General features: G+C 38.6%; 1 protein-coding gene across 1 annotated transcript; it reads left to right on the top strand.

The window, feature by feature from the left end:
* The first annotated feature begins 14,802 nt into the window (after positions 1-14,802).
* On the top strand, positions 14,803-93,541 carry LOC120539640. Its single transcript, XM_039769956.1, has 10 exons — positions 14,803-14,874; positions 22,553-24,231; positions 54,452-54,523; positions 62,272-62,325; positions 62,912-65,664; positions 69,459-69,587; positions 72,310-72,492; positions 87,758-87,883; positions 88,020-88,130; positions 91,586-93,541. The coding sequence occupies exons 1-10, from the start codon at positions 14,843-14,845 to the stop codon at positions 91,799-91,801; spliced, it is 5,355 nt and encodes a 1,784-aa protein (XP_039625890.1). The 5' UTR covers positions 14,803-14,842; the 3' UTR covers positions 91,802-93,541.
* The last annotated feature ends 50,638 nt before the right edge of the window (positions 93,542-144,179 follow it).

Raw genomic sequence — 144,179 nt, forward strand, 5'->3', positions numbered from 1 at the left:
TGTACTTGATTTGTTATACCTTTTGTGAAAGTGTTCATTTGATATTTGGACATCAGTCTTCACACATTATACACTTCATGTCTGCATTTTATCATTATTACAGTAAGATGAAAAAATTATTTGTTTGTTTTAATCACGTGTTCAACATTTCTTGCCTTGCATTTCCTTTCATCCAACACTAGCAAAATACTCGCACTTCACAGCGGAGAAGTAGCGTGTTAAAGAAGTTATGAAAAAGAAAAGGAAACCTTTTTAAAAATAACGTAATATCCCAGACCATCTCATCTTCGTTGTCAACCGTTGTAAAGATATAACAGGTTTCATTCATTGACGTGATCACTACCCAAATCGGTACTTGTGATCGAAAGTCTCGTTTATACCCTGCGTCCTCTCATTAAACTTGTATGTTGAGAATATCGTATTCGTCTTAGGCATGACAAACACCAGCGGCAGCGTGTCTATGAACTTAATTTAAACTTAAGCTTTACATCGTGCTTTCCTATTGATATGTCCTCAAAGGCTTATTCAGTTTGAGAGGGTTGTTCCTCTCTTACTGCATCAATAAACAGCTCGTCTTTGTCTTTATCTGAGACATCACACACTGCATGCATGGGTTTACCTTTCCCAGTCCTGCAAACTATAGCGAATTGGTTAAATTTACCACATTTTTTACACTGTCTTCCTTTAGCTGGATATTGACTTTTTCCACCGTGTGCTTTGTTTCCGCAGTACCTGCACTTATGAATATGCTTGTATGCGTTACTCGCTTCATATTCTTTTGCTGCCTTCTCAATTGTGCAATGCGTTTTTTGTTCAGCGCTCTTTGGAGCTCTTGCTTGTTCTCTGCGTACTGCGTTCACAGTCAGTTCACGTGAGCCGCTCGGAGTACATGCATCTTCGTTTGCATAAGCACAGTCCTTCACCTGCAAATATTTAGCAGCAGCGTGTCTTTTTTGGATTGCTGCTGACGGACGGCCTTATATGGGCAGACACTCAATTACGTGGGAGGTGTGATGATGCGGGACACAACTCCGCCTCACACGGCGACCAAGCTGCAGGCTATGGCCGTATATATGTACGTAAGTAGGTTTCAGTTATGACAGTTACGTGTAGTATTTCAAAATGAAACCTGCTTAACTTTTGTAAGTAAGCTGTAAGGAATGAGCCTGCCGAATTTCAGCTTTCTACCTACACGGGAAGTTGGAGAGTGAGTGAGTCAGTCAGTCAGTCAATCAGGGCTTTGCCTTTTATTAGTATAGATTTACCAAAATCATTGTAGACACTGAACACACATGAAATGTATGTATCCCAAATAACAATATAGTGTTTACCCTATACAGTTCCAAACACCTCACTGCCAGAATAACCTTCAGCGTCTGAATTGACTTCAGCTGCCTCGGTGGGCAGGCTGCCTGCTGTCAGTGGCAATCGACACAGTGACAAGACAAAGACGCTGATGAGGAGGTGCGAAGGAATTTAAGGTGGCCCGGGATTACGACTTTTTTCATAAGCTTCAGAAATTCTAGCGTTATATACATTATGGTCTCAAAGAAAGCTCTTTATTTGTTTTCTGCTTCAGTAAAACTGATTGTTAATCCACTTGAGTTAAAAAAAAAAATAACAATAGTGTTGTGTTCTGCATCGCTCTAAAAAACATGTTTTCTGTATTCAGAGTAGTTCTCACCTGTCCACCCCTTTAAGTTACTGACACAATTAAATTTCCATTGAAGAAATGTCATTTGGTTTTAAAGAGAGGTTTAGCTGAGTATTGTCTGCATACAAAAAAGGTGAATGTTATATTTTCTTAGGATAGAAATAGTTTGAAAGAGTTTTATTTTGCCTTCCCTATTAGAGGGATGCCAGTAAATGTAGGTATGGTTTATTATTTATCAGTTTTGCCTTTGGCAATACTAGTAATTAATCAAATAAGTCAGCAAGGCTCCTTCTCCGACCTTTAGACTTATATTTAGGTAACTGAAGCATAGTTTTAAGGAACAGAATAGTACAATTTATATATAAACACAAGGATTACAGAAATATAAGTGCATATACACATTGGTAATGTAAGACAGGATGCAGACAACCTAGTCCAGCGCTACTCCACTTCATGTATCTCAGGGACCAAAAGCTAGGAATTAGACTGACTGAAGGGCCATAATGCAAAATACTTTAATATTTCCTCAAGTTTTTAGCATTAGTTCTTACCTAACAATTTAAATTAGAATGTTTTAAAACTAGCAAATCTACTTAAAATTTTTCTTTCCATTTGGGCTTAAGTTTAATAAACAGTCGCAAATTCAAAAGAATAATGTAGCAATTAGCACTTATTCCAGGCACACTCCTTGTGGGCGGCTCTATGTCCAATAGAGAAAGTCCAATGTCAATATGTTCTCTTATGCATGGTGGATCGCCACACAATCAGCTTTGTAATAGACGTTAAGCCATCTATAATCTTAGAGCGCCGATTCTTCAAAACGTTTAAGGAACATTGAAATATCTTCGTAGTACATGTTTAATTATTTTATCCTTCACACCAGTACCAGTGAAGAACATAGATTATTTAAATGAAGTTAAAGTTTTATCTGTATAATTTAATAAACATATTTTGCTGCATTTCATCTTAAAAATGGTATCGTCATCATATGTAAATATGCGCTTTATAAAGTGGCGCTGGTTGTGTAATATTATAACTGTAGTGCGTTTACAGTAAGGTAATTGTACTTATAAGTACAAACAGTTCTTTAAGGAGCACTTGATTGAGTGCGTTTAAAGTTCTTGTGATGAAACTATTTCTGAACCGTGAGGCCTGCACAGGAAAAGCTTTGAAACGTTTTGCCATGGCTGAGACAGCGTGTTCTTGAAGCTGTATACCGATAATTCTCTTTCCGATCAGCTGCTGCTGTGATTCACACTCAGATACAGTGATATAAATACTCCGAGTGGTGCAGTGAGAGTAATATGGAAAAAGATGATCCACTTTGGCAACTCCTATTACGGGAGCAGCTGAAAGATGAAGGTGCAGTTAGAGTAACAACGCTAAAGCAGTTATGGTATTTGGAATACTATGGCGATTCAATCAGATGCATTACACTAATAAACAATATGCGGTTAGTTTCAGTGTATTTATAAAGCCTCGTCAGGAAAAAAAGGAGTAACCTCACAGGAACAGTAGCACTGCTTTGACGCTGGGTGCCGCCAGTTTGCAAAACCGAGCGGAGAACTTGCATATGACAAGGTATAAGGTACCGTGGAAAAGTGCGTGGCTTTACGCCAAGTGTAGGTTTTATACATCGCGATTTGAACGTGGAAAAGTTCTTACGCAACATTTCTGTGCGGAAGCACCGTTTATACATGAGGACCCTGGTGATGAGCGGTGCCTGGTTTCCTCCAAACGTGACGCCTGGCATTCACACCAAAGAGTTCAATCTTTGTCTCATTAGACCAGAGATTTTTGTTTCTCATGGTCTGAGAGTCCTTCAGGTGCCTTTTGGCAAATTCCAGGCTGGCTGCCATGTGCCTTTTGCTAAGGAGTGGCTTCCGTCTGGCCATTCTTCCATACAGGCCTGATTGGTGGATTGCTGCAGAGATGGTTGTCCTTCTGGAAGGTTCTCCTCTCTCCACAGAGGACCTCTGGCGCTCTATCAGAGTGACCATCTGGTTCTTGGTCACCTACCTGACTAAGGCCGTTCTTGCCCGATCGCTCAGTTTAGATGGCCGGCCAGCTCTAGGAAGAGTCCTGGAGGTTTTGAACTTCTTCCAGTTACGGATGATGGAAGCCACTGTGCTCATTGGGACCTTCAAAGTATCAGAAATTGTTCTGTACCCTTCCCCAGATTTGTGCCTCGAGACAGTCCTGTCTCAGAGGTCAACAGACAATTCCTTTGACTTCATGCTTGGTTTGTGCTCTGACATGAACTGTCAACTGTGGGACCTTTATATAGACAGGTGTGTGCCTTTCCAAATCATGTCCAATCAACTGAATTTACCACTTAAGCTGCAGAAACATCTCAAGGATGATCAGGGGAAACAGGATGCACCTGAGCTTAATTTTGAGCTTCATGGCAAAGGCTGTAAATACTTATGTACATGTGCTTTCTCAAATTTTTTTATTTTTAATAAATTTGCAAAAACCTCAAGTACCTTTTGCATCATAATAAATTTTACTGGCAAGTTCTGAATGGGATATGATTTTCCAAAATCAGCATGACCACTTTCCTGGTAACCCTGAATATTTCCATGTTTTAGTACCACTATATATCACTGATAAAGCAGACATAAAGATTTATTGTTTATTTCAATGAATGTGAATCTTCGTCCAGTGTTTTTTTTTTAAATGTCTTATGCTTGTCAGAAATTTTTGTTTTACTCTATTTTCTTGTCGTTTTCACCAGTAGCTCTGTACATTTTGTCTACTTTGTACTGTCATACGGAAAGAAGATGATATTTCTTGAACTGAAAAGACATGAAATGCTAACGTGCCCCCTTCTGAGCGAAAACTGATTTTAAATTCTAAAAGTGATTTGTAGATTTGAATACATTTCTTACAACTGGGGGCAGCATGTGACCCAAGGCCTCGTGTTTAGTTGCCTGAGACTAGATAGACAAGCATACAGCATAGGGTGGCTGGTGTTTACTTGCCATTTAGAGCTCTAATTTATCTTATTTAGTTAGTTTTAAGATAGAATGTGTTTAAAAAGAGATGTCAGCTCTACATCTGATTTAAACATTTGTTATCGGATGAAGTACAGGCAGATTCTGGTACAGGCAGCAGTTCATTTACTTAAGTTGGAATACAAGTGGAGGAAGGAGCATCTGGATGCCTGCCTTCCTGTTAAATCTGCTTTATAAACAGGCCTGTTGTGCTTTTAAAGCCTAGCAGAATGGACAATGACCACTTTGTCCTACACTGCCAATGGAAGCGTGTAAATTTAAAATGGTAAAGTTGTGAGTACCCTGTGACACTATGTTTAACTTTAGAGTACAGTGGTGGAGTACTCTCAGGATATTTTTATTTGCACAGAAATTAACAAATATGAACTAAAATATACAAGGCCTCTGCCTGAGGCACCAATTTAATAATTCTCCAGCCTATGTAATAGAATAGAATGGTCAATGGTGTCAAAATGCTGAACTTAAATCTAACAACATATTTATTGCAGAATTTCCTTCATCATAATTATTTTGTAATGCGGTTCAGTATTCCCATTTGTTAGATCAGCAGCTATTGTAAACAGTCGCAAGGATTGTTTCTGTTGTCATCTTTAAAAATTTAGAAGAGTAGTCAGAGTGGGCCATAAAAGGGGATTTTTTTACACTCTGTAGCACTGTTTGTTTATGCATTACTGGAGACTGGCAGCTTTGTTATTCCCCACCCACTCTCAAAAGTTTTTGTCACTCTAATTTACCAGCATGAGTACTCTTCACTTAACCAGGGTGAGTTTCAATATGCTTTAAGTTCTTTTGTTTTAAGGGGAACCACCCTATTAAAGCCTCTTTTAAAGTCTCATTATAATTGGATGTCCCCTGATCTTTTGATGTAGAGTTAAAATTGTGATGTTGCACTGCCCTTGTTTTAAATTGTGATTGTTTTGGTAAGGACAGAAACAAAACAAACATTTAAGTAGTGATCAAAAATTTTTAGCCTCATCTCTGTAAGTAATGGTTGGATCCAATGTGTGATTATGACAAATACGTTTAGTAAATGAGTAAAACATTTGGTGAAAGTGTCAGTTTCCTCATGTGTATACTCTATTCCCCCATCAACACTAACTTGATCGTAATTTATAGCTAAATAAGATAAAAGGCTCTCATATTCTGTCCTGACCAATGAAAATTGCCTTGGTGGTCTGTAGACTAGTAGTACAGTTGTGCTACAATCGGTTTTAACATCTAAAATGATAACCTCAAAGGATGTAAATTCACCTACATCTTTAGAAGCAGTTTGCAGTTCATCACAAGGCCACTTCCTCAATCACAATGTCTATGTTTAATGAAGGAATGTAAAACTATTTGTTGCTGCCTTAGCTAAAGGAGTGATCTCAGATTACTAAACCTGTTTCCCAAAAAAGGTGCACGTCAGACTTTGTATGTAATAAAATATTGTGCATCAAAGCAGTTTTATTTCCAAGACAACAACTACTTACTGCAGACATAAATTAAACTTCTCTTAAACTTTTATTTTTATTTGAACAAGGAAACATGCTGAGAGTAGATTTGAATACATTTGTGAAAATTTCCATTTTGATTATACATTGTTTTGTTTTTTTAGTATGATAAAATACCAACCCATAGTGACCACACCACTAATACAGCTTTCAAAAGTTCTCTACAGCCAAACATGCATTCTGTATCATGGAGTATGTGTGGCATGTCGGTGAACTGTAGTACTAGCTAGATGCTCAGTGGCTCTATATTCTAGGCTTATCTCTCATTCTTTAGCACTGAAGTGCTTCTTGTATTTTGACTTGATGCTTCGGAGATGTGAACGGTAAAGATTATTTTGGCACCATCATGGTGCGCAGCACTGTAGTTTGCGATCATAACAATCAATATGATGTGAAGACAAGAGCACAGGTCAATTTGCGCAAGGGATTTTTCTGTCTCTTACGTATGTGCATTTTGTTTTACGTACTTGACACTCACTAGATAGTGCTGCTATCCTTCTTTTTCCTATGAGCAGCCTTCGCAATGCACTTCATACTCAGCAGATGTTGCTGCTGTTCTATTCCTTTCTGCTATGTCAACGTCTTGAGCAATTTTTTTCTGTCAAATATTTGTGAACCATGAAAGCTTCACAGTGCTTGCTTCTACACCATGTAACAAGTGTTTAATTAAGACCAAGATCAAGATTCTAGTCCCAGTGCTTGACAAGTAACCACATAATGGACGACCACAAGTTAATTAGACAGGTACCCCTAATGGAGAATATGATTTTTTAGCTCTTAGTTTACTTATGCTTTTCATTTTCTGATTATCAGTTGATATAGATATTGCTACAGGAAATTTTTAATATTTCCCAAAAACAAGGATTCTGGATGACAGCTACAGAATAACAGTGAATAAGCAACTGCTTGCCATTTAAGATCAGAGTACTGCACCCTGGGTGGCACTGTGATTAGCCAGCCAGGCAATTTTGCTTCCATATTTTAAGATAAAAGTAAAGTTCCTCTCCAGATAAAGACGATCTTTCTTGAGAAATCTTTTCAATTATTAACAACTACAACAGCTTTCTAACCAGCAATGAAAGGAACGGAATCTGCTATAAACCAAATCCTGTCTGTATAATATTGATAAGGGGCTAGATACAACCAAGTTCCAAAATTTTCTTTTTTGGTTTGTAACATAAAGATACAAAGTTCCTCTGTAATACCAAAGTGATATTGTTGTGCTGACATTAAGCAATAAGACAGATACCACTTTAGCTTCAATGTCAGATACCTTTTCCCTGGGAGGCTTTTTAACTGATCGATTGTCATAGTTTTTAATTCTGTCCTTCCTGCTTCAGGGCTTTGTTTGATGTTAAGTAATAAAACTATTTATAGGGTAAAATCCATGTGAAATCAACAGAGGCATTCTGACTAACCCATCTCCGAGTTCCCTTCATACTTGCTGAAAATAATTAATTGTACCTAATAACTAATGTGAAAAAATAAGGCTTGTATGTTTGTTAGTTTCCACCATTAAACAATGGTGGTAGGCAAATTTTTACTAAAAAATGTCTGCTACTAAAAAAAAAAAAAGACAGTGTTCCATAAGTCATACCTTTTGAACTGTTAATGATAGATGCATGAAATGCTCAGTAGTTGTTATATGGTGTTTGATGTCATTAACATCTAAAACAGTTGGTCCTCAATTGCGTGTTTGCCAATTTATGGCTTGCTAAAAATTGTATAAAAAATTTCTTTCATTCTTTAGAGCAGTGTTTCTCAACCACTGCCAATGGCAGGTTCCGAGTTCCTGTTGTTTACAATGTTAGTGGGATACATATTTCGTAATACATTCTCTGATTTGATTCTAATGCTGTTCCTTCCCTGCAGTCATTGCTAATTTGTGGAATGTGTTGCCCTCTTGATTGCCCCATGTGTTCTGATTTAGTTGAAGACCAAGATCACAAAAGGTTTTTTCCAAGTATGTTTGTTTATTCCAGCCCAAAACAAAACATGCACAAGGGATCATCACCAGCATGCTCTTACAATGGTTATTACATAATGTGCATCCTCAGATATGTCCTTTTTCTTTGGAAGGTTCCATTTACATGGCTGGGGTGTTGGTTAACCTCATACAGTACCAGTCCTTCAATTGCACTGTTTCCTGCTGAAATGAAGCCTAACAAAATATTCATGGGTTTTTAGCCTCTAAAATCTAATTAAAATAACAGAAAAAATAATAATACTAGATGGATGTAAATGAAAAACTACATGAACTATGCGTGTGTCTAAACCCCATAATATAGGGAGATCCTTCTTGATGGAAGCATGCAACATTGAGATGTGTAATTCAGTTGGAAGGTACTGGAGAAACAAAGGCAAATCAGCGTAGCAAACACTAGAGGTCATTCTTCTGTGTTTTTATCATCTCATCTTCTAGATCTAGTAATGTTATGATCCTTCTGTTGGAAAGAATGTGGTATAGTCCCTGCAGTTAATTCCTTAGATAACCCCTATAAAATGGATGTAGATTTCGGGGTGGTATAGTGACCTTGTAGTCGTTGCTTTATTTTTATTTTTGTGTGTAGTTTGCTTCTTTTAAAGATCTCTTCTTCTTGGAAAATGTCAGAAAAGAAAGAGGGAAAATAATTGGATTGTCTTGTTTTCTTTCTTCTTTATGTTTTCACCTATTTTTACACTTATTGTTTGATTGTATCATTGCATTTTAACTTTTTTTAAATGATAATTGATTGCTTGACATGTGACTTTGATTTTTTTTATGGTACCTGATAAAATGAACAGTTTTATTTTTCTGTATCTTTTTGCGTCCGTGTCTCTTTCTCCCACTCTGTTTTATTTTGATCATGAATTGCATTCCCCTTTTGAATGTGACAGTTATGAGCACTTTCTTGTTCTCAGTCTTGAAAAATATGCGACTGAGTGTTGAATGTTTGTTCTGGGTTTGAACTGGTGAAGTGGGTCCTGAAGTGCTAAATTTTCTTGTCTTAGAATAATCTGGTCTTACTGTTACCCACTCACCCTGTTAATTAATTGGTATTTGCTGATTTTGGCTGTACAACAGCTACAGTGGGGCCTGGTGTTGCATATTATCCGTCTCTAACAGGCTAAATGGTGAGAGAGATGAGGGCAATGGTGACCTTAGGTTCCATAAGATTCACCCTGCCAATTCCAGGTCCCTGGTCCTTGCTCCTGAAGTTGAGACTTTAATAGGCTTGGTTATAGGGCTGTGCGATATGACCAAAATCTTATATCCCGATAATTCATTTCATATCCCGATATCACGATATAGTACATTTTCTTTGTATTCAGTGAATAGTTTATATAATCACCACTCCTTTTTTTCATTTAAATTAAAAATCAAAATGAGAAGTACTCAACTTGTAATTATTTCTGTTCTTTTATTTAGAACATTTGAGCAAATGTTTGACTTAGAATGTAAACATAAAATGTTAATGTATCAAATATTAAACACTTTTCAAAAACAAATTACTAAAGGCCCAATATAAAATACTGCTATATAAAATGCCTGACATAAACAAAATGTGAACTGTAGCAGCAATAACTCTCACAACATATATTAAATACTAGCAAAATACCCGCGCTTCGCAGAGGAGAAGTAGTGTGTTGAAGAAGCAATGAAAAAGAAAAGGAAACATTTTGAAAATAACGTAACATGATTGTCAATGTAATTGTTTTGTCACTGTTGTGAGTGATGAGTGTTGCTGTCATATATATATATATATATATATATATATATATATATACACACACATACATACACACACATATATATATATATATATATACATACACACACACATATATAAACATATATATACATATCTACATATATACACACACATATATAAACATATATATACATATATACACACACAGCTATTTCGTATCAGTGCAATACGCTGCTTGTTAAAACGGATAACTCCCGCTCTTACGTGCAAGTCTGCGTGGATATTAAGTATTTGTTCAAGTTCTATTTAAATTTTAAATAGAAGGAATTTTTATTTAGTCGACAGAAATATCTTTGGTAGGAATGGTAAAAACAGACAGGAATATTATTTGTGAATAAATCAACTCAAACCTTAAATAACTTAAAAGAACAAACATTCAAATTTCTTTACTCTTATGTAAATTTATATAAAAATAAACTTAGATTTTAAATATCCCAAAAGATTTTGCTCTCCATAAAAATATATCCTTTCAAAATTATACAAATTCAAATATGAACATGCTGCATAACAAAACCTGGAAATATAAATAAAATGTGTTCCTTTCAGCAATAACAAATCAAATCATTCAGTTGTCTTTGCTCATATGTCATTTTAGAGCTGGACGCCTGGCATCTATTTTTGGCAACAGGTTCGTTTATGTTTGGTGTGAGGTTCTGTGTTGTGGAGATTCTCAGGATGGATTGCAGGTGCTCATCAGTGAGGCGACTCCTGTGTGCTGTTTTGTTAGTCTTTATCACTGAGAAGAGCTTCTCACACAGATATGTGCTACCAAACATGCACAAGGTTCGAGCCGCATGTAGACGGACTTTTTTTGTTCTTCAAAGTCACCAAAGCGCCGTGCAAACTCAGTGCGCTCGGTTTATCAGCAAAGTGCGTATTTGGGAACACCGTAGTGACGACTTGGTTTAACATTACTTGGCAACAGGGAAAGTTGCACTGGTGCATTTGTGTCTCCCATAAAAGCAACTTCACTTGAAATCACTTTGTGATTGTGCACGGTAAAAGCGTCCGCTGAAGTGTCAGATTCTTATTTAATTCTTCTGCTTTCTGTATCTTCTGCATTGCATTCAGGTCTTTCAGCCTCACTGATGAGCACCTGCAATCCATCCTGAGAATCTCCACAACACAGAACTCCCTGATGTTTTGTCTCATAGTGCCGTCTTAGATTAAATTCTGTAATTACAGCCACATTAGCTCCACAAATGAGACACACGGGTTCAGTAAACATATACTCAGCCTCCCATCGGTTTTAAAGGCTCTATTTTCAGAATCAACTTTTCTCTTCAGCATCGTGTGAGCTAGCTTCGCAATAACTTGCAGCATCATAAGCTAGACTTGATTAACGCGTAAGTGTTCGCAAGGCAGCTGAAGCGCTGCATTATGGGATCTGTAGTTTATTGTGTTACCAGCGCTTCATATACCCGGCCATTAATAACAATAATACAGTATATAAAATGATCTCGGGCTGGATATAATTACGCCGGGCGGATGTGGCCCGCGCCCTTGAGTTTGACACATATGGACTAAATAGAACTTGAAAAGATATATTTTTCAAATGTGATCGCAATTCAGATAGAGTTGACGCGCACTACAGCCTGCATGCCTCAATAAGTCATCCTCCCTCGCTCTTACTTTTTACCGCTCATCTAATGAATACACTGAGTATGGCTTTACCAAAACAATCATTGATGGCGAATAAAGTATCCATTATTCGAGTATGTAGATCGGGATATATATATATACATATATATACCCGCGTATCGCAGCGGAGAAGTAGTGTGTTAAAAAGCTAGAAAAAGAAAAGGGAACATTTTAAAAATAACATGACTGTCAATATACAGTATTTGTTTTGTGAGTGTTACTGAGTGTTGCTGTCATCAAGGATTTGATTATCATTATTTCTTTCAATCAGGTTCGTATTTGTAGGATGTGTTGTGTTCAAGTTACATTCCGTGTTTGTCAATCGCTGTAAAGATGACAGGTTTCATTCATCGATTCGTTTCTTACTGCATCAATAAACAGCTCGTCTTCTTCTTTATCCGAGACCTGACACACTGCATGCACGGGTTTTTTACACTGTCTTCCTTTAGCGGGACATTGACTTTTTCCACCGTGTGCTTTGTTTCCACAGTAGCTGCATTTATGAATATGCTTGTATGTATCAGACGCTTCATATTTTTGCTGCCTTTTCAATTGTGTAATTCGGTTTTGTTCAGCTCTTTGGAACTGTTGCTTTTATCTGTGCACTGCGCCAGTTCACGTGAGCTCGGTGTACATGCATCGAAGTTCCCAGTTGTGCTGGTGCCATCGTGCTATGTCCATGGCTGTATTTAATGTTACCTTAGTCCTGGCACTTAAAACTTTCTCTCGCAGTTTCGCTGAGTTTGTGCCAAACACCACGCTGACCATCTCATCTTCCTCTGCATAAGCACAGTCCTTAACCCGTGAATATTTAGTGGAGTTTGCTATTGGATTGCCGCTGACGGACGGCCTTATATGGGCAGGCACTAAATTACAAACGCCAGCGGCAGCCTGTCTATGAACTTAATTTAAAGTGTAGGTTTACATCGTGCTTTGTTTCCAGTAGCAGAACTCATCAATATGGTTGTATATGTCACTCGCCGCTTCTTATTGTTTCGCTGCCTTCTCAATTATATAATGCATGTTTTCTTCAGCGCTTTTGGAGGTCTTCCTGGTTTTCTATGTACTGCGTGATTACGTGGGGCGTGATGATGTCACATGAAACTCCCCCCACGGCGTTCAAGCTCATCTCCATTACAGTAAATGGAGAAAACAGCTTCCAGTTATGACCATTACGCGTAGAATTTCGAAATGAAACCTGCCCAACTTTTGTAAGGAAGCTGTAAGGAATGAACCTGCCAAATTTCAGCCTTCCACCCACACGGGAAGTTGGAGAATGAGTGAGTGAGTGAGTGAGTGAGTGAGGGCTTTGCCTTTTATTAGTATAGATAAAAGGATCAAAGCACTAACAACTAAACTATATAAGGCCAATAAACCCTTTAAACAAAATAAATACAAGTCTAACATTAACTGTCAAAACCAAATGTAAACATTGTACTTCAAACTGTAGCAGCAATAAGGCTTACGACAAAAATATATTAAATATATAATATTAAATATAATATTTTTAGGCTACATTCTAGTAAAATGTTAATTTGAACATCGTAGTGTGGCAAATCTCCGTTAATGAGTTACAGCTGATCGCCCGTGCGTGGGACTGGGACGGCGCTAGCGTGTTGATGCCGTCCAGCCCCAAGCACGGGCGATCCGCGTAACTCGTTAACGGAGATTTGCCGTGTTAATGCAGTTGTGGCGAAAGCGTAATTTTAACAAGATTAACGCTGACAGCAAACGCTGCAGGGAAAATTATGCCTTAAGCAAATTGTTTTGGTAGCAATTAATCTTTCAAGCTTTTAACATGCTCGTTTAAATAGTACCTTTACAACTGTAATATCCTATGTGGCCTGCCTCTCAGTTGTAAACTCTCTGCATGCTCGCTCACGTGCTTTTGGAGGTGTAGAAGAGGTTTGTCGTGTTGGAGTCTGTGGTAGCGATCGGTTTGCAGCATAATTTGCACAGTACCGTTTTCTGGTCTGTGTCAGACTTTTCAAATCCAAACCATCTCCATACTACAGAGGTAGCCCCTCGTTTAGGAACAAGGTCCTTCTGTGTGGAGCTACCTGGTGTTGCCTCGTCTTCATCAGCCATGCTAGTGTGTCTGCATCCACGTGGTGGCCATCAAAACAATGAAAAAAATATTGCCGTAAACAGTTTATTTTGCGACACCACGAAACAAACGATAGCGTAATGTGCAGCGATAGACGTTTTCATATTGTCATCCGATATATATCGTTATATCGAACAGCCCTACTTGGTTACCTATTGCCAGCCAGTGTCTCACAGTATTTAACATTATGCTACTCTGCTTAAGCCTTCAATGAAACCCCTAAGTTGACCTTGTTCCCCCAACTGGATCTCTGGGACCAGAAAAATTTAAAAATCTTGCCCAAATTAATATGTAAAGAGTTTAGCTTATTTATTAAAGCACATGAATTAAATACAAAGAAGACGATTTGAATTTAAAATATAAGTAATAATACAAATAATAGTTTTACACCATTTTTAGCAGTGATGACACAGACCATGTGTTCAGTTCAGTACTTAATCTTAAACTTTTCCAAATTAATAGCCACATTTTTAAAGAGTCAGGTTTTGTATGTTATTATCTGATTTTCTCGAGTACATTTCTGGCTCAGTTTGGTTTAGGCCCAAGCTTTTGCTCATTGGTTAGAGTGTTTCTGGAGCTAATCAGAAAGGTTTAAATTGTCTAAACAAGTAAAGTCAATCAAATTTTCTGTTTGCCTAATCACTACTTGGTTCCAAACGCAGTTCTGCAGTCCTGAAAATCATGATTAATGAAATATCTTTTGTACTTCTCTGATTAATTCTTTTTTGTTGCTTATGAAATTTTAGCATGTTTGTTAAAAATGATTTACCCAATTTAATCCCATTTTGATTTGGCAAATGATTTGATATATGTTGCTCAGTTTTGTTTTAATAATAACGTTCTTTCATTTGCTTGTGATACAAGTTAAACAAAATGTACTTTTTCTCATTAGGATATGCCCAGTCACATTTTTTTTAAATATAATTGAACAAAGTTTGTGAATTTCTAGTCTTTAGGAATTTAACAGGAATTCACTCATAATATGCTTCACTTACTAGGTTTCAGAGTGTATAGGATAAAGTAAACAACAAGAATATTGTTCGAGTATCAATTTTCACATACACTAGGAAGGATTGTTACGCGGTACAATTTCAGTAAAATAATATCTATCTCACCTTTCTGTCTCATTTCTAGATTCATCATCTCCAAGTGTGTCTGATCCCAAAAATTCAACCTTCATGTCTCCTGGAGTAACTGTTATTCCTGAGAGGTACTGTTTAGAAGAAATCTAATGTTAAATGAAATTGCATTTTTATTTCATAATTATACAAGTTTAGACTTGTTATATTCTTGATTTGAAAGTATAGTCACTTGGCATTTACCAAGGTTAGCACAACTTTACATTAACATCTGAAAATGAAAGAAAAAGCCTCATCACATACTACACCTGCAAAAATAGGTATTGGTCTTTTTTATTTATACACTGGCACAAAATATTGTGCCCATCAATCCATTTACAAATCTGCTCAAAGCATTTCAGGGTCATGGGAGCTTGAGCCTGTATCAGTTTTGTTGAAGTACAAAAATGAAATCGGACATTTATATTATTTGTGAAAAAATATTAAAGAAGTAATATAATAACTTAGAAACTCTGGACTACCAATCAAAAGTATGTAGCCATTTTCGTGTGAGCCAATGGTAGCCCAATCACTGATACAGTACATAATTGAGAAATACAACAGAATGCTAGCATGCTTGTGCAGAGCCTTTACATAAAACATTAGATATATTTATACATCTATTTATTATTTGTTTTTTTCTTAATAATACAGAGGTTGCATACTACTTTGTGTGTGGTATGTTTTAAGATTCTACTTACTGAAAAAAGCTGCAAATAACAAAATCAATGAGGTAGCCACACATTTGATTCCATAGTCTACTGATCTCGTAGAGATTTTGAGGAACTAATATGAAAGAAGATGATGTCATACTGCACTCTGATATACAGATATATTTATTAGTGTATTACATTCCTAGTTCTGAATTGTAATCTGATTATTTAGGTGGTTACCTACCAGGTAGTGATTGTGGTTGGTCAGCCAGTCGGCATCATCCGCCACGTCCTCTCTGGTACTAAATCACACTTCTCTGAGCTGCTTCTTGCAACTGAGAGGACGTGGTGGATGTTTATTGACTGACCAACCTACTACAAGTGTTACCTGGTAGGTAACCGCATAAATAATCAGATTGTGATTAAAAAAAAAATATATATATATTTTTTATTTAAATGATCATGTCTGTATACATAATATTAATGTTGGATTTTACATTTTTCAGAATTCTTTTTATCACCAGTGATATTTATAGCATGAATATTTTGGTGATGCTCTATCTGAATTTTCTTTATTGACATGCAGACCACTATCATTAGCATTAACTTCCCTTACAAATACTATCTGTCCCTTTTACTAATAACTAGTCAGGATGCAATTTCACACTTTGTATCACAAAGTAAATCAATCAAACAGTGGGATGTCAGTGCGTGGTCTATATTGATTTACATTAGATCAGTGTGATACTTTCCTACATCATCATCATCAGACAAAATATAGCAATATAGATTAAAACATTAAGTAAACTGAGACTCTTGCACTAACCCGCTAAAAAGAAACTCTTATTAGTATAGACCGGCTAAAATGAAAAATCGAGTCCTCAGGCATACAGTCCATTGGCATCGATGTAAAAGAACATACTACAATAATGTGGTAAGAACATGCAGACTGTACATACTGCATGATTTGAACATAAGACTGTTGCTCTGTCTACTAGCAGTGCAGCTAAACTCTTTGCACCTGGAACATTACAAGGCTGGCAAACAACTGAAATAAAATGATTATCTGTATACTTGTTCTTCCTGCACTAGGAGTCTGTGGTTACTGGAAATGGACAGCATACTGCCGGCTTCTTTTTCATAAATTGAAAGGAGCACACACAATGCTTCTTTGGTGGCCTTTTCAAATTTAATGCCATCAGGCAGTCATTATCAGAGGTGAGTGAAGATCAGGGTGCTGCTTAGTCCAGTTATGGTCAGAGTAGTGTTTAGTTCTTGACGGATTCCTGATGATGTTCTGCTTTTTTTTTTGATACTCTACAAATAATAGTGGGCTTTTTGTACCTGGAAGTGCAACTGCACCATTTTGCAAATAAATAAATAAATAAATAAAAGGAAAGGAATCTCCATGTTTTAATGCTGAGGATACGGGGCTCTAAGTTTGATACCTCTAAATTTGTGCACTCACAATCAAGGGTAAACTGAGAACACCAATCACTTTACCACAAAGACATTTTAATACACCACAAAAAGCAAGATTTTAAGCATATGATAGACAAAACAGCTTAAAAAGTTGAGAGGAGTTGTAAATATCTTAGTAATAAATTTTAAATTACTAAAACATGCTTATTACTTTAAGTATTTTGCACATCTTTCACAAAAACTTAAATAGTAATTAATTGTAATACAGCTAAAGCACATTAAAAATGTTACAGTGTAATGTCCCTAATGAATTATAATGATTTTTGCTGATAACATTTGAGGGACGTTCAAAAAGTTTCAGCGCTATTTTTAAGGCTATTTATTAAGAATTTCAAAAACAAATTGCATCACAATTGCATCGCTATGTAGAAAAGTGATGTCGTCTTCCCAGTTTCATACCATCTTTTTAATGCCATCTACAAAAAATGTTTTTGGTTTAGTGTGTAGCCACTGATACACCGTTGCTTTCACATCAGGGTTCTTTCTTCATTCCTCGTGGTCATGGCTGTAACTGGATGTCCGGAGAGCTCTGCATCTGTCACACTAGTACAAGCATTTTCGAACATTTCAATCCACTCATAGACGATTCTACGAGCGAGAACTTTATCCCCATACTGAGCACACATGCGGGGATGAATTTGTGCTCCTGGCACACATTCTGCCCACAAAAAGTGTATGACAGAACGCTGTTCCTGTTTGGTGCAATTTACAAGTTTCGTAGCCATCTTCACCACAGGGTGACAATTCTTACAGTTGTGCTTGAAAGTTTGTGAACCCTTTAGAATTTTCTATATTTCTGCATAAATATGACCTAAACATCATCAGATTTTCACTCAAGTCCTAAAAGTAGATAAAGAGAAACCAGTTAAACATATGAGACAAAAATCTTATACTTGGTTATTTATTTATTAAGGAAAATGATCGAATATTACATACTTGTGAGTGGCAAAAGTATGTGAACCTTTACTTTCAGTATCTGCTGTGACGCCCATTTGTAGCAATAACTGCAACTAAAAGTTTCCGGTAACTTTTGATCATTCCTGCACACCGGCTTGGAGGAATTTTAGTCCATTCCTCCATACAAAACAGCTTCAACTCTGGGATGTTGGTAGGTTTCCTCACATTAACTGCTCGCTTCAGGTCCTTCCACAACATTTTGATTAGATTAAGGTCAGGACTTTGACTTGGCCATTCCAAAACATTAACTTTATTCTTCTTTAACCATTCTTTGGTAGAACGACTTGTGTGCTTAGGGTCGTTGTCTTGCTGCATGACCCACCTTCTCTTGAGATTCAGTTCATTGACAGATGTCCTGACATATCAGCGAATTCTAAAGGAAAATAATTCAGAATTCATTGTTTCATCAATGAAATCAAGCAGGCCTGGCCCTGATGTAATAAAACAGGCTCAAACCATAATACTACCAGCACCATGTTTCACAGATGGGATAAGGTTCTTATGCTGGAATACAGTGTTTTTCCTTTCTCCAAATATAACGCTTTTCATTTAAACCAAAAAGTTCTATTTTGATCTCGTCCATCCACAAAACATTCTTCTAGTAGCGTTCTGGTTTGTCCACGTGATCTTTAGCAAACTGCAGATGAGCAGCAATGTTTTTTTTTTTTTTTTAGAGAGCAGTGACTTTCTCCTTGCATACCATTGTTGTTCAGTGTTCTCCTGATGCTGGACTCATGAACATGAACATTAGCCAATGTGAGAGAGGCCTTCAGTTACCCTGGGGTCTTTTGTGACCTCGCCGACTATTACATGCCTTGCTGTTGGAATGATCATTGTTGGTTAACCACTCCTGGGGAGGGTAACCATGGTCTTGAATTTCCTCCATTTGTACACAGTCTGTCTGACTGTGGATTGGTGGAGTCCAAACTCTTAAGAGATGGTTTTGTAACCTTTTCCAGCCTGATGAGCATCAACAACTCTTTTTCTGAGGTCCTCAGAAATCTCCTTTGTTCGTGCCATGATACACTTCCACAAACATGTGTTGTGAAGAGCAGACCTTGATAGATCCCTGTTCTTTAAATAACACAGGGTGCCTACTCACACCTGATTGTCATCCCATTGATTGAAAACACCTGATTCTAATTTCACCTTAAATCTAACTGCTAATCCTAGAGGTTCACATACTTTTGCCACTCACAAATATGTAATACTAGCAAAATACCCATGCTTCGCAGCGGAGAAGTAGTGTGTTTAAAGAAGTTATGAAAAAGAAAAGGAAACATTTTAAAAATAACGTAACATGATTGTCAATGTAATTGTTTTGTCACTGTTATGAGTGTTGCTGTCATCGAGGATTTGATTATCATTATTTCTTTCAATCAGGTTTGTATCTGGAGGACATGGTGTTGTGTTCATGTTACATTCTGTGTTTGTCAACCGTTGTAAAGATAACAGGTTACATTCATCAAAGTGTTCACTACCCAAATCGGTACTCATGAATCTAAGATGTTTAACAGGCATTCCCGGTATTAACTTGTGTATTTGCCTGCGAGTATTTAGCAGCAGCGTCTCTATTAACTTGTGGATCTGCCTGCGAGTATTTAGTGACAGCATGTCTATTAACTTGTGGCTTTTTCTGCGAGTATTTGGCAGCAGCGTCACAATGTTGTTTACATCTAGCTGCATCAGAAGATGTCTGACACGCCTCCTTTTTACTGTTTTCTCACAGCTTGGATTGCTGCTGTCGTAATCGGTTTGAGTTTTATGGTTTGTCTCAATTATGTTAGAATTTGCAGAATTTGTGTTGAAGTGACATTCGGCATCTGTCAAGCGTTGTAAGCATACAATCGGTTTCATTGATAACTTTGCATCCAGCTTTTGAGAGTTGAAACATTCATAAACATCAAAGTCTCCACAACTCAAATCGTCACCTATGAATCTAAGATGTTTAAGAGGCATTGGCGGTTCTCCAAAGGTGTAAAATATTTGGCCATTTCGTACACTTGAAAGTTTACAACCGAACAATTCAGCGGCAGCCATCAACTCACATGCAGAACCATAGGTGAAGGGCTTAAACATTTCACTGTGTAGTACAATTATCTCCTATACCGTCATCAGTCCACAGCTTGAACCTGTTCCAGTCATTCAATACATAAGACACAATGTTCCTCTGGATATCAAGAGTGAGCCTGATATGGCCGTGCAATATGTAACACAGAGAATGGAAAAGGCAGGCGGCATCTCCGGGTATGGAAATCACTCGGTAAGTGACAGTTCTTTGATCGATGGTGATCACCTCGCTAGACATGTTAATGGGGGTACGGTTGAAACGGTAAAGGAAATGGGTACCTGAACAGTAAATGAAATCTAAAATTCCTACACAATAACTATAATCGTAATAAACGAACAATAAAACGGCGGAGAAGCCGTGGATTAAATAAAAAGGCTGCAGTTATCAGCAGGGAGACATTGAATACCGTGGCGAAGCAAGGAAGGGAATGAAGAGACCGCAGCGATGGACGGCCTTATATCAGCAGGCAGCCAATTACGTGGGAGGCATGGGGATGGGGGAACGCAATGTCGGCAGGCAGCCAACTACGTGGGAGGTGTGGGGATGGGGGACGCAGCGCCTCCTCAAACAGCGACGGAGCTGTGGGCTATGGACGTATATATGTACGTAAGTAGGATTCATGACCGTTACGCGTAGAATTTCGAAGTGAAACCTGCTTAACTTTTGTAAGTAACCTGTAAGGAATGACCTGCCAAATTTCAGCCTTCTACCTACATGGGAAGTTGGAGAATTAATGATGAGTGAGTCAGTGATGGCTTTGACTTTTATTAGTATAGATTCGATCATTTTCCTCAATAAATAAATGACTAAGTATAATATTTTTTATTCATTTGTTTCACTGGTTTCTCTTTATCTACTTTTAGGACTTGAGTGAAAATCTGATAATGTTTTAGGTCATATTTATGCAGAAATATAGAAAATTCTAAAGGGTTCACAAACTTTCAAGCACAACTGTATACTAAACTGAAAGGGCAACTGGCTTGCTAGCCAGAGCTCATCACATGACACTCTCAGACATGCCCAACGACTACTACTCAGGCGTTCACTGTTTTCAACGGAAGTAAAAAAAAGTCCAGAAACTTTTTGAGTGACCCTTGTATTATTGAAATAAAACAATAATTAGGAAAACAAACTATCAGAAAATAATGTATTCAAAGAAACTTAAAAGTTATTAAAACTATTACTTCTTTATCCTATAAATAGTGATGTAGTAGCATCATAAATGTATTGTTTTATATGGCCAGACTGCAATGGAGGAGGTGCAGGTTAGTATTTTATGACTGGAAAGACTTTATAACCTAGGTCAAATGCTCACCCAGGCCTTCCTATGAATTCTATAAAACATTATTATATTATCCACACTCTGTTGTGAAGTTTTATGATAGTAAAGAGTTTGTGTTTTAATCTGGTGATGCTGTAGGATTAATGGGAAACTTTGACAGTGATGCAATGGCAAATGGCTGCACAGTAGGGTTCCAAGAATTTTTATTACATCCAAACGGCAGTCATAACAGCCATTAAGGTAAACAGCCATATATCAACTATGTGAAACAAACTGTAAGCTATAAAATCTGATTAAACAGGAAACACTTTTAGGCTAAATTAGAAATATGTGTGTATGTTTATAAAAATACAAATACATATATTCTGCATTTATAATTATACAGACCCATTAAATTTATAGAAAGCACTGATATACGTAATGCTTTAATCTTTTGAGTAAGGGCTATTAACTTTCCAGTTTTTATCTTTTTCTTTAGAGAGCTTTGACCAATTAGTTCTGATCAGTATTGCAATAGTTCTCTCCCTCTTTCTCAGTAAAGTTAAGATAATGACACTGACTCAGTCACTTAGGCACATTTTTCTTACTTTCCATGAGCCACTCCAGTGTAGTGGAGTTCTTTGTCCAAAATTGCCTGTTAAAAGGTGAATATTCATTTTCTCTTTTTTCCTTGCAATTTCTGGCAATATTTTAGTCACTACTGACCAGAATGATCCTTATAGCATGATAAAACCTTCATACTTCACAATTGCTCACTTTCAAGTCTCCTTCTTGCACAGTTCTTAGATTTGAAAAAAGAGAAGCTGTTATGATGCATCTTCATTGATTTGAGTAAGCAACTTTCAGCGTCTATATCCATATATTTTTATAATTTAACCTTCTCAGTGTTTTGATTCTTTCAGTTTTTTTTTTTTTAACCTTACCTATTTTTCCCCTCTCCATTTACAATCCCAGTGGCAATGTAACAAAGAAATGTGTTTTTGTTGTTTGTATAATATTGAAATCATAACACACTTTTATTGCTCTTGAAGAGCCTGACAGCTCATTGGCTTCATTATTTGTCTCCTGAATTAGCATGGAGATTATGGAATCGTCTGTTTTGCATTGTATTTTATTCAAACTATTAAATTTTTCTGCACTATTTTGTAGTTAAGTTATGTGCAGTAGATTTTATTTTTGATAAATATTAGGTAATTTATTGTATAACACAATTAAAAAACTTTGTAATGGTTTTTAAACAATGCATAAATGACAATTTTATTTTGTCTTTTAAATTTGTGGCAGTTGCTTATGTATAATTGTTTTTAATTGTCTTTATTTTACAGTGAAGATGAAAGCTCTATTACACCAGGCTCTGGACCAGATTTGCAAAGAAAACAATTCCATTACGATAGTAATACTGATTTAGAAGAAGAACCTCCTGTCAGCCAATCAACAAAATCTGTTCCAAGTATAGCATCATTTGCAAGTGAAGAATCGGAAATTAAGAATTCAGCACGTTGCTTAAAAGGCAAATCTACTATAAACAAAAGCATTAAAAAATCATTAGAGCAGCACAACTCCAAAGAAAGCCTAGATGAAGTAGTTGAAGTTGAAGAAAGTGAAACCAGTGACACAGATATAGATGACAAAGTCCTTAGTGAGCAAAATTCAAACATCAGTGTTTCAGAAGCCAAAGAAACTAAAAGTGTAAAGGCAATGGATCATAGTTCAAGTGTGATCTCCTTTGATATGAATACAAAGGAAGATAATTGCAGTAGAAGTATATGTGTTAGTTTAGGGGTTGAAAAAAAATCTCGGTTTAAGCCTTCTGCAGTAGATTACAAGAGTAGTCCTGCTGTGGCTGAGAATGAAGAGGGAAATGAAAAGCCAAATCTTATAAATCAAACTGAAGTCTGTGAAGATGAAAATCAGCTGCTTTCAAATCAACATTTAGAGCTATCTCCCCCTTGTCTTTCTAACTCTACAGCTCAAGCTAAGGTTGTGTCAAATGCTACAAATAAAAAAAACACAAACTCTGAGAGCAAACCTACCGCTGACCTTGTACCACTAAATACCTTCACTCTTGAGAATGATACAGAAGAAGAATGTGAAGGTGATGATTCCGCAAGGGGAATTTATGATGCTAAAATAAAAGCAACACTCCAAGATGATGTTTATGATCAGCAGCCAGCTACATCAGCTGTAGACCAAAGAAGTCAAGTTGCATCCCACTTCGAGAACAGCATAGATATTGAAGGCCAATCAGCATTTCTTGTGCAAAGACCTTGCAATTTTAAATCATCAGAAATGGCACCTCAAACTAACAAACAAGAGGTGCCACTAGGTAATTCTGCCTCCAAAGAACTGCAGACATTTCAGTTAGATAGTGATACTGATTGTGAAGACCAAGTGGAGAATACCACTCAACAAGCTTTGTGTACTGAAGCTTTGTCCTCCAAGGAACTTAGCCATGAGCAACAAGTTCTCACATCCTTACCTTCTCCAATACAAAATACAAATTTTAATGTTCACAGTGACACTGATGTTGGAGATGAAAGGCAGACTGTAATAAAAAGTACTGATTGTCAAAGTTCTTCTTGTGTAGATCAGTTAGCACCTACAAGTGCTTCTGTAACTCAAGGCCTGACCCTCTTTTGCCAGGACAATAATGTTGAAGAGAGCAATAGTAAATTATTCGTGAAATCTTCAGACCTGTGTGTAGGTGAGGCTGTGGATAACAGTTTATCTCAGTTGCAGTCCCCTGTAAATGCATCAGCCCCAGGTGTGTTTAACATGTTCCACATTGACAGTGATACTGACAGTGAAGAAGAACCAATTTTGGAAGGAGATGATACATTGCCAATACAAGAAGAGGGTGATTCTAGGAGAACCAGTTTGATTGGAGTGCCTTATAGCCCTAATACAAATGATGACAGTGATACAGATGTTGAAGTAGAAAATGTACCACAATGTCGTAAGTCTTACGTGAATCCTCAAGAACTGCATGGGAATAATAATGATGGTAAGAGCAAAGTCCATGTATATATTTTACTTACTCAAAGTGTATATTATTTTACTTATTTACTGTATGTTCTTTGCTAAGAAGAGTGTTTCCCATTAATATTGAAAGGTGAATCTATACTAATAAAAGGCAAAGCCCTCACTGACTCTCACTCACTCACTCACTCACTGACTCATCACTAATTCTCCAACTTCCCGTGTAGGTAGAAGGCTAAAATTTGGCAGGCTCATTTCTTACAGCTTACTTACAAAAGTTGGGCAGGTTTCATTTCGAAATTCTATGTGTAATGGTCATAACTTGAAGCTATTTTTCTCCATATACTGTAATGGAGTTGAGCTCGATGGCCGTGGGGGGAGGAGTTTCGTGTGACATTATCACGCCTCTCACGTAATCCCGTGAACTGTCCACGCAGTACGTAGAAAACAAGGAAGAGCTCCAAAAAGTGCTGAAGAAAACATGCATTATACAATTGAGAAGGCAGCGAAACAATAAGAAGCGAGCGACTGACACATACAACCATATTCATGAGTGCAGCTACTTTGGAAACAAAGCACGGTGTCAACCTAAAGTTTAAATTAAGTTCATAGACAGACTGCCGCTGGCGTTTGTCATGCCCACGGCTAATGTGGGATACAAGTTTAATGAGAGGACGCAGGATATAAACGAGAGTATTGATCACTTTGTAACTAAGTTAAAATTGCTGTTGAAGGGCTGTGCTTATGCAAATTCCGAGAGACTGTCTTTGTGTGGGGATTGACAGTTAAGGCGGGTGGGGAAGTCAATTCATCATCTCCCCACCCATTCACCTCATTTCGCTCTGAGCTGAGCTCCGCAGCTAACGCAGTCTTGCGTCACCAACTTTGTGACGCTGCCACCAAATACTCACAGAAAAATCCACAAGTTAATACACACGCTGTCTCTAGAGTTTCTCCACACTACGAATCCTCCAGGCACTACTTACAAAAGGTTACATTGACAATCGTGTTACGTTATTTGTAAAATGTTTCCTTTTCTTAGCACAAGCACAGCTGAGAAGCTTCGATGCATGTGCTCCATAACGCGTTAAAAAATAACGCATTTAATCACACTTTGCATTCCAAGCAAAGGGGAACTTCTCTCAATGCATGATTTCCTGGTACACTGATTACATTGATCAGCGCTTCCCGATTCATTTTACCCTCCCACCCCCTTGGTTTGAGAAGAAGTATGAAAAAATATGAGCTTAACGCAGAAAAGCAGATCACCAATTGAAGCTTTATGAATAATGGATACTTTATTCGCCATCAATAATTGTTTTGGTAAAGCCATACTCAGTGTAATCCCCCTTCCATTTTATAATTTTTCTGCGACTAGCCACGATTAAATGAACGGTAAAAAAGTGAGAGCGAAGCGAGGGTGACTTATTCAGACAGACAGGCGAAAGCTCAATAGCTCGAATTTGGATATAAGTAGGTTCTATTTACTCGCCAGAAATATCTTTGGTAGGAATGGAAGTTGAATTTAGTCTTTAAATTTCTATGGTGAAGAAAAATTTATGCAATGATGACTAAATTTAACTTACATTCCTACTAAACCTATTTCTGTCGACTAAATAAAAATTATATTTAAAATTTAAAATTTAGAACTTGAACAGATACGATAGTTCATAATACCCACGCAGCACTAAGTGCACGTAAGAGCAGTCATCCGTTTTAACAAGCAGTGTATTGCACTGACACGAAATAGCCTGCTCATTTAATTATTTAGGAATGGATAGATAAATTAACATTTTGTACAAATAAAGCTTTTAATTTTTCTTCCTCAATGGATTCTGGCACCCCCAGCAACAGCTGCTCGCACCCCAAAGTATGTATGTGTGTGTGTGTGTGTGTGTGTGTATGTATGTTTATATATATATATATATATATATATATATATATATATATATATATATATTGTGGTCCCCGGCCGGGACGCCTTGGAGGAACAGAGGAGGGCGTGTGCCTCCTCCAGACCGAGAGGGGGCGTCCGTCCTGGTTATGCAGGAGGCCGCGGGTAAGGGGGCTTTGAAGCCCAGCCCTGTAGGGACCCGTGGCCTCCGCCAGGCGCCCCCAGTGCCTTATTGTCCCGGGAGCCCGGCACTTCCGCCACACCAGGAAGTGCCGGGGGGAAGACGACAGGGGCCACCCGGACGGCTTCTGGGCGCGCGGCACTTCTGCCACACAGGGGTGTGGCTAACTCTAATTGCCGGAAGCAGCTGGAGCCCATCCGGTTCCCATAGAGGGCCGCTCCAGTCATTAGTGGAAGTTGGGTGGAAGAGGACGGAACTGGAGAGAGGACGGGAGGTGGTCAAAGGAAAGAGAGGCACAGGACTGTGTGGCCTGGACATTGGGGGAATCAGTGCTGGAGGCACTGGGGTTTGTGAGTGCACGTATTTCTTGTAAATAGACTTTGTAAATAAACAGTGTGTGGTGTAAATATGATGTCCGCGTGTGTGTGTCCGGGCCAGCGTTCACTCTATATATATATATATATATATATATATATATATATATATATATACACACTGCTCAAAAGAATTAAAGGAACACTTTTTAATCAGAGTATAGCATAAAGTCAATGAAACTTATGGGATATTAATCTGGTCAGTTAAGTAGCAGAGGGGGTTGTTAATCAGTTTCAGCTGCTGTGGTGTTAATGGAATTAACAACAGATGCACTAGAGGGGCAACAATGAGATGACCCCCAAAACAGGAATGGTTTAACAGGTGGAGGCCACTGACATTTTTCCCTCCTCATCTTTTCTGACTGTTTCTTCACTAGTTTTGCATTTGGCTACAGTCAGTGTCACTGGTAGCATGAGGCGATACCTGGACCCTACAGAGGTTGCACAGGTAGTCCAGCTTCTCCAGGATGGCACATCAATATGTGTCATTGCCAGAAGGTTTGCTGTGTCTCCCTGCACAGTCTCAAGGGCATGGAGGAGATTCTAGGAGACAAGCAGTTACTCCAGGAGAGCTGGAGAGGGCCATAGAAGGCCCATAACCCATCAGCAGGACCAGTATCTGATCTTTTGGGCAAGGAGGAACAGGATGAGCACTGCCAGAGCCCTACAAAATGACCTCCAGCAGGCCACTGGTGTGAATGTCTCTGACCAAACAACCAGAAAGACTTCATGAGGGTGACCCAAGGGCCCCATGTCCTCTAATGGGCCCTGAGCTCACTGCCCAGAAGCATGCAGCTCAATTGGCATTCGCCATAGAATACCAGAATTGGCAGATGCACCACTGGTGCCCTGTGCTTTTTACAGATGAGAGTAGGTTCACCCTGAGCACGTGACAGAAGTGAAAGGGTCTGGAGAAGCCATGGAGAACATTATGCTGCCTGTAACATCATTCAGCATGAGCAGTTTGGTGGTGGGTTAATGATTGTCTGGGGAGGCATATCCATGGAGGGTCACACAGACCGCTACAGGCTTGACAAAGGCACCTTGGCTGCCATTAAGTATCAGGATGAAATCCTTGGACCCATTGTCAGACCCTATGCTGGTACAGTGGCTCCTGGTGCACGACAATTCCTGGCCTCATGTGTTGAGAGTATGCAGACAGTTCCTGGAGGATGAAGGAATTGATACCATTGACTGGCCACCACACTTTCCTGACCTAAATCCAATAGAACACCTCTGGGACATTATGTTTTGGTCCATCCAATGCCACCAGATTGCACCTCAGACTGTCCAGGAACTCAATTATGCCCTGGTCTAGATCTGGGAGGAGATCCCCCACAACACCATCTGTCATCTCATTAGAAGCATGCACCGATGTTGTCAGGCATGTATACAAGAACACAGGGGCCATACAAAGTGCTGCGTACAATTTTGAGTTGCGGCAATTTAAATTTTGGCAAAATGGACTAGCCTGCCACATAATTTTTTCACTGTGATTTTTGGGGCGTCTTTGAATTCAGGGCTGTGTAGGTTGATCATTTTCATTTCCATCAAACGATGTGGCATCCTTTCGTTCCTAACACATTACCCAGTCTATATCAGTATAGATATCCAGGAGGATTTCTTTTTCCCATTGAGATCTGATGTGTTTTCAAAGTGTTCCTTTAATTTTTTTGAGCAGTTTATATATAGCAGTTTGTGTATATATATATATATATATATATATATATATATATATATATATATATATATATATATATATATATATATATATATATATATTGAGAGAGAGAGAGAGAGAGAGATGTATATACAGTGGTGTGAAAAACTATTTGCCCCCTTCTTGATTTCTTATTCTTTTGCATGTTTGTCACACAAAATGTTTCTGATCATCAAACACATTTAACCATTAGTCAAATATAACACAAGTAAACACAAAATGCAGTTTTTAAATGATGGTTTTTATTATTTAGGGAGAAAAAAAATCCAAACCTACATGGCCCTGTGTGAAAAAGTAATTGCCCCCTTGTTAAAAATAACCTAACTGTGGTGTATCACACCTGAGTTCAATTTCCGTAGCCACTCCCAGGCCTGATTACTGCCACACCTGTTTCAATCAAGAAATCACTTAAATAGGAGCTGCCTGACACAGAGAAGTAGACCAAAAGCACCTCAAAAGCTAGACATCATGCCAAGATCCAAAGAAATTCAGGAACAAATGAGAACAGAAGTAATTGAGATCTATCAGTCTGGTAAAGGTTATAAAGCCATTTCTAAAGCTTTGGGACTCCAGCGAACAACAAAAACATGGAACAGTGGTGAATCTTCCCAGGAGTGGCCGGCCGACCAAAATTACCCCAAGAGCACAGAGACGACTCATCCGAGAGGTCACAAAAGACCCCAGGACAACCTCTAAAGAACTGCAGGCCTCACTTGCCTCAATTAAGGTCAGTGTTCACGACTCCACCATAAGAAAGAGACCGGGCAAAAACGGCCTGCATGGCAGATTTCCAAGACGCACTGTTAAGCAAAAAGAACATTAGGGCTCGTCTCAATTTTGCTAAGAAATATCTCAATGATTGCCAAGACTTTTGGGAAAATACCTTGTGGACTGATGAGACAAAAGTTGAACTTTTTGGAAGGCAAATGTACCGTTACATTTGGTGTAAAAGGAACACAGCATTTCAGAAAAAAATCATACCAACAGTAAAATATTTTGGTGGTAGTGTGATGGTCTGGGGTTGTTTTGCTGCTTCAGGACCTGGAAGGCTTGCTGTGATAGATGGAATCGTGAATTCTACTGTCTACCAAACAATCCTGAAGGAGAATGTCCGGCCATCTGTTCATCAACTCAAGCTGAAGCGATCTTGGGTGCTGCAACAGGACAATGACCCAAAACACACCAGCAAATCCACCTCTGAATGGCTGAAGAAAAACAAAATGAAGACTTTGGAGTGGCCTAGTCAAAGTCCTGACCTGAATCCAATTGAGATGCTATGGCATGACCTTAAAAAGGCGGTTCATGCTAGAAAACCCTCAAATAAAGCTGAATTACAACAATTCTGCAAAGATGAGTGGGCCAAAATTCCTCCAGAGCGCTGTAAAAGACTCATTGCAAGTTATCGCAAACGCTTGATTGCAGTTATTGCTGCTAAGGGTGGCACAACCAGTTATTAGGTTCAGGGGGCAATTACTTTTTCACAAATGGCCATGTAGGTTTGGATTTTTTTTTCTCCCTAAATAATAAAAACCATCATTTAAAAACTGCATGTTGTGTTTACTTGTGTTATATTTGACTAATGGTTTAATGTGTTTGATGATCAGAAACATTTTGTGTGACAAACATGCAAAAGAATAAGAAATCAGGAAGGGGGCAAATAGTTTTTCACACTACTGTGTGTGTGTGTGTATATATATATATATATATATATATATATATATATGTATATGTATGTATGTGTATATATGTATATATATGTGTATATATATATATATATATATATATATATATATAGATATATATATATAGAGAGAGAGATATACATACATCTATAAATCTATACTAATAAAAGGCAAAGCCCTCACTGACTGACTCACTCACTGATTTATCACTAATTCTCCAACTTCCCGTGTAGGTAGAAGGCTGAAATTTGGCAGGCTCATTCCTTACAGCTTCCTTACAAAAGTTGGGCAGGTTTCATTTCGAAATTCTACGCATAATGGTCATAACTAGAAGATATTTTTCTCCATTTACTGTAATGGAGTTGAGCTCGAAAGCCGTGGGGGGCGAAGTTTCATGTGACATCATCACGCCTCTCACGTAATCACACATAACGTAGAAAACCAGTAAGTGCTACAAAAAGTGCTGAAGAAAACATGCATTATATATTTAAGAAGGCAGCGAAACAATTGGAAGCGAGTGAGTGACATATAAAACCATGTTCAGCGGCTCACATGAACTGATGCAGTGCGCAGACAACAAGCAACAGTTCCAAAGAGTGCTGAACAAAAACCGAATTACACTGCTACGCTCAAATAGACAGACCACACGCCGTGGCGCAATAGTAGAGCCTTCGCCACTAGTGCCAACGTCCGAGGCTCGATTCCCGAGAGGGGATGCACTAAGTACGTACACGCGCTTCTCGATTCATTTTAGCCTCGTATCCCCTTGGTTTGAGACGTATGAAAAATATGCGGTTAACGCAGAAAGACAGATCACCAATTGAAGCTTTATGAATAATGGATACTTTATTCGCGATCAATGATTGTTTTGGTAAAGCCATACTCAGTGTATTCATTAGATGAACGGTAAAAAAGTAAGAGCGAGGAGGGTAACTTATTGAGGCACACAGGCAAAACCACAATAGCACGCGGGCTCGATGTACTGTAGTGCGTCAACTCGATCTGAATTGCGCGATCACATTGAAAAAAATATTTCTTTTCAAGTTCTATTTAGTCCATATGTGTCAAACTCAAGGCCCACGAGCCACATCCGGCCCGGCGTGTAGTTATATCCGGTCCGCGATATCATTTTATATACTATATTATTGTTATTAATGGCCCGGGGATATGAAGTGCTGGTAACACAATAAACTACAGATCCCATAATGCAGCGCTTCAGCTGCCTTGCCGAACACTTTCCGCATTAATCAAGTCTAGCTTATGATGCTGCAAGTTATTGCGAAGCTAGCTCACACGATGCCAAAGAGAAAAGGTGATTCTCAACATAGAGCCTTTAAAAACCGATGGGAGGCTGAGTATATGTTTACTGACATTGCCGGTAAACCCGTGTGTCTCATTTGTGGAGCTAATGTGGCTGTAATTACAGAATTTAATCTAAGACGGCACTATGAGACAAAACATCAAGATAACCTGAAAGACCTGAATGCAATGCACAAGATACAGAAAGCAGAAGAGTTAAAGAAGAATCTGACACTTCAGCAGACGTTTTTACCCGTGCAAAATCACAAAGTGATTTCAAGTGAAGCTACTTTTATGGGAGACACAAATGCACCAGTGCAACTTGCCCCACTTTCCCTGTTGCCAAGTAATGTTGAACCAAGTCGCACACAACGGTGTTCCCAAACGCACTTTGCTGATAAACTGAGCGCACTGAGTTTGCATGGCGCTTTGGTGACTTTGAAGAACAAAAAAAGAATTTTGAGTTCTTTCGCAACCCATTTGCTGCCGATGTGGAAACTGCACTTGTGCAGATTCAGATGGAGGTGATTGAGCTGCAGTGTAATGGCACACTGAAGGCAAAGTACGATACTGCACGGCCCGCACAGTTTATTCACTCCATTCCCGCACAAATGCTCCAGCTCCGTCTACATGCGGCTCGAACCTTGTGCATGTTTGGTAGCACATATCTGTGTGAGAAGCTCTTCTCAGTCATGAAGACTAACAAAACAGCACACAGGAGTCGCCTCACTGATGAGCACCTGCAGTCCATCCTGAGAATCTCCACAACACAGAACCTCACACCAAACATAAACGAACTTGTTGCCAAAAAAAGATGCCAGGCGTCCAGCTCTGATAAAATGACATAAGAGCAAAGACAACTGAATGATTTGATTTGTTATTGCTGAAAAGAACAAATTTTATTTATATTTCCAGGTTTTGTTATGCACCATGTTCATATTTGAATTTGTATAATTTTGACAGGATATATTTTTATGGAGAGCAAAATCTTTTGGGATATTTAAAATTTAAGTTTATTTTTTATATAAAATTACATAAGAGTAAAGAAATTTGAATGTTCTTTTAACGTTTACTTTATTTCTAACTTGTATAATTTAGACAGGATATATTTTTATGGAGAGCAAAATATTATAAGTTATTTAAGGTTTGAGTTTTTGAATTTATTCCGGAGTAATATTCTCTCGACTAAATAAAAATTCCTTCTATTTAAAATTTAAATAGAACTTGAACAGAAACTATAATTCATAATATCCACGCAGACTTGCACGTAAGAGCGGGAGTCATCCGTTTTAACAAGCAGCGTATTGCACTGATACGAAATAACCTGCCCATTTAATTATTTAGGAATGGATAAATAAATTAAGATTTTGTATAAATAATGTTTTTCATTTTTCTTCCTTCATGGATTCTGGCACCCCCAGCAACAGTTGCTCGCACCCCAAAGACTGTATATATGTGTTTTAAATGGATTGGGTTAAAACCCCTTGTTGTTATTTTATTGTTGACTTGTTACTCATTTTTAAACTGAAAAGTTTTTTTTGTTGTCTTTTCAGTTCTTCATGTTTTTGTTTTAATGCTTTGTCTTTGTTTCTTCTTTCTTTAGTATTTTTCCTCGTTTCTTTGTCTTCTGTCATTGTCTTTGTTTCAATTTGTAGACATGTCTGCAAAATGATAGGTGACAAAGCAGTTTCTGTAAGTCTTATTTTCATCATTGGACTGGTGTCAACAGTCAAACTTTGCTCTTGGGCATTCATTGTAACAGCTTGACACTTGTGGCATGCTGCTGTGATGTTCTAGTTGTAATTCGGTCTCCTGTTTGTTGCCCTCACTATTGATTACCTGCATGTGATGGTGCAGGTCCTGCTACATGCTCCTCCTTCTCATTTGGGAGCCTCTTGAACCCGAGACTATTAATAGTCCTGACCGGAATGAGCTGTACAAGTGAGGATACCACATGAAGCAAAGGGAAGGTGCAAAAGTGCTCAGTGCTTATATTAAAAGCAATCCAAAACATGTGTTCAAAAAGAAAGTGCAGCGCTTCATAATTCATAAATAAATAATCCCTAAAAACAGGTGAAAAGTTGGAGGTTAAAATCATTATATATAAATAATTACAAATGAGGTTAAAATCTGCTTGCAGGAAACTGTCTTTACTAAAAAGCCCAGTACTTTCTTTCTCACTGGCGGCTCCTCTTCTTATTGGGCCTTGCAGCAGAGGAGTTACCCTAACAGCAGGTGCAGCTGACCTTTCTCAGGTCAAGGTCCCTGCCATTCCATGGCTACGGAAAGGCTCCCTCTCCGGACCTTGGCTCCCCAATGGCCAGTGCTCTCATGTCCCCCCAAGCCTCATCGACCCCCGCTGCTTTTCCAGTCTTCCACGCCGAGCTGTCTAAACTCCCAGTCACTCCCGCTTCTCATTGTAGCTCAGCCGGAGTGACCCATTCCAACCACCCCCCGAGTGACTGCTACACACTTCTCTTCGTGGGCTCACTTGCTACATCTGTGCAGTTAGTGTAGGGCCATCGACTCCTGCATCACGCCCAGGAACCGCTCTTGCCACGCTACCATGCCCCTTCCTACCAAGACGCAAGTTTGACGATTATATATTTAAAAAGATGCCGATCAGCCACAGACCTCACTTTACCACACTGTAATCTAAAGTCTGTAAAATTGCAAAAGTAACATTGCTGCAAAATCTCAGGAAAAGGAAAAAATAAATAACTTTATTTTATTTTATTTTATTTTCACTTTCCTATTCTCATGCGGTCTTCCATTTTTTTCACTTCCTATATGTCCGTTTTTGTATATTTAAACTATGGCCTGAAAATGTGGGCTAAAACCTCTTCAAAATTCAAATGCCAAATCCAGTATATCACTTTGTTCAGACTCCTCTCTTCCTCTTATTTATTTCTCTTGACAATAATACCCATTCCAAACATTTTCTAAGCTTTCCTACTCCCACATCATACATTATTAAACAAGAAATAGGACCTTTTCCCCTTTCCTGTTTTATTCAAACCAACTGGTAAACCAGTGCACTTTCTTTCCAACTGGTTCACTCTTGCACTAACATTTTCAGACCTTTCACAGAAAAGCACTTGCATTTGTTTAATTTTTGCTATTTTCTTAATTCTACATTTTCCTCACTCACTTCGTAGACTCCATTATCCAGCTCATGCCCTGCAGTTAAAAATGGTCATGTAAGCTCATCACCTCTGCTGCCTTCTATTTCATTTATTTTTTTATATCAAATTTTATCCTATCCCTAGTTACCTATCCTAACAGTTGTGAATCAGCCTTTGGTGTAGCATATTCTAGAAATGCCAGACAGACTATAGAATTGCTTACGGAATGTGGTGCATTGCGGAATAAAGGAAGGAAATGCTCTTGCTCTTTTTTTCCTTCCTTTCAGCCCTCTCATTTTGCTTACCTTGATATTCCCACTCTTTATCTGAGCTCACATTAGTCTTAGTTAAGTCACCTAACCATGTTTAGGTTGCCAGTCAGATCCCAGCACTACTGCCCTTAATTTTATAATAGGCTGCTAATGTTCCATTTTTCACTGCTTTCTCTACTTTCTTCTTTGGAATTTGCTGTTTTACTTGCTAGCACGTCACATTTTTTATGCCAACTGTTATATCAGGTGCCAGCTTTAAACATTCACTGCTTGCCACATAGTCACTTTCCCCTGCTTTACTATTTTCTTCCTCGTGCTCTTCTTCCTTGTTACTAGTAATGCATGCCAGTAAAGTTCTTATAAAAGCAGCTGTCTTCTGTACTTCTGATCTCCATTTTCCTACTTTTAATTCTTGTAGGTCCCTTCCATTTTCAGGCACACTCTGCTCAGTTTCTTCTTTGTCTACCTGTATAACCGGTTTCCATTTCCTAGCTTTAGCATGTTTGCCCCTGCCACTCCACTGGATAAAGGCTGCCTTCAATATGAATTTAGGCATTTTTGAGTAAACAATGCCAAACTACTTCTTCTTTCAGCTGCTTCCATTTGAGCCTGCCACAGTGCATCATGTTTTTCCATATCTTCCTTTCCTCAGCATCTTGCTCTGTTACACCCACCACCTTCATATCCTCTCTCACCACATCCATACTATTTGCTAAATTCATTATGGATTGGCAGACTTTTGCACCTGCAAACCTCTGTGCACACACTGTTCCCGTCCACTCAAGCACTAGCAGTGTGATACCTACGCTTCCAGTCACTCCTTAATACTTTGCAGAAGACATAATAAGATTCCATCCATATACAGGTATGTACGGGTGATGCCTGTACAGACTATCATCCCTCAGTACTCCAAAAAAGGAACTAGCTTACCTTCAGCACAAATAACACACGTGTCCCCAGATGTAACCTAGACTATAGTTGAGACATCTTGTTCCCTGAAAATAACCTAGACACATTAGGCCCATTTACCTTGGTTAAAGCCACTTGCCAACCAAGGATATTTACTCCTACTGTACTATTCACTGTTTTTCTTTTTTATATGTGATGTGATACTGTATCATCATCCTCACCATTATAAGCCATTTGCATATGAAGGTGTTACTCACGTTTTGTTGTGCATTCCAGAGTAATTTGTCTACTTACAGTCTTGCATGAGTGCATTTTCACTTGGCACCAGTAATGCTGTACAAAAAAAAAGCTAGTTTTGCAATGTTTTCAGAACTTTGGTATCTACTTGGTACTGGAGTATTTGTTCTTGTGACATCTCTATTGAGGATAATGATAGGTCTACTAGTACATTAATAACCTGTTTATTACTGTTTCTTTATGGTGTTCATGTTGTTAATTATTCCAGATGGCGACCATTACTGTATCATCACTTACATTCGCTTAGTCATTTGGTGTGCTCCATGCAAAATATGTATAGTTGATTGGCTGCTATGTACACTGTTTGGCATATAGTGTTCTTTCAAATGCTTTTCACCCAACATGTCTCTGAAATGGCTGCAGGGGATGTTACTGCATCTACAGTTCTTGGTAAGCTGGTAGTTATCAAAAAATACTTGACCACATTAAAAACCAGGTGTTAAAATACACTGGTGTATTGATTGTAATTTGATTACTCAGGCCACATTTAGAAATAGGCAGCAATGAATAGTGACAATATTATACACAAGTGCACATGTAAATGTATTTTCTGTCCAAATGTAACAATCAAAGAACAATGGGATCATGTAGGATGGTTGCAATAGACAAGTAAGCTGTGTGAAAGTGACAAGCTTTGACAGCTGTACAGCTTTAAAATGGTGGAGTTGGCATGTTCAGTGTTTCTGAAGCACAGTCATCATTCTCCTTTATTAGTCTGTCACATCTTTAGCATCATGCAAAAACTTTTCATGTTGGTTCATTAAAGGTATCCAGTTTCCATTCCAACTAGTAATATTAAACAGTAGTTCTTACTATAAGCAAGCATTTTATTGAAGCTTTGATCTGTCACCTAGTTTTGCCCAGCTTTTAGCTCGACTGGCATGTACAAAGCTAAAACTGATAAATTCTGGCTGCAAAACATTTGGACCTCAATGTCTTGTTTACCAGTAACTCACAAGGACAGGGAAGGGAAGTCACATACTATGCAATTTACTGTGTATTTCAGAAGCTAATCAGTAGCTATAAAGTTGATCATTGCATTCCTTGTACTGCGTGACTCCACCTGTGAAATAAAAAAAACTCCTCCCACCCTGAGAACCGCTTGTTGAATTTGTCTTTACCAGCTTGGCGCTGCAATTTACCATGCCCCCTAATAAGGCAATACAGTACTTTCTGTCAATTTAACATGGTGATTGAGAAGACTGGGAACCTAACAACATGCATGAGCCTTCCAGGATAGGTAAGTCCCAGTTTCTTTTGGATGTAGCACACTAGAGTCCCCATTGGGATGTACAGGTGCAGCTTAATAAGTTAGAATATCATTGAAAACTTAATTTATTTTAGCAGTTCAATTCAAAAAGTGAAACTTGCATGTTATATAGATTAATTGCACACAGAGCGATAGCTGCTTTTTTATTTGGTTCTGGATTTACATGGTGACCCCAATACTTGTCTCATTGCAAAGCACTCTATTCCTGTAATATTTATAGCTGAGTAAACTTCTTCCATTATGCTAGTTAATTTAATTATTGATCCTATTTTTGGACACTAAGGAGGAAGAAAAGGACCTGTACCGATTGGCTAGACAGAGGGACCGAACTGGGAAATATGTGCAGCCGGTTAGGGTGATAAAGGATAAAGATGGAAAAGTAATCACAAGCGAGAGGAGTGTATTGAGCAGATGGAAGGAGTACTTTGAGAGGCTGATGAAGAAGAGAACGAGAGAGAGAAGAGGTTGGATGATGTGGAGATAGTGAATCAGGAAGTGCAATGGATTAGCAAGGAGGAAGTAAGGACAGCTATGAAGAGGATAAAAAATGGAAAGGCTGTTGATCCAGATGACATACATTTGGAAGCATGGAGGTGTCTAGGAGAGATGGCAGTGGAGTTTTTAACCAGATTGTTTAATGGAATCTTGGAAAGTGAGAGGATGCCGAGGAGTGGAGAAGAAATGTACTGGTGCCGATATTTAAGAATAAGGGGGATATGCAGGGCTGCAGTAACTACAGGGGAACACAATTGATGAGCCACAGCATTACGTTATGGGAAAGAGAAGTGGAAGCTAGGTTAAGAAGTGAGGTGATGATTAGTCAGCAGCAGTATGGTTTCATGCCAAGAAAGAACACCATAGATGCAATGTTTGCTCTGAGGATGTTGATGAAGAAGTTCAGAGAAGGCCAGAAGGAGTTGCATTGCGTCTTTGTGGACCTGGAGAAAGCATATGAGAGGGTGCCTCAAGAGGAGCTGTGGTATTGTATGAGGAAGTTGGGAGTGACAGAGAAGTACGTAAGAGTTGTACAGGATATGTTCGAGGGAAATGTGACAGTGGTGAGGTCTGCGGTAAGAGTGACGAATGCATTCAAGTTGGAGGTGGGATTACATCAGGGATTGGCCCTGAGCCCTTTCTTATTTGCAATGGTGATGGACAGGTTGACAGATGAGATTAGACAGCAGTCCCCTTGGACTATGATGTTTGCTGATGACACTGTGATCTGTAGCAATAGTAGGGAGCAGGTTGAGGAGACCCTGGAGAGGTGGAGATATGCGCTAGAGAGGAGAGGAATGAAGGTCAGTAGGAACAAGACAGAATACATGTGTGTAAATGAGAGGGAGGTAAGTGGAATGGTGAGGATGCGGGGAGTAGAGTTGGCAAAGGTGGGATCAACAGTACAGAGTAATGGAGATTGTGGAAGAGAGGTGAAAAAGAGAGTGCAGACAGGGTGTAATGGGTGGAGGAGAAAGTCAGGAGTAATTTGTGACAGACAGGTATCGGCAAGAGTGAAAGGGAAGGTCTACAGGATGGTAGTGAGACCAGCTATGTTATATGGGTTGGAAATGGTGGCACTGACCAGAAAGCAGGAGACAGAGCTGGAGGTGGCAGAGTTGAAGATGCTAAAATTTGCACTGGATGTGATGAGGATGGATAGGATTGGAAGTGAGTACATTAGAGGGTCAGCTCAAGCTGGACAGTTGGGAGACTAAGTCAGAGAGGCGAGATTGCGTTGGTTTGGACATGTGCAGATTAGACATGCTGGGTATATTGGGAGAAGGATGCTAAGGATAGAGCTGCCAGGGAAGAGAAAAAGAGGAAGGTCTAAGCGAAGGTTTATGGATATGATGAGAGAGAACATGCAGGTGTTGGGTGTAAAAGAACAAGATGCAGAGGACAGAAAGATATGGAAGAAGATGATCCGCTGTGGCAACCCCTAACGGGAGCAGCCGAAAGAAGAATAAGATTTTAAATGTGTCATTTTAAGTAATGCTTCAGATTAATTAATATATCATATGCTACATACACACACAACAAGAATCCTGCATGTATATAGGGAGTAGCCTGCATTTCGGATCTTTGCAAGCACTAATGATGATAATTTTGTAGCCAGGTGTAAATGTAATCTAGTTAACTTAAATTGAGATATGAAGTGCATCTTATTGTAAGCTGGAAAAATATACAATATAGTTAAAGGTAGTGATTGGGGAAAAAAAAAATAACAGTAATGGTTCGGTATTCTTCTATTGCAGTTGTGTTTTTGCCTGTTGCTGAAAAAAATCTTTATTTTACAGCGAAGTATTTGTTTTATGTAAATGTATGTAATATATATTTTAACGTTATAACACTGAACACTGTTTCTTTTGGTACTCTATGTTCCAGAACCATAGGCTGGAAATAAAACTGAAAGAAGTGGGAGTTCACGGTGTTGTGTGTAGATGCATGCAAAGTTGGCTAACAAACAAGAAACAAAGGGTTGTGGTGTAAGGAACCTTATCAAAATTAGCTTGTATTAAAAGTGGTGTTCCTCAGGCGGTAGTTCTGGAGCTGCTGCTGTTCTTAATATGTATAAATGATCTGGATAGGAATATAAGCTGGTCAAGTTTGCCGATATCAAGTTGGTGGGATGGCTGATAATGTAGAATCAGCAGAATCATTAAAGACGGACCGAATACAAATTTAATGTAAGTCATTGAAAGACCTTACATGTAGGAAGTAGAAATGTTAGTCAGAAACTTGAAAGTATCCCAAATGAGAAAGACCTAGGAGCAATAGTGGACTTGTCATTATCAGCATCAGATTGTGTACAGAAGCCATTAAGAAGGCTAACATAATGTTAGCTTGTATAGTATGATGTGTAGAGTACAAGTCAAAGGAGGTTATGCTTAAGATTTATAAACACATTGGTGAGGCATCACCTAGTGTACTGCATGCGGACATAGACAGAATCATTAGAGATAGTCCAGAGAACAATGACTAGGCAGATAGGATTTCAGGGGATGAGTTTTATGGGAAGATTAAAGGAGTTAAATCTTTTCAATTTAAGAAAGTAGAGAGTAAGAATGAATGAATGAATGAATAATTTGACATTTTTAAAATTATGAAAGTAACTAGTACAGTGAATTGAGACTGTTACTTTAAAAACTGTTCAACAAGAATATGGGGTAACTGTTGAAAACTAAATTTCGCACAAACATAAGTTTTTCTTCACACACAGAAACATAGTCACATATAGTGCATCTGGAAAGTATTCACAGCGCATCACTTTTTCCACATTTTGTTATGTTACAGCCTTATTCCAAAATGGATTAAATTAATTTTTTTCCTCAGAATTCTACACACAACACCCCATAATGACTATGTGAGAAAAGTTTACTTGAGGTTTTTGCAAATTTATTAAAATAAAAAAAAACTGAGAAATCACATGTACATAAGTATTCACAGCCTTTGCCCAGTACTTTGTCGATGCACCTTTGGCAGCAATTACAGCCTTAAGTCTTTTTGAACATGATGCCACAAGCTTGGCACACCTACCCTTGGCCAGTTTCGCCCATTCCTCTTTGCAGCACCTCTCAAGCTCCATCAGGTTGGATGGGAAGCGTCTTTGCACAGCCATTTTAAGATCTCTCCAGAGATGTTCACTCGGATTCATGTCTGGGCTCTGGCTGGGCCACTCAAGGACATTCACAGAGTTGTCCTGAAGCCACTCCTTTGATATCTTGGCTGTGTGCTTAGGGTCGTTGTCCTGCTGAAAGATGAACTGTCGCCCCAGTCTGAGGTCAAGAATGCTCTGGAGCAGGTTTTCATCCAGAATGTTTCTGTACATTGCTGCAGTCATCTTTCCCTTTATCCTGACTAGTCTCCCAGTTCCTGCCGCTGAAAAACATCCCCACAGCATGATGCTGCCGCCACCATACTTCACTGTAGGAATGGTATTGGCCTGGTGATGAGCGGTGCCTGGTTTCCTCCAAACGTGACTCCTGGCATTCACACCAAAGAGTTCAATCTTTGTCTCATCAGACCAGAGAATTTTGTTTCTAATGGTCTGAGAGTCCTTCATGTGCCTTTTGGCAAACTCCAGGCGGGCTGCCATATGCCTTTTAATAAGGAGTGGCTTCCGTCTGGCCACTCTGCCATACAGGCCTGATTGATGGATTACTGCAGAGATGGTTGTCCTTCTGGAAGTTTCTCCTCTCTCCACAGAGGACCTCTGGAGCTCTGACAGAGTGACCATTGGGTTCTTGGTCACCTTCCTGACTAAGGCCCTTCTCCCCCGATCGCTCAGTTTAAATGGCCGGCCAACTCTAGGAGGAGTCCTGGTGGTTTTGAACTTCTTCCACTTACGGATGATGGAGGCCACTGTGCTCATTGGGACCTTCAAAGCAGCAGAAATTTTTTTGTAACCTTCACCAAGATTTGTGCCTCGAGACAATCCTGTCTCAGAGGTCTACAGACAATTCCTTTGACTTCATGCTTGGTTTGAAAGACAGGTGTGTGCCTTTACAAATCATGTCCAATCAACTGAATTTACCACAGATGGACTCCAATTAAGCTGCAGAAACATCTCAAGGATGATCAGGGGAAACAGGATGCACCTGAGCTCAATTTTGAGCTTCATGGCAAAGGCTGTGAATACTTATGTACATGTGCTTTCTCAATTTTTTTATTTTTAATAAATTTGGAAAAACCTCAAGTAAACTTTTTCATGTTGTCATTATGGGGTGTTGTGTGTAGAATTCTGAGGAAAAAAATGAGTTTAGTCCATTTTGGAATAAGGCTGTAACATAACAAAATGTGGAAAAAGTGATATGCTTTGAATACTTTTCGGATGCACTGTAGAATAAACTTTATTCACCAGTAGGACTTCAGGGACCTTCAGAACCTGAGATGATATTATTTTGAAGACATTAATAGGTTGGTAGAATTGGCAAGATTTGCTGGGCTGAATGGCCTGAAAACTCAAATTTTCTATTATTACTCAGAAATTTGGATGTATATTTTCCCCCTTGTCCTTCTGTTTTAAAGGTCAAAATTGTTTAATTTGCTGTAGTTTTTGTCCTTTACCCTGATAATTTCTGACTCTTGCAAGGTACCATATCAAATGGTTTTTGAAAGGTTGCGCACATATAAAGGATGCCAAGAAAGTTTATCAATAAAGTTATTTTATAGCTTGTAATTTATTGTGGAATTCTTAGAAGATACTCATTAGAAGACATAGAGAAATTAATCGGATTTTATCCAGTTTTGAGTAAAATAAGATATTCTCTTCATCCTGTTTTGTGATTGTTGGTTTAGGATTTTTCCAAATAACCAAAAAAAGGCCATGTGCTAACAGTGCATTGCAAGTTATCAAAATAGATTTTTCATTGAACAGTTGTGTCCTCTCAATTATTACCCTAAACAGTGCTGTTGAAATATTAGCGATTATTTTGCTTTCTAGGCTGATATGTCTGATAAATGAGCAAAGAAGATCAGAGCTTATGACATTCATATATCATGGCCTATTAAAGCAGGTGTATGACAGCATCAATTACAAGTAGAATCTTAACCCACATATCTTTTGGGTGGTCTGTGCTGAGAAATGAGAATACAGTATTATTTACCTTGATTTTCAGAAAGCATTTGATAAGGTACCACATGACATGCTGGGCATCCAATTAAAAGAAGTGGGAGTCCAGATAATGTTTGTATATAGGTGCACAATTGACTGAAACACAGGAAATATGGGGTTATGGTACAGTGGAGCAGTATGTAAATTTGCTTATGTTTATGAGTTGTGTCCTTCAGGGATCAGATGTATATAAATGTGCAGATAAATGAATTGGATAAGAATATAAATAACAAGCTGGTTAAGTTTGCAGATGATACCAAGAAAGATGGATTGACAGATAATGTAGAACCAATTGAATCATTACAGATTGACTTAGACAGCATACAGGCTTGGTCAGAATTGTGGCTAATGAAATTTTAAGTAAATGTAAAGCCTTACTCATAGGAAGCAAAAATGTTAGGTTTGAATAAATAATGGGAAGTCTGAAAATTGAAATTACACATTATAAAAATAATTTGGGAGTTGTGGTGGATTGTTCACTATCAACTAACAGAATGTTCTCAAGCCGTGAATGTTGACAGACTGTTATGATATGCAGCATAATGTGCAGAGTACAAGTCAAATGAAATTATACTCAAGCTGTATAATGTACTGGTTATGCCTGTTCCAGAGTACTGTGTGCAGTTCTGGTTTTTAAACTTCAAAAATAACATAGAAGCTGTAGAAAAAGTCCAGGAAGTGTGACTACCCCAATTCCAGGACTGCAGGAGATGAGTTATGAGGAAAGATTAAAAGAGGTAAGCCTTTTGAGTTTAAACAAAAAAAAAAAAAAAAGGAATTACTTCAGTTGATTGAGGCAGTTACTTTGAAATGAGTTCAACAATAACATCAAGACACAGTTGGAAATTTGTTATGGGATAGTTTTACATGCACATAAGGACATTTTTCTTCACACAGAGAACCACAGACACATGGAATAAGTTGCCAAGTAGTGTGATAGACAGAAGGATATTCACAGCTAGACATGATGTTATTTTGGAAGAATTTATTGCGTATAACTGACGAGATTATTATCATGGTCACTGGAGCACCGAAAGATGTGTAACTGAATCACAGTAACAATTAGGCTCTGTTTTATTTAAGTGTTATGGTGGGAATTTTGTAAAGTAAATTGAGCTGCTGAGAAAGTAGTATTTGTTGTTTGGTGCTTTATACTGTTTAAATTTGGATTGCTAATCTGCATGCATAAGTGCAATTTGTTTTGCATGAATGGTCACAAAATATAAGCATTTTATAAAATTGTTTACAGTGATCCCTCGCTATATCGCAGTTCGACTTTCACGGCTTCACTCCATCGCGGATTTTAAATGTAAGCATATCTAAATATATATTACGGATTTTTCGCTGGTTCGTGGATTTCTGCGGACAATGGGTCTTTTAATTTATGGTACATGCTTCCTCAGTTGGTTTGCTCAGTTGATTTCGTACAAGGGATGCTATTGGCGGATGGCTGAGAAGCTATCCAATCAGACCACGTACTACGTATAAATAAACTCCTCAATGATATACGATATGCTTCCCATGTGGTGCTTCGAGTACTTAAAAGCTCTTACAGCACCTGTTGATTTTTGATTGTTTGCTTTTCTTTGTCTCTCTCACTCTCTCTGACATTCTCTGCTCCTGACGGAAGGGGTGTGAGTAGAGGGGCTGTTTGCACAGATGCTGTATAACTAGAGGATACAGACACTCCTCTAAAAGAATGCTGAAAGACTACCTTCACATTGCTCCTTTACTTGCGGCTGCTTTATCGAGGTGCTTCGCATACTTACAAGCCCAACAGCACGCATTGATTTTTGATTGTTTGCTTTTCTCTCTCTCTGTCTCTCTCTCTGACATTCTCTGCTCCTGACGTGCACTCCTTTGAAGAGGAAGATATGTTTGCATTCTTTTAATTGTGAGAAAGAACTGTCATCTCTGTCTTGTCATGGAGCACAGTTTAAACTTTTGACTAAAGGGTGTTATTTCATGTCTAGAGAGCTCTAATAATGTTAAAAACGTATTTAGAAGGTCGTAAACAGGTTTTCTATGCTCTGTGAAAATATTAGATTTATAAATAATGAATCCTACTTCATGGAAATTAATTTATCACGGTAGAGTCTGGAACAGATTAATAACGATAAACAAGGGTTTACTGTATAGTTATTATTTGTATTTATATTTGTTTGGTTTTAACAGGAGATACTTATAGGCGTCTAACTGACATTAAACAAATATTATTTCCAAACTTATTAATTCTAACGTTTTCTTGGTGTGACACAAAATTAATCTCCATAACATTGCTTTAACCATACCATAATTACTAAAACTAAACTGAAGTTAATATACAATCATGGCTGAAATTATCAGCACCCCTGGAATTTTCCCAGAAAATGCACCATTTCTCCCAGAAAATTGTTGCAATTACAAATGTTTTGATATACACATTTATTTCCTTTATGTGCACTGGAACAACACAAAAAACAGTGAAAAAAAGCCAAATCTGACATCCTGTCACACAGAACTCCAAAAATGGGCCGGACAAATTTATTAGGTACCTTTTCAAAATTGTGGGTAAATCGTTTTTATTTCAAGCATATGATGCTTGTTTGAACTCACCTGTGGTGAGAAACAGGTGCTGACAATATAGCAATCGCACCTGAAGGCAGTTAAAATGGAGAAAAGTTGACTCAGCCTTTCTGTTGTGTGTGAGAGTGCTGCACTAAGCATGGAGAATAGAAAGAAGAACAGAGAATTGTCTGAGGACTTGAGAACAAAAATTATGGAAAAATATCAACAATCTCAAGGCTACAAGTCCATCTCCAGAGATTTTCATGTTCCTTTGTCCACTGTGCGCAACATAATCAAGAAATTCACAACACATGGCACAGTAGCTAATCACCCTGGACATGGACGGAAGAGAAAAATTGATAAAAGACTGCAACGAAGGATTGTCCGAATGGTGGATAAACAGCCCCAATCAACTTCAAAACATATTCAAGCTGGTCTGCAGATTCAGGGTGCAACAATGTCAGCTCGAACTATCCGTCGACATCTGAATGAAATGAAACGCTATAGCAGGAGAGCCAGGAGGACCCCACTGCTGACACAGAAACATAGAAAAGCCAGACTGGAGTTTGACAAAATGTACCTGAGGATGCCACAGTCCTTCTGGGCGAACGTCTTGTGGATAGATGAGACCAAGGTAGAGCTTTTTGGTAAAGCTCATCATTCTACTGTTTACAGAAAACGGAATGAGGCCTACGAAGAAAAGAACACAGTACCTAAAGTCAAACATGGTGAAGGTTCAAAGATGTTTTGGGGATGTTTTTCTGCCTCTGGCACTTGACTGTGTGCAAGGCATCATGAAATCTGAAGACTACCAAAAGATATTGGGGTGCAATTTAGGGCCCAGTGTCAGAATGCTGGGTCTGCATCAGAGGTCATGGGTGTTTCAGCATGACAGTGACCCCGAACATACCTCTAAAAGCACCCAGAAATGGTTGAAGACAAAGCGCTGCAAAGTTCTGAAGTGGCCATCAATGAGTCTGGATCTAAATCCGATTGAACACTTATGGAGAGATTTCAAAATTGCTGTTGGGAGAAGGTGCCCTTCAAATCTGAAAGACCTTGAGCAGTTTGCAAAAGAAGAGTGGTCGGAAATTCCAGTTGAGAGGTGTAACAAGCTTGTTGATGGTTATAGAAAGCGCTTGATTTCAGATATTTTTTCCAAAGATGTGAGTAGTGGTTTTCAGGCAATGGAACTGGACTTTCTCTGATCTGGAGAGATACTAACTCTGTGTGAGCAGGAACACTGAATTAAAAAAAAATAGTGACGATGAGATACGAAGAAGGCAGATTCACTAGCGTTTGTGTGTCAGCTTTTATTCCTCCAGATCAGAGAATGTCCATTTCCATTGCCTCAAAAAACTACTCATATCTACAGTTATTCCCAGTTTCAAATAAAAACTAACAGTGTCAGATCCCTAGGGAAGTAGTATTTATCATGATCATAAGTGAGAGAATAAAAGTGGAAAAAAAAGGTAAAACCAAAAAATGTAACCAAATGTATGTGTGTAATGTATAATATTAACAATAAGTGCAGCTCACTAGTGAAAACGGCAAATATAGGAGGCAGTGGGGATCAAACCAGTGGCCCCTTGATTACAAGTCAGCAAATCTTACCGCTTACCACGGAAGCTGTTGTATCGTCCTTGAACCTTCTGTGAAAGTGTTTGTTTGATCTTTAGACTTCAGGCTTCACACATTCTATAGTTTATATCTACATTTTGTAACATTTATTACTAAAATATGAAAAGGTTTCTGTTTTAACAATGTGTTTACACAGATTACTGTAGAAACAGACACACATGAAATGCATGTGTTCCAAATAACAATCTATCATTTCCACTCTAAAACTCCAGCAATTCACTCCCAGATAATCAAACAAGGCATGAGCTGGGAGAATTTAGTGAACGTTCTGCAACGGTGGGGGATGGAATAGCAAGCTGCTTGCCGATTGTCTTAATCGGCACATTTACAGGACAAAAGACACTGACGGAGAGGTGCGGACGGATTTAAGGTGGGCCGGATTTACGAGTTTTCTCGTAGGCTCTGGTAACTCTAGTGTTAAAAAAATAATATAAAAGCTAGCGTAAAAAAGGCAAAACTATAATAACCTTGCTCACAAATAGAGCCAAAAATGTTGCTGTTTTGTGTAGGGTTTATTTATAGTCGTACAAAAAAGCAGGTTTGACAGGTGTAAGTGCCAAGTAGGTCAAATGAAGCATCCCGCCTGGGAAACTGAGGCCAGAATGCCATAATGAAAGGACTTGAGGAGTGAAGACACAATAGGGTAATGCCTTATAATCTTTAGCCCTGGATGGACTCTGTAATGTAATGTAACTGTAATGAATGGACTAGGTGAACATAGATACTGAGAGTAGTTCATACCCCGACACGGAAGGTGACAGTGTTCCTCGAGACTGATCCCAATCAAGCCACCTGTAGGATCACATGGGAATTGAGAAGCGGAAGTACAGCCCAGCCAGGGTCACTAGGTGCCACCAGAGGGTGCTGCTAGGGAGGAAAAATACTGGTGTCCACGTCACCCGGAAGTGATTCCAAGATGCAGGACAGTGACGCCAGAAACCGTCCCGAGCCCACCTCATGACACTGAGGTGTCAGAGTCAAAAGGTAGGGGCAGCACTCTTGAATGAAGAATTTGGCAAGATACTGTATTTGCTGTTGATATTTTGATGGATGATTATTGGAAAAGTGTGGTGCAACCAAAACTACATATAGAATGATCATAATCAAACTACTGCACTAAATGGCACGCATGTCAGTCATATCGCCAGATTTTTGTCTAACCAACTACACACTGTTGGGCAAAATGAAAAGCACTCTCATCTTTAGTATGCTCTGCCACAATACTAAAATAGTCCAAATTGTAGAAAATTAGAGTGTTCACATGCACAGAATTATTTGCAGATACACACACATGCATTTATTTTTTTATTTTTCACCAAACAAGTCAGTGCAACATATGCACAGCAGATATATTTACATTGGAGCGAACAAAAATATGCTCAGAAAAAACAGTAAACTGAAAAAGAAAGTGTGCAGAAGAAATATATAGAAAAAAAAGAGGCAAGGAAAATAATTAGGCAGCATCTTGCCTCTCAGCTGGGTCTGGCCACAATGCCTCGTACACATCACAAGCAATATCTTCCCTTGCCAGACATCGAGGGAAGACGCGCCTTGAGTGCCTTATCCATCCCTGAGTCGCACCCACATCAATTTCATCACATGCCTCTTCCATAGCCTGCACAAGAGGCATGAGCACATAGGGCTGCCGGTTGTATACCTTCCACCGCCATGCCGAAAATAACTCTTCTATGGGGTTCAGAAATTGTGAGAATGGTGGGAGGTATTGCACGAGAAACAGTGGGTGGTCAGCAAACCAATTTTGGACTGGGGCTGCATGATGAAAGCTCACGTTGTCCCATACTACAACATACCGGGTTCTTGCATGGTCTGCATCATTCATACGCTCTGGTGGAATGACAATGTTATGGAGTCTGTCCAGAAATGTTAGAATATGGCCTGTGTTGTATGGTCCAAGGTTGGCATGATGGTGGAGGACACCATGCATATTGGAGATGGCAGCGCACATTGTGATGTTCCCACCACGTTTGCCAGGAACATCTATAATGGCTCTGTGGCCAGTGACGCTTCTTCCCCTTCTTCTGGTCTTTGCTAGGGTGAAACCAGCCTCATCTATGAAGATGAACTCATGTGGGATTGCATGAGCATCCATTTCCAGTACTCCCTGAAAACAATTAACTAAAATCGGTCAATATGGTGTTATCCAGTACACTGGAAAACAATGTTGCGTGTAATGTGCTGCAGTCAATATTGTACTTACATCAACATATACTCGTTGGAGCTCTTTGTTTCTTTGAGAGTTTCTCTCAAAAGGCACCTTATACAATTGTTTCAGGCAGATTTGGTTTCGCTTAAGAATGCGAGCCAATGTGGACAGACTGACTCGCTGAATGTTGGTGAATATGGTGTTGTCTTGGATGATGTTGCTTTGAATTTCTCTTAATCTGATTTCATTATTCTCCAAGACCAAGTTTACAATCGCAGCTTAATGTACCCCTGTGAACATTTCGCCCCTTCCTCCACCATGGTTGCGTCTCTCAGTCCTTTACAAAAAAAAAAACAATATAGGGCTTGGACAATGCAGCCTAAAGATTTCCCCACAGTAGAGTAAATTGAACAGGAAACTTGTACAGTTAGTGTATGACATTAGCCATTCATGAAGTACACAGGTGTCACCCAACTGATACACTATGACATGGGGTGTACTACACAGTATGAAAGACATTTTGGTTGCATACCTGTGATCCAGTCTAAATGTCCGGATGACGGAGGCGACAGTAAAACTGCTCAAGTTGGGCTGCACTCTACGTCCAGCCTCTTGCATTGTCAGCCCATAGTTGATGACATGATCAACTAAGGTTGCTCTAATTTCATTTGACAGTTGCTGTCTTCTTCGCCCATGACCTCCTATACCAGCTCTACCCCTACCTCTCACTCTTCCTCACCCTCACTCTTCCTCTTCCTCTCTCTGCAATGTCTTCCCTTGTTCTTGAAAAAAAGGTGCTCACCTGTGGTCTTTTTATAGTGCTTAATTCCTGATTGAAGTGGTAACAATTAACCATTGAGGTGTTTGGCCAGGTGGCACATATATTGGCCAATTAGCTCATGTTCTGTCCTTTTGAATGGCAGTATGTTGTAATGGCAAACATGTGACTTTATGTCAGATTGTTGTGTCTTATGTGCATTTAGAAAGTGCCAATTTGAATTGCAAAATGTGTGTAAAGCAGGAAATGTGTTTAGAGTTTTAGAGACTTGACAAGAGGTTTTGCTCTCTGTGAGTCAGTTTGCATAATTGTGCTATGCATGTCATTTTAGTGTGTTAGCAATTGTGAAAAACTGTAAGAGTCTTCCCTAATTGGGTGCAATGTACTGCAATGTTTTGCCCTCTTTTAATGTTCTCAAATAGTTTTACCTCCTCTTCCTGTATTTTCAGTTCTGAAATTGTTATACCTAAAGCATTCCTAAAAGTACTGAGGTGTAAACTTATTATATCCAAATTTATGGCATCAGTAAGCACCATTTTGTTCAGAATATGCATGTCATTATAACCAGAGTTTACTGTGTTCCTACCTGGATCTTTATTTAGGACCATTACACAATAGTGAGGAACCTTCTCTGCACTGCTGCCAGTAAAGGTCGGGCAAGGATTTCTTAAATGTAGTAATTATGTAATGTTGCTTCATCTACACACTTCAAGATGTTTATTTTAAAAATTGCATAGAAATGGGCCATTTACTACCATGGAAATGGCTGTCACAAATTTGGGATGCAGCGTTTTAGCAGTAATGCACAGATAGATATAACTGTCCAAAGACATGTAATTAAATACATTATATATGTTGATTGGAACACACTCTTTTCAGACTAGGTTGACCTTTTATATTTAAATGGGTCTCAGTATGTAGCACTGAGATAATGTGCTTGCTTGCACCAAAATATTTAAGTTGACTATTATAATGTGTAATATACAGGTGCTGGTCATAAAATTAGAATATCATGACAAAGTTGATTTATTTCAGTAATTCCATTCAAAAAGTGAAACGTGTATATTAGATTCATTCATTACACACAGACTGATGTATTTCAAATGTTTTATTTCTTTTAATTTTGATGATTATAACTGACAACTAATGAAAGACCCAAATTCAGTATCTCGGAAAATTAGAATATTGTGAAAAGGTTCAATATTGAAGACACCTGGTGCCACACTCTAATCAGCTAATTGACTCAAAACACCTGCAAAAGCCTTTAAATGGTCTCTCAGTCTAGTTCTGTAGGCTACACAATCATGGGGAAGACAGCTGACTTGACAGTTGTCCAGAAGAGGACAATTGACACCTTGCACAAGGAGGGCAAGACACAAAAGGTCATTGCTAAAGAGGCTGGCTGTTCACAGAGCTCTGTGTCCAAGCACATTAATAGAGAGGCGAAGGGAAGGATAAGATGTGGTCGAAAAAAGTGTACAAGCAATAGGGATAACTGCACCCTGGAGATGATTGTGAAACAAAACCCATTCAAAACTGTGGGGGAGATTCACAAAAAGTGGACTGTAGCTGGAGTCAGTGCTTCAAGAACCACCATGCACAGACGTATGCAAGACATGGGTTTCAGCTGTCGCATTCCTTGTGTCAAGTCACTCTTGAACAAGAGACAGCATCAGAAGCGTCTCGCCTGGGCTAAAGACAAAAAGGACTGGACTGCTGCTGAGTGGTCCAAAGTTATGTTCTCTGATGAAAGTAAAATTTGCATTTCCTTTGAAAATCAAAGTCCCAGAGTCTGGAGGAATAGAGGAGAGGCACATAATCCACGTTGCTTGATGTCCAGTGTAAAGTTTCCACAGTCAGTGATGGTTTGGGGTGTCATGTCATCTGCTGGTGTTGGTCCATTGTGTTTTCTGAGGTCCAGGGTCAAAGCAGCCGTCTACCAGGAAGTTTTAGAGCACTTCATGCTTCCTGCTGCTGACAAACTTTATGGAGATGCAGATTTCATTTTTCAACAGGACCTGGCACACAATATTGTGTGGTGCAATTTTCCTATGTTGTCTATTAGTTGGTTGATTATAGTCCTACTTGGCATAAATTATATCTGAGGCTTATGGCCCCTTTTGTCAATGGTTTGTTTCCTCCCACAGTAAATCCTTTTGTGTGCTAATTTCTATTTAACTCATTTTAGGTTGACTATAACACTGTAGTGCTTCATACCCTAAACATGATTGCTGTTTATGATGCAGATTAACACTTGTTATCCCCCAAATCATGTCTTGTCCATCCATGAGCATAATCAGTTGGTATCTGACTTCTCCTTTCAAATAATATTGTTAGTATTTTAAATATATTATGTAAACACCAGCCTGATGTGTTAAGTATTCTACTTAAATTTACAGATCATAATGTAGTCTTTATATATATATATATATATATATATATATATATATATATATATATATATATATATATATATATAAAGGAGTGTGAAACATTTGGGTTGTAAAGGTTTATTCATTACTTTTTTTGTTGTTTTGTTATAAATGTCATTGTCATTTAAATGGAAGGTGACCTGTGGTCTCATTTAACACAGTAAGTGGAAATTATATTAAGAAAGCTGATTTGTATACTGCATATAATTTAAAGGTAGTTTGCAAAACTGTTTGCTATTTGCTGCATTTAAATGGAAATTAGATAGATACAGAAGAGGATATTTACTGTATAGTTTAAAATATAAAATGTCAAGCAGCAGTCTGAGGAACAGAAGTTCTACCTTTGTCATATACCAGCCCAGGTAAGATTGAAGAGATTAGAAGGTTTAACACACTCTTGGTTTAGGCTAGATGTGTATATAAGTTTATGAGGCATTGGGACTCCTTTTGAAACAAGTAAACCTATTCTGCTGTGACACTTTTGAACCAGAAGGGCACCAGTTTGTTGGGGAGAAATATGAGTAGGTTAGCAAGCTCACTTGGAGTTTAGGACAGGCCAGGTTTAGAACTGTACATGAGGAGATGAACAATAGTGTAAAAATATGCATAGTAACATAAATTCTAACCCAAAGTTTAAGTGCAAAAGTAAAATAAAAAAATGTTTTAAAAGTATTTTGCCTTAATCTAAGAAATTTCAAAAACATAAGTGAGTTGAGTTGTATGTAGCTGAGCATAATTACGGTATTATAGCAATAACAAAAACCTGGCTAAATTACAAAGATGAGTATAATATAGATCGGTGTACATTTTCAGGAAGGATAGATATAATAGAAAAGGGTGCAGGGAGGAGTGAGGGTTGCCATTTATGTAAAGCTAAATTTAAATGCAGGTCTCCTTCAGTGAGCATGAGCCACATCGTAGTGAGGATATCTGGATTTGTCTAGAAAGCATTGGGGAAAGAGGCCTTATTTTAGGAGTGTGCTACATAACTGATATTAAAAGGTCAAGTGTACAGGGGGTATTATCGTCATGGGAGAATTTTAATTATTCAACTATTGACTGGGCTAACTTTGGAAATAGTAGAGTCTAAGAGTAGGAGGTTATAGACATAATCACTGACTGTATTTTAACACATTAGTTAATGCATTAACACCTGGCTAGATTTAGTACCTTGTAATAACTAGTATAGAATTGAGGGTGTAGAGGTGATTGAAGCACTAAGGTCAAATGACCATGATTTTATATAAATATTAGTGTTGCAGCAGAGCACAGATGAAAAGACAAACTGTTAAGTTTAAGTTTGGTATGGCAAGTTTTGAACAAATATGCCTAACTCTAAAAGGGATAAAATAGGATAAGATTTTAATTGTGGGAACACTGGAGGAGCAGTGGAACAGGTTTAAAAATGTTATACTGTACATATAATGCAGGACAGATTCATCCCAAAAAAAGGAAAAAAAAAACTGTTGTATAAGGCTTGTAAAACTGATAATTCCAATGCAAATACAATGCACTAATGAGGCCTGATCTGTAGTACTGTGTACAGTTTTGGTCTCCAGAGTGCAAAAAATACATAGAAGTGCTAGAAAAAGTCCACAGAACAGCGACTAGGCTGATTCCAGGACTGCAGTGAATGAGTTGAAAGGAAAGATTAAAGCGAAAGGAGATTAAGAGGTGATATGATTGTTCAAATTATTGAAAGGAATTAGTACAGTGGATTGAGACTGTTACTTTGAAATGAGTTCAAAAAGGAAAAGGCACAATTGGAAAATTGTTATAGGGTAAATTTCTCACAAGTATTAGGAAGTTTTACTTTACACAGAGAATCATAGACACATGGAATAAGTTGCTGAGTAGTGTGGCATATAGTGTAGGACTGTCAGAACTCAACTTGATATTATTTTGTAGGAATTAAGTGGATCAGACTGGTAGGCTTTGTTCGGACGAATGACATGTTGTCATTTTTTTTTTCTGTTGTTCTAATTAAGAATTTAAAAAATTAGCTGTTTGTAAATTATAACAAAATCTATGCATTTGCTAATTTTACAGATGCCCGGGATGTTGAACAAGAAACACAGTGCTATATTTACACAACTGTAAATGAAGATAATATTTTCAAAGGTAAACAGTGACATTTCTTTAATTCTTATAGCTGAAATGTGTGTGTTCATTTCAAAGAATTTGTTTAATAATAGTAAATACTTAAACATTAACAAGATGATAAATGTTTTTTTTTCCCAAATACGTACAGACATGGTTGAAAGTTTTTGAACCCATTGCATAATCTTGAGTTTATTTTGTTTTGTATAACCACAAAATTTATATTTAATTGGGATTGGTAGCTTTCTGATTGAAATGAATAGTGTTGGGGAATATTGCTTTGAAAAGTAATATTCTTGCTTACATTACTCAGTATTTATAAAAAAAGTTAATTATTATATTACATAGTTACTTATAAAACATAATGTGTTACAAACTTTGCACTACTTTTCATTACTTTTTCTTAATTTGTATACAAACCTGCACATTTAACTGACCGACATTTGTTGTTATATCCTAAACCCATAAACATACCAGAAACACATTTAATTAACACAGTAGTGCCCTTGGGTTCAGAATTAGATGGACATGCTCCTCAAGTGCGCAAGACCTGTATGAAAGGATAGGAATACCTGGAGAGGCCAGCTAGATAAACAGCCTTCTGAACATAGCAGGACAGCATGCTCAGTTTGATCAGCATGTTTATATTTTCATAGTCAGTAGGTGACAGTGTTGGGTTAGTTTTGCCTACATAACAATTTAACTGCAAATGAAGTGAGACTCAGCTGATGAAAAAAGAGCTGTGACTGTTATTACTGACTTTTTAAGAGGGAAAAAAAGGAGATGGTGGAGTGTCAGAGTCATGAACCAAAAGCGGCAAAGGGAAGGCAAGTATAATATTGCTGAGAGTGGGTGACTTACATGATGAACAGATGCACTTCATATATTTTTACATGTCTTCCTTACACAAGGATGACCTGTTGTATTATTCTCGAACATCCTGATTTAGGATAAATGTTGCTGCATCCATCTGTGACAGACTGTGTTTCCTCTAGCTTCCACAATATCCTTAAACCCATGACTGTCAATATGATCAGAGTTAGCTGGACAAATGAATTGTTAAACAATAAGTAGTATTCTAAACAAACGTACAGTGCAGACTTCATAATAAATAAAGTTAGCGAATACTTCAGGATAAAATTCTGCTCTTTAGTGGAGGATAAACGTCACAGTAAACAATCCAAACAGTTAATATCCAGCACAGGAAAGTGAAATCCACACATTTACAACAGCTCTTTCCTGGTCCTTATCAGCACCCATTGGCATCTCTGGATGCAGCCCACCACACCTTTCCAATCCACCACCTCTGTAAGTACTGACGGAAAGCTGCCACTTTTGTCAGTCACAGCAGCTCTTTCCTGGGTGATGCCACGTCAGGACCCCTTCCTGCTTCCTTGGTATCTGTCTCCAGCTCTGCGTCAGGTTTGTAGCTTCTGTGAGCACAACCATCACCTAGAGTTTCTTTAATCCTCCCCAGTGTTCCCTGTAAACCAGTCAGCAGTGTGGTGCTGTCAAACTCATCCTTCCACTGTTCACCTACCTTGACTCAGTGAATTACATTCTTAGTTTTTGTCTGTTTTCTCTTCCCATGTCTGCTCAGGCTTTCTCTTTATACATCTGTGGGTGTGGCATTCTAATTCCCTGCAAGCTGCTGAGTGCCCATGTGAAACAGCAGACTAATGAATCAGTCAGCTTGCTGACAACTGCATGCACTGTGGCTGCCCAACTCCACAACAGTGCACACTTCCCTGGAACATTATATTCCAAAAATATGTGTGCACTGTTTTTTAACAGTTTGTGCTGCCATGATCCTGTTCTGTTAAACCATCTGATAATTGGTTATAGGAGGCTGACAGTGTGACTTTATTGCTACTTAAGGAGGTGCCACAAGTTATTGACTGAAAAGACTTCATTTACTTTAGCACACAAAATTATGTGGTGGTTTATGAAATATTAGTTTAATTTGTGACTTTTAAACCCTTTGTAAGTTTGCTAAGTAGTTATTTAGGATATTTATGCTATATGTTCATTGATAGTTCTGATTTCGGTGTATCCTAAATATGTAAAATAATGGCCATCTTGAAATGTTCACAAAATACAAACATGACTATATAAAATTTATTTTTATATCTCACTATTATAAAAAAATAAACTTGAGACAAGACTTGTTGGCGACGAGACATGATCTTTTGAAGAGAGAACATTTGAAGAGAGACAGAGACACTTCAGAGAGACACTTTCACATCCCGCGACACAGTCATGTCATACTGACATCCTTTGGAAGCAAGTGCCGTGAGACGGTGACCTTTGCAAATCACACCCTACTTACAAACATTTTTCAAACAAGATCACGGTCATCTAATCTCTCAGTTATTGGCACGCCCTACTTACAACCAGTTTCAAACAAGGTCACGGTCATCTAACCTGTCATTTGTTGGATAGAGCTTCAAAAATGCCAAAGCTTAGAACAAAGAGCAGCTCTAAAAAATTTCAAAGCTAAAAATGACACGTCCACGACTAAGCGAAGAAGAAAAAGCAGCGTGTCAAAAAGAGACCCAAAAGCGAAGATCGCATTAGCGCTTAGAAAAGGAAATTATTATGTGGTGAAATAATGGAACAGCAAAAAGAGATTGCATATATGGACATAGGTGATATGTCAAAAGTATGTAGATATTGTAAGGCTTTAATGTTTAAGTCGGAGACTTGTAGATCGTATAATTCATGTTGCCATCAGGGAAAAGTCGTGCTGCTTCCCAATGAAGAGACATATCCGCGAGAATGAAAAGATTTGTTGCTTGTTGAAAGTGAAATACACAAACACTACAGGCAAAATATACACGTCTACAATAATCTTTTCGTATTTTCATCATTCAATGCACATACGTAGATTTACATAAAAGTGGACCATATGCTATGAGAATCTATGGTCCCGCAACAATTAAACCTATGACAAGTTTAATTTCGAAGAAGCCACAATTTGGTCATGTGTTTATTTATGACTAGCAAAATACCCGTGCTTGGCAGCGGCGAAGTACTGCCTTAAAATTTTTATTAAGAAGAAAATGAAACCTTTTTAAACTGAGGGAAAATATACCAATAATTATTTGTTAACGATTTCTTTGTATACTTCATTCTGAGTTCGGCCCTCCGGTTGTAATATGACCAAGCTGTGCGCTGAGCTTACTCTTGAGCATGCAACGTACAGTTGGCCATGTGAACAGTAATCATGTTTCAAATCTCACAGCTTGGATTGCTGCTGTCATAATCGGTTTGAGTTTCATGGTTTGTTTCAATTACGACAGTATTTGTAGGACTTGTGTTGAAGAGACATTCGGCATCTGTCAAGCGTTGTATATATACAACCGGTTTCATCGATAACTTCACATCCATCTTTTGAGAGTTTAAACATTCATAAACATCAAAGTGTCCACTACTGAAATCGTCACCTGCCAATCTAAGATGTTTTAAGAGGCATTGGCGGTTGTCGAAAGGTGTAAAATATTTGGCCATTTCGGTACACTTGAAAGCAACAACCGAACAATTCAGCGACAGCCATCAACTCACATGCAGATGCATAGGTGAAGGGCTTAAGCATTTCACTCTTATAGTGCTCCTGTGTAGTATAATTATCTCCTGTACCATCATCAGTCCACACCTTGAACCTGTCCCAGTCATTCAATACATAAGATACAATGTTTCTCCAGATATCAAGAGTGAGCCTGATATGGCCGTGCAATATGTACCAAAGAGAATGGAAAAGGTAGGTGCCATCTCCGGGCATGGAAACCACTCAGTAAGTGACAGTTCTTTGATCGATGGTGATCACCTCGATAGACATGTTAATGTGGGTACGGTTGGAATGATAAAGGAAATGGGTACCTGAACAATGTAAAGTAAGTCTAAAATACCTACACAATAACTATAATCATAATAAATTAACAATAAAACAGCGGAGAAGCCGTGGATTAAATAAAAAGGCTGTAGTTGTCAGCAGGGAGACGCGAATCCCATGGCGAAGCAAGGAAGGGAATGAAGAGACTGGAGAGACGGATGGCCTTATATAGGCAGGCAGCCAACAACGTGGGAGGCGTTGGGATGGGGGACCCAACGCCGCCTCACACAGTGACTGAGCTGCAGGCTACGGACATATATATGTACATAAGTAGGATTCAGTTAGCGTTGGGAACTCGCGTACCAAATTTCTTGAAGATGGGCCCATAAGTAACAAAGATCGTTGAAAAGTTCAATATGGCGGCCGACAGTGGCATCATACCACCGAAATAAGTACCAAATTTCAGCCTTCTACCAACACGGGAATTTGGAGAATTAGTGACGTTGGAAAGTTCAATATGGTGGCTGACAGTGGTGTCATACCACCGAAATAAGTATGTACATTGGTTTCGGTTAGCGCAGGGAAGCGGCCTACCAAATTTCGTGAAGATGGGGCCATGAATATGAAAGTTCAACATGGCGGACATTGTTGACCGTTAGGAGTAGAATTTCTAAATGAAACCTGCTTAACTTTTGTAAGTAAGCTGTAAGGAATGAGCCTGCGAAATTTCAGCCTTCTACCTACAAGGGAAGTTGGAGAATTAGTGACGTTTGGAAAATTCAATATGGCGGCTGACAGTGGCGTCATACCACCGAAATAAGTACGTACATCAGTTTTGGTTAGCGCAGGGAAACCACCTACCAAATTTCGTGAAGATGGGTGTCAGCCTTCTACCTACACGGGAACTTGGAAAATTAGTGATGAGTCAGTCAATCAGTCAGTCAGGGTTTTGCCTTTTATTAGTGTGTATATATATATATATATATATATATATATATACATACATACACACACTAATAAAAGGCACAGCCCTGACTGACTCACTCACTGGCTCATCACTAATTCTCCAAGTTCCCGTGTAGGTAGAAGGTTGAAATTTGGCAGGCTCATTCCTTACAGCTTCCTTACAAAAGTTGGGCAGGTTTCATTTAGAATTTGTACGCGTAATGGTCATAACTGGAAGCTATTTTTTTCCATTTACTGTAATGGAGTTGAGCTGGAAAGCCGTGGGGGGTGGAGTTTCATGTGACATCATCACGCCTCCCACGTAATCACTTGAACTGACTGTCAACGCAGTGTGTAGAAAACCAGGAAGAGCTCCAAAAAGCGCTGAAGAAAACATGCATTATACTATTGAGAAGGCAGCGAAACAATAAGAAGCGAGCGAATGACATATACAACCATATTCATGAGTGCTGCTACTTCAGAAACAAAGCAAGGTGTAAACCTAAAGTTTAAATTAAGTTCATAGTCAGGTTGCTGCTGGCATTTGCCGTGCCCAAGGGTAATGTGGGATACAAGTTTAATGAGAGGACGCAGGATATAAACGAGAGTTTTGATCACTTTGTAACTAAGTTAAAATTGCTGTTGAAGGGCTGTGCTTATGCAAATTCCGAGAGACTGTGTTTGTGGTGGATTGACAGTTAAGACGGGTGGGGGAGTCACGTCATCATCTCCCCTCCCCTGCACTTCATTTCTCACTGAGCTGAGCTCCGCAGCTAACGCACGCAGTGTTACGGAAGCAACTTTGTGACGCTGCCACCAAATACTCACAGAAAAATCCACAAGTTAATACACACGCTGTCTCTACAGTTTCTCCACACTGAATCCTCCAGGCACTACTTACAAAAGGTTACATTGACAATCGTGTTACATTATTTTTTAAATGTTTCCTTTTCTTAGCACAAGCACAGCTGAGAAGCTTTGATGCATGTGCTCCATAACGCGTTAAAAAATCACACATTTAATCACACTTTGCATTCCAAGCAAAGGGTAACTTTTGTCAATGCATGATTTCCTGGTTCATCGATTACATTGATGCACACATCAGAGCTACTACAATGTAAAAGTCGGAAGAAAGAGCATTGCTAGCACTGATCGGAGGCAAATTTCATTTCAAAAGACTACCCGACGAAAGCCTTGATAAAAGCGTGGTTTGGTGCAAACTGTGCAAAAATGAGTTTGCATACCACCGAGGCACTTCAACCTTACGGTTCCATCTAAATGCAAAACATATGTTACAGCGAGCACAGAAACTGTGTATGCTGTTTGCACTAGCAGTACGGGTTCGAGTACCAACAAAAGGTGTCGGCAGGCCAAACCTCATGAAATGACTGGCTTCAGGACCAAAATTAGTAAGTCAACATAGGTCAAACTTACAAATTCTCTCGCAAAATACATTGCTTTGGACTGTAGACCACTAACAGTGGTGGAAGATTCTGGGTTAGAAAATGTGCTACAGTTAGCGTATTTCAAGTAAAATTCAACAGCTTTATGACATTGAAAAGCAAGCAAAATTAGATGCATTGCAGAAAGCGGACTTTGTGGCTCTTACTGGGGATCATTGGACTTCTGTGACCGTTAGTAATTCTAATTACATCTAATTACAAAATGTTCAATGATCACACTGTTTTAGCCTAATGTACAAAATTATTTTGGCTAAGGTTACTCACAGTTTAAAGGTGAGGCTGGTCAAATTACCTTTTATGTTTCTGCCTTATTTTTTTAAGAAGAAAAACTGCACTTTAATGTTGAAATTTTTGTTATTATTATTTAAAGACAATACCATTCTGAAAATGTACTTAAAATACCACTTTTTTTTTTTTTTTTTAAAAGTCTGTCCAATTTTAGCCAGGGATCATATTTTTATTTCTGTTTTGAAATGAAATGCAGTTTAAATGCATTTTTTTTTTCAGAAATTAAAACAGCTTTAATTAAATTGTAGTTAAAAAAAAAAATGCTTTAGTTGCCTCACATTTTTATGCAATCGTTTTGTTCACCCCACTGAATTAAAGCTGAAAGTCTGCAGTTCAACTTCATCTGAGTTGTTTCATTTAAACTTAATTGTGGCAATGTACAGAACTAAAATTAGAAAAAAAGTTGTCTCTGTCCAAATATTTATGGACCTAACTGTATATTCAAACATAATTTTATAAGATTGGAAAAGGCTAATAGAAATACCCTGAGCATTACTGACATCTGTGCAAAGGAGTTCTTATTTATTATAATATTGTTTATTTATTTCTTGTTTTTTGTTTGTTAGCCATTGGTTGTGTAATGACTTTACCCTTTCAGAGCTTTAGTTTGCATGGCTTATGTAGTGGGAACCAAGCGTTCTGCAACTTTAAATAACATAATAAAGTAGAAGTATGTGGCCTTGCTTTGTTTTTGTCAGTTATGTTAGTAAACATTATAGTGTGCTACTTTATTTATAAGACTGCTTCCGTTTTATTATGTTTCACCATAATTTGCATATTTATGAATATTACGTTTGTAAAAGGATGTTTGCTGCTAGTGAATTAAAGTTCCCAGTTCCGTATTTAGTGAAAGAGCACATTACAGAGATAATCTGAATATTTTGCTGATCCTTATTTCATTTTAACCCTAAGGTATTTTTATTTTACTAATGCATCAACAGGATTTGAGTACATAGTGCAGAAAAATGCATATATACAGTTTACAGATTACATACAGAATATAGATACAATATATAGATACAGATTACATACAGAATTTAGGCATTGTTGTTTATAAATCTATTTTAAATAATCCCCATTAACATACTTTGCATTATTTCTTGTGAATACTACTATCCCAAGAAATCAGCGCTTTGGTCTTTTATACAGTATGCATATAAGGAAATTCCAGTTAATGTTTAATCTAGTTTTTATATGTGAAAGAGGCTGTACTGGGTCATTCTTACGCATTTCTTTTTCAGAGCCGTTACCATCTGACTTGAAACGAAGATCACAGATATCATGTTCTTCTAGCTGTAAGATAATTGAATCTTAATGTTTTATGTTATTTTGTCTGTTTTAATAATAATATAAATTGCATTTATTTTAAAATGGATATATTACATTTAGTATTACATGGTGGCACAATGATGAGCTGTGCTCCTTCGCAGCTTCATGGTCCTTGATTCTTATTTCTGGCCTGGATAATGTTGATGTTTAGTTTGCACATATCCCCATGTGTGAATGGATTTTTTTTGTCATTCTGATTTCCACTCATCTCTTAAATAAATGTGTAGTAGGTTATTTGTCTACTTGAAATTGTCCATATTTGAGTAATTTTAATATTTTTTTTTTTAGTTTTTGTGATTGTATAGTTTAGTGGTCTGGTCCAGTTTTGATTATTGGTTTGTGCTCAGTGCAGGTGTAAGAGGCTTCAAATCTTGGAGAAAAAAAAACTAATTTAGAAAGTAATTGTGTCAATTTTTCATTTTGAACATATTAAAACAAAATAATAATTCTAGTAAATAAAAAGATTTTAGCCAATGTTATTGCTTTTACTGTCTTGTCTGAAATCATTGATCTTGCTCAATCATGTCCTAAAATTTAAATCTCTTATTGCAGCACCTTGTAACTTCCCTACGTTGCCTCCACAAGGAAAGAATGAATATGATTTAATCACTGCACCAACACAGAGTTTTAATTCGGTGGATATCAACCATGATGATATTGCATTGGCAGCCACCCAGCCATATGATTTTGAGCTGAATCTATCAAGAGATGCGAGTATGGATGAAACACCAACACAGGCTTATGACTTTAATCATAGAATATCCAACACAACAAAGGAAAATTGTGTTCCTGCCAATTCGGAATGCCAGTCAGAAAACAGAAGTGCATTTAAACTGACAATGTTTAACAATACTGACATACAGCCTGATAATGTTTTCATAAAATCTGGAGAGAATAGTAGCACTGGAATTACCAATATTGTTGAACCCTTGAATGCAGTGCACAAAGAAGATGAAAATTGCCCTAGCTTGGACTCAGAAACACCTTTATTCCTTCCAGAGACACAAGGAAATAAACAAAAAAATGTACCAGTTACTGGCAAAGGTGATATTCAAGAAACTCTTTCTTCTAATTCTGAGTCTGAAATAAAAGCAAATGAACTTCATTATGCTGTTGCAGAATCTGATGAATATTTTACTCAGAATACAGTTCCTGTAAGTGTTTGGGAAAGAAACAAAACCTCAGAAAGCCATGTTAACAAATTCATTGAGGAGGCGAAAATCGATAATACTCCTGATATTGAACATGATAATGTAGAGCAAAGAGGTTATTGCACTATGCAGGCTTCTGCTGCTGATATACTACATACTAAGAATGAAACTTGCACTGAGGAAGAAAAGAAAGATAGTGATACTATATCTGTAGACTTTGTGGATGGGCAATTACAGACTTCAAACACAGAAAATAAGAGCAACAAAATAAGGGCTGATAATTCTGAAACATTGATAGGAGAAAAAAAGAATAATAATCATGAAGTTTATAAAGAAGACATTTCTTCTGTTGATAATGTAAATAGCAATGAAACACTGAAAGACATGGATGACCAAGTGACAGAAAAAGCTGGGAAAAAGCAACACCTGGACACTGTTCTATCAACGTGGAATATAACGCATGATGTGAATCTTGTCGAATCAAAATGTTTTGAAAAAAATGATATTAATGTAACTTATAAGCAATTATCAGTCAACGGCAGTAAAAGTGATTCAGGTACTTCATTAGCAGAAAAGGAAATAATATGCAGTAGTCATAATACTGAAATTCAGTTGACAGTCAAAAACTCAAAGGGTACTGTTACTGATTTACCTAGAGAGGTTCAGAGTCCGAAATTGGTGAAGAACATAAATGCAGAGAAGAAATGTTTAACTGAAAATTCCCTTAACCCTATTAGTAATACTGCAATAGGCTTGTGTCTAGAAGCCAAAAAAGATCTGGATCATGAATTACAACCTCTTAATACAGAAACAAACCCATGTGATGCTCAAGATAATAAAGAGATAAAAACTGCTCCAATCTTTCTGGAGACAACAGAGCAGAGCATTAGCTTAAGGAAAAGTAACAGGTTGGCTTTAGCTTCACAAGGTCGAGAAGCTTCAGAAACGCTAAATAAACCAAAATCCAACAGAAAAAGAACTACATCAGTTTCTAAAAATGATGATGGGAAGAATGGAAACAATAATATTGCACTGGATGATGTTAGAGCTCAGAAAAAAAAACGAACTATAAATAAGCATGTAAGCCCACAAACCGCTGAGGCAGTCTTGGAGGATTTAAAGGTACAATTACCATCAACAAAAAATAAAGGCACTGTAAAAGAAGAAAAGGTTGGAAAAAAAACACTTATGCCAAAGTCAAGTTCCATACTAATGGCAATGAGTGAGGAGTCTGATAATGCAAAGATAAATCATGAAAGTCAAGACAAAATCATAATCATAGAATCAGAAATAAACCAGCAGAAAACAACACCTGAGACTAAGGAACGTGGGCGAAGGCAGTGCCAGTCAAACTCCAACCTCCCAGCTGATCCTAAAGAAAATGTAAAGATCAGTGAAACAGAGGCACCAAAACGAAGAAACAGGAGGCAAGGGAAATCTGTAATAGTTCAGTCCTTGGGAGATGAACATGTTGGAGAAGTATCAGGTAGGAAAAAGGAACATGTTGCATTTGACAATGACAATTTGGAGTCAATAAATAAAATTCCTTATACAAAAAAATCAAAAGAAGCAAAGAGAAAGGGAAAGAGACAGGAAACATCTGTAACTGTGGAATCTGTTTTTCATGACCTAGCTGATGAGGAACTTCCAGAGAAAAGGAGTAGGAAAGAAGTACCTGTTGTGTCCTGCAGTAGACGATCAAAGAGGAATGAAATGGAAGTTTGTAATGTTGAAAAAAAAGAAGAGAAAGCAAATAGTAGGAAATTGCAAACATCAGTTGAAGAAACTGACAAGAAGCAAGATGAATATTTAGAAGATGTTACAGAAAATATGAAAAATCCTTCAGAAATGCAAGAAGTGCCCCAGTACCAAGTACGGCATACTCGGAGGAAGACCAGCTTAAGTTCTTCAGTGGTGGAAGATGACTTGCTACAAATGACAGAGTCAAATTTAAGAGTATGTATAAGAGGGAAAAGAAGTATAAAGAAGGTGAAATCTAAAGATGAGCAGCAAAGAGTGGATGAGCAAGGTAGAAGATCTGAGATTATTGAAGATGGAGAGAAAGTCGAGGAGATGATTAAACAAATCTCCAGCACTACTACTCCTAAACAAAAAGGTTGTTTGCAGGGAACCAACAGGAGAACAAAGAAGGAGGTATTTTTTATTTTTTAATCCAGCATGCACAGGTCTTTAATTATCCTGCTTTCATATTTCTTGAATTTACAGTTACTATTCCATATGCTTTAAAAATAGTGCCCAAAATTATTAATAGTAGGAGAAAAAAAGAAGATGCATTCATATAAAGTAGAATGACTGTTGGAGGTTTCACCAAATTAACAATATTATCTCATATTAGATAGATTTATTTCCATATGCTAGGTGGTATAAATTTACATCAGTTCAGATTTTTCTCACGATTATAGTGCATTTTTGTTTGACCCAGGCATATGCTTTGTTTTAATTAATGGTGTATTTCAATTTTATTCAGTTGATTTTATATAATGCATTTTACAGAGGATGGGCTTTGAGTGCTGTAACCATTTCATTGATAAAATATGATTTAAAATTTTATAAATTATTGATTAAACAAAGAATACATAAAAATATAGATTCACTTAAACACATAGCACCTGTATAAAAAATGTGTAACATCAGGTTGCTTTCATTAAAAACCAAGAGAACACCAGTCTAAATGAGATGTAAAAACCATAAAAAGAATTTATGTCCATTTTAAAACAAAATGTTCCTTAATGTTAATTGCAATAAAATATATGCATATTACATATATATATTCAAACAACATATATTTAAATTGTTTTCACAATGTATTGGTTTTTTTTTTTGAGGCTTGCCACCTGCTAAATTCCATGGCTAGTGATAGCTATATTGCTGAAAGTAACAGATGCAGTTTAATGGATGATATTTTATTTTTTAAAGTTTTTGAGGGAAAAATGTTATTTCTGCCACACCAAAGGCTTATTCCCACTACACACAAAAAATTGGGTTATTTTTAGATAAAATTGGGTCCTTATGCATGTTCTGCTGGTAACAGGATGCAAACGTGCTACTGTTTTCTTAGAATAGGCAAAAAAGCGACACATGCTTAGCTGAAACCCATAGGGCATCTATTAAAAGACATTCATTGTCTTAGAGCAGATAATGTTTTGAGATTCAAAAAACCTAGTGGCATAGTGGGTTAGCACTTGATTCTAGCTTTACCATAGTCTGCATGTGAAGATGGAGGCCTGCATCATTATTTGAAATGATTTTCAGGGTAAAAGATTTGCTTGCTTGTACAAAGTTGCTAGCATTACATTTGTACTTTTTCCCATGAAAATGGGCAGAAAAAATAAATTTAACATACCTATAACAGTGAGAGTATGAGTGAACCAGTACTGTTGCTCTGATAATTGTTTGATTGAATTATGTTTTGAGCATTGCATTGTTTACAGTGCTAAACAAATTACAAGTATCGAGTACACTGAGTATGTAATGGCAAAGTCTTTATTCCTATGAGATGAGAATAGGTTGCAATTAGTACGTAAATCATTCCTAAATGTATATGCTCTATATTGAAATGCATTCATAAGGAAACAGATGTTCATGTAATGTAGCCTCAGGAGCTTGGTCTGTCATAAAAACACTTTTAAAAATTTTGGATGATTACAAATTAATATCTTCTCTATTCAAAATATGGAGTAGAGAACTATGAGTCCATGCTTTTACATACATTACTTGCCATTCTCAGTCTTAGGTGCAGCTTCTCCCCTGCTTTGACACAGACAATTTTGGCTGATTTGCTGAAAGTGCAGTCTAGTTAGCCAAATCACATTGCTGATAGCTTCTATCACTTTCAGCACCTAGTTGTGCTACCAATAATAACAACCCATTCCCAGGGATATTGAGTAACAACAAAGGATGTGCTCATGGGATGCTTTTCTTAGGTAGAGAAGGCATGCTGATATGCTACTCTAAACTAATGCCCTTTATGCACTTTGGGCTTAATGTTTAGCTTTTAAAACGCTGTTCTGTAAATAATGAAAAACTACACCAAGACTGATATGAGATATTGCTAGGTTACAGTAGTTGTTCTAATTAGTTAAAAATATTGTGTGTAAACATCCACACCACTATGAAAAGACAATAGCTTTAATAGTTTAACTTGCTTAAAGAGCCTTTAGCTGCAATAGTCACAACTTAGTGCTCACTATAATTTGATATTAAATAATTTTTTGGTTTAGTTCATTTTTGGGTTTTATACAAGTTTCATTTACAAACTTTACAAATTACTAATTAACAGTTTATAGTTTCTTATATTACTTAGTAATGCTTTGTCAATACTGTATTACTTATTTTTGTGCACAAGTTACTAATAAAGGATGCATTATTAACAGTTAATCAGCAGCTATAGTCCAGGTATGCTAGACTAAAGTACCAGTCTGGATTTAAAAACTGATACTTAAGGGGCATCTCTTAAGCAAGAACATGATTCCAAAGCTTTCAGTCCAGTAACTCCCAACTATTATTTTATTAATTCTTGGAATGTTAAGTAGGCATAAATATTGAAATTTTAATGCTTGCTTTGGTTTGTGAGTAATGATAATTTCAGGTAAGTGAACAGGAAATTGACTTTTTAAGACATATGTCAAAAATGAGAATTTTTAAATCACTCCTAAGCTTAACTGAGAGCAATTGTGAGGACTTGAGAACCAGAGTTATGTGTTTATACCTTATAGGTCTTGTAATGGTCGTGCAGCAGCATTTTCAATTAATTGAAAGTGTTATACAGATTTTAATAGCCTGTGAATAATGCATTGTAGTAGTCAATTCTGCTAGAAATAAATGCATGCATTAATTCTCAGTATCCTGTATATAAGAAAACATCTTAATTTTATAACATTTTTAAGATGCAAAATGATGTTTTAGACAGTGTTACATGGCCAAGAAATTTACTCAGTGGTAAAAAGGCTTTCTGAAATAGCCTGGGGTGATCAATTATGCTTCAGGAATGAAAAGAAACAGTTTGAGTAAGTAATTTGCATGTGTTGTATATTCAATGCATCTAGTTGAGCTTCAGAAGTAGCGATGCAGTGTTTGAATTTGAGTAGAATTTGAGTGAATGAGTTGAAAGTGCATGTGGATGAGATAACCTTTTGCAAAGAACAAATAAACTACCTGCCAAGCACGGTGGTTTGCTGCAGTTTTATATAAAGGTTTGTGTCTACCATCTTTAGAAGTATGCTTGTTTTAACCATACTTTAAAAATAATTAAAATAAATCTCAGTGTTAGTATTTCAGGAAGAACATTGCATTCTTTCAAGTAGTGGCAACATTCTCTCAAGGTATTTTGAATTAAATAGCAATTTTTTTGCACTGTTTAAAGCTTGAGGAGCAACACCAAAACCATAATTTAGTGGCATAATTATTAAAGTGAAGATGTTTTCTTTTTGTGAAATATTATAAAATATGAAAGTCAAAAAATCCAGGCAACTATAAAATAGAATGTTCATTACAGTTTTTATGAAGATTCTAGGGCTTTAAAATGAATTACTCTTAATACAGTAGGTCACTCAACTCATAAATCCATCCATCCATCCATCCATTATCCAACCCACTATATCCTAACTACAGGGTCACGGGGTCTGCTGGAGCCAATCCCAGCCAACACAGGGCGCAAGGCAAGAAACAAACCCCAGGCAGAGCGCCAGCCCACCGCAGAACTCATAAATCAAATAAGCCTTTTTATAAGCCGTTTATAATCATTAGTTTAATTCTTATTTTCAATTTTTATGGCATTAATAACATGTTTTTCATTTTTACTGCTGTGGCTTGTCATAGGTTTTAAATTAAAAGGTTTTTAAATTTTTTTTTCTTTTCCAAGTTCCAAGTCTTCTATCGTTTTATTTGTATTACATGTTTTTACTTACTGCACCATTTTTGTTTTTAAGGCGACTCCTCAGAGACTAACCGGTCCAGCCACTTTGTGCTTCAGGAACGAAGATCTGAATCTGACTCCTCGGTCATTAATTAGTCGTACTCGATGTAGCAGTAGCCCACGTGCATCTGGGACTGTAAAGGTACACTTGATCTTTAAGAAATGCTTCATTTTTATTTTGCATGTTCACACACTAACTATTGCACTTTTACATGTACTAAAAACACACTTAATTTGAAACTTATTACTTCAATTGAAATGTATTTTTTATTTTGTTTAATTACATTATATGCCAGTAACATCCCCAACTTATATATTAAAAATGAAAGGTTCTGAAACTTCAACTCATTGGTGCATATGTAGTGGTAAACACTGTATGTGATTTAAAAAAAAAATTCTTTTACCACATTTTCTTTTTTTCTTGTTCAGGTAAACATTTTAATTAACTTTCAATTTTCAGGCCTGTGCAGGATGATTAGAAATTTCTAATAACTGCTCTGTCTTTCTTCCTTAACACTAGAATTACCAGAGCCTACGAGGAAACTCGTAAATCCGGCCCACCTTAAATCCATTCGCACCTCTCCGTCAGCTTCTTTTGTCCTCAAAAGTTCACAGAATTCTCCCATCTCATGCCTTGTTTGATTATCTGGGAGTGAGTGAACTGCTGGAGTTTTAGAGTGGAAATAATAGATTGTTATTTGGAACACATGCACTTCATGTGTGTTCCGTTTCTACAGTAATCTGGGTGAACAAATTGTTAAAACAGAAACTTTTTCATATTTAAGTAATAAATGTTACAAAATATAGGCATAAATTATAGAATGTGTGAAGCCTGAAGTCCAAAGATCAAATAAACACTTTCACAAAAGGTTCAAGGACGATACAACCGCTTCTGTGGCGTAGCGGTAAGATTTGCCAACTTGTAATCAAGAGTCCCCGGTTTGATCCTGACTATCTCCTGTATTTGCTGTTTTCAGTAGTGAGCTGCTGTTATTGTTAACATTATACAGTACACACATACATTTGTTTTGCATCTGTAACAGACAGTTTACATTTATAGTACTGTACTTATTTATAAGTTATATTTATAGTACCGCCCCTAGGGTTCTGACGCTGTTAATTTTTATTTGAAACTGGGAATAACTGTAGATGCGAGTAGTGTTTTGAGGCAATGGAACTGGACATTCTCTGATCTGGAGGGATAAAAGCTGGTGAATCTGCCTTCTTCGTATATCACTGTCACTTTACTTTTTTTTTATTCAGTTTTATTGAGTGTTCCTGCTGCACTGAATAAGCTCACGCCTTCTGGTGCACGATGTCGGCGCAGCACGAAGAAAAAAAAAGAAAGAGGCAAATATATAGGACATTGGGTATAAAATGAATCAGAAAACATCATCACACTAATGCAATATTATTTGAAAACGAGCAGTGTCAGATCGGGTGTGATACACCACAGTTAGGTTATTTTTTAAGAAGGGGGCAATTACTTTTTCACACAGGGCCATGTAGGTTTGGATTTTTTTTTCTCCCTAAATAATAAAAACCATCATTTAAAAACTGCATTTTGTGTTTACTTGTGTTATATTTGAATAATGGTTAAATGTGTTTGATGATCAGAAACATTTTGTGTGACAAACATGCAAAAGAATAAGAAATCAGGAAGGGGGCAAATAGTTTTTCACACCACTGTATCTGTTGACCAGTCATCCGCATTCACGACAGTAATATACTCGGACTCAAGTTCACGATCATTCATTCCGTATTTCATTCATCGTTGTTATTCGTTGTTGTTTGTTATATGTTACAGGGGCAAGGGTGTGTGTGTGTGTGTGTGTATATGTGTATATATATATATATATATATATATATATATATATATATATATATATATATATATATATATATATATGGTGGTGTAATGTTGTTGCTTTGGTGGAGGGATATATAAATATTTTTTTTTTTTTCCTACATGTGAATTGTGCAGTAGCGTTTTGTTTGCCATTTAATATAATTAACTACCTATTTTTACATATCTGTTTTTGCGTGCTTGTGTAAACCGTCGATTGAGGGGAAAGTTTCATTTGTTAGAGGTACGGCTTGATTTTTTAAGATTCACCTCAGTAATTTATCCAGGCCACAGGTCTTGGAGGTGTAGCTGCCCACTGGGTAATGGGTTGGCTGTTACAAATTTTACAAGTACAGTACTATAAATGTACACGGTCAGTTACAGACGCGAACCAAATGTATGTGTGTACTGTATAATATTAACAATAAGAGCAGCTCACTACTGAAAACAGCAAATACAGGAGACAGTCAGGATTGAACCGGGGACTCTTGATTACAAGTCGGCAAATCTTACTGCTATGCCACGGAAGCTGTTGTATCGTCCCTGAACCTTTTGTGAAAGTGTTTATTTGATTTTTGGACTTCAGGCTTCACACATTCTGTAGTTTATACCTATATTTTGTAACATTTATTAGTAAAATATGAAAAAGTTTCTGTTTTAGCAATGTGTTTACACAGATTACTGTAGAAATGGAACACACTTGAAATGCATGTGTTCCAAATAATGATCTATTATTTCCACTCTAAAAACTCCAGCAGTTCACTCACTCCCAGATAATCAAACAAGGCATGAGCTGGGAGAAGTTTGTGAACTTTCTGCGACAGTGGCGGGGATGGAATAGCCGGCTGCTTGTCTTAATCGGCACATTTACAGGACAAAATACGCTGACGGAGAGGTGCGAACAGATTTAAGGTGAGCCAGATCTACGAGTTTTCACGTAGGCTTGTAATTCTAGTGTTAATGAGTGTTCATTTTTTAGGTCTGATTTTTTTTTTTTTTTTGTATTCTTCTTTACAAGATAATGTTCACTGGAGTTGAAGATGATTTAGCAGAAAAGACGATTCACCAGTTAGGTGGAGAGATGGCTGAATCAGTTCAGAACTGCACTCACCTGATTACTGATCGTGTGCGACGCACTGTCAAGTTTTTGTGTGCTCTGGCTAGAGGAATACCTATTGTTACACCAGACTGGCTAGATAAGGTTTGTCAAATACATTACTGCAAATTTTAAGCTCATTAAAATGATGTTGTTAATAATCTATTAACATTAGATTATTTACTGTTTAGTTATTGATGCAGATGCTTAGTTTTAGAAGTAAACATTAACCACTTTACTGCTGTTAAGCCAACAGACTTGCCAAGTAATTTACTAGTATTTCAGATAAGAAAAATAACCTGTTTTCTCTGTGTCCGGCTTTGTTTGAGTTTTGCTGCAACATCTACATTTGTAAGAAAGTCCAAAGGTAAAATGCAAACATACGTAAACCTAAGATGTGTGCAACCACACATTCTTTCCTACAGAATGTCTCATTGGGGGTTACCACTCTGAAATACATTGACCTTAAATTTCCATTTGGAAATTGATATATTCCCTTTTTCCTGTAGCATATAGCAGACGAATCTCATTTCTTTTTAATTGGTTCACAATTTTTGGGAAAGAACTGTTACACACAGTTATATATATATATATATAATATCACACAAGGTGAGAGACAAAAATAACCAGACTGGGCTTGGGGCTTTCCTGGAAAACCGTCTGGAGGTTGGCTGGATGTGAATTATATCCCCTCCTACACGCAACATCACATTTCTTGCAAAATTGAACAAAACAGCCACATAAATTTATGGAATGATAAAAACAGTGTACAGTGATAACAGTTTGTCTCACACACAAGGTTTTGTGTAGCACAAACATTTCAAGGAAGGACAAGAAAATGTGGAGACGTTCAACATCCAGGTCACCCATGCTCGTCTCGGAGAGATGAAAACATCAAAACTGTGCATGAGATTGTTCAAAATGATTATACTGCTTTTTCCGTGAAGCAGTTTTTCATTGACTAAAACATTCCTGTCGTCGATCATCCTCCCTATTCGCCCAATTTAGCTCCCTGTGATTTTACTTGTTCCCAAAAATCAAAAGTGATCTGAAAGGAACACATTTTTCTTCATTTTTCTTAATGAAATGAAGACAAGACAGCTAGCCTGTTAAAGCACCTTAGTTAGTGTCCCTTGTATTAAATCAACTGGGCAAACAAACTGAGGAAGCATGTAACATAAATTAAAAGACACATTGTCCGCAGAAATCCGCGAACCAGCGAAAAATCCGTGATATATATTTAGACATGCTTACATTAATTCTCCAACTTCCCGTGTAGGTAGAAGGCTGAAATTTGGCAGGCTCATTCCTTACAGCTTACTTACAAAAGTTGGGCAGGCTTCATTTTGAAATTGTACGCGTAATGGTCATAACTGGAACCTATTTTTCTTAATATACTGTAATGGACTTTAGCTCAATGGCCGTGGGGGGAGGAGCTGCGTGTCACATCATCACGCCTCCCACGTAATTACGTGAACTGACTGAACACAGTACGTAGAAAAGAAGGAAGAGCTCCCAAAGAGCTGAAGAAAAACGCATACAAGCTTATTCAGAAGTGCAGCAACTGTGGAAACAAAGCACGGTGTAAACCGTAAGTTTAAATGAAGTTTATAGACATGCTACCGCTGCCGTTTGTCATGCCTTTGTCGAATACTTTATTTGCGAGATACAAGTTTAATGAGAAGACACAAGGTATAAACAAGACTTTGGATCACTTTGTAACAGAGTTAAAATTGCTGTAGTGAGAAACTTAAGTGCCGGGTCTTGGCTAACATTAAATAAAGCCATGGACATCGCAACATCACACAAGAGAGCAGCTCACGTGAACTGACTGAGCAGTGCAGTGATCACTTCCATGCATCAAACCTGTTCAAAAAGCGCATTACACAATTGACAAGGTAGGAAAAGAATATGCTCGAGCTGAGCTCCACAGCTAACGGTCTTGGAAGCAACCGTCACGCTGCCACCAAATACTCACAGAAAAATCCACAAGTTAATACACACGCTGTCTCTAGAGTTTCTCCACACTCAATGTATTCCTCGCATCCCCGTTATACCCTCTGATCTCCCATTTCAATTCAAATGCCTCCAATTTCCAGTATGGCTCTGCTTCGCGATGACAAGTAAGAAGTCTCAGGGACAGACCCTACAAAAGATTGCCATTGATTTCATGCAAGATTGCTTTTCTCCTGGACAACTATACGTTGCATTCTCAAGAGTGAGCTCGCGCAGCTTCGTCATATTACAACCAGAGTGCTGAACTGACAACGTGCTATATAAAGAGAACTATAACAATCGTAATAAACGAACAATAAAACAGCGGAGAACCCATGGATTAAATAAAAAGGCAGCTTCCTCGGCAAAGCAAGGAAAAAGGATGTCTTTATATGTCGTTCGTTTATAAAACAGTGGAGAAGCTGTGTAAAGGCTGCTTCACAAAAAACCAGCGGAGCACCTTATATGAGCAGGCAGTCATCTAAAGAAGGGAATCAATAAATATCTATAATCGTAATAAACGAACAAAAAATAGCGTACAAGCCGCAGATTAAATAATGGAAATGGGTACCTGAACAGTAAAGTAAGTCTCGAATAGCTACACAATAACTATAACAATCGTAATAAACGAACAATAAAACAGTACAGAACCGCGAAGCAAAGAGAAACGACAGCCTTATAAAGCAGCGGAGAAGCAGCTACACAAAAAAACAGCAGAGCGCCACACTGATTGTATTCCTCGCATCACCGTTATACCCTCTGATCTCCCATTTCAATTCAAATGCCTCAAATTTCCAGTAAGGCTCTGCTTCGCGATGACAATTAATAAGTCTCAGGGACAGACCCTACAAAAGGTTGCCATTGATTTGAGGCAACATTGCTTTTCTCCTAATTCTCAAAAGTAATCTCAGTGCACAGCTTGGTCATATTACAACCGGAGTGCTGAACTGACAACATGGTATACAAAGAGATCCTTAACAGATAGTTATTGGTATATTTTCCCTCATTTTAGAAAGGTTTTCTTTTCTTCTTAATAAAAATTTAAAACCAGTTCTTTGTCGCTGCGAAGTGCGGGATTTTGCTATATACAGTATATATATATATATATATATATATATATATATATATATATATATATATATATATATATATATATATATATATATATATATATATATATATATATATATATATATATATATATATATATATATATATATTATATATGTGGCAGTAGGGGGCACTAGTGCTCCCTTGAACCCTCAGGTACAACTCTAGACACCGGATAAAAGTCCAAGACTCTTTATTATATTTTACAGTGCACCAAGCACCCTCCACACTATTCAAAAAGTAAACCAAACACAACACTATAATTTTCTCTCCTCCTCGCCCAGACACTTGCTCCTCTACCTCCCAGCTCAGCTCAGCGTCTGGACTGAGGCACCGTCCTTTTATAGCCCCTGACCCGGAGGTGTTCCTGTCCCAGCAGTCCACAGTTCCTTATTCCTTCCGGTCAGGGCAATCAGTCTTTACTTCACCCGAGCACGCCATTCCTTCCCGTCACGTGACTGTGACGTACTCCCAGGTCATAAGGCACAACAGATCCCACAAGTCCCCCCACAGCGACTCCTGGTGGTCCCCAAGGTATCCAGCAGGGCTGTGTATAAATACTACAGAGTCCATAAGGCCCTGCTGGACCTAGGGGCACGATCCTGCTGTCGGGAGAGCTCCTCCTGTCGGCCTGGGGGTGCGGACCGGCCTGGGAAGCCGGCAGTCCTCCACAGTACCCCCCCTCCCATCTTGGCGACGACTTTGGGGTCGGAGCGTCTGGCCCCGCGAGGGACGTCCTCCTCCAGGAGGACGCGTCATCCAGGCCTTGAGTGCGTTGCCCCCGTCCTCGAGCGAACCTTGAGGGGGACAATGTGCCTCCTGTCTCCCCGGGGACAAAGGCGCCACTCGTGGCCCGGTTGCCGGCAATTGTAGCACCGACGAAGCCATCCTGGTTGCTTCCCTCTGCGGGACCAAAAACATCTCGGGAACTCCGTCAGCGTCGTCTCCGCCCCTTCACCTGCCAGGGAGGGCATTACGGCCGCTTGGCTGCCCTCAAGCCTTCTCTACATTATGTCGGGAGACCCACCTTTCCTTTTGGGGACCTCCCGCTTGATCTGGGGCTTGTGCTCAGCCTGAGGCTCTCCATGGAAAGAGGAGAGCCTCTTTACTGTCTGCACACCCGTTTCTTTCCGCTTACTAGGAGCCGGCGTCATTAGTACCGTCTCGCTCCGATGAACAGCACTATTCAGCTGCACCGGCTGGTCGGTGCTTTCCCGGCCTCCTGTCACCGACATTACACCGCACATAGGACCGGCTGGGAGCTGGAGACTTATGCGGCTCGGGCGGCCGCGTCATCGCATGCCCGGACCGTTTACTCCTTTCTCCAACCCTTCAGTCATAGTGCCACAATCTTTTGTCGGGCACACAGTGCTTTGACACGCGCTACTTTTTATTTGCGGTGCCGGTTCGCACTGTGTCCCTTTATGCTCTACGATACGGGAGGGACTTGCCTGCGCTCCCGCATCGATCATCACTGGAGCTTCTCGGGCAGCCGCTGCACGAATCCCATCAGAGCCTCCAGCGGTGCTGCCGTCGCTCCCAATTCCTCCACACATTCCTTCAGTTCACCTAAATCCTGCAAGAAACGGTGTAGGGGCGCGAGGTATTCCTCGAGCCCCTGTAAGTCCATACAGGTAATGTTTACGGCCGGCTGTATTTTCGCTTCCGCGTTTTGCTTACCGTCCGGCCGGGAGCCAATGAGCACGTTGCCTCCTGGCACATGGTCAGCTGGGCCGCGCAAAGGCTCTTGGGACTTGGAGTCCTCAGAGGGACGGCTGGCTACTACAAGCCGGCTGAGATCTGCCTTTTCCTTTTCACCGACAGACCCTTCAGCCACAACCCGTCCCTCTTGGTCGATTGCTGTCTGTGTAGGCGCTGCTTTGCCTACGCCTTCCCCCTTCCAGGAGGCTCGGACCCGTCAGGGAATGGACGACTTCGCCGGAGAACTCCGTGTTACTCTCACCTTCCCGGCATGCACCACGGGTGACCAGTCTGTTGTCTTCGTATGGAGCCGTCGCTAGCCGTCTCGTGTCCTGGCTTGCCTTGAGGGAGCCGCGGCCATTTTCCCCGAACATGAGGCAGGCATGGAGGCGCCGCTGAGATTCTGAATCTGGGGCGTCTGCAAAACAGGATAAAAAGCACCCCGTTGCATTGGCCGTTTTCCCTGTACCTACCTCCGGACTTGGCAGCGGTGGTCCCGTCTACCAGGGGAGTTGGTGCCCGATGGCTGAACGTGCTTCTGCTTTTGGGCTACTCGGGCTCGTTCAGCCTTTATCAGTGCGCGGTCCTCCTCGCTCCCAGTCAGGTAAGCCCAGGTCATGTCGGCCTCTTGTCATATTCTGTACCCCGCTGGTACTGACCTTCTTTTTCCCTGTCTTCTTCCCCATCACAGTCCGAAGTAGCAAATGCTCAATAGCAGCTCTCTCCGTAGCGGGTGGTGTTTGCACCTCCGTGTTCTGATGCGTGACCTTCTTAGGGTTGTCTGCCCACACAAAATTTGTTTTTAATGTAGGTCCCCTGCCAACAGACGGCCAGAGAAATCTTGCCCACTATGCCAGTGTGGCAGTAGGGGGCAGTAGTGCTCCCTTGAACCCTCAGGTACCACACCAAACACCTGGTAAAATTGACAAAATGATTATATTTATTATAATAATGTGCACCAAGCACCCTCCACTCCACTATATTCATAAATCACAATTACAATAATAAATTAATAATAATCACAATCCTACCCTCCCAGACGCGTTGCCCTCCTACCTGGGAGCTCCCTCAGTCCTTTTATATTCCCTGACCCGGAAGTGTTCCCAATCCCCAGTCCATGTGATCTTGTATCACTTCCGGGTCAGGAAAAAAGTACTTTTCTTCATCCCGGAACCTCGGCGCTCTTCCTATGACGAACTTCCAGGTCATAGTGCACAAATAAGTCTTTGGTCCTCCCTGCAGCTCCCTCCAGCAGGGCTGAGGATAAAAACTACATAGTCCATGACTCCCTGCTGGTCTTAGGGGCACTCCATACTGCATGGAGGGCTCCATCTGGCGGCTTGGGGGACTTGGCCAGGATAAACTGCTGGGTACAGTCCACTATATATATATATATATATATATTATAATATATATATATATATATTATAATATATATATATATATATATTATAATATATATATATATATTATATATATATATATATATTATATATATATATATATATATATATATATATATATATAATATATATATATATATATATATATATATATATATATATATATATATATATATATATATATATTATATATATATATATATATATATATATATTATATATATATATATATATATATTATAATATATATATATATATATTATAATATATATATATATATATATATATATATATATATATATATATATATATATATATATATATATATATATATATATATATATATATATCGATATATATATATATATATATATATATATGTGTGTAGATATGTATATGTGTGTAGATATGTATATATATAATATGGGTTAAATTCTTTTTTTTCCTCAAAGTTCTACACACAACACCCCATAATGACAATGTGAAAAAAAGTTTACTTGAGGTTTTTGCAAATTTATTAAAAATAAAAAAACTGAGAAATCACATGTACATAAGTATTCACAGCCTTTGCTCAATACTTTGTCGATGCACCTTTGGCAGCAATTACAGCCTCAAGTCTTTTTGAATATGATGCCACAAGCTTGGCACACCTATCCTTAGCCAGTTTAAGCCCATTCCTCTTTGCAGCACCTCTCAAGCTCCATCAAGTTGGATTGGGCGTTGGTGCACAGCCATTTTAAGATCTCTCCAGAGATTTTCAATCGGATTCAAGTCTGGGCTCTGACTGGGCCACTCAAAGACATTCACAGAGTTGTCCTGAAGCCACTCCTTTGATATCTTGGCTGTGTGTTTAGGGTCGTTGTCCTGCTGAAAGTTGAACCGTCGCCTAAGTCTGAGGTCAAGAGCGCTCTGGAGCAGGTTTTCATCCAGGATGTCTCTGTAAATTGCTGCAGTCATGTTTCCCTTTATCCTGAATAGTCTCCCAGTTCCAGCCGCTAAAAAACATCCCCACAGCATGATGCTGCCACCACCATGCTTCACTGTAGGGATGGTATTGGCCTGGGGCCTCATGTATAAACGGTGCGTACGCACAGAAATGTTGCGTAAGAACTTTTCCTCGTTCAAATCGCGATGTATAAAACCTACACTTGGCGTAAAGCCCGCACTTTTCCCGCGGTACCTCATGCCTTGTCGTGCCGAAGTTCTCCGCTCGGTTTTGCAAACTGGCAGCACCCAGCGTCAAAGCAGTGCTACTGTTCTTGTGTGATTACTCATTATTTTCATGACGCGGCTTTATAAATAAACAGAAACTAACTGCATATTGTTTATTATTGTAATGCATCTGATTGTAATTAACTCATAACAATATAATGGTCCAGGGAACAGCCATAGTATTCCAAATGCCATAACTGCTTTAGCGTTGTTACTCTCACTTCTCCTTCTTCTTCTTCTTCTTCTTTCAGATCCTCCCGTTAGGAGTTGCCACAGCGCATCATCTTTTTCCATATTTCTCTCACTGCACCACTCTGAGTATTTATATCACTGTATCTGAGTGTGAATCACAGCAGCAGCTGATCGGAAAGAGAATTATCGGTATACGGCATTAAGCACACGCTGTCTCTGCCACGGCAAAATATTTCAAAGCCTTTCCTGTACGGACCTTGCGGTTCAAAACAGTTTAATCCCAAGAACTTTAAATGCAGCCAATCAAGTGCTCCTTGTAGAACTGTTTGTACTTATAAGTACAATCACCCCTGTAAACTTGCACTATAGTTATAATATCGCACAACCTGAGCCACTTTATAAAGCGGCGTATTTACATATGGTGACGATATCATTTTTAAGGTGAAATACAGCAAAATATGTTTGTTAAATTATACAGATAAAACTTTAACTTCATTTAAATAATCTATATTCTTCACTGGGAGTGTCTTTAAGGATAGAATAATTAAACATGTACTACGAAGATATTTCAATGTTCTTTAAACATTTTGAAGAATCGACGCTAAGCTTACAGATGGCTTAACATCTGTTACAGAGCTGATTGTATGGCGATCGGTTACTTGGGGAAAGAAAAGCACTGATTGCAGTGACGGCTACGCCAATATATATCTATACTAATAAAAGGCAAAGCCCTCACTCACTCACTCACTCACTCACTCACTCACTCACTCACTGACTCATCACTAATTCTCCAACTTCCCGTGTGGGTGGAAGGCTGAAATTTGGCAGGTTCATTCCTTACAGCTTCCTTACAAAAGTTGGGCAGGTTTTATATCGAAATTCTACGCGTAATGGTCATAACTGGAAGCAGTTTTTCTCCATTTACTGTAATGGAGATGAGCTTCAACGCCGTGGGGCGGAGTTTAGTGTGACATCATCACGCCTCCCGTAATCCGCGTACATAGAAAACCAGGAAGACCTCAAAAAGCGCTGAAGAAAACATGCATTATATAATTGAGAAGGCAGCGAAACAATAAGAAGCGGCGAGTGACATATACAACCATATTCATGAGTTCTGCTACTTGGAAACAAAGCCGATGTAAACCTACACTTTAAATTAAGTTCATAGACAGGCTGCGCTGGCGTTTGTAATTTAGTGCCTGCCCATATAAGGCCGTCCGTCAGCGGCAATCCAGTAGCAAACTGCCACGGGTAAATATTCACGGGTGAAGGACTGTGCTTATGGAGAGGAAGATGAGATGGTCAGGGTGGTGTTTGACACAAACTCAGCGAAACTGCGAGAGAAAGTTTTAAGTGCCAGGACTAAGGTAACATTAAATACAGCCATGGACATAGCGAGATGGCACCAGCACAGCTGGGAACCTTGATGCATGTACACGAGTGGCTCCGTGAACTGGCGCAGTGCACAGATAAAAGCAACAGTTCCAAAAGCTGAACAAAACCGAATTACACAATTGAAAAGGCAGCAAAAAATATGAAGCATCTGATAAGCATATTCATAAATCCAGCTACTGCGGAAACAAAGCAAACGGTGGAAAAAGTCAATGTCCGCTAAAGGAAGACAGTGTAAAAAACCCGTGCATGCAGTGTGTCAGGTCTCAGATAAAGAAGAAGGCGAGCTGTTTATTGATGCAGTAAGAAGCGAATCGATGAATGAAACCTGTCATCTTTACAGCGATTGACAAACACGGAATGTAACTTGAACACAACACATCCTACAAATACGAACCTGATTGAAAGAAATAATGATAATCAAATCCTTGATGACAGCAACACTCAGTAACACTCACAAAACAAATACTGTATATTGACAGTCATGTTCGTTATTTTTAAAATGTTCCCTTTTCTTTTTCTAGCTTTTTTAACACACTACTTCTCCGCTGCGATACGCGGGTATATATATATGTATATATATATATCCCGATCTACATACTCGAATAATGGATACTTTATTGCCATCAATGATTGTTTTGGTAAAGCCATACTCAGTGTATTCATTAGATGAGCGGTAAAAAGTAAGGCGAGGGAGGATGACTTATTGAGGCATGCAGGCTGTAGTCTTGGCGTCAACTCTATCTGAATTGCGATCACATTTGAAAAAATATATCTTTTCAAGTTCTATTTAGTCCATATGTGTCAAACTCAAGGGCGCGGGCCACATCCGGCCCGTGTAATTATATCCGGCCCGAGATCATTTTATATACTGTATTATTGTTATTAATGGCCGGGTATATGAAGCGCTGGTAACACAATAAACTACAGATCCCATAATGCAGCGCTTCAGCTGCCTTGCGAACACTTACGCGTTAATCAAGTCTAGCTTATGATGCTGCAAGTTATTGCGAAGCTAGCTCACCACGATGCTGAAGAGAAAAGTTGATTCTGAAAATAGAGCCTTTAAAACCGATGGGAGGCTGAGTATATGTTTACTGAACCCGTGTGTCTCATTTGTGGAGCTAATGTGGCTGTAATTACAGAATTTAATCTAAGACGGCACTATGAGACAAAACATCAGGGAGTTCTGTGTTGTGGAGATTCTCAGGATGGATTGCAGGTGCTCATCAGTGAGGCTGAAAGACCTGAATGCAATGCAGAAGATACAGAAAGCAGAAGAATTAAATAAGAATCTGACACTTCAGCGGACGTTTTTACCCGTGCACAATCACAAAGTGATTTCAAGTGAAGTTGCTTTTATGGGAGACACAAATGCACCAGTGCAACTTTCCCTGTTGCCAAGTAATGTTAAACCAAGTCGTCACTACGGTGTTCCCAAATCGCACTTTGCTGATAAACCGGCGCACTGAGTTTGCCGGCGCTTTGGTGACTTTGAAGAACAAAAAAAGTCCGTCTACATGCGGCTCGAACCTTGTGCATGTTTGGTAGCACATATCTGTGTGAGAAGCTCTTCTCAGTGATAAAGACTAACAAAACAGCACACAGGAGTCGCCTCACTGATGAGCACCTGCAATCCATCCTGAGAATCTCCACAACACAGAACCTCACACCAAACAGAAACGAACTTGTTGCCAAAAAGATGCCAGGCGTCCAGCTCTAAAATGACATATGAGCAAAGACAACTGAATGATTTGATTTGTTATTGCGTAAGGCGGAGTCAACCGTTTTAACAAACAGCGTATTGCACTGATCTGAAATAGCTGTGTGTGTATATATGTAGATATGTATGTATATGTATATATATGTTTATATATGTGTGTGTGTATGTATGTATATATATATGTATTTGTGTGTATATATATGTGTGTATGTATGTATGTGTGTGTATATATGTAGATATATATATGTATGTATATATGTGTATATGTATAGATATGTATATATATATATATAAAATATATATATATATATATGACAACAACACTCATCACTCACAACAGTGACAAAACAATTACATTGACAATCAGGTTACGTTATTTTCAAAATGTTTCCTTTTCTTTTCATTGCTTCTTTAACACACTACTTCTCGCTCTTGAAAGCTGGTATTTTGCTAGTTGAATATAAAACAGAAAGATAAAATAACAACACAGCTAAAAACGCAGCGACAAATTTCGGCAAAATTTAAATGCTTGTGTCATGAGCACGAGGCTAGTGTCTGCAACATCGTGGCCATCCACCGTGCATGACATTGGCGGCGAAGGAGCCACCGATTCTTCCTCTGCCCAGTGCCACCACAAGCTTAGAGCAGCCCCTGAGTACTGCTGCAATAAATTATTTCATCAAAGTGAAACATGTTTAATAGCGTGCTTTAACTCCTATCATCATGAAAATGACATCACGTATACATCTCAGTATTTTAGTTATTCAGAGAGCTGTAATATCATGAATGTAATGGACCCTGTGTCCAGTTGGAGGAAAAGAGCCGGTTTAAGAAGCAAGTAGTGATTCACACACACAGAGCACATATAAAATCAAATACAAAACAAAGCATTTAACGTGCTGCTTTAATTACGATGTGATTTTAGAAACTGGTTAATTAAACAATTTTAAGATGAATTTTATGATGTTCTGTTTTAATGACAAAATAAACTATGTGATTAAAGTGGAAATGTTGAGATTGAAGTGGACATTTCGTGCTTTTTCCCCACCGTGTGGCTTTTTCTCTGTACCTAATAAGCTTTCATATGACACTCAGACAGTGGGCTTACAACTTCGGCTTTCCACGGCGACTTTGATATGTGACTTCTTTTTTATTTCCGGCACTGTGCGATTTTGTGGATGTGAGCTTTCATGTTTCTCCAACACGCTATGCCACTCGATCAACTTCCTTTTGTTGATTATACCACGGCTTATTTGAACAAATAGTATGTTTTTCCTTTGCCCTTACTTGGTATTCGCTGAAATTCTTATGTTTCCCCCCGTGCTTTTCCCATTGTCTTTTAACAGAAGGCTGCGCTTAAGGGCGATTTATATTGATTTGCATATTCAAATGGTAATTCTGGGAGGATTTGGGGCGTTACATAATCTTGGCGTGCACAAGCGTTAGTTTTCACACTGATCGGGATTTATGTAGCGGAAGAGCGTGGAAGTTAGATGCGCACAGATTCCTGCATCTGGATTTTTCTGTGCGTAAGCACATTTCGGCTTTGTGCTTATGCCATGTTATAGTGCGAGTTCTACACACGGCGTTATACATGAGGCCCCAGGTGATGAGCGGTGCCTGGTTTCCTTCAAATGTGACGCCTGGCATTCACACCAAAGAATTCAATCTTTGTCTCATCAGACCAGATGATATCAGCAGAAGGATGGGTGGAGGATGAAGTACTCTGAGCTGAGGGATGTAGTACTCTGAGCTGAGAGTGGGTTGGAGTGGTCAAACCTGTTAAAGATGTTGTTCATCAGATTTGCTGTCTCTACGTCTCTCTTGATGGTGGCACTCCACTTCAAGCTGCAGCCAGTGATGGTCTTCATCCCATCCCATACTTCCTTCATGCTGTTATTTTGCAACTTTTGCTCCAGTTTTCTCTTGTACTGTTCTTTCACCACCCTGAGCTGGACTCAGAGTTCCTTCTGCACGTGCTTGAGCTCATGCTGATCACTGCATTTAATAGGCCCTTGATGTCACTTGTAATCCATGGCTTGTTGTTAGCATAGCAGCTTACAGTTCTTACTGGAACTACAATGTCCATACAGAAGTTGATGTAGTCAGTAGTGCAGTCAACAACCTCCTCAATGTTCTCATTATGTGACCCCTGCAGGATATCTCAGTCCGTAGTTCCTCAGGGGACCACTTCCTAAATAAGCGTGTGGTTGTAGGTTGCTCGCACACTCTTTGATTGTAGTGAGGCTGAAGCAGAACCAGGTTATGATCTGCTTTCTCAAGCACAGGCAGCTAGTCAGTATTGTTAGTATTTTAGGTGGCTCAGGGCTTTGATGTTTCTCATGAGGTCTGGGTTCTCTGTGCCATCCGCCTCTTTTTCTTCTGTCTCCAACTTAAGTTTGTTCATAAGCCTCATGGTGCCTGTCCTCTCATGTTCATCCTGTCATTCATTTAGTTTTTTTTCTTTTAAAACAAAACCAGTTTCTGTGTTGTATGAGACCCTGTGTGAAGACACTTTTAGGCCATTGTCAGCTCAGATGGTTTGGGAGTATGACTTTCTCTCCTTCACTGCTCTTGACAGGAAGGTGATTTTTTTAAAATGTAAAATTTGCACACCATTATTATTTGATCCCCCAAAACTTTTTGCAATGGGCCTTTCAGATTATTCACTGTTTTTTCTTTATTTCAAGACCTTCTTGCACATGATCTGGAAATGTACCACGGTCTTTACATTTTGATTAATCTCAAAATTTTGTACTATTCTTCACTATAAATTTCCTCCTCAACCAAATTTTCTTTCTCTTGGTTTTTTTCTTCTGTCTCCTTCTTTTCAGCAGAAGCTACAATCTTTGGGTATTATCACTGTTAAATTGGCCCTAGCATCCAGCTATATTGTCTCTAAATTTCTGATTAAGCTTTTTTTTAAATCTCTTATTATGGAATTACATGTGACGTGAATGTGTCTAGCTATCATTTTGCTTCCCTTCTGGTTTATCCTTGTTCTGGGGTGGGTGCCGTGGGTAGATATGCTAGTATTTTAATGTTTTTTCTTATATTTTTATTAATATTTGTGACCTTTTATTTTACTAACAAAATAGAATTATAAAATTATTTTGTCATTTCAGTCATTACCAGTAAAATTTGCCACTTAAAAATAATTTTCTACTATGCACAAAATATACACATAAAATTGTGTCCAACTTTAGAATACAGTGAACCCTCATTTATCACGGTTAATCCGTTCCAGACTCTACCGTGATAAATGAATTTTCGCGAAGTAGGATTCTTTATTTATAAATCGAATATTTCCGCAGTTAGAATATAGAAAACCTGTTTACAACCTTCTAAATACGTTTTTTAACATTATTAGAGCCCTCTAGACATGAAATAACACCCTTTAGTCACCATTACACTCGTATTACCCAATATATTAGGCAAAATAAGAGAAAATAAGACATATTAGACGTTACAAATATCATATTACTAGGCGCACTCGCCTTTTAAGGCGACCGACTTTTATCCTCAATTTTTGTGCGCTCCATGTGTACATCAGACATGTAAGTGTAGGGAATGAGAACATCAAAGTGCCCATTCATAACATCTCCCGAAAACCTACGTTTTTTTTTATCTCCTGAAGTGCCTGTCAAAGTCGTACAATGTCAGCCGACTCTGTACGCTAAAGGCGGAGTTTCAGGCACTAAATAAGCTATAGATGAGAATAAGCAAGCACCATCTCCCCTGATATTTACTACGCGGTGAGGCATTTGTACTCCATCAACATTAATTATTTCCAGAGACATAATTTTGTCTATTTTTCCAGCGCATCAGCGCACAAAAGTAAGGAGCGATAGCGGCACCAGAACTCTGCTCACATCAGCGTAAACCGTACCTAAAGCCGCAAGTAGTAAATCTGTAATAAGCGGAATACCGCTACGCTTTGCACTCACGAGACGGAAGCACAATCCCGATTGCTTTTTTATAGTGGATTATTGTACTGTACATTTAATTGCACACAACCACTAACCTATGAAGGCATGACCTCAGTAGGAGAGTCTTCAGAGGTGGTGTAATATCTTCAGCAGGTGCGTTGTTGTCTTCAGTGAAGAAGTACTAGGCAGTGGGTGTCTGGGTGTGCGGCTGAAGAACATCTTGATAGGCAGTTGCTGGCACTGTCTTTTCATATGCGTGAGGAGGCTTTTGTAGGGTATTGCCAACTTTAATCAGAAAGTTTCACCTTCTCCTGGATAGTAAGCATCTTCCTCCGGCGCTTAGTTTTATTGTCAGAAGGCTTAGAAAAAGCAGCGCGTTTAGGAGCCATCGTAGGGCTTAGATAAAAGTTCTCAGAAAGCACATGCGTAGTGACGTAAGCGTGTATGAGAAAAAAATCACGATAGAGTGAAGCCGCAAAAGTCGAAGCGTGATATAGCGAGGGATCACTGTATATTCATCTCAAGACTAATGTCCTGAAAATTGAAGTATCAGCTATTTTAGCTCTTGATGCTGACATCCTAGGTTTTTAATTTCTGTATTTTTGAGTTTTCCAACCCCCTTGGCTTTAGCCAAAATAAAGCAAGTGAAAAAATGTATATATGGATTTATTGCAAGCTTGTTTTTTTTCAAGAGGCATATTTACATTTTACAGTGTGGCAAGAATGGCTGTTTCTTATCTCCAAATCCATTTCTTGTGAAAGACAGAGAACAGGAGAAGAATTTCAGCTTCTCTCTTGCAGACTCCCTTGCCATTGCAAGAAAAAAATCATTATTGGAGGTGAGCCTTTCTTTGTTCCTTTTTAACTTATAGAACTATGCTGGTTGATTTCACATAAAGCACATAACAATGAATAAATGTACTGAATAGGCTTGCAAACAGACGATTCATTTAATAATTTTTTTTATCTCTGTAGGGCTTTGAAATCCATGTCACTCCAAATGTTAAACCTGATCCACCACAGATGAAAGAAATCATTGAATGCAGTGGAGCTGTTTATCTGCCAAAGATGCCTGGGAAGTTTAAAGCAAGTATTTTTTCTAAAACCTTAAAATGGTTTTATTAGTTTAAAGTAAAGCACCTGTGCATATTAGTATTAAGATCAAGAACACATTATTGTATTGGACAATGTTACAATGAAGTTAAAAGAACATTACATTTGAAAATCCCATCCAGTACCAAATGGAAAATTGCAAAAAATAAACAAATTATTATGCTATTCAGTGATCATTCTGTCCAACCAAATGCACTAACAAGCTGCAGTGTAGTCAGACATTCTGCAGTAGTTGACATATAATGGCTTATTTTTTGGAAAGGTTTTAATTATTTTCTAATCCACTTTCTTTTTACATTTTTATTAAATTATAGACTTAAGTGAACACTTGATTCAGCCACACACAATTGTGGCTGCCCAGTCTGGACCTTTGCCTGTCACTGACCTTTACATTATGAACAAGTATGTCAGGTGAAAAGAGATGTAGTTATTCATTCAAAATTCATTGCAGATATACATTTGTTTAATTTTGTATTAAAAAAAAACTTAGAACTTTAGGAGTTTAAAGCATCAGAAAAAGAATATTGTTTAATGTATTCAATATTTTAAAATGAGTATTAAATTAAAAGCCTATAGTTTTCCTATGCTTATCAGAGTAAAATATGTTCTATGTGCTATTTATTTACCGTATTTATGTTTGTAAAGCATAGTAATAACTCTTGAACTTTCTTTTAATTTATGGTCTGTTATGTGAATGAGCCATGTCTTTGTTTGCCACCACAACTGCTTGGTTCTTGTTGTGTACTCAGTGTTTTTGGAATGGACACCGACTTCCCATATCTATGAACGGAGTAAGCTAGTTTGAAAATTCACTGCTCAAAATAATTAAAGGCACATTTTGAAAACACATCAGATCTCAATGGGAAAAAAGATCAGGCTGGATATCTATACTGATATGGACTGGGCAATGTGTTAAGAACAAAAGGATGCCGCACAGTTTGATGGAAATGAAAGTCATCAACCTATAGAGGGCTGAATTCAGACACCCTGAAAATCAAAGTGAAAAAGTGATGCGGCAGGCTAGTCCATTTTGGCAAAATTTCATTGCAGCAAATCCAAATTGTACTCAGTAGTTTGAATGGCCCACACATGCTTGTATGCATACCTTGACAACGTCGGGGCATGCTCCTAATGAGACATTAGATTGTGTCCCAGATCTGGACCAGGGCATCACTGAGCTCCTGGACAGTCTGAGGTGCAACCTTGCGGCATCAGATGGACCAAAACATCATGTCCCAGAGGTGTCTATTGGATTCAGGTCAGAGAGTGGGGGCCAGTCAGTGGTATCAATTGCTTGATCCTCCAAGAACTGCCTGCATACTCTCGCTACATGAGGCCAGGCATTGTTGTGCACCAGGAAGAAACCAGGACCTACTGCACCAGCATAGGATCTGACAGTGGGTCTAAGGATTTCATCCTGATACCTAATGGTAATCAAGGTGCCATTGTCTAGCCTGTATAGGTCTGTGTGTCTCTCCATGGATATGCCTCCCAAGACTACCACTGATCCACCACGAACCCATTCATGGTGAACGATGTTACAGGCAGCATGGCATTCTCCACAGCTTCTCCAGACCCTTTCACGTCTGTGCTCAGAGTAAACCTGTTGGACCTGCCAATTCTGGTATTCTATGGCAAATGACAATCTAGCTACACAGTGCCAGGCAGTTAGCACAGGGCTCACTAGAGGATGTCTGGTCCTCAGGCCACCCTCTTGAAGTCTGTTTCTGATTGTTTGGTCTTTGACATTCACACCAGTGGCCTGCTGGAGGTCATTTTGTAGGGCTCTGATGGTGCTTATCCTGTTTCTCCTTGCCCAAAGGACCAGGTACTGGTCCTACTGGTGGGTTAAGGACCTTCTATGGCCCTGTCCAGCTCTCCTAGAGTAACTGCCTGTCTCCTGGAATCTCCTCCATGCCCTTGAGACTGTGCTGGGAGACGCAGCAAACCTTCTGGTAATGGCACATATTGATGTGCCTTCCAGGACTACCCGTGCAACCTCTGTAGGGTCCAGGTATCGCCTCAGAAAAATTGAGGAGGGAAAATGTCAGTGGCCTCCACCTGTTAAACCATTCCTGTTTTGGGGGTCATCTCATTATTGCCCCTCTAGTGCACCTGTTGTATATTTCATTAACACCAAAGCAGCTGAAACTGATTAACAACCCTTGATGAAAAGATAAATGTATTTTGGACATACTGTAGCTATAACAGAGAGAAGCATGTAAATTATTTTCATGTGTATGTTTCTAGCAAAATGTAGGTGCTATTGTTAACCATCCTTATGTGGGAGCTGTTGGTCTCCTTGGTTTCTTCAGTGTATCCTAATATTTATGATAATATATAAACACAATATATACGTAATCATTTACAGCATAATTTTGAATATTAAGTCAACTTCCTTAGTTTACTTGCAGCACTGAGATTGTTATTTCCGCTGTAAACCTTTTTTTTGGTTTGTAATGCAGCATGGGAAGCTTGTGCAATGACAAATATTGAAGAGAATAGAAACTAAGAAATATATACATTTTATTTCACTTGTGTAAAAAGATTAAATCTCCACTGTATGTCTTTAATCTGATAGCTACCAGTATTTTAAATGTTTGAAATGTTTTATAGAACATTAAATTGATTTTTAAATCATCATTTACGGTAACTGCTTTATAAGTGAAAAAAATTTTGTGAGGCCACAAAGGAAGGTAATGGAGTTCACTAATATCATAACTTTCAACAGAAAAGCAAGTCCTGTCATGCTTATTTCTTTGTCCATTCTAAGGTTAGATCCCAATGTTTTTTAATGATAACGTTCACTAGATCCCAATGTTTTTTAATGATAACGTTCACTTACCAAAGTGTTTTTAAGCCGTTAGAGATTTGAAGAAGTCAAATACATGGGCAGGATTAAATGGCAATGGACCCTTCTAAAAGGCATGCTGGAGAAATAGTGATGTTTAGTTATATTTTGTGAACAGTAATAAAGGGTAATGCTATAATGCTACAAATTAACATTTTTTTGATCTGCCAATGGTATTTTTACCTTGGGAATATGGTAGGTTTGTTTATTTAGCTAATGTCACAAATAAAGCATTTATTCCAACATTGGGTAAATAATAAAAATATTGTTCTATTTTGATTTTGCACATGTCCTCTGTTATCTCTGTTTAAATTTTCCTCCAACTTGCGGGTTTCATTAATTTGTAGGTCTAAACAAGTCCTGTATTGTTGTCTGTGAATGCAAGGCTGGGTCCTGTGATGAACCAGTTCTTTTCTTGTTTACAGTGAAGTTTGGGATACTGTAAGTCCTTCCACAACCATGAACTGGATAAAGGAAGTTTGGGAATGTTGTATGTTTTTGAAAACAACTTTTATTCACTTCTCAAAATTATCCTGAAAGTGATTATAAAACTAAAAATATTTGTATCTTTTTTCAGGAGAAGACCATTGTGGTGTCTTGTGTAGAGGATATATCCAAATGCAAAACAGCTTTTGGGGCATCCATCCCTGTGGTGAATTCAGAATTTCTCCTAACAGGGATTCTACAGCAGAGCATTGAGCTGGAACGTTACTGCATACAGATGCCTGGCATTGAAAGGCAAAGACCTGCTGATGGACAAATTACCTCTGGATCCAAGAGGAAAAGGAGATGAACAGTTTGAGATTAATCATTCTTTAAATATATTTACAAATGTCTGTATTCTTAGTATGTAAATTTGGCAGTTATTAAATAGTGCCTTTATGTAAACTTGCTAAGAACAATAAAATTAATATCTTTTACTATATATTCTGCATTTACAGGAGTGAAGCTTATTGATGTGTAAAAAGAACAAATTTACTAGTAGCAAGACTTCTGTCATCAGTAGTGCTTTAAAATTTTTTAAAGAGTAAATAAATCAAGAATATAAAAAACAAATGTTTTCTTTTGTTTACTTGCACATGCATTGTTTATATGTGAGCTCTTCATAATGTTACTCATCTGATACATGCCTCAGTTTCTTATGCTGTAGACACAATTTGTCTTGACAATACACAGCCAGTCAATGCACATGTATACAGTGTTCCAAATGTTTTCTTTCTTTTATCTGTGGTAAAGTTGTTTGATTTGAAAAACAGAGTCTCTTAAATAAATACATTTAATGGGCAAATCTTAATCTTAAATGGACAGGTATATAAGAAAGGGGTTATTTGTTACAATGTTCAGTAATGCTGAAAATAATAACTGTACTTTTACGTTTCAATTCTTTGCAGAACTGTACTGGATAATGTAGTGACATAGAAGTTAAAAGGTTGTAAGTGATGGTGGTTTATTAAATGGCTTTCTGAAGGATATTTTGTCAAACATAAAGTGTAGCTGTGTAATACAGCTTTAAAACCCCATTGGTGGATAACTTTATTGGATTGGAGTTTGTCTTTGCTAAACCTTTAACTTTTCTTGGCATTATTTCTGTTTATTGTTAAGGGTTTATGTTTATTAACTGAACAGTGACCAAGGGTCGATAGAAGTCTCCCCATAAAACTACATTAGTGAAAGAGGAGACAGATCAGTCTTGTCATCGGCCAGAAAGGCAGCTGCTTATGTCTGTGAGTGTGTGTATGTACAAACTGGAAATTGAAGTTGGTAGAATAAAGCAAGATCCATGATTTTCAGTAGTGGCCACAACATAATAGCAAAAGAAACAGGGAGCTAGTTTCAGTTGAAATTTGTTTTTGGCTGATTTATTAGGCTGTTATCAACTCGTTTTTTTAGTTTGTAAATGGCCATCTTCAAAATGTGAGAGGCTAGTGTGTCTGTCCAAATATCAAACTTTGAGTAGTAGTGATTTTGCAGTGGTGTACATTTTACTGTTTAGATCATCTTGATCATTGGTGCTGTGTCTCACAAATCTTTGTGTTGATTATTGTATGCATATTTATTGGTGGTTTGACATAGCAGAGGGTTTATATTATAAAGAACTAAGGAGATCCTTAACACTTTACTGTTGTAGACTAATGGTGTTTGAGTTGCACAATTATGTAAACGTTTGTGGTACATCTGCTGAACATGTTGGATTGAGGTTATGACTGGGAATGTTCTATGTCAAATGAAGTTAGCATATATATACAATCCAGACAGTTAGAAAGAAAGAACCAATCAGGTTTCAAAGTATTGTGGGATGTTCCACTAGTTGAAAGAGACAGAAACGTGTAATCATCTCCACACAGAGTAATAACATTAATTTGTGTTTATTTTAATTAATTTAATTTAATTAATTTTAATTGTACTGATGTTCCCTGAGATACTGTGCTTGTGATGACAGAAAATTACATTCCTTTATACACCCATTTTCATTCACTGAGGTCTATCTATAAATACATATATACCTGTGTAGATCTATCTTCCAATAAATCATCATTAGAATTGGTGCTGTGTTTTTTGGTCTGAATCCTTGCAAGTGTGTTAACTGAAACTTCTGGATGAACATTACCCTGTCTAGGTCTAACTCTGCAGTCTTACAGGTACCTCTTCGCCACATTAACATTTCTTGTATGGTTGCTTTAAAATGTTTGAGTACAGTACTGTATGTATAATAAAGCTAGCCACTGCATCTTCTGGCTCATTTTGCAAGTAGACTAAATTGGATATGAGCTATTTACAGAATACAGAATTTTGATTAAGAAAACCTATAAGAAAAATTCCGGGTTAGAATACTGTTTAAAAACAAACTTTACATAGGTGCCTTGTTCTAATTCAGTAAAACAGAGAAGGGCAATAATGGTTCTGAATATCTGTTTTGGTCATTCTCTTAGTAAGTGAGTAGTTAATAAGATAACCATTTGTCAAATTACTATTAGTCAAGGATAAAATGTGCGTAATACTTAACTCCATGTCTGTAAGGGTCATGGTGGCAACACAATGAGTTGGACAGGCCACACTGGTTAGGCAGCACTGACATTAACAGCAGTTTCCAGGGGCCTCATGTATAAATGGAGCATACGCACAAAAATGTTGCGTAAGAACGTTTCCACGTTCAAATCGCGATGTATAAAACCTAAACTTGGCATAAAGCCATGCACATTTCCACGGTGTCTCATACCCTGGCGTACACAAGTTCTGCACTTCGTTTTGCAGACTGGCGGCACCCAGCGTCAAAGCAGTGCTGCTGTTCCTGTGTGGTTACCTTTCTTTTTTAGATCCACATCCCTAACGAGGCTTTATAAATACACTGAAATTAACCGCATATTGTTTATTATTTTAATGCATCTGATTGTAATTAACCTTTAACAATATAATGGTCCACAGAATGGTCAAACTATTCCCAATACCATAACTGCTTTAGCGTTGTTACTGTCACTGCACCACCTTCTTCTTTCAGCTGCTCCCGTTAGGGGTTGACACAGCAGATAATCTTTTTCCATATTACTCTCACTGCACCACTCTGAGTATTTATATCACTGTATCTGAGTGTGAGTCACAGCTGTACGGTGATTGATCGGAAAGAGAATTATTGGTATACAGCATCAAGCACACGCTGCCTCAGCCATGCTGTTTATTGAAATTTCTCTTACACGGCAAACGCTTCAGAGCCTTCCATCGCGGTTTCATCCCAAGAACTATAAACACACTCAATCAGTCCAAGTGCTCCTTGTAGAACGCTTTGTACTTATTAGTACAATCGCCTCACTGTAAACTTGCGATACAGTTATAATATTGCACAACCTGAGCCACTTTATAAAGTGCATATTTACATATGATGATGATATCATTTTTACGATGAAATGCAGCAAAATATGTTTATTATACAGATAAAACTTTAACTTCATTTAAATAATCTATATTGTTAATAATTAAACATGTGAGGACACGGTGCCAGTGCTAGCGAGTTGGTGGCGCTCCGTTCACGGATTGTTCCTGCCTCGCACTGTATTCTTGCTGGTGCTGACGCAACACTGTTTCTACCTACATTAAAAATGATATATACCGAGTATACTTTATACATAAAATGTATGTTGTCGTACCTTGCATAACTGAATAACCTTTATGGCACAATAACAATTCAATACATTTATGGTCACTACAGTATTTGGATTTAATAGTCTTTATGTGGGAAAGGGCTGACTCGCATAAATAAGTAGAGCCGAATAATGCAGTCAAGGAGCTTTTGCATTCAGCCTAGTGAAAAATGACGGCTGTCCGATTAACTGCGATTTTAGTTCCCTCTCCTTTCTCTTTCTCAGATCGCATTTTGAAAGGACGTCAGTTTCGTAGTTTTTATGAACAGTTCGAAAGTGCCTTTCCACATTTTCCTTCTTTGGAATAGCAATGATAGATTGACAGATCAGACAAACTTTTTTATTTTAAATTGTGACATTTTGAGAAAAAAATCTTCTTCCAATTCCACATAAAGCCCGTAACTTCCCCAAACATTTTTTTTTAAATCCCTTCTGTAGTTGATATAAATTGGAAGGCTAACTCGATCACAGCCGAAGTTTTGCAGTAGCTCGCGCGTTTGATCATGCTTGCGGGATGACCAGTGTGTTAGAAGAAAAGAGATCTCAGACTGGCTGCCCTGTATGTCAATCAAGTGGCAAAGGCCATAGGGAAGGATATATGATAGACTAAAATTAAAAAAAATTTTTTTGAATGCAACGCGATCTACCGGTCAATCGCGATCGACGCATTGGGCACCCCTGTGATAGACTAACATTTAAAAAAAACAAATTTTGAATGTAACGCGATCTACCTGATCAGATACTGATACACTTGTTCTAAACAACGCCTGCGCTTGCCGTTGCTCTGAAACACTGGCAATTTCAACTTTTACTGATGCATCCAGTTTCTTGTCATCATTCTGTGATGGCAAGTTTCTTGCCACAGATAATGCAGATGCAACAGACTGACGCATTGCAATTTCAAGTTGCTGTTCAAAGCTATTGTCTGACAGACGTCAATGAAGTCTGCCCTGTCCCGGTATTCGTGAGCTGCTGAGTGCAGACTCCTCCCAGCCCACTATACTCAGTCTTAGTAGGAGCCAGGAGACTGACGACTGCTGCTGGTTGACTGAATGAATCTGCAAAACACTACACCGTGGGCCAAAAAACCGTGCCACTTAATTATTTTCAACTATAACTACACTTTTACACGCTATATATGCGAGCTTGGCCGTTCCCAGTTTCCCGGGAATTACAGAAGTTTCATCTCCGGGAATGTGGGAATGAAAAATGTCCATGAATCCCTAGATGGATTCCCTAGTCATGCTTGATGAAGATTCAAGGTTATGTTTGGTTTTTAAGTACTGTTTAGTAGTAGTTAGCATTGAGGTGTGCAGTTTTACAGTTCAAGCGTCATGGGTTCAATTACCATACCAGGAGGTTGTCTGCTGTACATGTTCTTCCCTGTTTGTTTTCTAAGCAGTGCTGTTTCAATTTCAATTTAGAGTACACCGGCAAGTTTTCTTAACATACCGATGAGTAATTTTTAGGTAGCACTTTCAGCTAGTGGTATGATCCTCCTAATTGCAAAGCAGGAATAGATAGCACCGTGAAGTTTTTTATTTTTTCTCATTTTTTTTAGACCATTTCTAATCATACTCATTTAACTTCCAGATCCCCTACCAACCTGGAAATGGAGAAGCAAGCTGAATTAAAACAGAAAAATTTAAATGGAGTTGTGGCTAGGAGGTCAGTGATGTTGAATAGGGCATTATTAGAAACAAGATAAAAAGTCTTGTAAGGCTGTGTCCATCCTTTTGGTGATGTTGCGGGGGAAACAGTGGGAGATTATACTGGAAACAATCCTCATATACTTGCGAGCCTCCTGCGACTCAAAAGTGTCGAGAAACACTGTACACTCGTGGCCAAAAGTTTTGAGAATGACACAAGTATTGGTTTTCACAAATTATGCTGCTTCTGTGTTTTTAGATTTTTTGTCAGATGTTTCTATGGTATACTGAAGTATAATTACAAGCACTTAATAAGTTTCAAAGGCTGTTATTGACAATTACATTAAGTTTATGCCAAAAGTCAATATTTGCAGTGTTGGCCGTTCTTTTTCATGACCTCTGCAATTCACCCTGGCATGCTGTCAATCAACTTCTGGGCCATATCCTGATTGATGGCAGCCCATTCTTGCATTGACCTCACACCAGTAATCAAGAACTATGTATTTGATTTATTCCAGAATTGAAATGCATGAGAAAATAAAAGGTAAAAAAACAAATATAATTTTGTGGAGTAACAGAAGACAGTAGAAGAAAACCCCCAATTTAGGGTATCAGACAAACGCACTGAGATTGTGAGATTCTGAGAGACTGCTTTGGAACTACAGACTGGGATATATTGCTGAGATCACATAGTGAGAACATTGAAGAGGCTGTTGAATGCACAACTGATTACATCAACTTCTGTATGGACATTGTAGTTCCAGTAAGAACAGTATGCTGCTATGCTAACAACAAGCCATGGATTACAAGTGACATCAAGGGCCTTTTGAACCAGAAGAAAAGGGCTTTTAAAGGTGGTGATAAGCATGAGCTGAAGTGCGTGCAGAAGGAACTCGAGTCCAGCTCAGGGGCGAAAGAGCAGTACAGGAGAAAGCTGGAGCAGAAGTTGCAGAACAACAGTATGAAGGAAGTATGGGATGGGATGAAGATTATCACTGGCTGCAGCTCGAGCGGGTGCCGCCATCGAGGCAGACGTGGAGAGAGCAAACCAAATGAACAACTTCTTTAATAGGTTTGATCACAGTAACCCACTCTCACCTCGGAGTACTGCATCCTCCAACCATCCTTCTGCTGATACCAGCATAGGTGAGACATCCCCACCCACAATTACAGCAGCCCAGGTGAGCAGAGAGCTGAAAAGACTTTGTGCCAGCAAAGCAGCGGGTCCAGATGGTGTATCGCCACGATTGCTGAAGGCCTGTGCGTTGGAACTGGGGAGTCCTCTACAGCGCATCTTCAACCTGAGCCTGGAACAGGGGAGAGTCCAGAGGCTTTGGAAAACATCTTGTATCACTCCTGTCCCAAAGGTATCACGTCCTAGTGAGCTGAATGACTTCCGGCCTGTTGCTCTGGCGTCACATCTGATGAAGACCATGGAGCGGCTGCTGCTTCACCACCTGAGGCCACAGGTCCGTCACGCCCTCGACCCTCTGCAGTTCGCATACCAGGAGAAGGTGGGAGGGAGGATGCCATCATCTATATGCTTCATCGATCCCTCTCCCACCTGGACAGAGGCAGTGGTGCTGTAAGAATTATGTTTTGGACTTCTCTAGCGCCTTCAACACCATCCAACCTCTGCTCCTTAGGGATAAGCTGACTGAGATGGGAGTAGACTCACACCTGTGGCATGGATTGTGGACTATCTTACAGACAGACCTCAATATGTGCGTCTTGGGAACTGCAGGTCTGACATTGTGTGCAGCAATACAGGGGCACCACAGGACTGTACTTTCTCCGGTCCTGTTCAATCTATATACATCAGACTTCCAATATGACTCGGAGTCCTGCCACGTGCAAAAGTTCGCTGATGACACTGCTATTGTGGGCTGCATCAGGTGTGGGCAGGAGGAGGAGTACAGAAAGTTAATCAAAGACTTTGTTAAATGGTGCGACTCAAACCACTTACACCTTAACACCAGCAAGACCAAGGAGCTGGTGGTGGATTTTAGGAGGCCCAGGCCCCTCATGGACCCTGTGATCATCAGAGGTGACTGTGTGCAGAGGGTGCAGACCTATAAATATCTGGGAGTGCAGCTGGATGACAAATTGGACTGGACTGCCAATACTGATGCTCTATGTAAGAAAGCTCAGAGCAGACTATACTTTCTGAGAAGGTTGGCATCCTTCAACATCTGCAGTAAGATGCTGCAGATGTTCTACCAGACGGTTGTGGCGAGTGCCCTCTTCTACGCGGTGGTGTGCTGGGGTGGCAGCATAAAGATGAAAGGCGCCTCACGCCTGGACAAACTTGTTAAGAAGGCAGGCTCCATTGTAGGATTAAAGTTGAACAGTTTAACATCTGTGGCAGAGCAACGGGCACTAAGCAAACTCCTGTCAATCATGAAGAATCCACTGCATCCACTTAACAGTGTCATCTCCAGACAGAGGAGTAGCTTCAGTGACAGACTTTTGTCACTGTCCTGCTCCACTGACAGACTGAGGAGATGTTCCTCCCCACACTATGCGACTCTTCAATTCCACCGGGAGTAAATGCTAACATTAATTTTATTTTAATTTTTTCATTTTATTACTATTTAATTTAATATTGTTTCTTTGTATCAGTATACTGCTGCTGGATTATGTGAATTTCCCCTTGGGATTAATAAAGTATTTATCTATCTATCTATAAAATGTAAACTTCTCTGTCTAGTGATAAAAAAAATTAAACTTAAATCTTTGTGCACATAAATATTTTTTTCTTAGAAATATATATACATACCAGTGCATCCAGAAAGTATTCAAAGCGCATCACTTTTTCCACATTTTGTTATGTTACAGCCTTATTCCAAAATGGATTAAATAAATTTTTTTCCTCAGAATTCTACACACAACACCCCATAATGACAACGTGAAAAAAGTTTACTTGAGGTTTTTGCAAATTTATTAAAAATAAAAAAACTGAGAAATCACATGTACATAAGTATTCACAGCCTTTGCTCAATACTTTGCCGATGCACCTTTGGCAACAATTACAGCCTCAAGTCTTTTTGAATATGATGCCACAAGCTTGGCACACCTACCCTTGGCCAGTTTCGCCCATTCCTCTTTGCAGCACCTCTCAAGCTCCAAGTTGGATGGGAAGTGTCGGTGCACAGCCATTTTAAGATCTCTCCAGGGATGATCAAGCGGATTCAAGTCTGGGCTCTTGGTGGGCCACTCAAGGACATTCACAGAGTTGTCCTGAAGCCACTCCTTTGATATCTTGGCTGTGTGCTTAGGGTCATTGTGCTGCTGAAAGATGAACTGTTGCCCCAGTCTGAGGACAAGAGCGCTCTGGAGCAGGTTTTTATCCAGGATGTCTCTGTACATTGCTGCAGTCATCTTTCCCTTCATCCTAACTAGTCTCCCAGTTCCTACCACTGAAAAACATCCTAACACAGCATGATTCTGCCACCACCATGCTTCACTGTAGGGATGGTATTGGCCTGGTGATGAGCAGTGCCTGGTTTCCTCCAAACGTGACGCCTGGCATTCACACCAAAGAGTTCAATCTTTGTCTCATCAGACCAGAGAATTTTGTTTCTCATGGTCTGAGAGTCCTTCAGGTGCCTTTTGGCAAACTCCAGGCGGGCTGCCATGTGCTTTTTACTAAGGAGTGGCTTCCGTCTGGCCACTCTACCATACAGGCCTGATTGGTGGATTGCTGCAGAGATGGTTGTCCTTCTGGAAGGTTCTCCTCTCTCCACAGAGGACCTCTGGAGCTCTGACAGAGTGACCATCGGGTTCTTGGTCACCTCCCTGACTAAGGCCCTTCTCCTCCGATCGCTCAGTTTAGATGGTCGGCCAACTCTAGGAGGAGTCCTGGTGGTTTCAAACTTCTTCCACTTACAGATGATGGAGGCCACTGTGCTCATTGGGACCTTCAAAACAGCAGAAATTTTTCTGTAACCTTCCCCAGATTTGTGCCTCAAGGCAATCCTGTCTCTGAGGTCTACAGACAATTCCTTTGACTTCATGCTTGGTTTGTGCTCTGACATGAACTGTCAACTGTGGGACCTTATATAGACAGGTGTGTACCTTTCCAAATCATGCCCAATCAACTGAATTTACCACAGGTGGACTCCAATTAAGCTGCAGAAACATCTCAAGGATGATCAGGGGAAACGGGATGCACCTGAGCTCAATTTTGAGCTTCTTGGCTAAGGCTGTGAATACTTATGTACATGTGCTTTCTCAATTTTATTATTTTTAAGAAATTTGCAAAAATCTCAAGTAAACTTTTTTCACATTGTCATTATGTGGGGTGTTGTGTGTAGAATTCTGAGGAAAAAAATGAATTTAATCCATTTTGGAATAAGGCTGTAACATAACAAAATGTGGAAAAAGTGATGCGCTGTGAATACTTTCTGGATGCACTGCATATGTAACTGCAATATTTGTTTTGAGAGATTGTTCAAGTACAAGAGACTAAACTCTGTTAGTTTCACAGGGAGTTCCCCATGCCAAAGTACACTCGGTAAGAAGACTGTCTAAATTTTAAAATTAAAAATGAGGAGGAAACCATGGATGAGTAGAATTTGGGTTATACTAAATACTGTAAATATTTACTTAAAGCACAAGACCTGCATGTGTGTACAGACAACGCTTCATTATGTTAGGAGGGCAGAATCATTGGCAAAGACCTGTGTACCACTTTATTAGGGAAGGCTGAATGGGCAAGCAAAAATCCTATGGGTACCACTCTATTACGGATGGCTAGACAGGTAGGTCACTAAAGAGTACTGGCTTTTACACGGCAGTGTCGTATTTGCTGCAGTGTATCAGAGAGGAATTTTAGGATAGGTGTAGAGAAAAATTGTAATATGGACCTTAAGTTCGGATTTCAGAACTGAAGTTTTTGACTTTTAGATTGTGTAGGGAAATTTTAAATAAAAATTGGAAAGTTAGGTTTTAGTGTCAGTGTAGGTTTTATTGGTATAGGAAAGATTTGTATAACAATAGTGCAGTGTAAATAAGCCAATAGTGATTAATTATGGTGTAAGTGCATATATTTGAGTGCCCTATCCCTGAATAAGAAAAAAATGAGTGTTTGTGTGCTATAGGGAGTCTGCTCACAAAAACTGTGATGAAGACACATCTGTCTTGGATAGTCACTTAAGGGTGACTCAGCAGAGGAAAGCTCTGATCCTGCTGCATATGAGAGAAGGTACTTAACAGATGAATATCTATGAGCTCCACTATCCTTCAGTGGTAGTAACATAACCCACAGGATCAGAGACAAGTGTGACTGTGAGCTCTAGAACCCGAGTAGTGGGTAACGAGAGACACAGTGAAACAACCAAACAGATAAAAGTGTGAGTGAGATCTTGTAATAGAGCACCTTTCCATAGATGCACGTTAAGAAACTTTATGACAAGGCAGTGCCACTGTTAAAAGGAGTAGAAATTAGAGACATGAGAGCTAAAGTAGTTCAGATAAGAAAAGTGGTAAATTACAAAAAATTATACATATAAAAAGAGAATGGTGGCAACTGAGAGCATTCCATTTCATGCTAATAAAGTGGACAAAAATGATTGAAGTGTAGTTAGGGGAGTTAGGTGTGGGCTGGCTGATCGTACTCAGTAACGAGAACAGATAATACAAGGATTTAATAAAAAGACAAATTTACTGATGAAAATAAAATAAACTTGTTATTGAAAAGCATAACTGAATAAGAAAAATAGATGTGAGAAAGGAGTGAATATATGTGTATGTATTTATGTATATATGTGTTATGTATACTTTTTGGAATCTGCCTGTGTGTGGCTTTATAGACTAAGCTACTAACTTCAAATTCTTGTCCTAGCCCCACCTTTTCTGTGTGTATGCATGTGTGTGTGTGTGCTTAAAAGAGGTCAGTTCTATTTCAGCTTTGTGTCTTTCCTTTTTGTTGACCCCCTAACTTTGGTGTCTGTATTCAGTTTTGATGGTACTTGGTACAAGCTGACTTGTGTTTTTGTTTGTACATGTCTCACTCAGATAAATCTGTGGCCTTGGTCATTTCATACTCCATATCCTCTCACTGGTGTTGTGAATTAAATGCAGTTTACTGGAATTTAATGTGTGGAGGCTTTGGCTAAGCTGTGTGTGTGTGTGGAGAGAGAAAAAGGAACATGGAAATCTCTGGTTAATGTAGTTCAAACGTGATGAGAGGGACTGTTCTTAGGCTGAATTGAAAGTGTGGAGAATAATTGGAGCTGTGATGTTTTGAAGACTTACAGACTTTGATCCAGTGTTGTTTGCATGAATGGAAAGATCTTATACAACGTGGTAGAGCACGCTATTTAATTCATTTGGTTAAGTGAAACGATGGAAAAGAATGTTATAAGTGGATTTTAAAAAGAAGACAAGCATGCTTGAACTGGTCTGAAAATTAATTCTTTAGCTCCTTTAATATTAAAATTGTTGTTGGTACCATTAAATAAATTATAAATAAACAGTTGCTGAAAACTAAGTGTATTGTGTGTGCACAAGGTGAAAAATGTAAATAGTCAAATTAGCAGAGCTCTGAATTAATTTAGGATAAATATTACAATTAGTTTTGAAAATGTATACTTTGGGAAATACAAAAGTCTCCACATTAGTTTTAAAGCTACAAAATGTATGAATTTATGATGTTTTCTTATAACAACAACAACAACATTTATTTATATAGCACATTTTCATACAAACAGTAGCTCAAAGTGCTTTACATATTAAAGAATAGAAAAATGAAAGACACAATAGGAAAAACAAAATAAATCAACATTAACATCGAATAAGAGTAAGGTTCAATGGCCAGGGGGGACAGAAAAAACAATTAAATCTGTAGGGATTCCAGACCATGAGACCACCCAGTCCCCTCTGGGCATTCTACCTAACATAAATGAAACAGTCCTCTTTGGATTTAGGATTCTCACGGAAGGGCTTGATGATGATGATGGTCACGTAGACTTCTGGCTTTTAATCCATCCATCATTGTTGGAGCATCATGATGCTTTGAGTAGGTGGAGGTGGCGCAGGCCACCACCACAAAGAAACCGGAAAAAGAAACAGAAAAGAGAGTAGGGGTCAGTACCGATTTTAGAGCCACCATGACTAGTTATTTTGAGGAGATTGAACATAGAGTATCAGGATTAAGTTAAATTACGATTAAAATGAAGTTATAAAAAGGCCATGTTAAAGTAATGTGTTTTCAGCAGTGTTTTAAAGTGCTCTACTGTATTAGCCTGGCGAATTCCTATTGGCAGGCTATTCCAGATTTTAGGTGCATAGCAGCAGAAGGCCGCCTCACCACTTCTTTTAAGTTTTGTTCTTGGAATTCTAAGGAGACACTCATTTGAGGATCTGAGGTTACGATTTGGAATATAAGGTGTCAGACATTCCGATATATAAGATGGGGAGATTATTTAAGGCTTTATAAACCATAAGCAGTATTTTAAAGTCAATCCTGAATGACACAGGTAACCAGTGTAGTGACATTAAAACTGGAGAAATGTGTTCGGATTTTTTTCGGAGATACTAGTCAGACATTCTGTTAGTGAATCAATAGAATCAGGGTCATCAGGAGCTATTGATAAGTACAGTTGTGTGTCATCAGCATAGTTGTGGTAGCTCACATTGTGCCCCGAGATAATCTGACCTAACGGAAGCATGTAGATTGAGAATAGCAGCAGACCCAGGATAGAGCCTTGTGGAACACCATATCGGATATCATGTGTCTTCGAGTTGTAATTCCCACAACTAACAAAATATTTTCTCCCTGTCAGGTAGGATTCAAACCAATTTAAGACTGTGCCAGAGCGGCCCACCCATTGACTAAGGTGATTTCTAAGAATGTTGTGATCAATGGTGTCAAATGCAGCACTCAGATCTAAGAGGATGAGAACAGATAAATGGCCTCTGTCTGCATTTACCCGCAAGTCATTTACTACTTTACGAGTGCAGTTTCTGTGCTGTGATTTGTTCTAAAACCCGACTGAAATTTATCAAGAATAGCATGTTTATTTAGGTGGTCATTTAACTGCATAATGACTGCCTTCTCCAGAACTTTACTTAAGAAAGGCAGGTTAGAGATGGGTCTAAAATTTTCAAGAGCTGAGGGGTCGAGATTATGTTTCTTAAGTAGGGGTTTAACTACAGCAGTCTTAAGACAGGGAAGACCCTGTATCTAGTGACGAATTTACTATGTCCAGAACATTATCAATTAGCACGCCTGATACTTCTTTGAAAAACCTTGTTGGTATTGGCTTATAGAGCTCTGACCACGTTATGTTGGAAGATGTCCTTTTGATAAGTGTAAAGTATAAAGAAAAATATATATTAAAAAAAAAAAGGTTGTACTGAAAGCTATGAAATGTGCATCTGACTGTGCAGTGTCATGATGTTTTGGGAACAAGATACTACCATTGCTAAGAAGTAAAAATATATGAGAGAACAGAAGAATGATCTTGGTGGAAAAAAAAAATCTAATGATAGGCGATAAAATTATTAGATGAATGCACGGCAACTAATTTAGAGGTAAACCTAAGTACTGAGTGAAGGTGTAAACGCCTACTATGACACAATATTTAGACAAGGATTCAGATTTATGCATCTCCCAGGAAGGGAACACCCACAGTCTACACTGCAGCACAGAACACCAGATCCAGCAGATTTTATTGTGTTTTTAGACCATAGTGAAGGCGCTAAAGAAAATGATGAGGATGATGTACTAAATAAAACAATTGAAATGATTAAAAGAGAGATTGCAGAAATAATTAAAGAACTTCACAAAAGGAATGTACAGTGTAAATAAATAGTGGGAGGGTGAGCTGTGGACAAAGGATCCTCTTTCTCCTGACAAACAGAGAGGGCAGAGTTTACTTCAGGATAGCACAACCTTAAAGCCACCAAAAAGATGTGGTATGTACGAAGATGTAATAAAGGTAAAAATCAGATGCCAGTTTTAATTAAGGGAAACAGAGCTCAGCATGCTCCATTGGTGACGAAAGATTTAGAGAACCTGGTCACTAGCCACCCCAGCATGCATGAAGGTCCAGCAAATGGATTAAAGCATTTGATGTAAAAACAATCTAAAAGCTGCTGCCTGTAGGGGATTTGAAAGTGATGCCAGCAAGAGCAGTGGGTACAAGCCAAAACATACTGGATAAATCTGGCCTGGTTGGCATCATCGGCAGGCCACTATTTAATGCACACACCTTTAACACCCTATTAAATGATGCGTGGAGGGCCCTGAAGCAAGAGTACCCTATGAGGTTTGACTCAAGAGCGTTGAAGGCAGAGTCGGGGAAACAAAGCCCAGAAGAAGCCTACTTTCGAGCACCATTGTACTTAACAGCCTAGCTCAAGGAGGACACAAAGTTTCAAACTCAAACAGTAATGTGAACCTGAAGTTGAATATTTAAGAAGGATTGTCTCACAAGGATGTAAAGCAATAGCTTTAACACAGCTTAGGGGAATTAGCAAGGCCCCCAAACCCGATAACAGTACGCCAGATGATGACCTTGTTGGGAATGACTAGATTTAGTTTGGATTGGATTCCAGATTATGTCATAAAACCCTAAACCTACACAACATAATGAAAAGTTGTGAATTAAATAATCCGAAGAATTGCTTAGAATGGACAATGATGCTAATGTAGTTTTTGACAGCCTAAAATAAGAGATGCAGTCTGTGACCTTTTCTCTTGTATATTAGAAACAGTGAGTTTGGTACAGCAGTCCATGATTCAAAAAACTTGCAAAGGAAGGGAGAATCAACCTATCGGTTATTATAGAAGTAGATTTGATAATGTTGCTCAAGGGTACCCTCTACAGTTAGCTGCAGTACAGTACACTTGTGACAAAGCTTCACCCATTATAATGGGATATCCTGTTACAATTTAAACACATAAGTTTGAAGAGCTGATAATAAACACAGGCAGGTTGGTTCTGACACCACACTCCGGACATGTGAGCCACTTAACACTGCAGAATTTGTACCTGTAAAAGGAGAACCACATGAATTCATAGTACAATCAATAGCTGTCATTAGGTTATGTCCAGATTTAGAATGTGCTCCTCTCCAAGACACAGAACATACATATTTTGTTGATGGCTCTTGTTATAGAGATCACACTGAGTATCATGCTGCCTATGAAATTGTTCAGTAAAAATGGAAAAGTTGGTATTACTATTTCCCAGAAGTGTTTGCAACCTTGCTCATTGCAACTTGCAGGGCTCAAGGTACTTACTAAAGCATACAGATCAAGAAAAGGCAAAGGTGTAAATATTTTTACAGACTTGGCATATGCTCATGGTGTTTTGACATTTGTTTGGAGCAATTTGGAAACAAAGGAGATTCAAAAAAAGTGATGGGTTTCCTGTTCAGCACCATGAACAAATTCAGAAATTGATTAAAACTATGACTTTACCAAACTGCCTGGCTGTAATTACGTGCCTGGTGCACAGGGAGGGAGGTGACTTTGCAATTAAACATAATAACCTTGCAGACAAAGCCTAAAATGGCCTCTAAAACATATTTTGCTGTACTTACACCTTTTGTCATCATAGAACCAGGAGCTACTGAAAAATACATAATTGCTATGCAAGAAAGATGTGAGATAAGTATATGGAACCAAAGACGAGCTCACAAAATGCTCAAGGACTGTGGAGGTCACTTCACAGCCTCATTGTAGCCCATTCAGTACTCTTAAATCAGATGTGCATGGTTTTGACCATTGTGCAATTGGGTACTTAGGAAAGTTAGCAATCAAGGTGATTGGTCTCCCTACATGCCAGCAACATTAGAAGATTATTTGACAAATTGTGAAATTTGCGCAAAACTCTGTGTGAGGAAAGGATTTACCACACCATTAGGACATATACCAATATCAGAAGGTCTGGTTATATTCTGTGTTGATAGGATAAAATCAATACCAGGCAAAAGGTACATGCTAGTGGTAGCTGACCGAATAATGCATCTAACACCACAGGTTAGGTTACATTAGTTTAGGTTTACTTTGTGTTGCAGTACAAGAGATTGGCTGTCCTTCTTGACAACAAATGAATAAAAACACACACACATAGAATTCAATTCTCGTACAATAAGCACACACTAGCCAACCCGGACAGTACCATACGCCGCATAATCAGGCTGGTTTTTTAATGATTTTTAAGCACAGGGAGAAAATTTGAAAAATCGGTAATGTAATAAATCAGCAAGAAAAGCAACATTGTAACAATGCACAGAACGAACCAACACACAATCATCCGTGACTGAAAACTGGCCGACTGCCATCACGCCTTCTCCTGCCAGACGGAGGGATTTGGGTGCACGCCTCTCAGGCGCAGAAGGTGGAACAGGAGGAGAGGAGAAGGACGTCCATTCCGCTTTCTCCGTCATGCTAGTCTGCTGATTTCTCGTTCAGTATGCACTGCCTGCTCATGTGCCCACCTCCAACTCGTTACTTGAGTCGTTGTCGTCTTTGCATAGTCCAGATGCACCTGTGACTCACGTAGACTTTTCATTGCTCTGTGCGGTTTTGGCTGCTTTTCTATATATAATCCACGAAGACACCTGACTACGGTAGCAGCGTTGTGAACAAAGGGTAGGGACGTAACCAGTGGGAGCGTATGAGTCACACTTAGTGGGAATTCCACGGTTTGCAACCAGAATGGGGTTCAACGGCTTACCCACGCCTCTCTGCGCCGGGTAGACACACGCTGAATCTCATGCATAATTATTTATTGAATGCTAAACACTTCTGGAAAGACATGGTTGTCTAAAATGGGTTGGTGTGAGAATAGAACAGTAAGTGAATGAAAAGATGGAACTCTGGAGAGAGCAAAATACAACACAATAGTGAACCCGCGGCATAACAAACGCCACATAATTATTTATTGATGGTTAAACACTTCTGGAAAGACACAGTTGTCTAAAAAGGGAGGGTTAGAGGATACAACAGAAAGTGAATGAAAAGATGGAACTCTGGAGAGAGCAAGATATAATTTTTCATGAGTGAAGAAGACGCATGTTTGTCGCGGATGCGAATCGCTGTATGTAGCGTGTAAAACAGTTTGCTATGGTGCACGCGGTCGTGCGTCGTAACCGAAAACTCGGTTTTTAAAGATTGCTTACTTCATTGTGTTTTAATCTCAGTTGTAAAGGTTTGTTTTAAGGATCCCATGGGATACCTCTCGCAAACTGTTTTACACGCTGCATATGGAGATTCACCTCCGTGAGAAGCATGCCTCTATGAACAGTCAACGTGGCTCGGAGGTGCATGTAGCCTCTACGACAGACGAATATAAATGACGGCAGTTTTTCTGTGTCGTTGCGTCTGAGTTGGTGGGCGTGGCTCTGCGAGTTGTTGTCGTATCCAATGGTCTTGGAGTTGGTGGGCGTGGCTCCTTTCTGCGTGCGCCATAGGTGTCTTACTTGTCGGCGGCTTAGTGAATCCACGCCCCTTCTGCTGTCTTGCCTTAGTGAATTATATATATATAGATAGATGATGAAATAAAAGGTTTCATGAAAACACACAAAATAAATTGTAAAAATAATAAATAATTCCTAAATCTAAGATGTATTAAGCTGTGTGATAACTGCTGGAGCAAAGCTATTTTTATATCTTTTTGTTCTGCTTTTGCCAACAGTAACCTTTTTTCCAGGGAAAAGTAACTGAAATTCAGAGTGCAATGGATGGGAGACATTAATAAAGACAGAAATGATGGGCTGAGTTGTAAGTCCCCAATCAGACTACTTGACCCTTTAATAATTTGCTCCATTTTGCTTCTGTGTTTAAAACAAAGATTTCAAAACCAAGATACTAGAGAAAAGGTAACACAGGTTCAATAAATGCACAGTAAAACAGTTATTGTCAATCTGCAAATGAAAACAGTTTCCTTAAACAGAATAAATTCTGCTGTGCCTTTTTGCACAATTTGCCTCAAAATTTAACTTCGAATCAGTTATTGTCCCCAAATATTTATACAATGTCACATGCTCTACAATTTGACCATTAATACATACAGCTTCATGATTAACTACCATTTTTTTCTAAAACAAATGAGCAGTGGGGGAACAAGGACCACCATAGTTTTAGATACTTTAACTGCAGATGGAACTGCTCACACCACTCAACAAACTCCTGCACTATTGAGCCATGATCAGTGTCGGTTTGCTGGAGCAGACTTAAAATAACAGAGACATCTGCATATTTTAAAATATTCCTGTTTTCCCATCTACTCTGACACTTGTTTGTATACAGGATAAATAAAACAGGTGAAATTTCACATCCTTGTGGAGTGCCAGTTGAAGAGCAGACCTGATCGGAAAAAGTGCCATTTACCCTTACTTTTTGTATCCTGTTTGTTAAAAAAAAATTCAATATCCAGCCCACAATATAATTCCCCAACTTGAATAGTCCTAATAGCCTTCTATTTCAAATGTGTTGTTGAATTGTGTTTAAAGCAGATGAAAAAATGACAAATAAAAGTAGTCTAATCTGTGACCCATTACCCTCTAAATGTTAAGGACAAAATTTAACAATGTAATGGTGGCATGTTCTACTCCTCTGTTTAGCCTGAAAGCAAATTTCATAGGATCCAGTGATTGTTCAGTTTTCTTTAAGATTTCTGTCTTTATCAACTTTTCAAATGATTTCATTAAGATTGATGTGAGTGCCACTGGCCTAAAATCATTAAGAGTTTTGGTGAAACAGGGACCACCATAGCATCCTTCCAGACCTTTGGTACATGTTGTATACATTAAGACTGATTAAAGAGGTAATGAAATGTAGGGCTTAGTGCTTTTGCACAAAATGTAATAGTGTGACTGTAAATGTTGTCTGGGCCCTGACTCATTCCTAATCTTACAGAGGAAAAACCCGTGTGCATTCTTTCTGTTCTACTTTAAAATGCTAACCATCTACTAGGTTCACACTGAATCCTTGAATATCCTTGTCAAAATCATTGATGTTAAAACAATTGTTAAAACAATTAAAAGCATTGGCAAGTTCTCAATCTGAACTAAAATCGTACAATGTAATACAAGAAATATTTGTGTTCCTTAATCCTGCTATGGTTTTCATTTTGTTCCAAGGTGTTCCAAGTTAATTTGCAGCCATCATATTCTCTAGCTTAGATTTATAGTTTTGTGTTGCCTTTAAAATTTCCACTTTTAGCTCTGTATTCCCAGTTTTTTTTAGAGTCTCTCAGTAGGCATACTTCAATCCACAGCACCTGATTCTTAATGTGTTTCATTTTTTTTTCAGTCAGATTTGACTGTTCTTCAGCATAGGTGTGCTGGCGCCAAAACAGGTTAATAGTAGGATTTTCTTTTATGATTTTTTTATGTACTATGGATAGCTATCTGAATGTAGATTCCCTAGCCAACAACATGGCACAGATGAACAAATTATCTACAATTAAAACATGTTGCTTGAAGAAGTGAAATTCAGATGAAAGCATTTCGGGGACCTGAAAGCTCACCTCTGACAAACTTCACCAATGTCTGGGATTGTTTTGGCTACCTCTACTCCTAGTTGAGCTGCTTGCAACCTGAGCCGAGTCAATTTTTCATTGGTTCCTGCTCTAGACAATGACAATGGAGGCAGGGGCCCAAGTCAAAGACATCTCAACTTCCTCAATCTAGCATCGTCACTCACAATCCTTCTAACCCACTCTGCTCCCCCTTTGTGCCAGCACACAGTGGTGACGTGGTTGTTATGAGAGACTCAGTCTTGTGCCACCTGAACTTATTATCTGACTGTAAAATGTTTCTGTTATGTGTCTCTGGCACACAAATTAAAGATGTAAAAAGAAGAGCCCCAACAGTCATTGAGAAGCACAAGGGCAGGAGTACTGAGAAAACTGTAATCCACAGTGGCATCAACAACATTCAATATCAACAGTCAGAACTCCTCAGGATGGACTTCACATCCATCATTCAGGCCACGAAGGAGAGGACCACGGCTGCAGGAATTGTTGTATCAGGTCCACTTTCAACACTCTGTAGATCAGATGAAACCTATAGTCGACTCCTGGTTCTAAGCATATGGAGGAGAACCTTCAGTGGATTTGAAAAATAGGCTTTGTTGACAACTGGGACTTCTTCTGGGAGAGAACATTTTTTTTATAGATGTCATGGCCTGCATCCAAAGACATTTGTCGCCCAGGTCCTCTCCAACAATAATTCAAAGGTAATCTGTCTTTCTTGACTATGTAATTTTAGTCCTAATATTTACTATAATGTTGTGTTAGGATGTGAGAATTCTGTAGTGGGTTCATCTATAAACGTGCACTGTATTAGCACTATATGAATGTGAATAACTTAATTACTATTTCATATATAAAAATTAGAAGTATAATAACAGATTACAGATTAAACAAAAAATCTGCATAAAGCGGCATAAACACAATTAACTTACAGTAAGTACCTTTTCAAGCTGCCATAACACTCCAAATTTGCTCTGCTCTTCCGAAATCTTAAATGTGGCTTTACTAAATATTAGAACATTAACCAGCAAGACTTTTTACATTAATGAGGTTATTAGCGATACGAAAATCAACTTTCTTAGACTGAGTGAAACGTGGTTCAGCTTTGATGGTGCAGCAGTGTTAATTGAAAAAGCAACTCTGAATAGCAGTTTTTACTTGAGCCGATTAAACTGTAAAGGTGATGGCTTTGGTACTTTTGCCTCTTTCGAGTATCTTGCTGTGGTTATTCAAGGAGTGTTTAAGTCTATTGTATTAACCGTTTATAGACCTCCAAAATATAATGCATCTTTTATTAAGAAATTCTCAGCCTTGGCATCTATAATAATCACTAACCATAACAGGTTTCTAATTGTAGGTGATTTCAGTTTTCATGAGGATAACCAGTGTGACCCAAAAGTAAGAGAATGAATGAAATTACTGCACTCTTTTGATCTTAGCCAGCACGTCTGGCTGCCCACCCATAAGGAAGGACACACACTGAATTTAGTAATTTCAGGAGGATTAAAATTTGATGTGAAGATGGTCATTGATATTGGTACATTGGACCATTTTTTCATATTATTTGATGTTGAAAAATTGATAACTGCAGCTAATGAGAAGTGCATTGTTGAAAAATGTTATTCTGATACATCTGCAGCTTCAGTGTTTGCTGATATTCTAAACAATCAGTCCGGTAGTAGTGCTTACCTCAATGATGCAGGAACAGTGTGAGGTGTTTTTACAGTGGCTGGAGTGCCAATCCTGCCATCAACCCCCAAGCTTTCCCTGTAATTTGGAGGACCTGCTTGCAGGGCTGGATGCAGATTAATATCATACCCAGGACGGAGCAATTGCAGGTTAGGAGCCTTGCTCAAGGGGTCATCAGAGTAGAGTAACTTCTGCCATTTATGGGACTCAAACCAGCAACCTTCCAAGCGCTGGTGCAGATCCTTAGCCTCAGAGCCACCACTCTGCCCAAGCGTAGCTGGAGAAAAACTAAACTGATAGTGCACTATGAAATATTAAAGGTACAACTAACTGAATATAATAAGGCAGTTCGCCTTGTGAGGTAGTCCTGTTTCTCTAAAATTATAAATGATAATGCTGGTAATGTAAGAGTTTTATTCTCTACTATTGATAGCCTTCTAAACCCAGCTCACTGAATTAAATGCCTCCTAAAAACTACTAGTGAAACTTATGGGGCTTTTGGTATATTTTTAAACAGAAAATAAATAATATTTGAAATAATATTAAACTTGCTCTCAAAGGTGATCCTGTTGAATCCCATCATGCCCTCTTAAGCAAGGTAAATGTTTTCACTGAAACAGATCTACCTGAAATACATAGAATAATTGTTCAGCTGAAACCCTCAACTTGAGTCCTTGACCAGTGCCAACAGGCTTTTTGAAAGAAGTCTCCAATGTGATAATTGATGCTGTACTTGACATAGTGAACTCATCATTAGATACAGGGGGTCTTCCCTGACCGTTTAAAGACTGCAGTCGTTAAACCCCTGTTCAAGAAAAATAATGTTGACTCCTCTGTCTTTGACAACTTTAGACCAATTTCTACCTTGCTTTTCTTAAGTAAAATTCTAGAAAAGACAGTTTTTAAGCCACTAAATGATTATTTGATTAAACCTTTTATTCTTGACAAGTTTCAGTCAGGTTTTACAACAAATCATGGTACAGAAACTGCACTGGTTGAGGTAGTAAATGATTTTCAGGATAATGTGTATAGAGGCCGTATATCTGTTCTTGTTTTCTTAGACTTGAGTGCAGCATTTGACACCATAGACCACAGTATTCTTATACTGGCCATTGAACCTTACTCTTATTCGATGTTAATGTTGATTTATTTTTTATAATTATGTCTTTCATTTTTCTATTCTTTAATATGTAAAGCACTTTGAGCTACTGTTTGTATGAAAATGTGCTATATAAATAAATGTTGTTGTACTGGCAAAGATTGGGCTTCTCCGGCAGCATGTTATATTGGTTTCAGTCTTACTTAACAGGCAGAAAAGTCTTTTTTAGTTGTTGTGAGAGTACTTCGGAGACCCATGATATTGTATATAATGTACTACTCTGGGTCAGCTGCTTTTTTCAATCTACTTGCTTCCATTAGGTCAAATAGTCTTATAGCACAAAATGAGCTACCACAGCTTTGCAGATGACACACAGCTTTATTTGTCTGGACCTGATGATCCTGATGCTCTTGGCTCTCAGATCCAGTGTCTTAGCAGTATTTCCAAATGAATATTAATTACTTTCTCAAACTAAATAAGGAAATAATAGAAATCTTAGTGATTGGCAAATATGAAAATGATGAGGGTATTAGAAGTAAACTTAATCCCTTAGGCAGAGGTAAAGAATTTAGGGGTAGTCATGATTTCTGACTTATACTTCAAGTCACATATTAACCAGATTACCAGGATGCATTTTTCACCTAAGAAACATTGGTAAAGTTAGATCTTTAGTAACATTACAAGACGCTGAAAATTAGTCCATGTTTTTGTTTTCAGGCAACTAGATTATTGTAATGCACTCCCAACAGGACTGCCTAAGAAAGGCATCAATCAGTTGCAATTAGTGTTGAATGTAGCAGCAGGAATCTTAACTAGGAAAAGAAAATCTGAGCACATCACAAATGTCTTAGCGTTATTATATTGGTTACCTGTGTCATTTACAATTGACTTTAAAATACTATTAATGGTGTATAAAGAATTAAATAACCTGCTCCTTCTTATATTTTGGAATGGCTGTCATCTTACACTCCAAGTCATAACCTTCAATCTTCTAATAATTGTCTGCTTATAATTCCAAGAGCCAAGCTTAAAAGAAGTGGCGAGATGGCCTTTTGCTGTTATGCAGCTAAAATCTGGAATACTTTACCAGTGGAGATAAACCAGGCTAATACTGTGAAACATTAAAAAAAAAAAAACCTGCTAAAAACACATTATTGTAATTTGGCTTTTTTATAGCTACATTTTAGTTATACTACTAATAGAGTGTATGGGCATGTAATTATTTTATTCTTCAGGGTTTTGCAGTTTTACTAATCTCTGCTGTTTTTTCTGGTTCTTCTGTGGTGGTGTGAGAACCACTGCATTGAATCCTCTCAGATGAAGCCTGGAAACAATGAGGAGCGACTTATGTTTGGTGGAATGCCCAGTGGGTTGTGGGTGGTCTTTTGGCCCCCATTGAACCCCTGCAGATTTAGTTTTTTTTTTTTGGGTTTGTTTTTTCTGTCCCGCCGGCCATCACTGGATCTTTTGAGACTTACATTATGCTATTGTGTATAAGGATGCTACTCTTCTACAAGTTCTATATATCCCTTTAGTAAGACTGTATGGATTTTTTCCTTTGTTACTTATTTATTAATATTCTTGCCTAATCTTATCTGTTTTTCTTTTACTGTAATATTCTCTTTGACATCTTGTAAAGCACTTTGAGCTCCACTGTTTCTATGAAAATGTGCACTCTTTGTGTCATCCAGAATAAGATGGATGTCACTTACCTGTTAAGAAGGCATAACTTTATTGTTCACAATGTGCACATGTAAAAGTAACATTAAGTCTTTACACATCAGTGCAGTTCCATTTTCCAGTATGAAAACTGTAGCTTCATTGGTACGGCCATGTAGACGCATACTTTATAGTGAGTCACCCAAGTACAGGGATATGAGACTTTGAATACGTCAAAATCTCACTATAGCTTTTGTCAGAGGAATGTTGCTGAAGTGACGGGTGGAAATGCAGTGTGCCAAAATTGAGACTGATGAGTGTCGGCAATTAGGTCTAGTGAGCAGAAATGTGATCCTGGAGCTGCAATTTCCATTGCACAGGTAATTTTATCAGGTGTATGCAATGTATTTTCTGTATATAGTACATTAACTTCTGGCAATTCAACCTCATACGCTTCCCGTGTACTGGGTTGGGTTGAGCAATACACTTTAGCAAAATGCCTTTTTGCAATGCCTACAAGTTATTTTTGCGGGAGAGCAGTTCACTGAGTAAGCCAGGTGTGACTGTGATCCACATCAAAAGCATGCTTTCCCCTTAGCAGAGTTAGCAGACACAGTAGTAGCAGGCGTCTGTTGCTTTCTGGGTTTGTTCCTATGTTTATGCTGCACCGTCTGTACAGGCATGATGCTGGAGTTCGTAGAGATGGTTTTTTGCCTGCTCTGTAATCTGAGTAGTAAGAGTTACTGCTTTATCCAACGTAAGGTCTGGCTCCAATAGCAATCTTTCATGTATGCACGAGCTATAAGCTTGTTCAATCAATTGGTCATGAATCATTTCATCTGAGCGTTCAACAACTTTACGTGTTGCGACAAGCTCACATAGTGTGGCCACATATTGTAAAATAGTTTCTTGGGGTCCAATTGTTCTCTTACGAAATGTATGGCACTCACTGATCACGTTAGCTTTAGGCATAAAGTATACAGTACTTTCAGTGCTTCTACAGCAATATTGTACGTAGTACCTGTGTTAGGCAGGGTGTAAAAAATTTGCTGACTCTCAGTCCCAAGACAATGACGTAGCACTGCTCTCTCCCTAACTTTAGGCCAAGCATCCCCAGTAGCGTCAATGACAAGCAGATAGTTACTGAACATCTGAAGCCATTTTGTGAATGCCACTGCAGGCTCACCAGGACTTGGAAGAAAAAAACTTGGAAAAGGTACATTTGCAACAGTCATTTTCAGTCCAGCCATGCACAATATAAAGAAGAGATCCTCGTTGCCAGTTTTGTTGTGACAAGAGCAGAGTATAATAATTTAGACAGCCATGGGTAACTCAAAACATTCACTTCTTTATTTTACAAACAGCACACGATGATATTAAAAAAATAAATAAAAATCAACAACATTCTTCCTCCAAAACTCATCCTCTTTAATAAAAAACCCTGTGTGCGTCCAAGTGTCTGTGTGTGTGTCTTCTGGTGAAGTGCGCATGCGCAGGCCGCGCCGTACATCGCACCGTGCCCCGCCCATCCACATGGCACCATGGACGCACACACACTGGAAGCTGGTCACACAGTGAATTGTCTAGGTGCTGCCGCGCATGATAAGTAAATAAAGCACACACACTGGAAGCTGGGCACACAGTGAGTGGCCTTGCCACGGCCGCGCATGATAAGAAATAAAGCACAACATTGCTGGGGAGAGTGCTGATTGGGTAGTCGCAGCCGCGCACATAAAATCTGTTGCTGGGGAGACGCCACACACATACAATAATCAGCTGCACGCCAGCACAGATTAAAATACTTGCTGGGGAACTAAACAGCACTTGCTGGGGAGACGCCGCGGGCACCATTTTCAGCTACACGCCACACATTAAATCAGTTGCTGGGGACACTCTGCTGATTGCCCAATGTTGTGACAGAAAATTAAAGTCATATTACGGACAACAAAGCCAATATTACTGTCAAATAAAATTACAGGCATTTTACGGAGATACAAACCAGTATTACTGCGAGAGAAAACTAAAGACACACAATACAGTGACGCATATTATAGCCACATACAAGCCAGTATTACTGTAATAGAAACTATTACGGACGTATCTACTAACAACATGCCACCCAAAAAAAAAGACACGACAAAAGACAAGGACAACCAAATCCTATATAAACAACATCTCCTGGAAGAATGGACAGCTCAACAAGTAAACATCAACAAAAGAAAGGCTGAAAGACAAAGAAAAATACGAGCAAATAGATCGATTGAAGAAAAAGAAAATGACCGTCAGAAAAACGCTAAAAGAGAAACTCAGAAGAGCAAACCTTAGAAAAAGTTGGCATTTACTTGCCAGAACCAGTATTCAGCCACGGTCAGTTATATATTGCATTATCAAGAGTTAGAAGTTTTCCAGATGTTGTTGTCAAGGTTGTAGATGATCCTGATCAAGGCAAACTATTGCCAAACTCAGACAGAATATTTACAGGAAATGTTGTCTGTAATGAAATTTTATAGAAACATTTCATGAGGTAAAAAAATAGAAAATTCTTCTTCAGATATTGTGTCTTACAAGTTGTTACAAAGTTGTACACTAAGACAATAGTAATTATACTTACTGTGTTGTCATATACGTTTCTATTTTATTTTTATTATTATTTTACTTTAGGCTTCTTGCAAAAATATTTTTGACAAAAAAAAATTAAGACAAGAAACAGAATGAAGTCAAGGTCCCTTGCCATTTAATATAGACTGTTCCTACTAATGTTTATGCACTACTGTTCTAGCGCCCGTTATTGTAACGGGCTTAATGTCTAGTTTCCTGTAACTTTATCTGGTAACACACTCACTGATGCATGTGAGGAGTGAAGGCTAGTCCATCTAGTTGAATCCCACAGAAGAGCAACTGGAGCAGAAATAGCTAAAAAAAAAACCTCATACTGGCCATGTCAGAAAGGCGGCATCACAGCTTGCTGCATAGCCAAAGACTACGCTGACCCTTGTCCACTGTCAAAAGTTCCTTGTGATAGCTTCCAGGAGCCTCTTAAACCCAGAACCATTCAGGAAGGGGTTGGTGCAAAGTGTTGGAGTGCTTTTATTTAAAAACCAAAGTGTTCAACGTGCAGTACATTCCAAATAGTCAAGACAAACAAAGAATTTATAAAATCCACTGATTTGTAGAGGTTAGAATGTCCAATAAATAAATGCAATAAAAATGAAGTTAAATATGCCCTTTAAAAGCCAATCCTGAACCACCGCGCTTCCTTTCTAAAATCTGATGTCTCCACTGTGACTGGATCTCTGCAGCAGGATGAGACAAAACATCATTGGTTTAATTCTGAGTCTAATAATGAAAACACTACAAAACTGTGGTAATCCATAATAAAAATGCACAAAAAGCCACAGCATAAACAAGGAACTCAATAATAATAATGATAAATCCATCAATTTAAAAATAAAAACAATAAACATCCATATCCCACCCACTGAGAACTTTTTTCCAATTTCTGATTACATTAGGATGCTTCCTGTTACGAAAGGTCTGTCTTCACATGAGTGGTGTTAGTGTGAGATATCGCAATAGATTTTTCCTCATGGCTTCTTCCTATCTGCTGTTAAGGGACCAGCAAGTGCATTCACTTGACGGATTTGGCTCTACATACACATTTACAGTAAACTTCAGTACAGTCAGCCTTCATATACATGGCTTCCACATCCTCTTATTCATCCAACCACTGATTGAAAATATATAACAAGAAGACCACAATTTTCTGAAAAGCAAAATTTTAAAAATGAGTGCAAAGTAATCTATACACACGCATTCAAAAAGCTGTTCAGGCTAGAAACGGCTTTGACAAACACACAGACTGCCTGTAGGTGATCAGTACACTGACAGTAAAGTTTTAACATGAAAAACTGTTACTATTGACAGAGACACATGCGCACAACAGCAAGTGCTGCCAGGCATTTCTTAAAATAAAAACCATTTAGTCAACAGCCCTGACTATAAGATGCTGTAAGACCCTTGGCATCACGTTGTTTACACTCTTTGTTTACATAAAAAAAACGGTCAATGCATCCCCTCGAAGGCTAAATGGGAGCATAAAGTGCCATCTCGTGTTGAGAAAGTACAAATCCTAGGTCCTTTGTGAATTGGCGTGTTGCTTACCGAGGTCATCTTTCCTTAAACAATACAATATGACAAATGTTTATATTGTATCAGGTGTTAAAGTAACGTAGAGATGATTTAAAGTATACAGGAGGATATGCACAGCATATTTGAACATACTACACCATTTTATATAAGGGAGAAGAACTTCCGCAGAGGGTCCTCCACGGAGAACAGCAGGCCAGCTATACTCGCATGCATGTTTGTACGGCCTATTAGTTGGAAAGTCACAATTCAGAAAAACAAAATTCATTTAGAAAAGCAGGGTGTCACAGTAATTACCAAGGACTCCCCACAGCACAATAAGGCCAGGCTTGAACCCAAGGCCTGGCCACAGCTCTTAGGTTAACTGGGCACCAATTTAAAAAGAACCACCTTATTGCTTCTGATCACAAGAAACAGGCCTTGTTAAAGGGTAGGCTGTTGTTTACTGTCACATTTGAAAATAAAGTATTGTCTGTGATAATTACTGCTTATTCCACAAAAAAACTGCAATAAATATGTGTGTGCTGGTCATGGTTTGGATGATATTGTGATGTGGAATACACCAGTAATGGCTGCGCACAAGCCACACACATTCACTTCATGGAATATAACGCCCACCATTCTAGTTGGCTTGTTATGGTTGTTATAAAGTTTTAAAGCCATGCAGAGAGTGTGTTGCCATGGGTTATCCATCTTTTCTTCAGCTGACTGAGTTTATCTTTTTCATTTCATGGTTTTTGTTGTCACCTACTGGACATTAGTGGAAATGGCGGGTGTTAATACAACTGGCCTGACCTGAGTGACTACAGAAAGCTCCTGCCACAGTTTTGCATGAACTGCTTTTCTTTTATGTCTAATGCTCATCCCTGGGATGTTTCTGTCTGTAAGTAATGAAAACATAACCAATGATTATCTGCCATCTGTGGTTATTTAGACATAAGCTTTAATTTATTCAAAACATAGTATATTAGAGTATATATTTTGTGGCATGTGATTTGTCAAAGCAAACAAGTGTCTCACTCTTTCTTGCTTTCAGACACTCTCTGGGTGAATAGCTTATTCTTATTTATCTTTTTCATGTACATTCACTTTCACAAAGAGAATTTCAGAAAACGTCAGTATAAGAACTGTCCAGCCTTGTCTCATCATAGAAGTCTTCAGGTTGCTGTCCAGATGAACAAGCTGCTAGGACAGTACAGTGAAAAGACAAGCGTAGGACATTGTTGTACAGTACACTCAAGTCTAAGATCAGGAAAAATAAGTAAGGCTGAAGAAATTCAACCAGAAAAACAGCAGGTGAAGACACAACGTAAAACCTCCTCACCATAATGTAATCTCTAAAATATTCCAAATCAGTCCATGACAGCACTTGTAAAAGTAGAAACTGCCCATGTGCAACTCTCAGGTACTAAAAAAGAAGACAACATGATAAGACAAAAAGCTGAACCTGAAGCAGGTCTTCACATTCTCGAGCATCAAACTGCACCGGCTGCAGCTTCATCTTGGATGGTGATGAACTGTCCTACGAGTGTCTCTACCATACAGATATCACCGATGATATGGAAATCCTTAACTGCCTGGGCTGCTCCTGAGTCAACTCTTTGGGAAAGGCTTGGAGTGTCGACTCCTTGTAACTTCTTAGGAGTCATGCTGCCAAAACTGGCTTTGACTGTGCTCCAAAAATCAAGAATACTGTCTACCCCCTCTCAACACCTGATCAATCACACAGCTGACACCAACTACCGCCAGCTCCTCGCCATATAAACCTGCTGAAGTCAAAACTAAAATCCTCAAGTGCACCCTGTAACAATTTTAAAAGGTAAGTGCCATTTCTTTTTACTACATGCAAGTCGACTTTACACACTTCCTAAGGCATTTGTCTTTAAAGTGGTAAAAGTGATAATGCCTGGCAGGTGAATTAGCACACACCCTCCCCCTTAAGCTTTTAGACTGCTAAGTCTGGAGAAATAATCTGCTATGCGGTTTCTTTTACCAGATACATAGTGGACCTGAAACCGATAAGGCTGGAGTGGCAAATACCAGCATGCCACCTGAGCATAGCCAAAGACCACACGGACCCTTGTCCACTGTCAAAAGAGTGCCATATTTTTTATATTCACTGCGAAGCTTGGTGATCACTCTCCACAGTAAATTAATTTGACAGATGGTAATACTTTAAACTATCTTTAGCCTACTTAATTACAAGTCATTCCTTTTCTAAAGCTGCATTCTTCTTTTCCTTATCAAACTGTTTTCTGCTGATAACAAACTGGCCTTGGCTCCTTCCATTCCCTTTACATCAAAGACACTCCCAAACCTTCCACTATAAAAGAAAAAGATTGTTAAAATCAGGATAGTGAAGCATCACATCTGTACAGAAAATTTATTTCAATATATTGAAAGCTTTTCACAATTTTCTGTCCAATATCTGAGAAGTTGGAGATGAACCTATGGTACCACCCCACCAACCAAGGAATGACATGTCCTGTTTCTTGGTCTGAGGAATTTAACGATCCTTGCGGAAGTTGTCTGCTGCTCCATGCAAACCAAACGGCCTCACCATGAACTATGTGAATTTCCCCTTGGGATTAATAAAGTATCTATCTATCTATCTATCTATCTATCTATCTATCTATCTATCTATCTATCTATCTATCTATCTATCTATCTAATTTATTCTACAAGGTGCATAAATGAGGTGAGAAGTTTTGCCTCCTTGTTCAGTGGAACATGGTGTTAACCCTTGCACAGATTGATAGTTGTTAAATATTTTGCAGGATCCAGCTGCTCCTCCAGCTCATACACCCTAGGCATGGGGTAAGTATTCAAAGCTGACATTGCATTAAGCTTGTTGTAATCTACGCGGAAACACATCTGTCCATTCTTCTTAGACACAAGGACTACAGGGCTACACCAGTCACTCACAGATGGTTCAGTGATCCCTATTTGTTTCAGGTCTTAACAAAAAACCTTCTGCAGACATGCAGGGATTCTGCAGTGTGCTCTTCAACCAGATGATCAACCTGATGTTCCAAGCAGGGCAATGTTCCTGTGACCTTACTTGGGGGTAAGTACCGCTCTTCTATATCTTCCTCTTCCAGGACACTATGAATCAAAAACTGATAGGAAGGATTAGCATTTTTATACCTGGGCTTCTGCATGTTTATATGAAAAAGTCTGCTTTGGCTTCCTAGGATAATCAGGCATTTCAGTTTCATATGTGACTGGCCTTTTTTGCACAATCACTGGGTAAGGCTTCTGCCACTTGATTAGCAAACTGCTTTTTGATGTGAGCAATAACAACAGTACCTTTTGTCCAATAGTGAGGTCTCAGTTTTTGACTGTCTTGTCATAACCGTGATTTCTGTTTGGCTTGTGCATTCTCCATATTTTCTTTTAATAATTGAGATAGGTTAGCAGATTTTTCCTGTCAAGTCAAAGAATGTTCTGTGTCTTGGTTCTGTCTTTTTTCCCCTTCTAGGGTGTCTTTTAGGATTACTAGAGGTCCTTGCACATGACAACCATGTAAAGACCTGCATGGAGGAAGTCTGGTAGATGCTTGTGGAACTTTCCAGTAAACAAATAATACATATGGCAGTCATTTGTCCCAATTAGACCTAGTTTCATTCACAAATTTCAGCCACATTTGTTTCAGGGTGGCATTGTTATCGCTCAACCATCCCATCTGTCTACTGATGATAGGGTGTGGTTCTTAACCCCTGATGGCTAGTAAGCTATTCACCTGCTTTATTAGCTTGTTAAATTGGATCCCTGATCTGTAAGTCTCTATCTAGGAATTTCAACTATGGCAAATAGCTGTATTAGTGCTCTATGGCTGTTGTTGGGCTTCTTCAGGGAATGGGGTTTCTGAGAACCTAGTAGTGTAGTCACACACTACTAGAATATATCTGTGTCTGGTATGGATATGCTCGAGAGGACCAAATAAGTTAACTGAAATATTAGTGAAAGGCTCTTCTACCACTGGTAACAATATGAGTGCCTTAGCCCCAACCCTTCACAGGTACAAACTTCTGAGATTATGCACATGTTTTAATGTACTTGGCCACATCCTTAGTCCATCTTGGCCAATAGCAATGATGAAAAAGCCAATCTGAAGTCTTCAGTTGACCTAAGTAACCTATCTATGGAATGCTATGACTTAATAGTAGCACTCTCTCTAGCAGAATAGAAAGCAACACCAGTCTCTGCCCATATTTGTCTTGGTTGTAGAGTATGTTATGTCTGATGCCAAACTGCTCCCTGGTCTTAGATCGCAAAACCTTTGTGGATGGGTTAAAACATACATGTTGTCCTACTGAGGGGAAGCCAGGTCACTCAGTTAAGTCATAAGATTCCCCTAGGTAATCCAAACGCAGTATGAGTGTGCAGTGCTTCTGAGGAACACTTCAGAGCTCCTCTTGCCTCTGCTGACTATGGGCTTTATAGACTGTACTTTTTCTTTCTAGTTTCCCAAACAGCAGCAAGTCCCAGCCACCCTGTGGATTTTGCTTTGCTGCTTGGGCTCTTGTGACCACCAGAGTCTCCACCTACACAGTACCCTGTAGGAGGTCTTCAATCCCAAGCGTGTCCAACCCTAGAAGTACTGGGTAAGGCATGTTATCAAAGACACCATTTGGCAACTCATAGCCCAAACCTTGAATCTCTAGGTTCACTTTGACCAGAGGATAGATAACCTCATCACCATGGACACACCTCAATGCAATGCTCTGCTCTGACTCCACCACTCAGTCATCCAAACAATCTCTCCTCACCAAAAACTGTCTGCTTCCGGTGACTAGAACTGCCCTGTACTGTTTAACAACCATAGTAATCCTTACTTTTTTCTCCTTATTCTCAAAAGAAGTCTTCTTCTCAGGTAGGGGGCAAGGGGTGAAGCAAAGTTTTGTCTCTTTCTGTTTGCTCAGACAAAACCTAACCATTTGGTTTTTCTGTCCACGGCCATGGCAAACCCAACCTTCCCTATTTTCTGACTTTACAAGTGGGCTAACTTTACTGGTAGAACCATGACCCAAATCATCCCAAGACACTCCAATGAACTTAACTGTCATTCTAGGCCTTGAATTTACTTTTTCCTCCTTTTTCAGGTTCCTCTGGCAATGGGCCGACATGAAGATCTCCGCAAGTTAGGCTGCTTCCTTGGGAGACCTTTGGACAATGCTCCTTGACCCAGGTCTGAAGTTTGGTGTCAAAAACCTGTGAAAATTGCTTGAACACAATAAAGTCAATTATTTGTTCTACTGAATGCTTATTTGGCTGTAACCACTTAGTGCACAATATTCCTTTCATAATGTCAGAGGTTCTTTTGGGGACCGACATTCTTCCCAGTCAACAGAATGGAATCTTACCCAGCAAGTTTTTGTGCTGATTTCATACTTTGATAAGATGGCAGCTTTTAATGAGTCATATTTTAGGGAGTCATCCACTGGGATGACCAAAAATTCCACTCTGACTTTCCCGTCAGTAACAGAACAAGATGAGTTGCCCAGTCTGATCTTGGTCAGTCACACACTATAATCATCTACTTAAAAGTGAAAAGGTAATGTTCGATATTCTCTGGCTCCTGGAATAGCACCAAGCAAGGATAATTCCATGTTTTTACAGGTAAGCCTCTACTTCTTCCTGCCGGTTCGTCTGGAATTAAGGACTTGGAATGGTTGGACCAAGTTCACATGTCCCTGAAATTGGGTGAACTGGTGCTGCAAACTCCATCTTTTGATCCTTGTTCTCTTGGATGATGATGAACTGTCATAGGAGCATCTCTACCATATGGATATCACGAGTGATGTGGGAATCCTCAGCTGCCTGGCCTGCTCTTGAGTCCACTCCCTGGGAACAGTTTGTGTCGATTCCCTGCAACTGCTTAGAGCCATACTGCCAAAACTGTCTTTGACTGTGCTTCAAAAATACTGTCTGCACCTTCTCAACACCTGATCGATCCCACGGCTGATAGCAAATATCATACCCCGTGTTATACTAAAGTTGGCACTAGACTGCACTCTGGGTGTCTTGTAGTTTGGGACTGACTGGGATCAGACTTGAGAAATGGCAAACATGGAGACACAGACACAAAAAGATGGCATTTACAAAAACAACAGTGGGTTTCATTTACAGGTTCCCCAAATAACTAAAGTTATGCCCCAATAAAAAAAAAATGAATAATATTTATTGTATATAGACAAAACTGTAGTCTTCTTAAATAAATAAAAAATATGTGTTCTGGAAGAAACTATACAAAACCAAGTCCTTTCAATGACTCCAAAAATATTTACATGAAGAAAAATAGTGTATATTTTTCTGTCCACCCTGGCCATCGGACCTTACTCTTCTTCTATGTTAATTAATGTTGACTTATGTTTATTTTTTATTGTGTCTTCTATTTTTCTATTCATTTTGTAAAGCACTTTGAGCTACATTTTTTTGTATGAATATGTGCTATATAAATAAATGTTGATATACAAGGAAGAAAAAATTAAGTACACCATAAACCCAAACCATATTAATACCTCCACCAAAACTAAACTATAACTAGGAGATATCTATATTTATTTATATACAAAATGAAAATATATACAAATTAGGCACAAGCTGCTATGCTTGGTATCCTGACAGAACTGCTATACCAAGCTCACTTGCCCTACAACTGAGTCACCAAGATGACCCATATACATAGGAAGAGCCTTGTATATCTGGAATCAAAACCTTCAGCCAATCCTGCATCGTGCCGCACAGGTGTGTTCTGCGTACGTGCTATGCTTAAATCCTTCAAGGCCCATAATAAAAACCAAGGCAACCTCCTGTGCACGCAATCGAGTACAAGTGCATCCACAATGTGCCTCCACCAGACAAGTTGATGCCTTCTCCTGAAAGTAAGTTCTCTAATTGTAACCTTACCTCTGGACTTTCCCTGACAGGGAACTACAACACCATCACATTATAAAGATGAACAATGGAAGAAGATGAAGGTCAAGCAGTATGTTTAAGACTATGGGAAATAAGTCAATATCCTTAGTCAATAGGAACCCTGAAATCTGACATGCCAAGGCAAGAGATCCAATCAGCAGAGGATAAGTTGCATAGCTACAAAAGTTTCCTAGGACAGTACAAAAAGGACAGAGAGCACTAAACAGGGAAAAAGACATCAAGTAAAAAGTCTTTGCAAACCATCTCCTCAAGTTTACAATCAGATGATGTCAACTATCACACTACAAAGATGGACAATGGAAACAGATGAAGGTCCAGCCATATGTCTAAGCCTCTCTGAAATTAATCAATTCCCCCAGCCATCTGAATGCCTGGTCTCTGATCCACTAAGGCCAGAGATACAATCAGAACGGGATAAGTTTCATAGCTGCTAGAGCTTCCTACAACAATGCAAAGGGAACATATAGTGCTCAACAGGGAATAACACTTCAAATGAGAAGAATTTGGGAACCCTTTCCTCATGGTTCATCATCAGATACCTTCAACCATCACACTAGAAAGATGAACAGTGGAAGAAGATGAAGGTGCAACCATATGATTAAGCTTCTGGGAAATGAGTCAAGTCCCTCAGACATCAGAATGCCCGGTGTGTCAAGGTCAGAGATCCAATCACCAGGGGCTAAGTTGCATAGCTGCCAGGGCTTCTATGATACAGTGGAACCTCGGTTCATGACCATAATTTGTTCCAAAACTCTGGTCGTAAACCAATTTGGTTGTGAACCAAAATAATTTCCCCCATAGGACTGTATGTAAACACAATTAATCCGTTACAGACCGCATGAACTGTATGTAAATATATATTTTTTTAAGATTAAATTTAAGCATAAATATAGTTAGTTTTACCATAGAATGCACAGCGTAATAGTAAACTAAATATAAAAACATTGAGTAACACTGAGAAAACTTTGAACAACAGAGAAAACTAACACTGCAAGAGTTCACACTATAGCACTACAAACCGCTCGCTAAAAACACTTTTTTTAAAGAGTTTTAAGCACAGGGAAAAAAATGAACATTTGAAAAATCCGTAATTTAATAAACAATCAAGAAAAGTAACATTGCAACAATGCACGCTACGAACCAATCGCTGAAAACAGATGTGAAGTGGAGGTTAAAATCCAATAGAAAAAAGTCTTCCTTAAATACAACGAGGTTAAAACAATGCTCGAATCTGTCTGTTTAAAAATAAGCCTGCTGCATTCTTTAACTGCCTTCTCGGCCTTATGTCCAGCCGTCTCTCTCTCTCGCACTCCTGTCTGTGTGTGTGTGTGTGTGTGCGTGTGTCTCTCTCTCTCTCTCTTTCTCTCGCTCGCTGCACAGGGAATGCACAGGGAGAGACTGAGCACGTGTGGAAATCATCGGCACACACAAACCGAAAGGGAAACTGGCTTGTTTGTGTACCGAGTCTGTGGTCGTGAACAGATGCAAAAGTTTGGCGAACCTTTTGGTCGTAAACCAATTTGTACATATTCCGAGATGTTCATGAATCGATGTTCCACTGTAGTTCAAAGGGTATAAGTAGCACTCAACAGGGAACAAGGCTTTAAATCAAAAGACTCCTCATCCTATCTCCTCATGGTTTAGCATCAGATACTTTCAACCATAACACTAGAAAGATGAAAAATGGATGAAGATAAAGGTCCAGGCATATGTCTAAGACTGGGAAATGAGTCAAAACAATCTCATGTATGGGGAGGCTGAACATGAGGATGAAGTCGGGAAGTTCTTCTTAGTGCTGTGAACCTAGCAGCGCAAAGTCTGTGAACTAGTACCTCAAGGTTCCTATTTGGGAACTGACAAAATATTGAAAAGAATCAAGCTAAGACTCTGTTGGCCAGAGTTAAATAAACAGGCCCATCTTTATTATATCACCTCCAAAGTGATAATTAAGTAGAGCAGTTTAATCATATACTCAAACAAATGTTAAAAAATTGGCTATCCAAGATGGGAGGGTCTGGGATCAGCTCTTCCCCATTGTTCTCTTTGCAGATCAGGAAGTTTCATAAGCTTCGACAGGATTCTGTCTTTTTGAGTTATAGAAATCTGTCCCACAGTATTTTGTACATAGTTAAAGAGGGTTGGGGAGATGGAAACATTTTCTTCCATAAATTAGAGCATATTGTGCAATTATGCAATAGTTTTGTTAAAATACATCCTATCCTAAAAGAACATTTAGAGTATGCTAGAAGGCAGTACAAGCAGTGTACAATCGTGGCACTTCCCTACGAGAGTTTGATCCCGGAAATAATGTCATGATTTTAGTTCTTATGTCACATTCCAAATTATCAGCACATTGCCAAAGACACTATGAGATCAAGGAAAGAAAATGTTTGGTTGATTATTTGGTGAAACAAGCATATCATAGATCCTCTGAAAGGGTTTATCGTGTAAATTTAATAAATGTAAAGCTTTAATCAGTCCTTATTTGCCAATAATTTAAATCTTAATTTTGCTAGTGGTTTGACCTCTAAGCAAAGGCAAGGGCATAAAGCAGCCATCCTTTCAATCAAACCTGTAGTAGATGAGAAACCCGGCTGAACTTTTGTTATGGCAGATGATATTATTACTGCACCTAGGGTGGTAATTAGAGAACATCCATATCAACCCCTGGAGTCAAAGAGAACAGTGGTGAAGCTTGAAATCAAATATATGCTGCATCTAGGTTTGATACTGGACAGTTTTAGTCCTTGGACTAGTCTAATTGTGTTAATATCAAAACCAGACAGAAACTGGCACTTGTACAATGACTTCTGCCGGTTTGACCAAGTCTCATGCTTTGATGCCTGTGCCATGCTGTCAGTGGATAACATTAAAAGACTCACTTTCTACCCACGTTGGATATGACCAAAGGGTACTGGCATATTTCTTTAACGGCATCCAAGAAAGTAAAAAACATGTTTAGCATCCCAAGTGGATATTGGCAGTACTGTGTCCTTCCCTTTGAGCTGCACTGAGCCCCAGCCATCCTCCAGTGGCTACTGGATAAAATTCTCTGGCACAACAATGATGATTGTGTCTCCTAGCTAAATGGCGCGGTTAGATATTCTGGCACCTGTGGAGAACACCTGCAGCACGTTTTGGCCATTTTTTGTTCTCTGTATAAATCTGGACTTTGGATAAAACCTAAGAAATGTTTTTCTTGGTTTAAAAGATGCCAGATATTTAGGCTATATAGTAGGAATAGAGACAGTTAAACCACAATATTAAAAGTTTGCTACCATACACAAGTAGCCCGTTAACAAAGCAGCAAGTCGAAGCTTTCATTGGCTTGGCAGGATACTATCACTGGTTTGTACCTCATTTTTCCAAGGGAACTATGTCCTTGTGTAACTTAAAAAAGGTCAAAATGTGAACTGTGGGAGATAACAATGCTTAACTTGCTAGCAATAAGGACACCTGAATAAAAAGTCAGCAATTAGAAAAACTAAACCTTTTGACTTTCGACCTTTCAACTTGCCTTTTGAATCAACAGATTGTTAATTTATTAGGTCTTGGGTAATTAGGAACTGAATGGACAGACAGCCCGAGAAAGGCAAACACTGATTAATTATTCTAGTAAATATTGTTAATTTGAGATGAAGTTAGGCCTTTGAGTTTGGGATGCATGCTGGGTAGATCAGGAAGGCAGTTAGAGCAGAGCAGGAGAGAGAAAAGCAACGAGAGCAAAGAAGAAGGAAAACTCCAAAAAACTGACAAGGACTTCTGCGGACTGAACAACAATCTGAAGCAACTTTGCACCTTAATTTTCTGTGTAAGTATTTTTAATAAGAACTTTTTCAAATTAATTTCTGAACCTTCAAGGTCTCTTTTCAAATACATTTCCCACTTTTGCTATCATTGGTTTTACTGTGTTTTTATTAATGTTGCTTTATAATAATATCAATTTTTTACTGTTTGATTGGGCCAAGGTATATTGGTAAGAGCACCTGGTGTATGTAATTCCCACAGGGATTACCAGTTGAGAAGAGACATCTTCAATACAAAGCAGTGTGGTGAGCAGCCACCTGCTTTGTTGACTGGCATAAGCGCAGCTCAGGTCTGAAGAGAACATCTTATCTGCTTGAGCAGAGCTACTGTAGTAAGTCTGTTTGCTTCAGGCAGCTTTCCATATTCAGTTAATGCTGTACAAGTGGGTCGCTATAAAGCAGATATCTAACATTCATACAAACAATATAGTCAACAGTAACTATAGAGTAGGCACCTCAAAGTAACGAATACAGGAATCACTATAATACAATATTCAAGGTATAGCATCTGGAGTGAGTATTGCCATATCTCCACAGGGGTTAGCAGCTGAGGAAAAGACTTTTTCAATAGTAGCAGTGCAGTGAGCAGGCAGCTGCTTTAGTGATTGGCACATGTGCAGCTTGACCGCTTGGTCTGCTAATGCTATGCTAGTAAGTCTCTTTGCTTTAAGCAGCTGTCCATGTATAGATAAGACTGTACACATGGGGAGCTGTAAAGCAACTATTTAAGTCAAAATTTCATGATGATACAAGCAGTTTTATCTTTTTATTTTCTCTTAGCATCTTTGATTCATTTTTTTTTTTTGCTCTTTCCCTGAAAATACATGGACAAGCCCTGTGGGCATTGCTTTGGCAGCGGAGGCTTTCACTGCTATTTACTAACATTTTTTTAACTAACCAAAACTGATAACGTTTAACTTGTTGTTGTTCCTAGTGGCATTGCTTCAGTCTTTTGCCACCTCATAACCTTTGTGCTTTGTGCTGAGGAACTCCAAAATATAACAGACAACCCCCAACAGTTTCTTCATTTCCATGAAGAGAGCCAACGAGGGTTGTTTTGACTATTTGTGGGCACTTGGGCCCTCCGACAGAATGTACCTTGTTGTCTGTCCAGTCGAAGAGGTCTTCTAGACTCCCTCCCGCAATGTCTTTCTGTGCGTAGGGATCTCATACTTGGATCCGATACGTTGGCCACCTGTTTTCCATAATATTTGAGCTCCCGGGGGTCTGCTGCCTATCTATCAGCTTCCTGCTGGCTGCTTTTCTTGCCCAATTTCCTGTCCATTGCTGGTACGAGGTATGGTGCCGGTAGTATGGAATTACTGGTCTAGATTTTGGCCACAATACATTTATTTTGCAGGTCTTCTGCCAAATAGATGGACAGAAAATTCTATCTACTACACCAATTGTCACCACAAGGGAGTGCCACTGAACCCCAAACCCAAGACTCAGTAATACAGCACACATTATTGTGATAAAAAATATTTATTCTTCCCAGAGCAGATCTTCACAATCATCTCTTCAAGGCCAGCTGTACAATGTCAGTGTCAATTTATTTATATAGCACATTTAAAACAACATAGCAATGCTTTAAAATAATAGAATAAAAGAAAAATAAAAAAACAATAAACAATAAAACATAAATAGTAATAAAATATATGAACATAAAATAAGATAGATAATAAATAGAAATAATGTTATATGATCACAAAGAGGAAAACTATCAGTATTACTGCAGGTCACTTAATGCAAGTGAAAAGAAGTGAGTTTTTAATCTTGTTTTGAACAGTTCAATTGTAGACGACTCCTTTATGTGATGAGGTAAAGAGTTCCACAGGCGAGGAGCAGCAGCTGTAAAAGCCCTGTCCCCCTTGGTTTTACACTTGGTACGAGGGACAACAAGAGACAACTGACGAGAAGATCTAAGCACTCTGGATGGCTGGTGTAAAACACACAATTCAGATAAATAGGCAGGAGCAAGCCCATGTAAAGATTTAAAAACTAGCAACAAGATTTTAAAATCAATTCGAAAACTGACAGGCAGCCAGTGTAAAGAAGCTAAAATAGGAGAAACAGAGTCATACTTCCTTGCCAACCAGAAAGCGAGCGGCAGCATTCTGGACCAACTGTAACCTGTGTATCAGGGATTTGTTAATCCCAGAATACAGCGAGTTGCAGTAATTGAGGCGAGAAAAAATAAAAGCATGAGTAGCTTTCTCAAGATCTTTAGAAGATAAATAAGGCTCAGGGGTGGGGATCGATCTGTTCTTAACTCAATTCTTTTTTTTTGTAAAACCTTGATTGCTCTGTATGGATTGTAATAAAATTAATAAAAAATAAAAATATTATAAAACAAAAAAAAAAAAAAGAAGATAAATAAGGCTTTATCTTACCTAATAGACGAAGTTGGAAAAAGCAACTCTTGGTTACAGAATTTACTTGTTTCTCAAAAGAGAAAAGATAACAGATTGCGAACTTGAGGTTTGGAAAAGGCAGAGAAAGAGCTGAGAAGTCCAAGACCAATTTGGGCTTTAGCTGGTGGACCCACTAAAAGCACCTCTGTTTTATTTGACTTAGATCAAGAAAATTATTGGCCATCCATGATCTTAGTTGAGACAGACAGTTGTGAAGTTGATTTGTTTCAGAGTTGCAGACGGGAATATAAACCTGAGTATCATCAGCATAGCAGTGAAAAGAAATGTTAAATTTCCTAAAAATTGCTCCAACAGGGTGAAGGTATATAGAGAATAAAATAGGACCCAAAATGGATCCCTGAGGAACACCATATTTAAGAGGAACAGTAGATGAAAAAGAGGAATTTAAAGTCACTGAAAAGTCTACCAGTTAAATATGACCTGAACCAGTTAAGAGCAGCCCCTTTAATCCCAACATGATGTTTGAGCCGCATCAGCAATATTTCATGGTCAATGGTGTCAAAGGCAGCAGACAGGTCAAGGAGGGCAAGGACTGCCGCATCACCTGAGTCAGTAATAAGAGAGATGTCGTTGAACACTTTCAGAAGTGCCGTTTCAACACCATGATAACGCCTAAAACCAGATTGGTAGGTCTCAAATAAATTATTGGAGTTAAGGTGATCGACCAATTGATTATAAATAATTTTTTCTAGAATTTTAGCCAGAAATGGGAGCTGAGAAATTAGACGAAAGTTGGTTAAAACTCCAGGATCTAATCCTGCCTTTTTTAGATGGGGACGGACTGCACCATGTTTAAAAAATGAGGGCACAACACCAGAACTAATAGAATTATTTATAATGGCTAGTAAAGATGGGCCAAACACATCAAAGGCTTCCACTAATAGATGTGGTGGTACAATATCGAGGGGGCTGGAGGCTGGTTTAAGGGTGTCAATAGTTCTTTTTAGCATTGAAAGTGAGACTTAATCAAAGAAATCTAGAATAATGTCTTGATTAACAGTAGGAAGTTCATAGCCAGTTTGAACAATGCCACGGCGGATAGTATCAATTTTGCTGACAAAGAATGATAGAAACTGCTCACATGAAAGAACAGTGCTATTTAATTCCCATTATAGAATGAGGGTGAATGGCCGCATTAATTGAATTACATAAAACCCTAGGATTGTTTGAATGGCGGGATACTAAATCGGCAAAGAAGTCATGTTTCGATCTCTTAACTTCAGCCTGGAAATTGAAAAGAGAAGTCCTGAAAATCTGTTTAGAGATAGTCAGTCCATCTTTTTTCCAACGCCGTTCAGCAGTTCGACAGGCGCGGCGCAGTGAGCGCGTAGTTTCATTTAGCCAGGGAGCAGGTCTTACCTTATTACTGCGTATCTTGGGCGGAGCAATTGCGTCTAAAACCGACAGAGTCATCGATATCGTTATTTTGGTCATGCATATAAAGACTAGAGAAAATTGATATAAAATCAGATATAATGGAAGAATTTAAAAAGCGCAAGCAGTGTGGTGGACGGCTATTAGTCGGGAGATCAACAGTAATATGCAGATCCATCATTACAGAAAAGTGATCAGTGAAAGAAACATCACATAAATCAATACTATTCACTGAAATATCACGAGTAAGAACGAGATCAAGGGTGTGACCGAGAGAGTGAATTGGCGTATTAATATGCTGTATAAAATCAAATGAGTCCAATACCGATAAAAAGTCTTTGACCAAAGGTTTCGATTGACAACAAACGTGAATGTTGAAATCACCAACAATAAATATTTTGTCATGGGAGAGGGTGATATCAGCCAGGACATCAGAGAATTCAGAAATGAAAGTATCATTAATTACTAGAGGTCTATAAACCAGTGCAAACAACAAAGAAGGGGAGCTGCACACTTCAAAAAGTTGAAGTTCGAAGCTGCTAAACCGACCCCTTGTAAGGCTCCGACACAAGAACATACCTTTAAAAAGAGTGACAATGCCTCGCCCCCCACGACGAGCCAAACGAGGAGAGTTTAAAAATGAATAACCTGATGGAACCAAGTCAGTAAAACATGAAGAATAACCATTTAAAATCAAAGTCTCAGTGATGAAGAAGAAATCCAGATTATTTTATGTAATAAACTCTTGCAGAATAAAAGTTTTATTAGACACTGATCTCACGTTCAGGAGAGCAGCCTTGATAGAAGTAGAAGAGCTTGTTGCAGGATGAGCGTGCGAAGATTAGCAGCGTTCACTGTCCGATTGCACACCGAGGAAAAGTGATGCTGTCTTGAAATGGACAAATTAAATCCGGTGTCCAGCGCCCATGAATCAGTGATGGATTCCTGAGCAGAAGAAGATGGGTCATAGACAACTCGCCGGCATCGGGAAACAAAGCTCTGGGACTTGAGTCGTCGTTGTTTAACAGCAATTCCAGCACTTTTCCCACGACGGCGGCGAGTGCGTTTGCGTCTCCGAGGAGCATTCAACTGACTAATACAGGTGAACACCGGCGTCCAGGTGAAGAAGTCAGGAGATGAATAAAACAAAGGCGGAGGTTCATAAAAAAATCCTATCAGAAGATGAAATTTGAGAGGAAAGTAGGCCAGAAAATATGTTAAGTAAAGACTCCCGATCATAGGACAGTGATCGTTGGGATGAAATAAAACATAAAAACAAAGTTAAAACATAGACTAGAGAGACGAGCAGACGGACAGCCACAACAGTCGGCGCCATCTTCTAGAGTCCTAGTCCTAGAGTACAAGCGAAATAAATCCAACAATTATACACAAATAAAACAATTCTTCCTCCTTCTCTACCTTCCGCTGAGTGTTGCCTGCTGCCTTCCTACTCCCCGATGTAAGGCAGTGGACTCCTTTCATGTCGGACCTGGGAATGTCTCCCTTATTTTATATTGGCCAGGAACAAATTTATTTCCTTGCCCTGCATGCCAATCCACCTGTGTCGTCGTGCTGGATCTCATTTGGGTAATGAAACTTCTTCCGGTCTCGCTGGGATGCCCATTCTCCTCCTAAAATACATACATACACACACACTATATGCCCATTGCACTTTATTATTAGATAGCAAAATACCCGCGCTTCGCAGCGGAGAAGTAGTGTGTTAAAGAAGCAATGAAAAAGAAAAGGAAACATTTTGAAAATAACGTAACATGATTGTGAATGTAATTGTTTTGTCACTGTTGTGAGTGATGAGTGTTGTTGTCATATATATATATATATATATATATATATATATATATATATATATATATATATATATATATACACACACACATACATACACACATACACACACATATATACACACAAATACATATATATATATATATATACATACACACACACATATATAAACATATATATACATATACATACATATCTACATATATACACACACAGCTATTTCAGTATCAGTGCAATACGCTGCTTGTTAAAACGGATAACTCCGCTCTTACGCAAGTCTGCGTGGATATTATGAACTATCAGTATTTGTTCAAGTTCTATTTAAATTTTAAATAGAAGGAATTTTTATTTAGTCGACAGAAATATCTTTGGTAGGAATGGTAAAACAGACAGGAATATTATTCTGAATAAATCAACTCAAACCTTAAACAACTTATAATATTTTGCTCTCCATAAAAATATATCCTGTCTAAATTATACAAGTTAGAAATAAAGTAAACATTAAAAGAACAAACATTCAAATTTCTTTACTCTTATGTAATTTTATATAAAAATAAACTTAGATTTTAAATATCCCAAAAGATTTTGCTCTCCATAAAAATATATCCTGTCAAAATTATACAAATTCAAATATGAACATGCTGCATAACAAAACCTGGAAATATAAATAAAATGTGTTCCTTTCAGCAATAACAAATCAAATCATTCAGTTGTCTTTGCTCATATGTCATTTTAGAGCTGGACGCCTGGCATCTTTTTTGGCCACAGGTTCGTTTCTGTTTGGTGTGAGGTTCTGTGTTGTGGAGATTCTCAGGATGGATTGCAGGTGCTCATCAGTGAGGCGACTCCTGTGTGCTGTTTTGTTAGTCTTTATCACTGAGAAGAGCTTCTCACACAGATATGTGCTACCAAACATGCACAAGGTTCGAGCCGCATGTAGACGGACTTTTTGTTCTTCAAAGTCACCAAAGCGCCGTGCAAACTCAGTGCGCTCAGTTTATCAGCAAAGTGCGATTTGGGAACACCGTAGTGACGACTTGGTTGAACATTACTTGACAACAGGGAAAGTGGGGCAAGGTGCACTGGTGCATGTGTGGCTCCCATAAAAGCAGCTTCACTTGAAATCACTTTGTGATTGTGCACGGGTAAAACGTCCGCTGAAGTGTCAGATTCTTATTTAATTATTCTGCTTTCTGTATCTTCTGCATTGCATTCAGGTTACCCTGATGTTTTGTCTCATAGTGCCGTCTTAGATTAAATTCTGTAATTACAGCCACATTAGCTCCACAAATGAGACACACGGGTTCAGTAAACATATACTCAGCCTCCCATCGGTTTTAAAGGCTCTATTTTCAGAATCAACTTTTCTCTTCAGCATCGTGTGAGCTAGCTTCGCAATAACTTGCAGCATCATAAGCTAGACTTGATTAACGCGGTAAGTGTTGGCAAGGCAGCTGAAGCGCTGCATTATGGGATCTGTAGTTTATTGTGTTACCAGCGCTTCATATACCCGGCCATTAATAACAATAATACAGTATATAAAATGATCTCGCGAGCCGGATATAATTACACGCCGGGCGGATGTGGCCCGTGGCCCTTGAGTTTGACACATATGGACTAAATAGAACTTGAAAAGATATATTTTTTGTGATGTGATTCAGATAGAGTTGACGCAAGACTACAGCCTGCATGCCTCAATAAGTCATCCTCCCTCGCTCTTACTTTTTACCGCTCATCTAATGAATACACTGAGTATGGCTTTACCAAAACAATCATTGATGGCTAATAAAGTATCCATTATTCGAGTATGTAGATCGGGATATATATATACATATATATATACCCGCGTATCGCAGCGAGAAGTAGTGTGTTAAAAAGCTAGAAAAGAAAAGGGAACATTTTAAAAATAACGTAACATGACTGTCAATATACAGTATTTGTTTTGTGAGTGTTACTGAGTGTTGCTGTCATCAAGGATTTGATTATCATTATTTCTTTCAATCAGGTTCGTATTTGTAGGATGTGTTGTGTTCAAGTTACATTCCGTGTTTGTCAATCGCTGTAAAGATGACAGGTTTCATTCATCGATTCGTTTCTTACTGCATCAATAAACAGCTCGTCTTCTTCTTTATCTGAGACCTGACACACTGCATGCACGGGTTTTTTACACTGTCTTCCTTTAGCGGACATTGACTTTTTCCACCGTGTGCTTTGTTTCCGCAGTAGCTGGATTTATGAATATGCTTATCAGGCGCTTCATATTTTTGCTGCCTTTTCAATTGTGTAATTCGGTTTTGTTCAGCTCTTTGGAACTGTTGCTTTTATCTGTGCACTGCGCCAGTTCACGGAGCCGCCGTGTACATGCATCGAAGGTTCCCAGCTGTGCTGGTGCCATCTCGTGCTATGTCCATGGCTGTATTTAATGTTACCTTAGTCCTGGCACTTAAAACTTTCTCTCGCAGTTTCGCTGAGTTTGTGTCAAACACCACCCTGACCATCTCATCTTCCTCTCCATAAGCACAGTCCTTCACCCGTGAATATTTAGTGGGAGTTTGCTATTGGATTGCCGCTGACGGACGGCCTTATATGGGCAGGCACTAAATTACAAACGCCAGCGGCAGCCTGTCTATGAACTTAATTTAAAGTGTAGGTTTACATCGTGCTTTGTTTCCGAAGTAGCAGAACTCATGAATATGGTTGTATATGTCACTCGCTCGCTTCTTATTGTTTCGCTGCCTTCTCAATTATATAATGCATGTTTTCTTAAGCGCTTTTTGGAGGTCTTCCTGGTTTTCTATGTACTGCGTGATTACGTGGGAGGCGTGATGATGTCACACGAAACTCCGCCCCCACGGCGTTCAAGCTCATCTCCATTACAGTAAATGGAGAAAAACAGCTTCCAGTTATGACCATTACGCGTAGAATTTCGATATAAAACCTGCCCAACTTTTGTAAGGAAGCTGTAAGGAATGAACCTGCCAAATTTCAGCCTTCCACCCACACGGGAAGTTGGAGAATTAGTGATGAGTGAGTGAGTGAGTGAGTGAGTGAGTGAGGGCTTTGCCTTTTATTAGTATAGATTTCAGACACAATTCCAGCTGGACCCACTGCTTTACCTGTTTTTATACCCCTCAGTACCTCCTTTTTGGACAACTTACAGCTTAGTGCTTCTTGGACCAAAAAAATAGTAGAATAGTAGAATTGTACTAATGAGCTCAGTAATGTTACATGTGACAAAGTCAAAGGATGCAACCTTTGTCACAAATCAGTACATGAAATTACTTCTCTGCTAGGTCTTTCCTGGTCAACAATAAGAGTTATTATGATAAAGTAATACCACAAAATGGTAGACCATGCAGAGCAGGGGGCCAAGTGTTGAAGAACATACAGTGGTGTGAAAAACTATTTGCCCCCTTCCTGATTTCTTATTCTTTTGCATGTTTGTCACACAAACTGTTTCTGATCATCAAACACATTTAACCATTAGTCAAATATAACACAAGTAAACACAAGATGCAGTTTTTAAATGATGGTTTTTATTATTTAGGAGAAAAAATCCAAACCTAAATGGCCCTGTGTGAAAAAGTAATTGCCCCCTGAACCTAATAACTGGTTGGGCCACCCTTAGCAGCAATAACTGCAATCAAGCATTTGCGATAACTTGCAATGAGTCTTTTACAGCGCTCTGGAGGAATTTTGGCCCACTCATCTTTGCAGAATTGTTGTAATTCAGCTTTATTTGAGGGTTTTCTAGCATGAACCGCCTTTTTAAGGTCATGCCATAGCATCTCAATTGGATTCAGGTCAGGACTTTGACTAGGCCACTCCAAAGTCTTCATTTTGTTTTTCTTCAGCCATTCAGAGGTGGATTTGCTGGTGTGTTTTGGGTCATTGTCCTGTTGCAGCACCCAAGATCACTTCAGCTTGAGTTGACGAACAGATGGCCGGACATTCTCCTTCAGGATTTTTGGTAGACAGTAGAATTCATGGTTCCATCTATCACAGCAAGCCTTCCAGGTCATGAAGCAGCAAAACAACCCCAGACCATCACACTACCACCACCATATTTTACTGTTGGTATGATGTTCTTTTTCTGAAAAGCTGTGTTTCTTTTACGCCAGATGTAACGGGACATTTGCCTTCCAAAAAGTTCAACTTTTGTCTCATCAGTCCACAAGGTATTTTACCAAAAGTCTTGGCAATCATTGAGAGGTTTCTTAGCAAAATTGAGACGAGCCCTAATGTTCTTTTTGCTTAACAGTGGTTTGTGTCTTGGAAATCTGCCATGCAGGCCGTTTTTGCCCAGTCTCTTTCTTATGGTGGAGTCGTGAACACTGACCTTAATTAAGGCAAGTGAGGCCTGCAGTTCTTTAGACGTTGTCCTGGGGTCTTTTGTGACCTCTCAGATGAGTTGTCTCTGCGCTCTTGGGGTAATTTTGGTCGGCCGGCCACTCCTGGGAAGGTTCACCACTGTTCCATGTTTTTGTCATTTGTGGATAATGGCTCTCACTGTGGTTCGCTGGAGTTATTTTTTAACAAGGGGCCAAATACTTTTTCACACACGGCCATGTAGGTTTGGATTTTTATTCTCCCTAAATAATAAAAACCATCATTTAAAAACTGCATTTTGTGTTTACTTGTGTTATATTTGACTAATGGTTAAATGTGTTTGATGATCAGAAACATTTTGTGTGACAAACATGCAAAAGAATAAGAAATCAGGAAGGGGGCAAATAGTTTTTCACACCACTGTAGCACATAAAAATTGCCTATTCTCAGTTACATCACTCACAACAGAGTTCCAAACTGCCTCAGGCAACAACATCAGCTGAAGAACTATGTGGCCAGAGCTTCATGAAATGGGTTCAGCAGCTGAACACAAGACTATAACACTATGTGCAATGGCAAGTGTCAGTCAGAGTGGTTTAAAGAACATCACCATTGGACTCCAGGGCTTTGGAGGTATGAATCACATTTCACTACTGAAAGATTAATGGAGTGACAGGAGAATTGCTACCTTCCAGAATGCAAAGTGTCTACTGTAAAGTTAAAATGATCTAGGGCTGTTTATCAGGGTTTAGACCAGACTCCGGGGTTTGAGTAAAGGTTAATATTAATGCTACAGTAGAAAAAGAAATTTTAGAAAATAAGCACTTCCAACTTTGTGGAAACAATTTGGAAAAGGACATTTTTTTCTGTTTCAGACTGAGCATTTGTGCACAAAACCAGGTCTATGAAGATATAATTTGACAAATTTGGCATTGACAAACTCAAATGGCCTGCACAGAGCCCTGACTTCAACACTACTGAACACCTTTGGGAAGAACTGGAATGCAAACTGTTCCAGGTCTTCTGGTCCAACATTAGTATCTGACCAGACAAATGCCCATTTAGCTGAAACTTTACACAGATATGCTTCAACATTTTGTGGAAAGCCTACCCAGATGAATGGGCACTGTTATAGCCGAAAATCCATATTGATGTCCATGGTTTTTGAATGTGATGTCCAGCAAGCTCATATAGGTGTGATTGTATAGTGTCCACAAAATTTTGACCATAAAGGGATGGCCAATACTTCAGTACGAAGTCACTATCAAGTCAATACCATAATTCAAAAAATATAACCATGCCAGTTTTTTTACAGTATTGGTAGTACTCAGGCATGAGCAACAATAAATGCAATTAGATGAATTACTTTGAGAGGCACATCCATATCCAGACTTACTCAAAACAAGACTTTACAAAACCAACTTTAAAGAGTTTGCTTAAATGAGAATATCCTGAATAATCTTGGAGTTCACTAATTCAAACATACTTGTTGCTACACTAGGGGAATTTCCATGTGTATCATAAATTAAATTTAAGTTCTGCATTGTATTTTGATATTTATGAATGCCAATACTAGTTTACGTAAATGAGAGTTGGGTTCCTACTTGAAGAACATTCCACCATTTGAAAGCTGCTGTTTTTGTACACTGCAAAAATGCATATAGAAAAGCTAAACAAAAAAAACTTTAAATTGGTGTTGTTTTGCTTTTATTTAGCAAAAATATCTGCCAATAGGGTGGGCAACATTTTGACAAGGTTTTTAAAGAGAGAGATAGAGGTTAGGAGCAAGGTAAGCTTAAAAATTGTAAATACAACTTTTTTGATAAGTCAATAATTCTTACAAAAAGAAAAACAAGATTTAAAGTCATGATATGAATGCTTTTTACTTGCTTAGATTTAATTTTTGCAGTGTACTCATATATTTTATATTGTATTACACAAAAAGTAACAATGCCGATTACTTAAATAATAGAGGTACTTTTAATTTAATTTGCTGTGGTACTGAGTACTGTGAAATTTCACTGGCATTGTTATCAAATACAGAAATTCTGGTATTGTGACAGCCCTAACGCTATATAGTGTAACTGGTTTTGTCTATAGGACTCGCTAGTTAAAAGGCATGTCATAATTACTGTGGCTGAAATTTCAGTCAAGATGAAACTTCCTGCAGTTTAAATACAGTACTGAAAAACATTTTATCTAACTGACGGTTACATATTAGAATTCCTAGACTCTTTAAAATGTTTTTGCACATTTACAGGATTCTTAGGAGTTATACTTCAGGGTTTAATATAGCATAACTAATTGTATTAGACTCTGTTCTCTTGGCAATTTACATGGCAGCAGGACAATGTATAACTAAAATTCTGACAGAATATAATGGCCTTAAGGTTTAGTTACAAGATCTTAAACTAATGTAATCAATCTTCTTTCTGGTTTCAGAGCCAAGCTGTATTTTGCTTGCAAACCTGAGGACACAAAATGATGATTGCCCTTTTACGCAACCATGTGAAACAAGTCTAAGCATAGAACCGTTAAAAAAAATCCTTCTCCCACCTATACTTTCTAAATATTCTGTTCTTCTGCTAAATCTATTTTGTTTATTATTGTGTATCACCGTGGCAAGCATGTGTCCATTAGAGTGCAAAGGGATGTGCCCAAGTGTATCCAATGTCACCCGGAGCTCACATGATTTGTTTACTTGTACAGATGGATTACTAGGTATTCACTGATCTATCTCTATATTTACCAAGCAAGTATTTTTTCCACAGCCTGGTCCCAGATTCCTTATTCATGGAAGGTATTTATTTGGACTACATCCACTATTAGCCATGGGTTGCTGAGATAGATGTGACTGAAAACTGTTAAGCAGCAGTGAGGCTAGAAATGCATTTCAGTTAGCTAAACAGCTGTTCTAGGAGTTAACTGTTACTGGCTGTACCCGTCTAGATTTTTCAGATGCTTTCTGATAGTTAAGTGGACATTGGTATTGGTTAAATAACAACCAGTTTCTTTGACACCAATGACCTGCACCAGTAATCAATGGTATAAGGGCTCCCTTATGAATAGTGTCTACTGAAACCTCAGTGAGGACTGCTCACCAAGGTAAAGTTTAAATGACATCTACTTCAAGTATTTATTGATTTGAAACTATCAAAGTAACTTTCTTATCACAATAAAGACTGGAGGGGCCACTGAGGCATTTTGCTGACCTTTACCAAGGCAAGTTGTCTCCACTTTCATTTATGACCCATTGCAGAGTTTACTAGACACCATATTTGATTTGGAAACACAATAGTAACCTTTCTTCAGCCAAAGATTTTAACTTTCAGTACAATGTGTTGATTTCTAGTAATACAGCAGTGTAGCTGTGTTTACAGAAAATTACCAAAGTTCAGCAGCATCAGTTTGCTTCATGGGATTCTGGCAATAAATAGCTTGATAGGTTGAAATGATTCTACAGACAAAATATCTTCATTTTTAAAAGCTTTAGAAGAGAAAATCCAAGCAAAATGACAGATTTTATTGGCTAACTAAAAAGACTACAATATGCAAGCTTTCGAGGCAACTCAGGCCCCTTCTTCAGGCAAGATGTAATACAGAAACTGA

The sequence above is a fragment of the Polypterus senegalus genome, chromosome 11 (assembly GCF_016835505.1).
Source record: "Polypterus senegalus isolate Bchr_013 chromosome 11, ASM1683550v1, whole genome shotgun sequence".
Taxonomy (NCBI): domain Eukaryota; kingdom Metazoa; phylum Chordata; class Cladistia; order Polypteriformes; family Polypteridae; genus Polypterus; species Polypterus senegalus.

Coding starts and splice junctions, on each gene's coding strand:
- LOC120539640 (XM_039769956.1), top strand. CDS start 14,843: ATGTCTCCTGGAGTAACTGTTATTCCTGAGAG. Junction 24,232..54,451: donor GCATGGGAATAATAATGATG/GTAAGAGCAAAG, acceptor CTAATTTTACAG/ATGCCCGGGATGTTGAACAA. Junction 72,493..87,757: donor CACCAGACTGGCTAGATAAG/GTTTGTCAAATA, acceptor TACATTTTACAG/TGTGGCAAGAATGGCTGTTT.